General features: G+C 39.1%; 2 protein-coding genes and 1 pseudogene across 5 annotated transcripts; 2 read left to right on the top strand and 1 right to left on the bottom strand.

Moving 5' to 3' along the window:
• Positions 1 to 23,674: 23,674 nt before the first annotated feature.
• LOC114644955 (gamma-crystallin M2-like) lies at positions 23,675 to 25,334 on the top strand (annotated as a pseudogene).
• An 11,817-nt stretch (positions 25,335 to 37,151) lies between these two features.
• LOC114644944 (gamma-crystallin M2-like) lies at positions 37,152 to 39,341 on the top strand. Of its 2 annotated transcripts, XM_028792920.2 has the most exons (3): positions 37,152 to 37,280; positions 37,429 to 37,671; positions 39,039 to 39,341. In XM_028792920.2, the coding sequence occupies exons 1-3, from the start codon at positions 37,272 to 37,274 to the stop codon at positions 39,309 to 39,311; spliced, it is 525 nt and encodes a 174-aa protein (XP_028648753.1). In that variant the 5' UTR covers positions 37,152 to 37,271; the 3' UTR covers positions 39,312 to 39,341. The 2 variants fall into 2 exon arrangements, with proteins under 2 accessions (XP_028648753.1, XP_051779684.1); XM_051923724.1 differs by lacking the exon at positions 37,152 to 37,280 and having other exon boundaries at positions 37,408 to 37,671.
• Positions 39,342 to 55,891: 16,550 nt separating this feature from the next.
• aldh18a1 (aldehyde dehydrogenase 18 family, member A1) lies at positions 55,892 to 87,036 on the bottom strand. 3 transcript variants are annotated; one of them, XM_028795790.2, is made up of 19 exons: positions 86,827 to 87,036; positions 85,557 to 85,689; positions 85,132 to 85,265; positions 82,682 to 82,905; positions 82,440 to 82,589; positions 81,108 to 81,212; positions 80,697 to 80,849; positions 76,502 to 76,592; positions 74,697 to 74,821; positions 71,153 to 71,297; positions 66,745 to 66,818; positions 65,310 to 65,409; positions 64,596 to 64,816; positions 63,183 to 63,320; positions 62,743 to 62,938; positions 62,396 to 62,517; positions 58,482 to 58,668; positions 57,956 to 58,051; positions 55,892 to 57,433 (listed from the first exon to the last, which is right to left on the bottom strand). In XM_028795790.2, exons 3-19 carry the CDS (start codon positions 85,232 to 85,234, stop codon positions 57,252 to 57,254), a joined length of 2,412 nt encoding a protein of 803 aa, XP_028651623.1. In that variant the 5' UTR covers positions 85,235 to 85,265; positions 85,557 to 85,689; positions 86,827 to 87,036; the 3' UTR covers positions 55,892 to 57,251. The 3 variants fall into 3 exon arrangements, with proteins under 3 accessions (XP_028651623.1, XP_028651622.1, XP_028651624.1); XM_028795789.2 differs by having other exon boundaries at positions 80,691 to 80,849; positions 86,827 to 87,035; XM_028795791.2 differs by having other exon boundaries at positions 80,691 to 80,849; positions 82,682 to 82,833; positions 86,827 to 87,035.
• Between the last annotated feature and the right edge of the window lie 57,143 nt (positions 87,037 to 144,179).

The following is a 144,179-nucleotide window of genomic DNA, read 5'->3' as shown; positions in this document are numbered from 1 at the left end:
TGGGACTAAAATGCAACTTAATAAAATGAGCTCCTTCCCAGTCCATCTTGGCAGTGATCTCATCAGACCTGCCTCTACTGTAAAAAATCTTGGTGTCATTTTTGATTCCTCCCTCACTTATTCCGCCCACATAAATGACATTAAGAAACTTTCTTACTTTCACCTCCGTAACATATCCCGTGTTCGCTCCTTCCTCTCCTTCTCTAATACTGAGAAACTTGTCCATGCTTTTATCACATCCCGCATCGATTATTGTAATTCCCTACTGGCAGGTGCCCCTTCTAATCTTATATCACAGCTCCAGCTTATTCAAAGCTCAGCTGCAAGAGTCCTTACTCGGACCAGCAGCAGCGAGCACATCACACCCATCCTGCTCCATCTCCACTGGCTCCCTGTGTCCTACAGTATCAAATATAAAATCCTACTAATAACCTACAAAGCTTTAAATAACCTCGCACCAAACTACATCAGTGACCTTCTCCATCACTATGTGCCTGCCCGCCCACTAAGGTCCTCTGATTCTGGTAATCTTGTTGTGCCCCTCACTAATCTACACTCCATGGGTGACAGGGCCTTCAGCTGTATAGCGCCCAGACTCTGGAATGACCTACCAAAATTAATCAGGTCAGCTGACTCCATGAATTCTTTTAAAAAACAACTCAAAACTCATCTGTTCAGGAAGGCTTTTAGCTCTACTTGACTTCATTACCTTTCTCTCAGTTTACTTCTCTGTCAAGATGCTAATATAACCTGTATGTGTGCGCGAGACCATCAATTATGCTGTCTGTTTTTTTTTTCAGAATTTACTGTCTTAATCGTCTTTGTTTATTTATCTGGTTTGTACAATGCTATATACTGTATATTCTGCCATTCTTTATTTATTCTGTAAGTGCCTTGAGCATGGGAAAGGTGCTATATAAATAAAATGTATTATTATTTATTACTTTAGCTTATTAGTACAGTTTTTTTTTCTCAATGTATTCCTCCTTTTCCACTCCAGGTGAACTTTGTTCCCTCACCTGACTCCAATTCACCTGACTGAGACGGAGAGACGTCTTATAAAGCCAGACCCTTGAGTATTTCTAATATGTCAGAAACCAGAAGAGCTTCAGGGTTGAACTCACAGGGATAGGAGGTCCCTCCCAAGAGCTCCTGCTAGTGGCTCTGGAAGTCCTCAACAGGACTATATGTTCAAAAATGTTTTTTCATTGAGCCCTGCAGAAGTGCAAACTGGAGAAATACTGGATGCATATGGCCCTCATATCCCAGCCTTTATTTTGGCTAACTATCTAGGAAAGGTACCACCAACAACCCTGACTAGGTCACCAGTCCATCCACACCCATCTTTACAATGTACAGTGGTGTGAAAAACTATTTGCCCCCTTCCTGATTTCTTATTCTTTTGCATGTTTGTCACACAAAATGTTTCTGATCATCAAACACATTTAACCATTAGTCAAATATAACACAAGTAAACACAAAATGCAGTTTGTAAATGGTGGTTTTTATTATTTAAGGAGAAAAAAAAATCCAAACCTACATGGCCCTGTGTGAAAAAGTAATTGCCCCCTGAACCTAATAACTGGTTGGGCCACCCTTAGCAGCAATAACTGCAATCAAGCGTTTGCGATAACTTGCAATGAGTCTTTTACAGCGCTCTGGAGGAATTTTGGCCCACTCATCTTTGCAAAATTGTTGTAATTCAGCTTTATTTGAGGGTTTTCTAGCATGAACCGCCTTTTTAAGGTCATGCCATAGCATCTCAATTGGATTCAGGTCAGGACTTTGACTAGGCCACTCCAAAGTCTTCATTTTGTTTTTCTTCAGCCATTCAGAGGTGGATTTGCTGGTGTGTTTTGGGTCATTGTCCTGTTGCAGCACCCAAGATCGCTTCAGCTTGAGTTGACGAACAGATGGCTGGACATTCTCCTTCAGGATTTTTTGGTAGACAGTAGAATTCATGGTTCCATCTATCACAGCAAGCCTTCCAGGTCCTGAAGCAGCAAAACAACCCCAGACTATCACACTACCACCACCATATTTTACTGTTGGTATGATGTTCTTTTTCTGAAATGCTGTGTTCCTTTTACGCCAGATGTAACGGGACATTTGCCTTCCAAAAAGTTCAGCTTTTGACTCATCAGTCCACAAGGTATTTTCCCAAAAGTCTTGGCAATCATTGAGATGTTTCTTAGCAAAATTGAGATGAGCCCTAATGTTCTTTTTGCTTAACAGTGGTTTGCGTCTTGGAAATCTGCCATGCAGGCCGTTTTTGCCCAGTCTCTTTCTTATGGTGGAGTCGTGAACACTGACCTTAATTGAGGCAAGTGAGGCCTGCAGTTCTTTAGACGTTGTCCTGGGGTCTTTTGTGACCTCTCGGATGAGTCGTCTCTGCGCTCTTGGGGTAATTTTGGTCGGCCGGCCACTCCTGGGAAGGTTCACCACTGTTCCATGTTTTTGCCATTTGTGGATAATGGCTCTCACTGTGGTTCGCTGGAGTCCCAAAGCTTTAGAAATGGCTTTATAACCTTTACCAGAATGATAGATCTCAATTACTTCTGTTCTCATTTGTTCCTGAATTTCTTTGGATCTTGGCATGATGTCTAGCTTTTGAGGTGCTTTTGGTCTACTTCTCTGTGTCAGGCAGCTCCTATTTAAGTGATTTCTTGATTGAAACAGGTGTGGCAGTAATCAGGCCTGGGGGTGGCTACGGAAATTGAACTCAGGTGTGATACACCACAGTTAGGTTATTTTTTAACAAGGGGGCAATTACTTTTTCACACAGGGCCATGTAGGTTTGGATTTTTTTTCTCCCTAAATAATAAACACCATCATTTAAAAACTGCATTTTGTGTTTACTTGTGTTATATTTGACTAATGGTTAAATGTGTTTGATGATCAGAAACATTTTGTGTGACAAACATGCAAAAGAATAAGAAATCAGGAAGGGGGCAAATAGTTTTTCACACCACTGTGTATATATATATTGTCACAGACCCAACCGGGACGCCTGGAAGAACCGAGAGGTAGTCTATATGTCCCCTGGGCCACAAGGGGCCAACCGCCCTGAATGATGAGGGGACCACAGGGACGGAGCAAGGAGGCTCAAACCCATTGGGGCCCATGGCCACCGCCAGGGGGTGCCCCGACCATCGTGGAGCCTGAGAGATCAACACTTTCGCCACACCTGGGAAGGTGGAGGAAGGACTTTCCAGGGACGCCCGGAGTGCTTCCAGGTGCAAGGGCAGCACTTCCGCCACACCAGGAAGTGCTGCCGGAAGGACGTCATCAGGCACCTGGGGCACATCCGGGTGGAAATAAAAGGGGCCACCTCACTCCAATCACAGAGCTAGAGTTAGGAGCGGGAGCAGGACGAAGCTCCTGTGAGGAGAGGAAAGGCGGCCCACGGACATTGAGAGAAAGGTCTGTGTGAAGGGTGATTGGTGCTGGGAGCACTGTGTGTTGGGTGGACTTTATTTGCAAGAATAAATGTGTGCTTTATAAAGATGTGGTGTTTGTCTGATGGTGTTTGGACCTGGGCTCACAATATATATATATATGTACATTTTATAAAGAAAATTGGCCGGTAGTTTGTTACATACAATTTATTAAACATGTCCTAGTTCATCTACAGACTTTGGTTGTCTCTCTTGCTCCTGTATCTCCAAGTAATCCCAGACAGCCTATGTGGAAGCTGTGCCATCTCTTGTAGAACTTCTTAGTCTTCTTTCTGTGAGAATCCTTTATGGATAGATAGATAGATAGATAGATAGATAGATAGATAGATAGATAGATAGATAGATAGATAGATAGATAGATAGATAGATAGATAGATAGATAGATAGATAGATAGATAGATAGATAGATAGATAGATAGATAGATAGATAGATAGATAGATAGATAGATAGATAGATAGAACAAACTTTATTTATCCCAAGAGGGAAACTTGGTCATTTCCTCATTGACACCCTGGTCATTGTGTTATTTTGTATATAAATTGTGATGGAGAGCACCTGTGGGCTGCCATCCCTTCTAGGATGGGTGCTGGTCCATTACCTGGCCAGTAAGCAAGCATGAAGAAAAGACAGAACAATTCCTGTCTTTGCCAGGAAGCTGGAAGAAGCTATCCATGCAAAAAGTGTATTGATGCCATGGCTGGGATGGAGCAAGGACCTTTATGAGGGCCAATAGAATGGAAGGACTGGGGGAAACAACCTGATGAGGCTACAGTCTCTCCTGATATGCTAGATGGTGTCATCCTTGGGCTTTGTTACCCATAGGGACACTTGCAGGTCATTCTGGGATCTGTAGTGCAGTGGAGAAGCTCTGTTTGGCTTCCATGGGTGCCGCCAGGCGGTGTTGCAGGGATCTGTGATGTGTAATTTGTGTGGCTTAGATCTGACACGGATATGCTTCCTACGGGCAATGCCTTTACACTGGAAGTACCCCCGGGTCTCTCCCGTGAGAATCCTTTATAGATAGAACTGATGATCTAGAGGTTAAACTGTCAAATCTACTTCACAGTAACTTGCTTCGTTGGCTGTCCTCCACCTAGCTTCATTCATTCTACACCCGTTTCTATTATAGTCAATCAGCTTGGTTTAATGAACTCATGATGTCATTGGCTATTAGCACTTCCCTGTTATCTTTCTTTAATCATTCATTAGGTAAAGTAAATGTGATTATTTTATCTCAAGCGTGCCCTGTTACTTAATATGTTACTCTTTGGTGCCTAAGACATTTGAACAGTGCTGTATGTGTCAGCTGGCTCATCATTACAGCAAAACGGAACAGATTAAAAAGGAAATGTCTTGTAAGCTAGGAGAGCCCTAAAATGGTAGCACACAAAACAGCTTTTCGTAATACATTTTAATTTAAATGGATTTCAGAAAATAAATCCCAGAAGGTATTGCTTAGCTCTGTGGCCAATCAGGCCTATACAGTATAAAAGAGTTTGAGTCTTTGGACTGTGGGAGGAAACTGGAGCACCCAAAGGAAACCCACGCAGACACGGGGAGTACATTCAAACTCCAAGCAGGGAGGACCTGGGAAGCGAACCCAGGTCTCTTTACTGCAAGGCAGCAGTGCTACCACTGTGCTGCCCTATTTACTGTATATTTTGTATAATATATTTTTTCATGGAATGTTGCTTTTACGTTATTTTAATTATATTCTTCCATTCACCCATTTGCAAACTCACTTAACTCAGTTTCATGGTCATGGTGGGTCATGGAATTGCCAAAATGAAGTCATTGACAGCCACCTGTCACCTTAACAAACAGAGAGATGGTGTCAAGTCAACACCAGTCAGGAGCACAGAAAAGAAAAAAAACTAAATCATGAAAAAGCAATGCATGCTGCACTTGAAGGTGTGTTTAGAAATCTAAATATGTATAACTTCCAGTAAGCTAGCTAATGCTACATCAACTACACTAAAGTTGACATTTTTTTTTTTATCTCTTTATTTCGTCTTATACGATTTCTCGTATTAGATATTTGTTAGTTTTCGCATACCCCTTGGGGTCAGAGCACAGGGTCAGCCATTGTACAGCGCCCCTGGAGCAATTACAGGTTAAGGGTCTTGCTCAAGGGCCCAGCAGAGTAGGATCTCTTTTGGCAGTGACGGGGATTCGAACCGGCAACCTTCAGGATACCAGCGCAGATCCTTAGCCTCAGAGCCACCACTCCACCCCCAAAAGCTACTTGCTCTGAGAGGCAAATCTTAGCGCGCTACGCCACGGAAGCTGTTACTAGAGTAACAGTGGAATAACATTAAGTGTAATAGTCCTGATATCAGGTGTTTAACAGATACTATCCAATGTTACAGCACCTAGCAGAAACATGACTGAGGAAATGTATTGCCGCCATATTCAGTAGGCCTCTACATGTTGTTAAATGAAGTGCTCGGAGTGTTGTTGCACATTTGTAAATTTCTCCAGCACACACACGCTCTCATGCTTACTAGTTAGTTATTGGCTGAATTGTGGAAAGCAACTTAGACATCCAAAACGAGCAAATAATAGCTCAGATGAAGTTCAATTGTCGGTTCATTTCATTGGTAGCTAACACTACTGATTTAGTTAATGCCTTATTGCGATCTGCTGTCATTGGGAGGACAAACTCATAAGTGGAGGTGATACATTATACATTAACATGCTCATTTTTTAGATATTAGAATAATCAGCTTCATTTTGACCATTACTAAATAAGTTTATTAAGCAAGTCTGTAGCAGTATTAGTAGGTTTTATTTTATTAATATTATTAATAGCATCCATCCATCCATTTTCCAACCCGCTGAATCCGAACACAGGGTCACGGGGGTCTGCTGGAGCCAATCCCAGCCAACACAGGGCACAAGGCAGGAACCAATCCCGGGCAGGGTGCCAACCCACCGCAGTTATTAATAGCAGTATTTTATATATTATTATTATCAGTAGTTTTAGTGGCAGTTATATTATTATTATTATTATTATTATTATTATTATTATTATTATTATTATTATTATCTAAGTAAGCTTATTAAGCAAGTCTGTAGCAGTATTAGTAGTTCTTATTTTATTATTATTATTATTAATAGCAGTATTTTATATATTATTATTATCAGTAGTTTTAGTGGCAGTTATATTTTATATTATCTTTATTATCTTTATTATTATTATTATTATTATTATTATCTAAGTAAGTTTATTAAGTATGTCTGTAGCAGTATTAGTAGTTTTTATTTTATTATTATTATTAATAGCAGTATTTTATATATTATTATTATCAGTAATTGTAGCAGCAGTTATATTTTATATGATCTTTATTATTATTATTATTATTATTATTACTATTATTGTTATTATCTAAGTAAGTTTATTAAGCAAGTCTGTAGCAGTATTAGTAGTTTTTATTTTACTACTATTATTATTAATAGCAGTATTTTATATATTATTATTATCAGTAGTTTTAGTGGCAGTTATATTTTATATGATCTTTATTATTATTATTATTATTATTATTATTATTGTTATTATCTAAGTGAGTTTATTAAGCAAGTCTGTAGCAGTATTAGTAGTTTTTATTTTATTATTATTATTAATATTAGTATTTTATATATTATTATTATTATTATCAGTTGTTGTAGTGGCAGTTATACTTTATATGATCTTTATTATTATTATTATTATTATTACTATTATTGTTATTATATAAGTAAGTTTATTAAGCAAGTCTGTAGCAGTATTAGTAGTTTTTATTTTATTATTATTATTAATATTAGTATTTTATATATTATTATTATTATTATCAGTTGTTGTAGTGGCAGTTATATTTTATATGATCTTTATTATTATCCATCCATCCATCCATTATCCAACCCGCTGAATCCGAACACAGGGTCACGGGGGTCTGCTGGAGCCAATCCCAGCCAACACAGGGCACAAGGCAGGGAACCAATCCTGGGCAGGGTGCCAACCCACCGCAGTCTTTATTATTATTATTATTATTATTATTATTATTATTATTATTGTTATTATTATCAGTAGTAGTAGTGGTGGTAGGAGAAGTATTAGAATTGTTTTTTGTCATTGTTGTATCACATTTCACAGGTGGTTCTGTTGGCTATATAAGGTAACAGAGAGTAACAGTACATTGATACCCTAGACCATTATTATTATTATTATTATTATTATTATTATTATTATTATTATTATTAATTAAGCCATCATTTATAAAGGAAACAAATTACTATTTGTATCATATCATTGCTATTAAATGCCATTTAAGTCCAAGTTGGCTTCTGGATTTAAGAAACACTAACAGTTACCATTTTTTTTACACCTTAAGCTCATCACAATAACTTGAGAAGAAGATTCTTCTTAGGGCCCCAGGCTCACTGATCAAAGCAATAAGAGGTGGTTGGGTTCCCCTTGAATTTCCGATCACACGAGGAACACAACACACAAAAGTGGCCCGGGATCACAAGTGGCACATGGCCTACATTGTACAGTAACTCACTGGATCCTGAAAGCAAAGTTCCCATATTGGAGAAGTGCCTATAAAGAACATTGCAGACTGTGCAGAGACGGTGACTAGGCTTGGGAATTAAACTAAGTCACTGGAGCTGTAATGCAGTAATGACGGTGCCAGCATGCCCATGGTCTTAACACCATAAATACGGGACTTCAGTGATTTATTTGATTTGAGAAGCCCAGCTCCATGTGGATACAAAAGACTCCATCAGCTGTTGGTAAGGAGGCTAAACCGGCTAACCTGGACCTAATTAGATATGGCAAGGATATGGCTGCTTATCTGTTCTTCCTATTTGCCCATATTGATTAATAATTCAGTCATTACAACAATAAACAGAATATTTCAGGCATTAAATTTTAAATAGTTAAAAATTTGATGAAGCGAAAGAATTATTTATGATTTTTTTTCTAATATGCTTTAGTGCATGGTAACTTTCAAAGATGTGAAATGGTTTATGCGGATGCTAAAATAAGTAAGTAAAAAAAAAAAAACCGTGTATATCCATAAGGGAAACACACAATTTTCTTTTATAATGTGAAATATCAAGAAGACTGTAAACAGCCAGGAGTCTTTTATGTGATGTTTGAAAAACAACTCTGCAGACTGCTTCCTTTGAGCAGCAGGGCATAAAGGCACAATTTAGTTTGTTGTAACGTACTGTAGAACTTCAGAAAGCTGTAACATTATGCTGATGCAGAAACTCAGCTGATTACGATAATAAAGCAAAAGCCGCCAACCAAACATGGGAGGCCAGATTCCAAACAGGAGTAGCTTCACTCAGAAACGACGTCCACTATCAACATGGGGAAAAAAATCATCACTATGGATCTGAAGAAATCAGCACTTAGGATTGTATTTGGTAGAGACGAGGGGGTGCCAGCAAAGGTGTAAAGGCCTGGGCCTTTATTTTAAACTCTATCTTTTTAGGCCTCAGCAACCAAAAAAGATCCGGGGTTGCTACAGTCAACACATATAGCCTGATTGTCGCAGTTTCTTATTTTGCAATTTTTAATTAAATTGTTATTAATTCTTTCATCTGCATAATTTATGTTGTGTAAAATAAAAAGAGGGAGACAGAAAAAGGTTTGGAGTAGCCACCCCCTACACTTGAAAAGATGAGGCTGGATAAAGGCAAATGAAAACAATATTATGCCTTTACATACTTGAGTCCAAAACAGAACTGAAGTACAATGGCAAGGATGGTAGCTATGTAGTAGACTGACAGGAAGAAGTGGGGCTGGAAGTGGAAATGATGTCATAGGGAGGCAGGTTCTGAAGGACATCTGTAGGTGGCAGGTTCTGTGGGACCGGAAGTGGAAGTGACGTTTTTATGAGGTGTGTTCTTCTGATGGTCTGCAGATGGAAAGAGAAAAAAGAGTTAGAGTACAGCACTAACCCCTGGTCCAGTGGAGAAACACTCTTCTTCAGACCTGTAAAACTGTCTCCCATGTACACGTGTGTGACAGTTGGCACTCCGGTCTTTAACCCACATTCCAAAAGATGTGCTTATCATTTTGGCTGGCGATTCTAAGTTGTTTCAGTTTGAGCATGAGGATAGGAGTGGTCAGAAGCATTTCCTAATGGGAATAGGCTTTAGCCTCCATAACCATGAGAAAAATAAAGTTTTAAAGTTTCAGAATGTTATGTTTCTAAACTCTTTTGGGACTCCCCCCAGTGGGACAATACACCGAAGAACAGATGATTGCCACATCTGTGGAAGACAGCTTATCCATTACCAGGGCAAACACAAGGTTTCCAGCGCTGCAGCAGCTCGCCGCAAAAGCAAATCCGAGCCGACAGTGGTCACGCTATAAGCACTGTCATCGATGGGTGATGTAAGGAACATTACTAATGCACTGAACAGTATTACTTGGTCACGACCCTGTCTGACTGCTTTGTCTGTGTATAGGAGAGTGGCAGATCCCGCTACAATAAATAACCGTGGTGTTCCTGTTTTAAGCTGAATAAAGATGGTTGTGCTAAAGTACTGAGACTCAGTCTCGTGTTTTGGGGGTGCAAGACTCTTGTGACTCTTACGTCACAATCTATATACATGCAAGTACTAAGGCTAATGCAGGACTGTGTCTTGTATATGGTGTACAGTGTGGAAGATCAGCATAGACATAGACAGACACGCAGACTCAGAAGTCCCAAAAACACACACGTTTATTATTTTCCTCAGTCCTCAGCACAACACAATGCACAATCCCATAATGCTCTGTCCTTTCGCTTCTTTCTTTCTTTACTGCCACCTCCACTCCTCTCTCTCAAGCTCTGTTCTCTGCCTCCTGACTTCAGTTTCTCAAATGGAGTGAGGCGGCCCCTTTTATAATGCAACCGGATGTACTCCAGGTGCTCCCTGAGGCTCTTCCTGCAGCACTTCCTGGAGTCCAAGGCTCCTAGATTGCCCAAGCACCCCTGGCAGTGGCCATGGTCCCCCACAGGATTGAGTTTCCCAGCTCCAGTCCCATGGCCCCGATGCACTCTCGTGTCCCGGGGAAGGTATTGCCTCTCTCCCAGTCCTTCCACTCTCCAGGTGTCCTGATGGGGCAAGGTCCCCGGTTGTCTGCCACAACAGCTTCTTTTTCTTTCCACAATTTCAGTCTTTACTTCTTGCTCATCCACTGAGGAATTCTTTCAAGTTTAAAAATGTTTCCAAATTTTAGGATAAACTTGACATACTTTGTATGATTTACATCTTTTATTCCTCAACTGTCTATATCTCCTGATGTTCAACCTAGTTTGTTTCTTCAAACGTTTGCCACATCTGCTCAAATGTTTTGTTCTAATTTTTGTGTATATGCTCTGTATGGTGAAATGTTGAAACAGTTTATGTTGGTGTCTAGATTCTCTGTCATTTTGTAAGCCCAATTCAGGTTCACAGGGAGTCACAACTTACCACCATATCATGAAGGGCAAAAGGAAACTGAACCTGGCCAAAGCATTGCTCTGTTGAGGTTCACTAAATTCTTACATTTTAGTAATCTTCACCTTCAGTATTCTACTATGATTATTATATAATATCAGGCTTGTCTTTTCATTGGTGGTTTAGAAAATAAGTGGCTTGTTTTGTTAAAGGAAAGAGTACTTTAAAAAAGATTTTTAAGTGATGTGTGATAAAATGATCAGGAGATGAAAATGAGCAGATAGGAGTGGAAGGAGTGTGATGTCTTCTACTACATCACCACAAGTCATGTGATGGTAGCAAGAGCTTGTTGTCAAAGCAACATGACAGTGACCATGCCAAACATTTTTTTTAAGTGGTATCAAAAATCTAACAATATAAAATAAAAAGTAAGGAAAAGAAATCAATAATGTTCTTGCTCTGTAGGATGCTCTTGATCTGTGTGAAGAAAACATTTCTAACATTTGTGTGAAATTTGCCAATTGTTACACATGCTAGTCGGAGGATCACCTTCCAGGCTCATGCCGGGACAAGAGGGGGCACAGTCGCTAACAATATCATCTCTTTTTCACTTCACTGTACTGCAAAGACACCCAGTGAGGCCACCTGACACCACCACTTCCAGTCCAAGCCCTATAAAGCCTGGATATCCCCAGAAGGAGACGTCTGAGTTGGAATTGAGCAGACTGCAGGACAGAGCTCCTCCGAAGACAAACGTGCTCAACCAAGCTACTTAAGTCAAGCTAGGATGGTGATACCATCAATTTATTTGTGTTTTCTGCACCATTGTCTGCCTGTTTTGTTTGACACTACAATTTGAATTAAATAGGATGACATGGCTGGCACCCCAACATTTCTTTCAGAATCACACCTTTCTTTATTCAACCACAATGAAGAACTCATTCGAAGGTAACAGCAAGGCATCCACTGCACAAATTCCCTTAATAAATTTAAACACTCCTGTCTTATCACCTTTTAATCTCCATTTGTTTAATTTGAAAAGGATCTCCCTCCCTCAATCTTTACTCATGGCTTCTATCCTACAGCACTGGAATAAGCAGAGTCACTTTCTGTGAAATTTGTATGGCATAGTTATTTCTTTTTTTGTAATATGGAGACAGAATGGTTCTCAACATTCCAGATAAGAATTTGATACAGTGAGCTAAAAAGCAATTATTAAATGGATATATAGTATCATACCTGTGTGCTTGGGAGGCAGCCTAAGGGCTTAGGTGGAAGTAAGATGCAGACTCTGGGGTTGATTACTTGCACTAACGCCTTTTCTACTTTTCCACAGATCACCAGAAGGTAAGCCTACCTAAAACTCTTCCCACTTCCGGCGCCAGTCCACACCCTCCTGACTACATTTCCACCTGATGACCCACCTCTTCCTGTCCTCCACCTATAAAACCCAAGCGTTTCTCTCCTTTACTGTATTTTTATGACTCAGTCTTTGATGATTACTCTTTTGAATTCCTGTTTTTCTCAGAATCTTACACTATACGGGGTGGATTCCCCAAATCTTTACCTTGTCCTTTGTCTCTCATTGCAATAGTTATATATCCATCCATCCATTTTCCAACCCGCTGAATCCGAACACAGGGTCACGGGGGTCTGCTGGAGCCAATCCCAGCCAACACAGGGCACAAGGCAGGAAAACAATCCTGGGCAGGGTGCCAACCCACCGCAGGACACACACAAACACACCCACACACCAAGCACACACTAGGGCCAATTTAGAATCACCAATCCACCTAACCTGCATGTCTGTGGACTGCGGGAGGAAACCGGAGCGCCCGGAGGAAACCCACGCAGACACGGGGAGAACATGCAAACTCCACGCAGGGAGGACCCGGGAATCGAACCCAGGTCCCCAGATCTCCCAACTGCGAGGCAGCAGCGCTACCCACTGCGCCACCATGCCGCCCCAATAGTTATATATTTTAATGCAAATACTAAACTGTAAAGAAGAACAGACTAAGACTCCTCAAAACAGTTGAGGAACAATATTTGTTTATAATCATATATGTTAAAGCAGGGGTAGGCAACGTCGGTCCTGGAGTGCCACAGTATGTGTAGGTTTTCATTCCAACCCAATTGCTTAATTAGAAACCAATCATTGCCAGTCTCAGACCTTATTTAATTTTATGGCTTGTTAGTCTGTGCAATGTAAGGCTTTTACATCGTAGATTTTTTTCCTTTCCAAAGATATCATCCAAATGATATGAAGCCTAAAACAGATCATTTTCAGTCTGTCACATTTTTCTATTAAGTGTTTTATTAAATCAAACAGTGCATGATGAACACACACAGATGTAATTGGAAAAAAGCTTGCTGGAGAACTGCTGGCTGCTTTGTCTTTTACATCTTATTGCTAATAAGGAGCAATTAAAACACTGAATGCAGCAGTTTAAGATTGAAATAGCAATTAAGGTTGGAGAACCTTAACAAGCGAGACCACTAAAATGAAGCATCAAATGTCACTTAAGCAATATGTGCTTCATCAGCAATAATTGAGTTCTCGTTAAGGAACTGGGTTGGAACAAAAACCTGCACATACTGTGGCACTCCAGGACCGACGTTGCCTACCCCTGTGTTAAAGCATGAGCCCGCTGTTTTTTGGCCATTTTTTTCATCGGGTCAGCTTCTGGTCCATCTTTAAACTTTCAGAACAAATTTGTCATGAGGCAGAATGACAATGAATAATAAATAAATTGAGATGCAGAAGTCAATCTGGCAAAATATTGGGCATCACCAAGCAATTTGCTACAATGACCTTTAAGATACAGATATTGTTAAGATAAACTTACCCAAAACTCATATCACCAAATAATAATATTTAAACATGTAAATGATTATTAAGCAAAAATGTAATTAACAACAGCTATCACCAAATAATTTGCAACAAGCATGCATTAAGAATATGATCAATGTAGAGCATATGGTATTATTTATCTTGATTTTCAGAAATAATTTGATAAGGTGCCACCTGAGAGGCTGGGCATCAAACTAAAAGAATTGGGAGTTCAGGGTGTTGTGTGCAGATGGGTGCAGAACTGGCTTAGACACAGAAAACAGAATGTTGTGTTGTGAGGAATCTTATCAGAATTGGGTGTTGTTAAATAGTGGTGTCCCTCAATGATCTGTGCTAGGGCTGCTGCTATTCTTGATATGTTTATAAATGACTAGCTGTGTAAGCCCGTGCTGTACAAAGCCCGGCGTCGTAGAAGCTATTGAAATTGTCAGAAAAAAATTGAAATGTAAAGATGTCAGGTAATTGAAAGGAACTACTCTGGGCATCTTTTTCCTAGGAGGTTTCGTGTTCCTGACATGCTCGCATTGTTTGTGCGTTAGGGGCTATGCTACTGTCTTTCTTCAGAGGTTTCTTTTTGCCGGCGTGCTTGCCTCGCTTGTGTATTAGCAGTGGGAGGAAAAGTAAAAGGGATACCGTTTTGCCGATGTGCTCGCCTCACTTCTGTAATAGCGGATTAGCGAGTGACTCTCTCTTTAGATGTTTCATTTTGCCGACGTGCTGGCTTCACTTGCATATCCTCGGAGGTGGAGCCCTTACCCCAACTCCACCTCTCACTTCTGGGTTGGACAGACACACACACTTCCACGCATAGATGTTTATATATAAGATTTGGACACGATTATCAGTGAAAAGCTGGATAGGTTTGCAGATTATATTAAGAGAAATGTTTTGGCACATAATCTCAAATCCACTGAATCATTACAGAGGGACTTGGACAGCATACAGGCTTGGGCAGATGAAATGTAATGTAAGTAAATGTAAAGTATTACACATAGAAAGTTAAAATGCTAGGTTTGAATGGGAGGTTTGGAAATTAAAAGTACTGCTTATCAGAAGGATTAAGGAGTTGCAGTTGATTCATCATTCTGAATTTAAAGACAGAATTCAGAAGCCATTAAGGAGCCTAACAGAATGTTGGGTCATATATGTGTGGTGTACAAGTCCAGGGGGGTTCTGCTCAAGCTTTATAACCCACTGGTGAGGCCTCATCTGGAGTACTGTGTGCAGTTTTGGTCTCCAGGCTACAAAAAGACCACAACAGCGCTAGAAAGGGTACAGAGAAGTTCGACTAGACTGAGTCTAGGGCTACAGGGGGTGAATTATGAGGAAAGGTTAAAAGAACTGAGCCTTTTCAGTTTAAGCAAAAAGCAATTAAGAGGAGACATGATCGAAGTCTAAAATAATGAAGGTAATAAGTACAGTGGATCAAGACCAAAGAGATACAGCTGGAAACTTGTTAAGGGTAAATTTTGCATAAACGTTAAGAAGTATTTCCTCACACAGTGAACCATAGACGCATGGAATAAGTTACCAAGTAGTGTGGTGGAAAAGTAGGACTCTAGGGAATTTTAAATTGTGACTTGATGTTATTTTGGAGAAATTGGGTGGATAGGATTGTGCTCAATGGTCTGTTCTTGTCAACATTTCTGTAATGTTCCAATGGTCTATAGAAAAATTTTTAAAAATAATTAAAAACTAGCCAACCCACAGCGTAGCATACGCTACATAATCACGTCGCTTTTTTAATGATTTTTAAGCACAGGGAAAAAAATGAACATTTGAAAAATCCATAATTTAATAAACCACCAAGAAAAGTAACATTGCAACAATGCACGCTATGAACCAACATACAATCATCGTTCAGTACGCACTGCCTGCTCATGTGCCCACCCCCAACTCTTCACCTGAGTCGCTTTCGTCTGTGCACCTCTGAGCCACGTTGTCTTCATTGTTCTTTGCTGTTCCGGCTGCTTTTCTATATATAATCCACCAAGTCACCTGACCAAGGTAGTTGCGAAGGGGGGGTGTGTACAAAGGGCAGGGATGTAATCAGTGCGAGCGTATGACCCGCACTTACTGGGTATTCCTCATTCGTGGGGAACAATTGCAAGCCCCGGTCCCCATTACGAATGGGGTTCAACGGCTTACCCACGCCTGTCGGCGCCGGGTAGACACACGTTGATCTATTCAGTACAGCGCGTGTGCAGTACCGGACATCCAAGGGCATCACAGACCTGTTAATGCTCAATCTCACATGGCTGAAAGCCACTTGTCCCTCTAAGAAGTTGGACCCCGACTGCCTGGTGATCGTGTAACTATTTAGCAGTAGGGAGTCTCATTCGTTTTTGGAATTAACCAGACTAATCGCTCCACCAGCTAAGTACAAGTTGGTGAGTTGTTGCGTTCGGACACATGAGCAGGCACTGTGAATGCCTTGAGAGCGTGGGTGGACGCATGCTCGAGTAAGTGGGCATGAGTTGGTGGGCTGGGCTTTGTGAGTTGACTGACATGGCTATTTTCTGCATATCCCATGGTTGTCTTCCGGCAGTGTGAATGCCTCGAGAGACAGGGTGTCCTTGTTTGGTGAGTTGTTGCAGTTTGTGAGTTAAAAGCTGCGATGGTTTTACACGCTGGTAACAGTCAGGCTAGGCATTCTCGTCCCATGGTCTTAGAGTTGGTGGGCGTGGCTCTGTGTTGTTGGCGGGCGTGGCTCTGTGAGTTGTCGGTGTATCCCATCGTCTTAGCGTTGGTGGGCAGGTCTCTGTGAGTTGGCGGGTGTGGCTATATTGTGCGTATCCCATGGTTGTCTTGCCTGTTCTGTCGGCTTAGTGAATTATATATATATAGACGGACTAGAACAAGGAGAGCAAAAGGAAGATAATCAAATAAATAAGGGGCAAAGATATACAAGACTAAATAAGGGATGTCTATGAACACTAAATACACTGAAAATGAAGGTCTAAGTGTAAAGTCTAAGGTCCCAAATGTAATCCTTAATTACAAAAAAGCCAAAATCCCACAGTAGTTAAACAAGAAGCTGTAATCAATGCAAAATTCCCTGTGACATGATGACAGAAACATTCATCAAAAAGCTATTAGAATATTAACCAAAGAGGAAGCATTTAAGAACCAAGTCAGGTCGAGATGGGTGACAAAGGCAAAGCCACAGCAAAGGACTGAGGATGAGGAAGGTCCTATACTTTTCCTTGGGAAACTGGAGCACCAAGATCTTCAGCACCTGAGGGCCACAAACCAAGTGGAGGATCCACCCAACCAAACTTAATAGGAAATAATTAAACATAAAGGATGAAGGACATAGTGATAAGTCAGGGGAGGAAAAAAGAGTGAGGATGAGGTGTAGAGAAAACTGTGATAACATACATGAGCCTAATTCACTCCTTATAAAGTGAACTCTCGGAACCTGAAAGCGCAATCTTTATATATAAAAGTCAATGTATGTGTGTGTGTGTGTATGTGTGTATGTATGTTCCAGCATCACTTCCGAACGGCTGGAGTGATTTTCATGAAACTGGGTACACATGTTTCTCATTGTTCGACTAAAAATACTGTAGGGTGAAATCAACCCTGACCCACCCCCTTCTGGGTAGGGTTGGGGGTGATCTCGTGGTCTTGTATGCATGTGTCATCCAGTTGACACTCGGAACGACCACCAGAGGATGATCTGGAGGTGACTGCCAGCATTCTTTATGTTTGAGCACCACGGCGCCCCTGTTGCTTTTGAAATTAAATAGAGTTGGCCGGTTCTGAGTGTCAACTGGATGATAACGTACATACAAGACCGCAAGACATGCACATTAATGAGTTTTCATTGTTTGTTAATTTATTTTTATTTTTAAAGTTGTGTTTTTTTTAAATTATATTTTTCTCAACACTTTATTTTCCTCCCGGGCAGTGCTGGGTATTTCAGCTAGTCAGAATGAATTTCAAAGGGAAAAAAATGTACATAGTCCCAAAACTGATGCCCATTTTTCCTAAAATAACACCTAATTAATTTAAAATGAACATAAACAGTTCAATATGTAACAGTTGCTATCAAAACACACTCTCATGAGGCATTATGCCTTGATTAATAACTCAACAATTTGGCCATTTACCATCTCCTATTAATCTTGTTCTTAGCCACCACCATATTATGGTTGGTTGGTTGGTGATTGCAATAGTGAGTGAGATAGTGATGGCGAAGGAAAAGATGAAGGGGAATCAGGTTCTTCAAACTCCATTCCTGGCTCATCCACATCTCCTGCCCATTTCTCTTCCATTGTTGTGAGAAAACAAGAGAGTAGAGTTTGAAGATGAGGGCCCATATGCGCAGTGGCAGCTACCGGTTGATTTGGTTAGCTAGTCTACTCGTCTTCTCATATCTTTCCGTCATGCAACTGTCTATAGCACCCAATAGAAAACACCACACTGATTCTTATCATTATGAATGAGATGGATATAATGCGAGAAAGAGTACTGTTATGGTAAATCCTTTTCAAATGGAAAAGGCATAGCTTGAACTTGTAAGATACTTGTATACACATATATAAGAAAAATCAAAATATACTTCCGCATCAAAGTAGCAACCTTTACAATATGTAGCATCCATAGTAGGAAGCATTCCTCAGAACAATTAATACACTGACAGTTGTGGTGGGATGCCTCCATGCTGGGCGCACCCGGGGAGCAAGTGTAGCCAGAGCATTAGCTCCCCAAGAATGACAGATGGCAGCCCCTGGGTTGCAGTGGTGCCTCAGACTCTCGCAGGGCTTCATGGGACTTGGAGTTTGGCACAGCCCTGTTGGAATCTGTGGGCCACGCCAGGAGGTTCTACAATTACTGCTGAGCCATGGAGCGCTGCCAGAAACACATCATCAGACACCTGGAGCACTTTCGGGTGCCCTATATAAGAGGCCAGAAGACACTACTCCAGGAGCCGGAGTCGGGAGGAGGAGGATGAAGCTTGCCGGAGGGAGAGTTGGAGGAGAAAGAAAGAGAGAAAGAGAAAGAGAGAGATGAAGAAGAAGAAATGAAAGGGAGAAAAGTAAAGCGTGTTGGTACTTGTTGGAACTTTATAAATAAAATCACGCGTGCTGTGGTACTCGTGTCCTTAGCATCTGTCTGTGATCTGGGGTTGGAATGTTCACACAGTACAACAAAAATCACCCTGTGAATTGAGTTTTATGGGGACCAGGGAGGCATAAAATGAATTAGGGTTCTCTGAGAAATAAAGGTAATGAGGATCAAACTACAAACAAAAAAAATTGTAAGTGTCTTGAAAGGTGTTGGCTCATTATTTACCCATTTCATTTATTTTACAGGTACATGACACATGCTGGCTTGCTGGAGAGGTATATTTAAATGAGTTATTATTACTATTGGAATGCACATTGTGGATTTTATTTTGTGGTGTGTCATTTTTGGCCAGTTTTTCATCTTAATAGCTTGATTCTCTTTTATGAGTATTTTAAAACTTGAATTACTTTTCAGGCTACGCTGATCTAGAATCAACGACTTTGTGCTTATTTGATATAGTGTTTAGTTCATATTCTCATTTCTCTTTGAATAAATCATATTTAATTTAATACACATCTGTCTTAAATGTAGAACTTTCTTTACATCTTGATTATCAAACAAACACCTGCTCTCATTGTTTTATTTCACGACGAGTTATTGTGCAATAGTTAATGGATTGAAGGATGATTTTTTCTTCAGTTAATCATTTTTGGTCTGGAATACAAATTCTGAAGCTTTATCTTGTATTTTCTCCACACATCAGCTGTACTCCATGCCATCTGAATGACAGAGATTACTTTTGTTTTACCTACAGTAATAAATGAATGATAAGCTCAGCAAATCTTTTATCTGCCCTTTCAAAAGCAGACCTGTATTTGCTTACACAGGAAGCTTTAGGATTGAACTAAGCCACACGTCTCTCAACCTGTGCTTTGACAAAAGTGAATTGAACTCTATGGAATTTGTTGCTGATGTAAATAATGAGTTAGTTTAAATAACAAAAGCCCCAGTTGGTCACCAATTCTATAAAGGATTGTGGAAGTGAACATTCCACGAGCAGCACTGAACCGACAAAATGGGAAAGGTACAGTTTTGCTTTAAATGTCTATAGCTCAGATTTCAATTTTATTGTAGGCTTTGTTGTTATAAATCTCACGTTTTTTTCCTTTATATGGATGTATATTTTCTAGACAAAAATACATTCGAGGTGATACAAAATTGAAACCCAAAAAATACCTTACTCAAAAACTAATTTTAATACCTTTACATGGTAATACATTATGCAATAACGTTTTACATTAAAAGCCTTCTATAATGCACAATCATCATTTATTTAAACTAAATCTTTAAAATAAAATTAAAAAAACAGATATGTCATTACATTTACAAAAAGAACACTGAAGAGGAATTGTGATAATTATGGACAGTGAGCACTGCTCCAATATAGGAATTCCATTAAGAAGCAAACAGGTCAGTGCATGAATATCAAGCCATGTCAGCTGATTACAAGGTTCCTTTCCAGAATTAACTTGCTGCTTTTGATCATCTTTACAGTCATATGAAAAAGATTGGGAACCCCTCATAATTCTTTAGATTTTTGTTTAGCATTGGCTGAGCTTTCAAAGTAGCAACTTCCTTTTAATATATGACATGCCTTATGAAAACAGTAGTATTTCAGCTGTGACATTAAGTTTATTGGATTAACAGAAAATATGCAATATGCATCATAACAAAATTAGACAGGTGCATAAACTTGTGCACCCCAACAGAGATATTACATCAATACTTAGTTGAGCCTCCTTTTGCAAATATAACAGCCTCTAGACGCCTCCTATCGCCTTTGATGAGTGTCTGGATTCTGGTTGGAGGTATTTTGACCATTCTTCTATACAAAATCTCTCCAATTCAGTTAAATTTGATAGCTGCCGAGCATGGACAGCCTGCTTCAAATCATCCCATAGATTTTTGATGATATTCAAGTCAGGGGACTGTGACGGCCATTCCACAACATTGTACTTCTCCCTCTGCATGAATGCCTTTGTAGATTTCAAGCTGTGTTTTGGGTCATTGTCTTGTTGGAATATCCAACCCCTGCGTAACTTCAACTTTGTGACTGATGCTTGAACATTACCCTGAAGAATTTGTTGGTATTGGGTTGAATTCATCCGACCCTCGACTTTAACAAGGGCCCCAGTCCCTGAACTACCCACACAGCCCCACAGCATGATGGAACCTCCACCAAATTTGACAGTAGGTAGCAGGTGTTTTTCTTAGAATGCGGTGTTCTTCTTCCGCCATGCAAAGCACTTTTTGTTATGACCAAGTAACTCCATTTTTGTCTCATCAGTCCGAAGCACTTTGTTCCAAAATGAATCTGGCTTGTCTAAATGAGCATTTGCATACAACAAGCGACTCTGTTTGTGGCGTGAGTGCAGAAAGGGCTTCTTTCTCATCACCCTGCCATACAGATGTTCTTTGTGCAAATTGCGCTGAATTGTAGAACGATGTACAGATGCATCATCTGCAGCAAGATGTTCTTGCAGGTCTTTGGAGGTGATCTGTGGGTTGTCTGTAATCATTCTCACAATCCTGCGCATATGCTGCTCCTGTATTTTTCTTGGCCTGCCAGACCTGCTGGGTTTAACAGCAACTGTGCCTGTGGCCTTTTATTCCTGATAACATTCCTTACAGTTGAAACTGACAGTTTAAACCTCTGAGATAGCTTTTTGTAGCCTTCCCCTAAACCATGAGACTGAACAATCTTTGTTTTCAGATCTTTTGAGAGTTGCTTTGAGGATCCCATGCTGTCACTCTTCAGAGGAGAGTCAAAGGGATGCACAACTTGCAATTGACCACCTTAAATACCTTTTCTCATGATTGGACACACCTGTCTATGAAGTTCTAAGCTGAACGAGTTAATCCAACCAATTTGGTGTTGCAAGTAATCAGTATTGAGCAGTTACATGCATTCAAATCGGAAATTTACAAGGGGACCCAAATTTTTGCACAGCTAACTAAATACTGCTTCACTAAAAATCTTTGTTCGGAAAACACCCCATACTCAGATGTTCCTAGGAAATGAAAGACATACCACTGTTATCTTTTTTGTTGAAAGTAGAGTCAATTATTATGCAGGCTGAGAGGGGTTCCCAAACTTTTTCATATGACTGTATATATGAACTCCTCTTACAGGAAGCACACACAATGTTACATCATACTTTGTCCAAAAAGTGATTGCTGTCAGTGGTTCCACGTTGGGTGCCAGTTAAAGCCAAGTTGTATCCTTTGGGATGTTCACAACTGAACAAAGGTTCTGTTAGGATAAAGGGAGATTCTCGTAGTTAGGACTCATCAGCTCCCCTTGCTTTTCCCTTTTTTTCCAACATGAATCATAGACAAAGAGTTTTTTTGTCATATCTGAAAAAAAAAATGAAAAAACAGGCACTGCGTTTCCCAGAAAACATTACCAATGTAAGACAAATATTGGAAAAAGCATAGTAACAACATACAATGGATGTGCATTAAAAATACTGTGTAAGCATTGTCATTTTAGTACATATTGATATTCTTAATCATCAGTATCCAATCTTCTCTTCCTAGGTTCAACTTTCTTTTCTTTTTTATGGTCAATACATAATTATTGTGGCTTCTTCTCAATTTGTTAATTCACTTTCGACACAAACAAGTAGTTGTATGCAATCTGAAAATCACTGTACAATGGCTGACACTGCACTCTGACACCCAAAGGTCATGTGAAAGACAATTTCTTCTCAGGAATTAACAAATTATATCAAATCAAATCAAAAATCAAAAACACGTCATGCTTCTAACCATTTCAGCATTTCTAGCTGTCTACTGTAGATTCCTGTTTCAGTTCTGTGCCAATTCAATAGTCAGGCAAAGAGAATGTTGGCACTAATTTTAGTGATATGTCATCAACAACATTTTTAGTTTGAAAAGAGAATACATTTAATCATACCAGAAAATCATATCTAAATATTTAACACAGTTATTGCTAAGCATTTAAACAGTTCACAGTTCTACTATATTGTGACCAAAGAATCATGATATGAGTCACACAAAGAACCATAAACACTTTTATTAAATTACCAAGCGGTACGGTGGAGAGAAGGACTTTAAGGAACTTCAGGATTTGGCTTGATGTAATTCTGGAGAATGCTTGTGACCAGGATAGATGAGCTTGTTAGGCTGATTACCTGTTCTTGATACACAACCCATAAACAATTGTGAATCAACCTCACCTGCTTTGGTGCAAATGAAAGTGACAACAGGTGACCTGGAGAGGACAAAAAGGGAATGGTTTTGCAGGTGGTGGCCACAGACAATTGCTCTATCCTTTTCCTTCCTTCTTGATTCTTCTCTAGTTTTGTGTTTTTCTGGTCTCCTTGTCACTACTGGTACCATGAGGCATTACCTGCAGCTGATTCAGGTTGCACAGGTCATCCAGCTCTTCCAGAATGGCACATCTATATGTGCCATCACACATTAAAGAGTGAAAAAATCTGTAGATGCCGTGGTGAACATTATGCAGCCTGCAAAATTATTCAGCATGATTGGTTTGGCGGTGGCTCAGTGATGGTCTAGGGAGGCATATCCTTGTGTCTCCCAGCACAGTCTCAAGAGCACGGATGAGAGATGGGAGATGTGCTGGCCAGTCAATGGCATAAATGCCGTTGTCATCCAGGAACTGCCTACACACTCTGGCCACATGAGGCCGGGCATTGTCTTGCACCAGGAGGAACCCTGGCTTACTGCGCCAGTGTAAGGTGTGACAGTGGCTCTGAGGATTTCATCCTGGTACCTAACAACAGTCAGGGTACCATTCCCCAGCATGTGGAGGTCTGTGTGACCCTTGAATGATATGCCTCCCCAGACCATCACTAACCCACCACCAAAACGGTCATGCTGAACATTGATACAGGCAGCATAATATTCTCCATGGCTTTTCCAGACCCTTTCACGTCTGTCATCTGTGAAGTTAATGGGGTGCCAATAGTGGAGCTGCCAATGGTGGTATTCTCTGGCAAATGCCAATCGAGCTGCACAGTGAGTGGTGGTGTGCGCATTCCCATAAGAGGACATCAGGCCCTCGTGCCACCCACATGAAGTTTGTTTTGACAGTTTGGTCAGAGACATTCATACCAGTAGCCAGCTGGAGGTCATACTGTACAGCTCTGGCAGTGCTCCTCCTGTTCCTTCTTGCACAAAGGAGCAGATACCGGTCCTGATGCATTCCTGTCAAACTCTCCTGGTATCTCCTCCATGCTCTTGAGACTGTGCTGGGAGAAACAGCAAATGTTCTTGCGATGACACTGAATCTTGTTCAACCTGAATCAGCTGCAAGTACCACCTCATGCTACCAGTAGTGACAAAGACACTAGCAAAATGCAAAACTAAAGAAGAATCAGTCAGGAAGGATAAGGAGAGAGCAATTGTCTGTTGCCACCACCTGCAAATCCATTCCCTTTTTGGTGTTTGCTTTGCTGTTGCCTCTCTAGTGTACCTGTTTGTCACTTTCATTTGCACCAAAGCAGGTGAAGTGGATTCACAGTCGCTTATGCTTCCCAACTGGATAGATTGATATCCCCGAAGCCTAATTGACTTGGTGTTAGACTGTGATGATTAGGTGTTCCCTTAATTTTTTGAGCAGAGTAGTTATGGTACGTTTTCTTATCTGCAGATCAGTTTCAAGGACAGGAACTTCCAGGGGCGCTCTTATGGGTGCAACAGCGACTGTGCAGATATGCACTCCTACTTCAGCCGCTGTAACTCCATTCGAGTGGACAACGGCTACTGGGTGGTCTATGAAAAACCCAACTACATGGGCTACCAGTGAACCGTGGTGAATATCCTGACTATCAGCGCTGGATGGGCTTTAATAACTGCATTGGATCCTGTCGTTTGATTCCACCAGTAAGTTTGTCTTGTTTTTCTCTATTGACTGGTTCAATAAAATGTGAACTGGAAACATTGGACTTGTAATCTATAACTTATGTACCTAATGAAAACCTTCAGCATTCTAATTTTTGATAAGCTTGTTAGGATAATTTTTCAGTAATTACAATCATTACATTATTAAAGTACTTTCAATAAATATTAAGGAATATTAAGAAAACTTGCATTTTAAAAGGCTAATCATTTTGTTATAGTACCGTGGTAGCTACCGAGTGAGAGTCTACGAGAGACCTGACTTTGGAGGCCAGATGATGGAATTCACAGATGACTGCCCCAATGTCTACGACCGCTTCCGTTATCGTGACATCTTCTCCTGCAATGTGATGGAGGGCTACTGGATCTTCTATGAATATGCAAACTACAGAGGAAGGCAGTACTTCCTGAGGCCTGGCGAATACAGGCGATTCAGTGATTGGGGAGGCATCAATTCTACCATTGGCTCTTTCCGTCCCATTATGGATTTTTATTAAGCAATAAATAAAAGTAAAGCAATTATTTAAAATTAGGTTTGTTGTGAGAGCATATGAATATGAATGCAGGTGTCCAAGTGAGAGTGATTTGTGCCATTTGTAATGTATATCTATCTATCTATGAAGCGAAAGAAGTAGAAATTAATCTTATCATGCACATATACTTACTGCCACAATGCAAACCAAAAAACCAAAAAATAACAATTTCCCTGCTACTCAAGAACAGGTCTAAAACTTTTGCAGAAATGAATTACTATTCAAAACATTACAAAATGCATCACATCACAACCCAGCTTCAATTTCTGAACCTGCTTTTCTAAAATAGGGTTGGGAGGAATTGGAGTGTTTGTGCCACACTGGGCATAAGGAGGCAACTGCCATGGGGAAAACACCAGCCCACACTTATGCAGACACTAAAGTTCACTGATATTTTTCTCTGTTTGGAGCTGCCATACATGTTTCCAAAATGTGTAGTGAATCCAGAGTTCTTGGCATAATCGGTATGAACAGTGCATGACACTAACATGAAACAAATTAAATTAGATCATCAATATACTGTCACACACATGCGCATGGGGAACAGCTGAAGGGCCTAATCACTTGTAGGTCTACGCCAGCCAAGGGGGCGGCGGAGTGTACTGACTATCTCTCTCAGTCCCTTGCAGACCTTTCCCGGGAAATCCCGCCTCTTGCCGGCCCCAAGGATGACGTCACTTCCGACCACGAGGACGCCACTCCCAGTTCCTGCTACGCTGACGTCATTTCCTTTTCAGGCCTATAAAACTGCCATCTTGCCTCACTACAGGCAGTTCTGCTTTGGACAGAGCAATTGCAGCCAAGCATAATATACGGGTGGCTGCCCCAAACCTTTGTGATGTCTCCGACTCATTTTGTTACAATACCATTTAGAAACATTCAAATTTGGACACAAATAATAAAGTGAGTAAAACCAAAGAAAATTGAATTACTGAATAATAAATACATCAATTTCATTATTGCTTATCCAATTAAAGGGTAATCTGCTGTTCAGCAATTTCTATAAACAAGCCCTTTTTTGACTCTGAGATTACTGCTGATGGAGTATTTTCTGTCAGGCAGCCCATTTTTGCTACATCCGTGACATTTTCTCATCTAAAAACTAGTGATGGGCAGATGAAGTCCCATAAAGCTTTTGAAATTTCTTCCGGATTGTGCCGGAAAGAGATCTGAAGCTACAAGGGTCCTAAAATAGTGACATCTGGTGGGTTACAGAAATCATAGCAGCCATGAGCTCAACACAATGCCAAGGGCCAGTGGATCTTTTCAATTATTCTTTTAGGTAGCTCACCATCCTGAGAGGGACCACTTGCTGCTGCCATACAAGCTGGAATTACTTTGAGCAACGGGCAAGCTTGTCATATTTTTTGGCTCCCCTGCAGCTGGCACTAAACTGTTAAATTGTATAAAAGGAATGCCAACTAATACTGCTGGTGACTTATGCCCAGGTTGATGCAGCCTGACAAGTGCTGTTACTATTGTGATGTAAAAACAAAAATGTATCAGTGCTCAGAGTTGGTGAGCACCAGCAAGACACTACCATACAGTACATGTATAATAAGCTTCAACTTTATCACACCAGGGTGTTCTTTGCCGTGAGGCAATGTGAAAGAGTGATATTATTTAATTAATATTTGGGGAATAATTGCCCTAAGGGGCAAAGAGATTTAAAGCAAAGTATAAATGCCATCTGGGATGGATGGTGTCACACGTGTGTCTGAGTATCTCCTTGCTGGCTCATTCAAGGTAAACGGTAACCCACCAGGGCGAGAGGGGGTGCTGTCGCTAACTCTGTTTCATTTTCTCCCCACAGCTCCCAGACACCTCCCAATGACGGAAATTCGCTCCGCCTCTTCGGGTCATCCCATTATAAAAAGACCAGGTGCCTCCACTAATTTGTCTTTTGATGAGACCAGTTCCGACGAGTGAAATCTCTAGGAAAGCCTTCCTTTGTTTTGTCAGCTAGAATTAACACTGAAGCTGTTTTCCATTTCGTACCCTGCTGCCTTATGTTAAGTGTTACCAGATGACACCTGTTTAAGTTTATCAAGAGATTTGAGAAAATTAAAAGGGATTACCCAGCTGGTGTCCCAAATATTTGTGATTTGGTCTGGCTTTGTTTGAACCTATGTTTGGCTAGCTCACAATGGGCATCTTGTCCAGGAGAGGGGAAGGTTCCTTAGCCGGATGGGAAGCCCCAGGTGTATGGATGGACATCCCAGCCAAGAGAGAAAAAAGTTCCTTGTCCAGTAGGGAAGTCCATGCTGTAAGGAAATACTTGCAATACTCTCCATGGGTAGGACAGGGAAGGACTGTCTCTAAGGGCTATTTATTCCCCCAGGAAGCTAGACAGCAGCAGCCCTGGATATTGATGCCTGCTCAGACAATTGTTGTCCAGTAGCACAGCCCTGATGGGGTCTGCAGGTGCCACAAGAGGACGCTGCAGGGAGTTACTCCCCCTATTATTTGGAACTTCCATAAGACCAAGAAGTGCCTCCAGTGAAGCTATGGCATGGGAAGTACTCCCGCATTCTCAATAACACGGGCCACACTGCCTTGTACAGGTGAATCAGAGATGGGAGAAAAGAAGGCAACACTTGACTGGAGGAGTGCAGTGCGGTAGAGAGAGGAGGCGAGAGGAGAGGATAGGGGGAGAAAGAGAGAAAAGACAATTTGTTTTTGTGTATATGAGCTAATTGTAATGAACACCCTCTATATGAACTTGGAACCGTGTTGGTGTGTTCATGTCTGGGGTTTGGAGCTTACTGGTGCCCCATAGCCTTCACACACAAGACAGTTTAGAGAATGAGCCTGCAGTGGGCTAGAGTATTAATGACATGTTATAAGTTTCAGCACAGATGAATAGTATTGCAGTAATATTTACTTCATTGTCAGATAAAAGGTAGATTCAATATCTTCTGTGTATAAGAAATAAGTGGTAGTTTCACATCCCCTTCATAGCATGTGGGATAGCACAACACTTTGAAGCAGTCAGAGCGTGGCCAGCACTTCAGTGACGTTTGAAGCTGTGACACCATCTGTCACGTGGTTGAAAAGCTTCGAAGCTTTGAGCTTCATTAAACAGATACAAGCTCTGAAGTCTCTGTGTCAGACATCTCATCCGTACTTAAAAATTGAACCAGGGTTGTTGATCTTGAAACACCCATACTTGTGCTTTTGGTGCCATGCGATGTTCAAAGCTTTTGGTCTTGCCACTCTCCTCTTGAACTACACACAATCCACTGGCACCAACATTTAAGCACAAATATAAAGATAAATAATAATAAAATAGACACTTAGTGAAGTCATACATAGAGAAGATTACATTTATAATAGTTTTTCCCCACTATTTGGTTTTGAACTTTTATAACATTTACTGATCTGTTGTGACGGATGGCCAGGGCCCTTGTGACCAATACAGGACACACCAGTTCCTCAAACCTTACACAGACAGACACCAGGCACAAGTCCAGCAACACACACAGGTTTTATTTTGATGTGGGAAATGTTTCCCCAGTTTTCTAGCAATGTCCAGCACAGTACAGCAAGCAGTAACACGTTATAAAACCAGCACTTTCTTTTCTTCTTCCTCCTTCGGCAAGCTTCATGCTTCATCCTAATCCATATGCTCATCATCATCCAAATCCTCCTCCTCCTGACTCTGGCTCCCTGAATGAAGGCAGGTGACTTTTTTATGCTGCACCAGGGACTACTCCAGGTGGCTCATTAGCGAGGTCCAGAAGCTCTCCCAGGTGTGGCAGAAACCTGACAAATTCGGGCTCTGCAGCTCCCTCTGGAGGCTCCTATGGAACCCGACAGGGCTGTGCCAAACTGCAACTCCCATGGACTCTGCGGGAATCTGAGGCACCGCTGCAACCTAAGGGGGCTGCCATCTAGTGATCTGGGAGATACAATGCCCTGAGCACACTCTCCACTTATCCCCCCCGCCCGGGTCCTTTCATTACAGATGCATCCCAGCCGGGCAAGGGTCCCAGCTGTCTGTTACAATACATATAAAATCTCATTTTATTGTTTTAAAGAATGGGTTGTCATTCAATAAGTCTTATCTTTAGTCCTCCAAAGATTATAATATAATGGAACAGCAGATATAGAAGTAAAGCCCACCTGAAATAACAATACAGAATTTGAAACAGTCACCAAGCCAATGCCAGAAATACTGAAGCAGGAGCTGAGGGCTCTGGTTTAAAATAAAACAATGCTTATCAATACTTTACAGTAATATTTTAGAATTGTTGTATCCAAATACTGCAACACTAAATATATCTAAATTCTGTTTATTTTTCTTGTGAGCAGCATAGTGTTGTCATAGTGAGTTCTGCTGCCTCATACATCCAGTATCCTGGCTTTGCTTCGAGTCCTGAGTTGTTGTCTATGTAGTGTTTGTTACCTTATGCTTGTGTGAGTTCTTATGGTTTTTTTGTCTTTGTACCTCAGTTTTTCCTTCTACATCTCCAAAGATTTACACAATTATGTTAACTGGTGGCATAAACTGACCCCATGAGGGAACACTGTGTGAGTTTGCTCTGCAGTGGACTGGTGGCCCATCTAAAGCCTGTTCTTTCTTCCATGTTGGAGACACAATATCTCACTTGAACAGTGGATGGTGCATGAGTGAGGAGGGCCGCACCCCCCTCGGCCTACAGCGTCTCTTTTGGATTCGCGCAAAAAAATTGATACTGCACATGAACTATGATATTTAGCGTGTTGAGAGAAGTCGCACAATCAGCTGGAATGTTTAACCGAATTACACTGCACAACAAAGTTTTTGCTTCTTGAACACTGTTGGGTGTTTCTTATAGATTTTTGGGTGCTGATCACGAATATCACATCAAAATTTACCCATCACGTACCGTTTCAGTTTTGTCATGATTTTTTCTTATATTTGTATTGTGATAGTTTGAGGTCTCCGTGACCCCTTGAACCCTCAGACTAGACGTCAGACACCAGATAAAAGTCCAAATATGAATATTTTATTATAATAATAAAGTGCACAAAGCACCCTCCTCTCCACAATACTCAATAATAAACACAATAATCAATAATCCTCCACACTCCCAGACGCGTTGCCACCCTTCCACCCAGCTCAGCTCGCCATCTGGGATCTGAGGGCCGGAGTAGAAAGCCGGCAATCCTTCACAGTATCCAAACATTTTCATTCCCGTAAGTGACTTATCAACAAAGGTCTGTGCAGCCTGGGCATGTCCAATGCATGGAATCAGGCCAGGTTGGAAGCTGTTCTGTGGAAGTTGACATCCTGGGCAGGTCTGACCGAGCTTGACGCTGTCTCAGCATGCTATAAAGGTGCCTTGTATACACCCATCCTGCTCATTTGGGTTAATATAGATAGTCAGTGTGTATGTATAGTATCAGTATAGTAAAGTATGGTATCTATAGCAATATAACAGTAAGTAAGCTTGATGCTATAGACGTTTTGGTGTCAATGTCGTAACAGCCGTGATACATTCTGCTATATCTGTGGCGAATATACACTTGCGCCTCAGAGACGTTGGATGACTGCTCTTGTGAAGAAAGCTTATTATCTGTATTTCAGCTGCAAAATTGGTGATCAAGACAAGGAATGGGAGCTTCACATTTGCTGTGCGACATGTGCTGTCAGTCTGAGAGCCTGGCTCAGAGGCACTCGAAAGACGATGCCGTTTGCTGTTCCGATGATATGGCAAGAACAGAAATACCATGTGACGGATTGTTACTTCTCTTTGACTAATGTGTCTGGTTTCTCTGCCAAAAACAAGAAGTCAAATGAATATCCTAATCTGGCTTCAGCAATGAGACCCGTGCCACATGACGACAGTCTTCCAATTCCAAAACCACCAGAGGATTGGACCTTAGACGAACCAGATGAGGAAACTGCAATGCAGGGTACTGAAAGTGCCATTGACCCGGATTTTGAACTGTGCTCATCTGCCGATCCACATCTGATAGAAAAAAAAACCCTAAATCCGTTAAGTAGTTCTCTCGTGAAAAGCGGACAGACATACAGACAGACAGACATTCGATTTTATATAGAGAGAGATGTTCGCGTTACAAAAATTCTCTTCACAAAGGGTTTTTCAGGAATGGATTAGCTCCTTCTTAAAACAGAATGAACGCCTCTCCTATTAGCGCCCTTACCACTGAATTATGATACGATCATTAAACCTTCAAAGTCAGCCTCATTTTAGGCTGTTTTCTGTTACTTTGATTTTGATTAAACTGGTTATAACTTCATCATCCTTCATTCAATATTAAAAATAAATGTTATACATTTCTCTTTCAGAATTTTTACAGCTGGAGAATTACTTATGTTGTACACATATTTTAGAGTGGAATAAGCACTTCCAGAGTCAGGAGGAAGTGGTGGACTGAAGACGAAGGGACTGTGTTGGTGATTAGTGCACTGTGCTTTACCTTGTGCTGGGAAGTGCTGAACTGTGTAAATAAAACCGTGTGCTGTTGTAATAAGTTATATGTTTAATATGTCACTGTGCTCTGTACAAAAAATATTTTATAAATCTGCTTATTCTCACATGTACAGCTAACACAAGGCCAGATTTAGCACACAGGGGCTCATCATTTAGACCTTCTAAGCAAGCATTAGAAGACAAGAAAGGGACAACTACGAAAATGGGCAATGTACTATTTCTGTTTGTTAGAGTCAGCATGAAACTGAATCCTCTCTTTGCCTTGTTTGAAATGGCATGATTTAGTGGGGGCCTGCACATGGAGAGCCTTGGAACATTGCCCGGCACACCTTTGAAGCCAATGGACAGATGGGAGATACCGTCATCCGATCCTGAAAATCCTTCCAGTGCAGTGACGAAAATGGCAGACTGTATACATCGAGCTCCCACCTCGATAATTGTCTTGCTATGGCTTCCTTCGTCTGTAATGCCACATACTTGTAAATCATCATTAAAGAAAGCTAAGTTATTTTCTTACCACTGTATCACTATAGGAGGGACATCGGCTCTTTAATATTATATCTATATAGTTTTGGGTTACTTAAGAAGCCGCAATTACAAAACGAACGTATTTCCAGGGAGCTAGCGCCCCCTAGAGGAAAACAGCTGTGCGGACTAAACCTGCGTACTGCCTGTCAGTGTCAGGATTAGGGTGGCTGTATGCGCCCGGGCATCACAAGGAATAAGATGTCTACTTGCTCTTAGGGTCACTGCTTCACTTATACTTTAGTGATTGTAATACGACTCACACAAATGTAGGCTTTTTGTGCTATATATAAAACAATCCTACTCTTACTTGTACTTTTGATACTTAAGTACACTTATTATCAGATACATAACAACTTCTACCTCGATAGTTTTTTCATGGGAATTTTTTCCTTTCACTTGAGGCCCTTTCTAGAAAGGTAACTCTAGTTTTGCTGACGTGAGGCTGTTGGGTATTTTATACAAAACAACTCTCGATACACCACATGGTAATTGAATGGATGAGGTAAGTGACTCCCATAACCAAATGTTCAAATGATACAAGGAAACTTCTGGCTGTAAAACATTCTGTTCCACCACCATTGCCATTGAAAGGTAGAAGCAGGAATTTGAGTTCCAACCTGGCTGCTGTATTTTGCACACACAGTGTCTTATGGGTGCAGGTGTTTCTTTGGGATCTCTGGTTTTCATCCCACATCCACAGGTGAGGTTAATGGGTGACACTTACACAGATTGGTGGTGGATTTGGATCCTCCATTACACCCAGGTCTGCTTGAAAAGGTTTGGATTACTCCCAGCCTTGCAATGGAAGAATCGGTTCATGAAGGAATAGATGAGGGTCTTCTCATTTAAAGAGCTTTGTGCCAGCTTAGCTGAGCATGTACAAACAGCATTGTTTAACAGGCATATCAAAGCTGGGACATAAAGCCGAATAGCTCTTAAATTATTTACTGCACACACTCATTAAACATGCTATGAAGATTTAATCTTGATTAATATTTATTATTTTGAATTTAAGAAGACTTTACATTGCTAAGAATGTATAATAAGCCTTCCACAAAGACAAGTTTTCTTTTTTCACAGAACTTCTCCAAGTACTACTAAATTAATTGTAAACAATGGGACTTCTCTAAACAAAAAATGTAGTTGTTCAATCAATATTCTTTATTTTTACAGTGAGAATGACTGAAATGTCTTGGCTTTATTATTCAATTTTCATCATTGTACATTTTAAACAGTAGGAGGCCCTTCTCTTTGTGAACATTCAGCCTCACACATTCAATCTATAATGCAAAGGGCATTCTGACTGGCAAGGAGTTGCCAAGGCAAAGATTGTATTCAGGTATTGCACTCGGTTTAAAAATCCAAACTGGAATTAAAGCAACATCTACAGTATATGTACCAGGGTCGGCATAGAGGGGGCGACAAAGTGGCCAAGGCAGGTGGGTAAAACTAGACAGCTCACCTGTCCTAAAGGCAAAGAAGAATGCAGAGTTACCAATAATGCCCTCTCAAACTCAGGGGTGGTATTACCAGGACTGTCAAAGGTTGTTCCCTACTCGTATGCGTCTGAAAATATATATGGTCATAATGGGGAGCATTATACTGAATGTTACCCTCTGAACCTTGCCCTTCCACGAGTGACCCTAATATCAATGCTTCCAGAAATGTCATAAATGTCTACTTTTCAAAATGAATACATATCAATTAAAATTTATCCAATTACCTAACTGTTAAATATGAGATCTAATAGATAGATAGATAGATAGATAGATAGATAGATAGATAGATAGATAGATAGATAGATAGATATATTTCTCCCAAGAGGGAAACTTGGTCATTTATAATAATAATAATTAATAATTTATTACATTTATATATTCCTCATTGACACCCTGGCCATTGTGATATTTTGTTTATAAATTGTGATGGACAGCATCTGTGGGCTGCCATCCCTTCTAGGATGGGTGCTGGTCCATTACCTGGCCAGTAAGCAAACAAGACAGAACAATTCCTGTTTTTGCTAGGAAGCTGGCAGAAGATGCTATCCATACACATAGTGTATTGGTAACATGGCTGGGATGGAGCAAAGACCTTAATGAGGGCCAATAGAATGGAAGGACTGGGGGAGACAACCTGATGAGGCTACAGTCTCCCCTGATATGCTAGATGGTAACATCCCTGGGCTTTGGTACACATAAGGACACTTGCAGGTCATGCTGGGAACTGTAGTGCAGTGGAGGAGCTCTGTTCGGGTTCCATGCGTGCCACCAGGTCGGGGGTGAAGGAATCTGTGATGTGTACTTTGCGTGGCTTAGATCTGACTCGGACGTGCTTCCTATGGGTAATGCCCTGACACTGGAAGTATTCCCGGGTCTTCCATAAAAAGAGTCACTCTACCTTACCCTCGTGAGTTGGAGTCAGGAGTATAGGATGGATAAAGCTCATCTGGTAGGAGAGGAGAAAGAAGAAGAAAAAGAAAAGAGAATTGTTTATAGTGCTTGTGTTAGGATTATTATTACAAAGAAGCCATTTACTAAGGTAATTAATTGTAATAAACCTTTTATATGAACCCAGGACATGTGCTGCTGTGGTTGTGTCTGGGGTTTGGGGTTCTGCAATGCCCCTTACAGGTTGCAACATAAATTTGTAGATTTTGTTCTACTTCTTTTGGCCGTTTGTACTATATTCATATTATCAGATGTTTGGTGAATTACCCATCAAGAAAGTCAGATTCTAGTTTTGACTGCAGAAGGTTGGAAACTATAAAGCTGGTGTTACTGTGAAGGTCCATAAAGCTATCTGCTTGGATATTATCACCTGTTTTCAAGAGGAGTTTTGTAGACAAAGAATTAAAATAAAAAAAACATGATAACCTAAACCAGCCTATCAATAGTTTATTCATTAATGTGTTTATTCATTCACCCCTTTTCCAAATCTGCCTCTCCATCTACAGAGCACTGATTTAGAGTCACCAGTCACTTTAATCTACTCAGTTTTGACAGTTGGAGAGCACCAGAGCAACTGTTGAAAACCTACCACATACACTTCAGAAGAGGTTATCCACCTGAAGCTAAGCATGTCCCGGTCTGGCCAGTACTTGGATGGGAGACCATCTAGGAAAAGCTTGGGTTTCTGCTGGAAGAGATGTTGATAAGGTCTATGGGGGTGCTAACCCAGTGGTATGAATGTGGATCCCAATGCACCAGTGCAGTGATGGGGGCACTGTGCTGTAAAATTGGTGCTGTCCTTCAGATGAGATGTAAAACCGATGCCCTAACTCTCTGTGGTCATTAAAGATCCCAGGGCATTCTTCATGAAGAGTAGGGTGTATCCGTTGTCCTGGCTAAATTATCCAGCATGGCCTGGTCATTCTGGCCTCCTAATCATCCCCTGTTTCTCAATGGCCAACTATGTCTCACCACTTACCCAGTTAATAGCTAATGTGTGGTAAGTATACTGGAGCAAAATGGCTGTCATCACATCATCTAGGTGAATACCACACATTAGTGGTGATTGAAGTGGCACCCCACTAACTATGTAAAGCACTTTGAGTAGTGAGAAAAGCATTATATAAATGTAAAGAATTATTATTATTTATTGTATGAGGAAGTCGGGAGTGGCAGAGAAGTATGCAAGTGTTGCACAGGATTTGTACAAGGGAAGTGTGACAGTGGTGAGGTCTGCAGTAAGAGTGACAATGCATTTATGGCAGAGGTGGATTACATCAGGGGTCGGCTCTGAGCCCTTTCTTATTTGCAATGGTGATGGACAGGTTGACAGACAAGATTAGACAGGAGTCCCCGTGAACTATGATGCTTGCTGATGATATTGTGATCTGTAGCGATAGTAGGGAGCAGGTTGAGGAGACCCTGGAGAGGTGGAGATATGCTCTAGAGAGGAGAGGAATGACGGTCAGTAGGAACAAGACAGAATACATGTGTGTAAATCAGAGGAAGGTCAGTGGAATGGTGAGGATGCAGGGAGTAGAATTGGTGAAGGTGGATGAGTTTAAATACTTGGGATCAACAGAAGACAGGAAGATATGGAAAAAGATGATCCTAACAGGAACAGCTGAAAGAAGAAGAAGAAGAAGAATTATTACATGGATATGGTAGAACACACAAAGGTCAGGCTGGGGGTCAAATTCAGACCTTTGGAAGGTCTGTGAGGCAACATTCCTAACAGTGTTGCCACCCGTTTATCTATCTTCAAAAAAGCAGTGTTTCAAAAAACTAATTTGAACCCCAGACACGTACACACTATTTGTTTTATTACAAAAACAGGATGGCATTGTACGAACATACTGGTTAGCTCTGCTTCTTCATGGATCCATCATCCAGGGTTTAAATCTTGCAGTTGTTTGTTGCCCATGTGCTATCTGCAGGTTCTCAGTGTGTCTTTGTAGGTTTTCTTTTGGGTATTTCATCTTTCCTCCAAAAGGCATACAGATTACTTGGTCCTATGTAAATGTGTGTGTGATTAGGCCATGCGGAGGACTGGGGCCTTCTCCTGGGCTTGTTGTCAGTTCTGCTAGCAGAGGCTTGTTCCCCCTGTCCTTGAATTGGATTAAATATGTTTCTGAATGTTACATTATAATGTACAAGTAACTCTTTTGTATAAGCAATAAATTCCACTCTTTCTCTTTTTTTGAACTTTTTCTTTCATCTCTAAAATGGCACCTAATTTTTTCCCCACACTCTCTAGCAAGTGTCAGTTCATTCCTGACACAAAATGACTGGAGTCTGATATTTGACATGAATGCTTTTGTGATTTAGTCCATGCATGCACAGCGCTCAAGCGTTCACATGATGGGGCTCCATTCCATTTCTGTTCAGCCAGCAAGTCTTTGTGGGCAAACACTGAAAACGGCTGACATTGCTTGTCTTAGAAGCGAAACAAAGAAAAAACGGAGAAAGGTTTTACTTTTGTATTAGTAAAGAAAAGCCCTTTAGCTGATGCAGACATCCAGCTCATTTAAATCACAATGGGTGGGTCTTTGTTTAAGAGTATAAAAGGGGGGCTCCTGTACCCTCCTGCATCAGCGCAGGAGTCAACAGAACATCCAAAATGGGCAAGGTAACAGTCATGGTGATTTTATACTGGGCAGCTTTTATATTTAATTTGAAAAACAATAATATCAATATAACAAACTGTTCCTCTAACAGGCCAGCTACTTTGAAAATTAAAGCACTTTAAAATAAAAATGTTCTTTTTGACTTTCCAGATCATCTTCTACGAGGACAGGAACTTCCAGGGGCGCTCCTATGAGTGCAGCAGCGACTGTGCAGACATGCACTCCTATTTCAGCCGCTGCAACTCCATCCGGGTGGACAGCGGCTACTGGGTGGTCTATGAAAAACCCAACTACATGGGCTACCAGTACATCCTCAACCGTGGCGAGTATCCCGACTACCAGCGCTGGATGGGCTACAACGACTGCATCAGGTCCTGCCGCATGATTCCACCAGTAAGTTTTTTTGTGATCACTTTGTGTAACAGTCAGACAACATGAGTGAGTGACTGCACTGAAGCCAAACAGTTGGAGGTTCAATCTCCTCTGTGAACTCTTTGGCCTGAAGAACCCGCCAGGATTCTAATTGTATACAAATATGGAGGAAATTCTAAAATGGAATGTAAAATCCCTTGGATGATGTTCATTATGGACAGGTACCATATAAAGCACTCACAATGCTCCACTATTAGAAATGGGGTGACAATTTTAACACTCCCATATATGCAATATATAATTCACATTTGTGGGTTTAATTCAGCTCACTGTGGGTGTGTGTGCCCTGCGGTGGGCTGGCGCCCTGCCCGGGGTTTGTTTCCTGCCTTGCACCCTGTGTTGGCTGGGATTGACTCCAGCAGACCCCCGTGACCCTGTAGTCAGGATATAGCGGGTTGGATAATGGATGGATGGATGAAATTCAGCTCACTATTTTACCCTGAAGTGACTTAACTCAACAGTTAAGTATGCTGAAAGAAATCTCACTATGACGTGTTATTCGACAATGGTGCAATTCCGTGGTGGACCGTGGATATTCCTTTGACCTTGGCTTCAAATAGACTAACTGCAGCACTGTGTATGTTTGAACTACCCATAAGCCATTGCAAACATGCTGCATTTCATCAGCTTCAGTCCATTGATGTTACTGTGTAATTTTCAAATTGCTGAACAAGATTATACACTACATTCATTTACCCAGCTGGATGGCAGGTACTGGCGAGTAGATAGGGAGTCAGGAGTGGTCATTGAACTGGTAGCCCAGTGTCACAGTGCCTGCCACAATCAGACACACTGCCCATACCTTTATTGGCCCTGCTCAGGATTACGTACTGAATGGGTAACAAGATTAAAATATCCAAGTCCTTTAACCACCAGACATCAGTGTGCCCATCCTGAGATGTCTAGCTGTCTATGACCTTCAGTTGGCCGAGGTCTGACACATCTCCATCATTGTGATGTTTTTCATTCATATAAATTATACTGAGAGAGCAGGTTCAGAAATGCTTACAAACTATAAGTCCTCGTGTGAGTAAGTCAAACTGTAACACTGAGAAAGATAAAAAGTACCAAAACAGCCTAAAATTAAAAAGGCCTTGAGGAAGAAAAGAATAACATCAGACTAATGGCAACTCTCACAAGTCACTAAACCTGCCTGCACTCCAGTTGTAAATTACATGTGACCATCTAAACTTGCAAAGTGCCTTGAGTTGGTGATCAAAGTCGAAAAGGTGCTACTTAAAACATTTGCAGCACAGATCCTACCTGAGATGAGTTACTTCATTGTGACAAAATCAAATGTAACAACATGTTTATTCTTCTGTTTACAGTACCGAGGCTCCTACAGGCTGAAGATCTACGAGAGACCTGACTTTGGAGGCCAAATGATGGAGTTCACAGATGACTGCCCCAATGTCTATGACCGTTTCCGCTACAACGACATCTTCTCCTGCAATGTGATGGAGGGCTACTGGATCTTCTATGAACAACCCAACTACAGGGGCCGCCAGTACTTCCTGAGACCTGGCGAATACAGACGATTCAGCGACTGGGGTGGCTTTAACTCCTCCATCGGCTCTTTCCGTCGCATCATGGATTTTTAAGTAAATAAAAACTCATTATGTAAACAAAAATCATTTTTTGATCCTTGATCTTAATTCAGGACTTTCTTTATCCATTTTATAAACTGTTCTTGAGTGGTTGGGCTGGGTGGCAGCAACAAGTATACAGCAGAAACAAAGTCTGGGTGGGCTTGCAGGGCACATCACACTTGTGCAAGTCATATGTTGATGGAGCAGTCCACCCGCTGAAACAGAAACTCATAGAAACACAGGAACAGTGTGCAGGCACCACTCCAAAGGCATTGAACCATGGTACAAGCATACACAGCTTCCCCAGAATCTGACTAACCCAGAGCAACTGCTAGATCAGAATGCTGCTGATATTTAGTATGAATTAAAAACGGTCTCGGTGCTCAGTGACCAACACTTGTCCTTGCTTATCCACTCACCACATAAATCCCAGTCCAACTGTCCAAACAAAAGAAAACAATTACATTACAATACAAAAAAAAAAACAAACAACAAGTACATTTCCAAATCAAAGCTTAATATTTATAAATGACATTGCAATTATGGTCCCATTTCAGAAGAAAATGACAGTCTGCCTTAAAATCTTCATAGTCCTGGGGCCTCATGTATACAGTAAAGCTTGCAAACACACAAAAAGGGGCTCCAAATGTGCATACACAACTTCCCATGCCAGTGTTGGGATTTATAAAAGGTAACTTGATGCAAAAGCTTGCATATATTTATGACTGCTCTGACCCATGCGTGCCAAACATTTGAGAGACTACACCCTTGAGCAAGCAGGGATATGCAGCCAGACCAGCTTAATGACGACTCACACTTATAATAATTCATATCACCAAGTCAATATTATTATGTGTGTTGACATGACAAACATATTACACCTCAAGAAGGATGAATACAGATTGAGTCAAAGTTATGTTAACACTAATGGATTATTTTTATCTGGACCACACCTTTCCAGGTCGTGGTGGACCATTAACATGGCCTCCACACTCCCCTGATTTGACACCCTGTGATTTCTGGTTATGGGGTATGGTGAAGGAGCGCGTGTATAGCAGGAATGTTCGTGATATCAATGACCCGCAGGACAGAATACGGGCTGTGGTATCACCTATTCCCCACAAAATGTGTGCCCGGGCTTTATATGGTACTGTTCCTCATTGGTTTTTGTGTGTTGAACATGATGGCGAACAGGTTGAGACATTACTGTAAATCATCTTGCACATGTGAAGTATGTTTTGTGAATAAATTGTTTTCGCCATTCAAATGTTAACATAATTTTGACTCACCCTGTATGATGCACAGGTTGTGTTTTAGTTCCATTGTAAAAGGGCCAATGCTACGTGTTTGCACTGAAGAAGTTTCTTTTGTTTTTCATTGGTTTATATTGACTACCTGTTGTCACTTCTCAGCGAACTGGCTAAAAGGTCAGGAATATCTCCATCAAGCATCAGTCCATCATGCCTGCTGTGCTAGAAGCCATTACCTGACCGGTGAGATGCTATATCCAGTTTTCATATGGTGTGGGTGTACATACATTGCAAGGGCAATATGGGTTGGCTGGTATCATACATGAGCTGGAGACTGCAGTTTAAATATCACTTGGAGGCGTGGAATTCTACAAATAAGAGTCCTGTCAAAGGCTGATTCGGCTGTACCGGTGAGTAACCCTTTTACAGTAAATAATATTAGAACACAGAGCGAAGGGGTCCCTGACAAATGTGAGTGGAACCGAGTAGTCACTGTTCCTACAGGTGCAACTGTTGTAACTGATAGATTGCCTACACTTGAGTCTCAAGTGTGAAAGACAGCAATTAAGACCCTCGGAGATAGGATGGACAGTGAAATTGGGGTACAAAGCAAAAAGGAACCCTGCACTCATACAGGCATCCAAGTAGCTCAGACCCTTACAAAGACTTAGAACAACTGTGATGAGAACTCAGTCCAACAAGCTTGTCCATCTTATGTATCTAGATTGTCCAAAATAACATCAAGTCGAGATTTGAAGTTTTGCTCTCTAGGTATTTTTTTCTTTGTCGAAAGTTCTTTGCATGAAGAAAAAATTCATTAATGGTTGTATGACATTTGACCTTTACAAGCTTCTAACCTTGTCTCCATGTCCTTGGGTTTACAAATTATAGAGGTGCTTACAAAGCCATATCCCAATCACTACTCATTTTTCATGTTTCCATTATGCTACTGCCTGTATACAGATCACTGCTTAAATGTTCCAGAACAATACTCAAACAAATCAGGGTGTGGTCAAGGGCAACTCTTTCAGCCCTGCAGGACTGTCTTGATCATTATGTTTAAAGCAACTGCCACCTACAGTGGTGTGAAAAACTATTTGCCCCCTTCCTGATTTCTTATTCTTTTGTATGTTTGTCACACAAAATGTTTCTGATCATCAAACACATTTAACCATTAGTCAAATATAACACAAGTAAACACAAAATGCAGTTTTTAAATGATGGTTTTTATTATTTAGGGAGAAAAAAAATCCAAACCTACATGGGCCTGTGTGAAAAAGTAATTGCCCCCTTGTTAAAAAATAACCTAACTGTGGTGTATCACACCTGAGTTCAATTTCCGTAGCCACCCCCAGGCCTGATTACTGCCACACCTGTTTCAATCAAGAAATCACTTAAATAGGAGCTGCCTGACACAGAGAAGTAGACCAAAAGCACCTCAAAAGCTAGACATCATGCCAAGATCCAAAGAAATTCAGGAACAAATGAGAACAGAAGTAATTGAGATCTATCAGTCTGGTAAAGGTTATAAAGCCATTTCTAAAGCTTTGGGACTCCAGCGAACCACAGTGAGAGCCATTATCCACAAATGGCAAAAACATGGAACAGTGGTGAACCTTCCCAGGAGTGGCCGGCCGACCAAAATTACCCCAAGAGCGCAGAGACGACTCATCTGAGAGGTCACAAAAGACCCCAGGACAACGTCTAAAGAACTGCAGGCCTCACTTGCCTCAATTAAGGTCAGTGTTCATGACTCCACCATAAGAAAGAGACTGGGCAAAAACGGCCTGCATGGCAGATTTCCAAGACGCAAACCACTGTTAAGCAAAAAGAACATTAGGGCTCGTCTCAATTTTGCTAAGAAACATCTCAATGATTGCCAAGACTTTTGGGAAAATACCTTGTGGACTGATGAGACAAAAGTTGAACTTTTTGGAAGGCAAATGTCCCGTTACATCTGGCGTAAAAGGAACACAGCATTTCAGAAAAAGAACATCATACCAACAGTAAAATATGGTGGTGGTAGTGTGATGGTCTGGGGTTGTTTTGCTGCTTCAGGACCTGGAAGGCTTGCTGTGATAGATGGAACCATGAATTCTACTGTCTACCAAAAAATCCTGAAGGAGAATGTCCGGCCATCTGTTCGTCAACTCAAGCTGAAGCGATCTTGGGTGCTGCAACAGGACAATGACCCAAAACACACCAGCAAATCCACCTCTGAATGGCTGAAGAAAAACAAAATGAAGACTTTGGAGTGGCCTAGTCAAAGTCCTGACCTGAATCCAATTGAGATGCTATGGCATGACCTTAAAAAGGCGGTTCATGCTAGAAAACCCTCAAATAAAGCTGAATTACAACAATTTTGCAAAGATGAGTGGGCCAAAATTCCTCCAGAGCGCTGTAAAAGACTCATTGCAAGTTATCGCAAACGCTTGATTGCAGTTATTGCTGCTAAGGGTGGCCCAACCAGTTATTAGGTTCAGGGGGCAATTACTTTTTCACACAGGGCCATGTAGGTTTGGATTTTTTTTTCTCCCTAAATAATAAAAACCACCATTTACAAACTGCATTTTGTGTTTACTTGTGTTATATTTGACTAATGGTTAAATGTGTTTGATGATCAGAAACATTTTGTGTGACAAACATGCAAAAGAATAAGAAATCAGGAAGGGGGCAAATAGTTTTTCACACCACTGTATGTCTACAAGATCAACTTACTGGTGTATGGATCATCAGTCACCAGGTACGTGCATAAATTATGTTTCTGGACTTCTCTAGCACCTTCAAAACCATCCAACCTCTGCTCCTTAGGGACAAGCTGACAGACATGGGAGTAGATTCATACCTGGTGGCATGGATCATGGACTATCTTACAGACAGACCTCAGTATGTGCGTCTCGGGAACTGCAGGTCTGACATTGTGGTCAGCAACACAAGAGCGCCGCAGGGGACTGTGCTTTCTCCGGTCCTGTTCAGCCTATATACATCGGACTTCCAATACAACTCGGAGTCCTGCCACATGCAATAGTTCACTGACGACACTGCTATCGTGGGCTGAATCAGGAGTGGGCTGGAGGAGGAGTATAGGAACCTAATCAAGGACTTTGTTAAATGGTGCGACTCAAACCACCTACACCTGAACACCAGCAAAACCAAGGAGCTGATGGTGGATTTTAGGAGGACCAGGCCCTTCATGGACCCCGTGATCATCAGAGGTGACTGTGTGCAGATGGTGCAAACCTATAAATACCTGGGAGTGCAGCTGGATGATAAATTGGACTGGACTGCCAATACTGATGCTCTGTGTAAGAAAGGACAGAGCCGACTATACTTCCTTAGAAGGCTGGTGTCCTTCAACATCTGCAATAAGATGCTGCGGATGTTCTATCAGACGGTTGTGGCGAGTGCCCTCTTCTACACGGTGGTGTGCTGGGGAGGCAGCATAAAGAAGAGGGACGCCTCATGCCTGGACAAACTGGTGAGGAAGGCAGACTCTATTGTAGGCACGGAGCTGGACAGTTTGACATCCGTGGCAGAGCAACGGGCGCTGAGCAGGCTCCTGTTAATAATGGAGAATCCACTGCATCCACTAAACAGTATCATCTCCAGACAGTGGAGCTGCTCCACTGACAGACTGAGGAGATCGTTCAATTCCACCCTGGGGGGGTAAACATTAACATTATTCAAAGTTATTGTCTGTTATACCTGCATTGTTATCACTCTTTAATTTAATATTTTCTTTATCAGTATGCTGATGCTGGAGTATGTGACTTTCCTTTTGGGATTAATAAAGTATCTATCTATCTAAATGATGTGGCTGTCTCAAAGACTATGAAAACACCAGAGGTATGCTCACGGTTTAAAGCCCATAATGCTGAAGAAAATCCAGAGCCAATTTCAGAATACATTATTTCATGCCACTGTCTGCTGCAATACAATGTATGGGTGGTACGACAATAAATCCACTTGACTTGACACCAGACACACATTGAGCATGTGTCAGGGAATCCAAGCCATCAAAGACTATAAAACCACCCATCTCTCTAAATAACGTATATACAGTACCTGTGAGGAAGTCTGTCTGTCAGGATGAACAGGTACAGTGTCTGTCCACTGCTGATGCGAGAAGAACTTAATTGAATGTAAATCAACACAAAGCTGCTGGACAAGACAACATACCTAGCTAAGTGCTCAGGGAATGTGCAAACCAGTTGATGGATATCTTTACAGACATCTTCCACATTTCCCTTAGGTAGGCAGCTGTTTCCAAGTGCCAACACCATCATATCCATGCTTAAAAAGTTCTGACTCTCGCCTCCATGACTATTGCCCAATAGCACTTACACCGGTCAGCATGAAGTGCTTCGAGAGGCTAGTCTTGGGCCACTTCAAAGCAGAACTTCCACATCATATGACCCTCTCCATATTACCCAAACCGTTCAACTAAAGATGCTATATCATCTGCTCTTTATCTGGCCCTGAGCCATATGGATAAAAGAGACACTTATGCTAGAATGCTTTTCAGTGACTTCAGTCCAGCTTTCAACTCCATTATCCTTCTGAAGCTCCTAAGGAAGTTGAGCCTGCTAGGCTACAACACATTCCTATGCAACTGGATCCCTTACTTCCTGATGGAGAGGCTCCAGACAGTCCGTGTTAGAAGCATCATCTCTAGTGCCATCACACCGAGCATTGGTGCCCCCTCAGGGCCGTGTGTTCAGCCCACTTCTGTTCACTCTGCTGACTGATATTTGTATGACTTTGTGCAGCTCCAACACCTTCAATAAGTTTGCTGACAACACAACAGTGATAAGCCTAATCAGCAATGGGGATAAATCGACTTGCAGAATGGAAATGCAATGATTGGTGGACTGGTGAATGGCTTAATGAGGACAAGATGAAATAGATAATGGTTGACTTCAGGAAAGGTCCATGCTGTCCACACCCCACAGCACATCAAGGGATATAAGGCAGAACTGGTGAAGAACATCAAATTCCTTGGAATGCATCTGGCAGCTAACCTTACTTGGTCATTTAAAACCACTTCTATAGACAAGAAGGCACAGCAGTGTCTCAGCTTTCTTTAACAGGTAAAGAAGACAAGCCTACCCCACCATTCTCATTAAATTCTACAAAGGGCACCATTGTGGGTGTTCTGACCAGCTGCATCATTAACTGGTTTGGGAACTGCAGTAGCACTGTCTGGAACGTCCTACAGTGTACAGTGCACACATTAGAAAAGATCATTGGGACGTCTCTGCCCTCCATCTTTATAAATCATTGCATCCATAAAGCCTTTAACATTGTGAAGACTGCTCCAACCCCCACATGTTCTCTTTGTCCCACTTCCATCTGGTAGAATGTACTGTAGCATCCAAACCAGTTCTGCCAGGTTTTGCAAAGGCTTCTAATCCTTGGCTGTCCAGACTCTGAATTCTGTGCTGCACCCCTGTCTTCAGATCTGCTCCTGGTACCTTATTTAGACTACTTTATATACAGTACATTTGTTATGATTGTTACTACTGTTGTTTTTTTATTATTAGTTGTTGTCCATCCATCCATCCATCCATCCATCCTCTTACGCTTATCCAAGATCTGGTCGCTGGGGCAGCAGCTTGAGCAGAGATGTCCAGACTTCCCTCTCCCCGGCCACTTCTACTAGCTCTTCCGGGGAATCCTGAGGTGTTTCCAGGCCAGCCGAGAGACATAGTCCCTCCAGCGTGTCCTGGGTCTTCCCCGGGGCCTCCTCCCGGTTAGACGTGCCCGGAACACCTCACCAGGGAGGCGTCCAGGAGACATCTTGATCAGATGCCCACGCCACCTCATCTGATTCCTCTCGATGCGGAGGAGCAGTGGCTCTACTCTGAGCCCCTCCCGGATGACTGAGCTTCTCACCCTATCTTTAAGGGAAAGCCCAGACACCCTGCGGAGGAAACTCATTTCAGCCGCTTGTATTCGTGATCTCGTTCTTTCAGTCACTACCCATAGCTCATGACCATAGGTGAGGGTAGGAACATAGATCGACTCGTAAATTGAGAGCTTTGCCTTATGGCTCAGCTCCTTTTTCACCAAGACAGACCGATGCAGAGCCTGCATCACTGTGGATGCCGCACCAATCCGCCTGTAGATCTCCCACTCTATTCTTCCCTCACTCGTGAACAACACCCCAAGATACTTGAACTCCTCCACTTGGGGCAGGATCTTCCTCCCAATCCTGAGAGGGCACTCCACCCTTTTCCAGCTGAGAACCATGGTCTCGGATTTGGAGGTGCTGATTCCCATCTCAGCCGCTTCACACTCGGCTGTGAACCGATCCAGAGAGAGCTGAAGATCACGGCCTGATGAAGCAAACAGGACAACATCATCTGCAAAAAGCAGTGTCCCAATCCTGAGCCCACCAAACCGGACCCCCTCAACGTCCTGGCTGCGCCTAGAAATTCTGTCCATAAAAGTTATGAACAGAATCGGTGACAAAGGGCAGCCCTGGCTGAGTCCAACTCTCACCGGAAACAGGTTCGACTTACTGCCGGCAATGCGGACCAAGCTCTGACACGAGTTGTACAGGGACCGAACAGCCCTTATCAGGGGGTCCGGTACTCCATACTCCCAGAGCACCCCCCACATGATTCCCCGAGGGACACGGTCGAATGCCTTTTTCAAGTCCACAAAACACATGTAGACTGGTTGGGCAAACACCCATGCCTCCTCCAGGACTGCCAAGGGTGTAGAGGTGGTCCACTGTTCCACGACTAGGACGAAAACCACACTGTTCCTCCTGAATCTGAGGTTCGACTGTCTGATGGACCCTCCTCTCCAGGACCCTTGAATAGACTTTTCCAGGGAGTCTGAGGAGTGTGATCCCTCTGTAGTTGGAACACACCCTCCGGTCCCCCTTCTTAAAGAAGGGGACCACAACCCCGGTATGCCAATCCAGAGGAACTGTCCCTGATGTCCATGCGATGTTACAGAGACGCATCAACCAAGACAGCCCTACAACATCCAGAGCCTTGAGGAACTCCGGGTGTATCTCATCCACCCCCGGGGCCCTGCCACCAAGGAGTTTTTTGACCACCTCGGTGACATCAGTCCCAGAGCCCACCTCCGAGTCCCCAGGCTCTGCATCCTCATTGGAAGGCATGTTAGTGGGATTGAGGAGGTCTTCGAAGTACTCCCCCAACCGATCCACAACGTCCCGAGTCGAGGTCAGCAGTGCACCATCCCCACCATATACAGTGTTGACACTGCACTGCTTCCCCCTCCTGAGACGCCGGACGGTGGACCAGAATCTCCTCGAAGCCGTCCGAAACTCGTTCTCCATGGCCTTCCCAAACTCCTCCCATGCCCGAGTTTTTGCCTCAGCAACCACCGAAGCCGCATTCCGCTTGGCCTGCCGGTACCTATCAGCTGCCTCCAGAGTCCCACAGGACAAAAGGGTCCTGTAGGACTCCTTCTTCAGCTTGACAGCATCCCTCACCGCCGGTGTCCACCAATGGGTTCGGGGATTGCCGCCACAACAGGCACCGACCACCTTATGGCCACGGCTGCCTCAGCCGCCTCAACAATAGAGGCACGGAACATGGCCCATTCGGACTCAATGTCCCCCACCTCCCTCGGGACGTGGTTGAAGTTCTGCCTGAGGTGGGAGTTGAAGCTACTTCTGACAGGGGGCTCTGCCAGACGTTCCCAGCAGATCCTCACAACACGTTTGGGCCTACCAGGCCCGACCAGCATCCTCCTCCACCATCGAAGCCAACTCACCACCAGGTGGTGATCAGTTGACAGCTCCGCGCCTCTCTTCACCCGAGTGTTCAAGACATGTGGCCACAAGTCCGACGACACGACCACAAAGTCGATCATCGAACTGAGGCCTAGGGTGTCCTGGTGCCAAGTGCACATATGAACACCCCTATGCTTGAACATGGTGTTTCGTTATGGACAATCCGTGACGAGCACAGAAGTCCAATAACAAAACACCACCCGGGTTCAGATCGGCGGGGGCCATTCCTCCCAATCACGCCCTTCCAGGTCTCACTGTCATTGCCCACGTGAGCATTGAAGTCTCACAGCAGTACGAGGGAGTCCCCAGAAGGTATGCCCTCTAGCACCCCCTCCAGGGACTCCAAAAAGGGTGAGTACTCCACACTGCTGTTCGGCGCATACACACAAACAACAGTTAGGACCCGTCCCCCCACCCGAAGGCGGAGGGAGGCTACCCTCTCGTCCACCGGGGTAAACCCCAATGTACAGGCTCCAAGTCGGGGGGCAATAAGCATGCCCACACCAGCTTGGCACCTCTTACCGCGGGCAACTCCAGAGTGGTAGAGAGTCCAGCCCCTCTCAAGGAGATTGGTTCCAGAGTCCAAGCTGTGCGTCAAGGTGAGCCCGACTATATCTAGCCGGAACCTCTCGACCTCGCGCACTAGCTCAGGCTCCTTCCCCTCAGAGAGGTGACATTCCACGTCCCAAGAGCCAGCTCCTGTAGCCGAGGATCGGACCGCCAAGGTCCCCACCTTCAGCCACCACCCAACTCACACTGCACCCGACCTCCTTGGCCCCTCCCATAGGTGGTGAGCCCATGGGAAGGGGGACCCACGTTGCCTCTTCGGGCTGTGCCTGGCCGAGCCCCATGGGTGTAGGCCCGCCCACCAGGCGCTCGCCATCGAGCCCCACCTACAGGCCTGGCTCCAGAGGGGGGCCGTGGTGACCCGTGTCTGGGCGAGGGAAAACGCCGTCCAAATTTTTTATTCATCAAAGAAGGTCTGTTGAACTGCACTTTGTCTCATCCCTCACCTAGGACCAGTTTGCCTTGGGTGGCCCTACCAGGGGCATAAAGCCCCGGACAACAGAGCTCCTAGGATCATTGGGATCTTTTGAGGAGGGGACTATGAAATCACTTTGCATTTAAATGTACTAAACTATTGCTACTACCTATTTTACTTGCTGCTAATTACAGGGCATACTGCAATATTTATTTAAGTCATAGTGATCTTACTGTATTTACTGTATTAATGTGGTTTTGTCCCGTTTATCATTAATCTCAAAGACCATCAAGTTAAGGGGCTATTTACTTTTATGTAGTTTTTTATGTTTTTTTTAATGGGTTATCATGGGCAAAGTTTAATTTTTTCATTACAGGGACCCGAGTGCCAAATTTTGTTTTTGCACATGAATGATGCTGGAAAAACAATAAAAAGATCCATGATACACATGTAGTCTAAATATGATCAGAAGGGTTTTATGTTTTTTTTGCTGATCACACATCTCCAAAAAAAAAAAAAATACATACATACATTACAAAAATTACAACAAAAAAATAATCAGACTCGAGCTGCAGTGTGAATAAATACTCAGAACGTGTTATGATGAAGCAAACTGTAAACATCAGAACACATAAAGAAAGGAAATGTAAGTCCGCTGTTCAGTTGGCCCACCTGGACAGCACTGAACACTCTGTTGTGTCTCACAGAGCCACACTTCACATCAGAATGTCAGAAAGAATTTACATCTCTTCAGTTCTTTGTTCCTGTAGCTAAACAATTAAAAACATCAACCAGATATTTATTGAAAAATGTGAACAAACCTAATGTAAATGTTAACATTATTCAAAGTTATTGTCTGTCTGTATACCTGCATTGTTATCACTCTATAATTTAATACTGTTTTTTATTAGTATGCTGCTGCTGGAGTATGTGAATTTCCCCTTGAGATTAATAAAGTATCTATCTATCTGTCTAATGTGGTGTCCACTTTGTAAATAAAAGCGTGCACCTAAAACATTCAATTCACAAAGGAAACGATCACACCCAGTTACAGATAGGGGTGGCATGTTGGCACAGTGGTACCACTGTTGCCTCGCAGTAAGGAGACCAGGACTCATGTCATGGGACCTTCCAGCATGGAATTTGCATGTTCTCCCTGTGTCCACATGGGTTTCCTCCCACATTCCAAAGACATGGAGGTTAGGTGCATTGGTGTTGCTAAATTGTCCCTGTTGTGCACATGGTGTGTGTGTGTGTGATGTACTGGCAGTCGGGGATTGTTTCCTCTTTGCACCCTGGGCTCACTGGGATAAGCTCTAAACCCCATCCATCCAGTTTGTTAATAGTTACCATTCCACAAGGCACTGTGTCTCATTGTTTGATCAACTCTCATGAGTTTAGTCTAATTGTCACTGGTTTTCTGGTATGTTATTCCAGGCCTTGAAAAGCCTATAAACTAAAAGGACTAAAGAGTCCTTGACAAGCATAGAGGGCACTTAATGCAGACACTCCTTTTAAAAATATCTGTTTTACGTTTCCAGCTAGGACCAAGAATTCTGGAAGTTATTCTCCGTTTTACCAAATCTGAACTTATCAGTGTTAGTATGGACTTCAGTAAAGGGGTTGTGGGTGTCTAATTTAGCCTAATCACTGAAGGTTATGGCTGTAAAAATTAATAGCTGGACTGCCCAAATCATAAAATAATTTTTAATTCAATTCTCCCAGGTAGAAAACCTTTGTTAGTAAAAATCTCGGCCTCTTTGGCTAAAATAATAGTGTTTTTACTCCAAAGTATACTGTAAAAAAATATCGATGTCATTGGTAATAAATGATAAATAAACACAATTGTAAACAAAGTTTTGTTGTAAGTGTAAGAATTTCAGTGGGGAATTGTTGATACTGATGCTGTTATTTTAAAATGGGGAACTGTGGGTATTGATGCTATTATTTTAAACTAATTTAAAAGTGGGGATATCCCACTACACGTTTACAACAAGAAAAGTCCTTAATTATTGCCACTCATCTAATTATAGAATTAGCTGATAAATAAAATACAAATTTTGTATGCAATGAAATTACTAATAAACAGTCAGTTGAAATAATTTTCTTACTTGCTGTGTAAACACTTTTGATGTGAAAGGACAGCAAGATTATTAGCATTTTTAGTAAAGTGCCATTCAATACATGGCTTTAATGGAGAAACAAAGGCTTTGTAGTTCTCTTCCACTCATTACGAATATGGCTACAGGTACTCTTCTAACCCAACATTCATTTTTTTAATGGACTTACTTACCCAAATCAGGACAGTTGGTAGCTGATGTGAGTCAGGATCCAATCTTGAATGCCAACCTCATGTATATCAATCTGCAATAGTAATATACAGTTCATCCGGAAAGTATTCACAGCGCATCACTTTTTCCACATTTTGTTATATTACAGCTTTATCCCAAAATGGATTAAATTCATTTTTTTCCTCAAATTCTACACACAACACCCCATAATGACAACGTGAAAAAAGTTTTCTTGAGGTTTTTGCAAATTTATTAAAAAAAAAAACCGGAGAAATCCCATGTACATAAGTATTCACAGCCTTTGCTCAATACTTTGTTGATGCACCTTTGCCAGCAATTACAGCCTCAAGTCTTTTTGAATATGATGCCATAAGCTTGGCACACCTATCCTTGGCCAGTTTCGCCCATTCCCCTTTGCAGCACCTCTCAAGCTCCATCAGGTTGGATGGGAAGCGTCAGTGCACAGCCATTTTAAGATCTCTCCAGAGATGTTCAATCGGATTCAAGTCTGGGCTCTGGCTGGGCCACTCAAGGACATTCACAGAGTTGTCCTGAAGCCACTCCTTTGATATCTTGGCTGTGTGCTTCGGGTCGTTGTCCTGCTGAAAGATGAACCGTCGTCCCAGTCTGAGGTCCAGAGCGCACTGGAGCAGGTTTTCATCCAGGATGTCTCTGTACATTGCTGCAGTCATCTTTCCCTTTATCCTGACTAGTCTCCCAGTCCCTGTCGCTGAAAAACATCCCCACAGCATGATGCTGCCACCACCATGCTTCACTGTAGGGATGGTATTGGCCTGGTGATGAGTGGTGCCTGGTTTCCTCCAAACGTGACGCCTGGCATTCACACCAAAGAGTTCAATCTTTGTCTCATCAGACCAGAGAATTTTCTTTCTTATGGTCTGAGAGTCCTTCAGGTGCCTTTTGGCAAACTCCAGGCGGACTGCCATGTGCCTTTTACTAAGGAGTGGCTTCCATCTGGCCACTCTACCATACGGGCCTGATTGGTGGATTGCTGCAGAGATGGTTGTCCTTCTGGAAGGTTCTCCTCTCTCCACAGAGGACCTCTGGAGCTCTGACAGACTGACCATCGGGTTCTTGGTCACCTCCCTGACTAAGGCCCTTCTCCCCCGATCGCTCAGTTTAGATGGCCGGCCAGCTCTAGGAAGAGTCCTGGTGGTTTCGAACTTCTTCCGCTTACAGATGATGGAGGCCACTGTGCTCATTGGGACCTTCAAAGCAGCAGAAGTTTTTTTGTAACCTTCCCCAGATTTGTGCCTCGAGACAATCCTGTCTCGGAGGTCTATAGACAATTTCTTTGACTTCATGCTTGGTTTGTGCTCTGACATGAACTGGGACCTTATATAGACAGGTGTGTGCCTTTCCAAATCATGTCCAATCAACTGAATTTACCACAGGTGGACTCCAATTAAGCTGCAGAAACATCTCAAGGATGATCAGGGGAAACAGGATGCACCTGAGCTCAATTTTGAGCTTCACGGCAAAGGCTGTGAATACTTATGTACATGTGCTTTCTCAATTTTTTTATTTTTAATAAATTTGCAAAAATCTCAAGTTAACTTTTTTAGCGTTTTTATTATGGGGTGTTGTGTGTAGAATTCTGAGGAAAAAAATGAATTTAACATTTTGGAATAAGGCTGTAACATAACAAAATGTGGAAAAAGTGATGTGCTGTGAATACTTTCTGGATGCACTGTATATAGCATCTTATTTTGTCTGTTCAAAAAAAATAAAAAATTGATATACTTTGAAAACTTTCATATTTGAAACATGAGAGAAATAAGTAAGAGCAATGAGAGCACATAATCACAGAGGTGTGCAGGTAGTGCGACACATATAACTGCTGAACACGACATCAGCAAACACTACATTTTAAGTTGCTGATGTTTTAAAACTAAAGAATTGTTTATTGGAATAACAACTAAAAGGCAACTAATAGCACAGCTCTGAGAAACTGCCCAGTGAGGACAACTGACTCCACAGCTTCTGGTCAAGCAGTTATAAAAAGAGATGCTCCTGGTTTCAGTTCAGGAAGAGAAGACCGCCAAACCGAGCTCCAACCTGACCCCGTGACCTCTACTGAGCCAGACGCTCCTTTTGGTACTTTGGCAATACAGCCTGTTCCTGTTTGACTTTAATCTTGCGCTACAAAGTGTGTGTTTATTTTGCTGAACTGTTTAGTTATTAAAAGAGGCAACCTGGTTGGTGCCCCAACATATTAGTGGACTTATGTGTTCCCTCAGTTGATGATAATTATTACAGAAGAGATGAGAGTTCCAAAATCTGCTAATTACACCTTCTGGTAAAACTTAGGGAACACGTGATTGTGACTTTTCATGCAGCTGCTCATGTGCCGAAAATATGTTTGAGCTTCAAAACCTGCTAACTGCAACAGTGTAGCACTATAGTTTTAGGGATTAAGTTTCAAAATCTGCTTACGGACCCAGATTTTCCTATTTATCTCCAAAATTTATCTTTTGTACTTAGCTGATTTTGGAACTGAGCTCTTCAATTGTAACTGAAAATATCAGAACTTATATAGGATAAAAAAAATTCAAGAGGAAGTGAAATGTCCTTTGAATTTTTAGTTTTAGCAGTGCTTTTAAGCTGTAATTTTTTAGTTACTGGAGAGAAAATGTCCATGAATTTCAGTCCCCGTATTTATTATAGGTTACTTCCCTGACAAAGAGTAACAGTCACATTTTGGCATATTGTGGAGAGAAAGGACATAAATACAGTGGAAGGTCAAAAACTAAAAACTCAAAAATGTGGAGCTCTTTTAACTTTATACCTGGAAGGAATCCATCTCTTGTAACACCTATAAAAGTGAGCTCACTCGGCATGGGCAAAAAACACTTTGGAGTAAAGGTGTTTCCTCTCTCCTGCACACTTGAGGGCAATGCAGCAGCACTCTGTCAATGCTAACGTCACTTTCTTATTATTTCACACATCCTTACTCTTTTGCAAACTATTTCCTTGGATGAGTTGGATTGCTGGTAGTTGATGCCGCACTCCTTAAAATACATGACATTAAGGTCATCTTGCATGTATAGTGTCCATTTTAGGACATCCTTGTCCCTCTGACAAAACTCCACTAATCTTCATTCAAAACTCCTTTCTGCCGCTTTCAAAATGACATCCATTCTCTGATGAACTGCATCCACATTCTACTGTCCAACGAAGTGCCACCCTCCCTCTGATCTAAAAACCAAGGAAAATAGAGGCCGGGTGCTTCGGAGAAGGGGGCGTGGTATTCATCAATCATTTTAATATGCAACAAGGATATATTTGAGAGGGCCAATCGGGACACGCTCTTCCCCTTCAAACTTCCTTTGAAACTTCTCCAGACTGAAGGTCGATTGTGCATTTTGCCACTTAGCTTACAAAACATTTGTATTCAGCATTTTTACAATGTTTTTTTGCACTTATTAAATTATTTTAAAGTATAACATGATTATGTTTCTCCCTTAATGTTTACAGCATCTTTCATGTCCCTTTCCGGTTATTTAAAATTGGGCCTTTACATTGCACATTTTAGGGCACTAATGCATTTTTCTACTATTGCGATTATCGCTCATTTATGCTCGTCTGTTAGCCTCACACATCATAAACAACAACAAAAAAAAAAAATGCAATACACCAATATTAAATGATAGGAAAAATGAAAACGAACACCACTAAGCGTCAAGGGAGTAAATATTAATAAATTGTTAAACGATTACGAGCACAAAAAACTGAAAATGTATATACGAAGATGTTGTAATAAGCAAGAAACAGAACGTGCAGCATAGAGAAGTTTCAAAGAAAGATTAAAGGGGAAGCATGGTTTGCTGTCTAAAATATATTTCCATTGAATATAAAAATGATTGACAAATACCACGGCTTGAAGAGCCCAGCCTGTATTTGTGGGTGAAAAGTCTGAGGTAGGAGGGAGCTTTGTGAGACGGCAGAATGCAGACCCAGTTTTTGTCTGAGGTAAGAGGCAAAATATAGTTTTGAATGAGGAAAGGTGGAGTTTTGTTGGAGAGAGTAAAAAGGACACCATATGCGCCATGCAGGGGATTAAAAATAAACAATACTTTCTTGACAAAACAGCCTTGAAAGGATTAAGCTTATTCTTAAAAAGTTAATAATAAGGCTTGTTATACAATTTTTTGGCAAACAATTTAAAAGGAGACTTGTACCACTATTATGAAGGAAAGCTTTGTGTAATAAAATTAATTTTTGAATAGTTACTAGAACTTTTGCACAAACATTGCTTTTTTTTTTTTAAATTTGATTACTCAAAACAATTGTCAGACCAGTTGTTTACACTGTCAAAAGGAAATATGTTTCTGAATTTATCTAGGAAAACAAACACAATTCTCTGCAGTACACAATCATCAGAAAGAAATACAGGAATAATAATTTTTTTACTGAAATCTAATCTAAAACATACACATTTTAATAAAGAAAACTAATTTGTAAATTGTACTACTTAGAAATACATTCCACTATTTATAAAATATATTCTTTATTAAGATGTGTACATTTCTGAATACAATCTCACCTATACATAGGTGCAGACAGTCACATACACACTTACACACCATTAATATAAATTACACTGTATGCATAAATTTCAGCATTTTGTGAAAGGCACTAATTAAGCTCAGTTTTATTGGTAAATCTAGCACATAAAAACACAAAATAGCTAAATTTATCAAGCTTAAGAATTAGCAGCACTGCAGAGATCTTAGGCAGTGAGTGGGGTCTTGGTGGAAACTCAGGACAACAGAATTCTAACAAATAAACCTCAACAATTCAGCAACAGTCTCAAAAAACTCTTATTCACTGTAAAAGTTTACATAAGAATATGTTCATGCATATACATATCGAACGGGGGTGATAATATTCCAAATTCTTTTTCTCTCAGACTTTGCAAAAACCATAATCACATAATAGCAGCAAAAACTTCTGATCTATGATAGCAGCTGCTAAAGAACATTTTTAAAAAGGGAAGTTTGAAAATTGCAGAATTTTACCATGTTAACTATAAAATGTTTCACTCTACCGTTAAATTAGTTTTTATACCATAGGCACCACCAAAATTTCATACAATGAATTTATTTTTTTTTAGCCTAATAACATTTCTCTTCCACAAACACATGTTTCATGAAGATAAAATAAGGTCATTTAATACATAAAGTGCCATGTTGGGAATGCTGCCTGACATTAAACATCGCTGACTAACGATAATGAATACAAATAAGAAAATAGCCATAAACTGATAAATATTCTACCAAGGTTCAATTTCAAGAAGTTCAAATAAGTTTTTCTTGTACACAATGGTTCCAATGATATAAAAAATAGCATAAAAGTCTTTTTTTTTTTTTTTTTTGAAAAGCCATCTTAAAGGAAGAAGTAGGAGAAGACAAAGGACCAAATCTCATTTTTGCAGTGTTATGTTTTTCCATCTTCATGGCTGGGAGTGCTTTAGCAGTTTAAGATCTTGTTTTTAAGACAAGTTATACATTTTATTTTAGTGAATGTCATCTTTCCATTATTGAATAATGTAAAAATGATTTTTTTCACAACACAATAGAGAATATCATCCTTCTTAAATTAATTATTCTTCTTTCCACAGGACAGATTTTAATTGGAGGTTCTTCGAGTTACAGGCATGTTCTCATGAAGGTATTTCAAACTTCCTTGTTCTGAAAAATCTGCCACTGTGTGTCCATCTCCACGAAGAATCCATTTAGTAGTCAACAGACCTTCTAATCCAACAGGTCCACGAGCATGGATTCTTGATGTACTAATACCAACTTCAGCCCCTGAAGAAATAAGGATATTTATCAGTGTATTCATCAATTAATTAACTGAAACATTCTGAAGACAGTATGGCGTTTGTCACAAAAACATTCCTTTACTTTTTGACTTCTTCAATATACAATTGTAAATAATAAATATTTAAGTTCAATAATTTAAAAAAAAGCAGAAAATGACTGGATTTTAATGGGTACACAGCTATACCTAGAAAATGCTTGTAATCCCCAAAGGGGGTAAGGTGGGGTATTAAAGAGGGGGTACAATTAGAAATCTTCTAACACCTGAATTCTATGCTAAAGTTCTGCAAGCTTTAGAAAATACAAATTAAAAAATGTAAACACACTGAAGCTATGTGGATTGCAAGGTGCATACACAGTCTTTAGACTACGAAAGGATTTAAAAATTTGCAGTACTGTATTAACTATTTTAACTATTAATAATTTAATTTTGTCTTGTTCAGCAAGTAATCATCTGTCTTTGTTTTTGCATAAGGTAACAAAACGAATAAAAATATACATAAAACAAACCTAAACCAAATCGGTAACCATCAGAGAAACGAGAGCTTGCATTCCAAAAAACACAGGCACTATCCAACTGCTGCAAGAACTGTTCTGCTGTGTTTTCTGAAAATGAAAAAGTAAAAATGCACATTAAAAAGTATTATTATCCACAACTTTCTCACAATTGAAACAATGTGCAAGTTTTAAAAAAATATACATCTACAGAGGGAAGGCTGTAAGGAAATGTATAACAGCACTTTAATATCCAAGTTACTACAATACATAATTACACTGCTTAAAAATGGCTTTCCTGCCTGCCTGCACAAACAGAAGAATTTGTACCAGTTTGTTACAATACTGTGACTGGAGAGCATTCAGGAAATTACCCTGCAAGTGTATATATGACCACATCTGATAGCATCATTAAAAGTAATCTCAAATTTGAAGAAGTGTCTGACAGGATCCGGACTTTAAATACTCCTTGGCAGTGACCTATTTCAAGAAGTGAAGGGATATTATTAATAAACATAGTTTATCATGTGGAAGTACTTACCATTCTCTGTTATAATAACATCTGTGTGAGAGCTGCCATATTTATGAATGTGATCAATTGCATCCTGCATGCTGTCTACAACTTCAATGCAGCACTCTAAGTCACCATATTCAGTTCTCAGGGATTTCACTTCTGAAGGGCTGAATGTTAAATAGGATGCAAACTTTGGTCCGGCATGTATTTTCACCTAGATAAACAAGAAAATAGACTATAATAGAAAGAATAAAGGAAAAGAGGAAAAAAATCCCAAAACATATCAGACACTGTAAGTGTATATTATTTATTGTTAAATATAAATCTCTCTATTATAAAAGAAAATCCTGCGATGAGACGTGATCTTGAAGAGAGACAGAGACCCCCTCACTTCCCACGACACGGTCAAGGCACGACATCCATTGGAAGCATGTTCCTGAGAGACGGTGATTTGTCAAACAAGATCACGGTCATGTAACCTCTCAGTTGTTGCCCCGCCCTACTTACAACCATTTTCAAACAAGAGCTCTAAAGCAATTGATAAGCTGAAGATGACACGACCACGAGTAAGTGAAGAAGAAAGAGCAGGCAATTGAAAAAAAGACCCAAAAGCGCTGGAGACACAGTACAACTTCATAAAGATGTTCAAAAATGGTGGCGCCATACACATGCAGATCAGGTTACAGATTATGAAAGCAGTGAAATTCGAAAGGCTCAAAAAAAAAAAAAAAAACCTTTGTGCCATACACACACAGAGCAAGTTCAAAAATATGACAGTACTAAAATTCGAAAGTGTCAAAAAACAGACAGTTTTTGCGCTAACAAACGGACATTACTACTCGGTGAAATAACGGAACAGCAAACACTGATCGAATATATGGAGATAGGTGATATGTCGGAAGTATGTAGATATTGTAAGGCTTTAAAGTTTAAGTCGGAAACTTGTAGATCGGCGAATTTGTGTTGCCATCAGGGAAACATACTGCTACTTCCCAATGAAGAGACGTTTCCGTGAGAATTAAAAGATTTGTTGTTTGGTGAATACGAAATCCACAAACACTACAGGCAAAATATACACGTCTACAATAGTCATTTCGCGTTAGCATCATTCAATGCACAAACGTTGATTTACACAGTATTGGACCATACGCTATGAGAATCTGTGGTCCCGCAACAATTAAAGCTTCGACAAGTTTAATTTCGAAAAAAAAACAATTTGGTCAGGTATATATTTATGATCACGGAGAATAGCTGCAATACAGAATCGAAAGAGTTAAAACGATCCTACTAGAAATTATACAGCCAATAATGGATACAGATCCATACTTCAAAAAGTATCACACTTTACACGACATTTATCTAGAGAACACGGACAAAGTACAGTGGAACCTCGGTTCATGAACGTCTCGGTACACGTACAAATCGGTTTATGACCAAAAAGTTCGCCAAACTTTTGCCTCGGTTCATGACCGAGTATACGAACAAGCCAGGTTCCCTTTCGGTTTGTACATGTTCAGTCTCTCCCTGTGCATTTCCTGTGCAGCGAGCAAGAGAGAGAGTGAGAGTGCGCGACACACACGCACACAGACAGAGGCAGCAAGAAAGAGATAGAGCCTTGCACAAACACAGGCAGCGCCAGAGAGAGACAGACCCGCACACACACAGGAGCGCAAGAGAGAGGTGCGCGCACACACACAGGAGTGCGCTACAGAAACACACAAACACAGGCGCTCCAGGCTCGCAAAAGAGAGAGAGCGCGAGCAAGAGAGCGAGAGAGGGAGGGACGCATAAGGTAGAGAAGGCTTGTTTTTGTTTTCAGTTCTGTTTACAGTGATCGGTTTGTAGCCTGCATTGTTGCAATGTTACTTTTCTTGGTGGTTTATTAAATTACAGATTTTTCAAATGTTCATTTTTTCCCCTGCGCTTAAAACTCAAAAAAAAAAAAAAGTATGTTTTATTCAATGTTTTTACATTTAGTTTACTATTACACTGTGCATTCTATGGTATAATTAACTATATTTGTGCTTAAAAATTAAAAATATATATATATTTACATACAGTTCGTACGGTCTGGAACGGATTAATTGTATTTACATACAATCCTATGGGGGAAATTGCTTCGGTTCACGACCAAATCGGTTTATGACCAGAGTTTTAGAACGAATTATGATTGTGAACCGAGGTTCCACTGTAATTGTCTTGGATATCTATCTGAATCTGAAACATCACATGTTGGTTTATTATAAATGCGACTGACGAATTGTCAGCAATAATAATTTCGAAAGACGGAGATATCAAAGAGAGTAGATATTCGTGTATATCCAAAGGCAAAGCACGATTCGTCATTTCTGTCAAATACATCGCCGCATTCAGATCCTTTACTCTTTCCTTTGCTTTTCCCAGATGGCAAAACAGGATGGTCGTACAACATGAAACAAACGCATTCAGAAAAACGTATAACACCCACACAATATTTTGAGTCCAAATTAGCGGTACATTTCCATGTATTTAACCCACTTCTATCATCTCAATGTCTATCGCTACATTACATTATTAATGCGTATCTAAAAGTTGAAGCTAATCATCTCTTCTTTATTAAATTGAATCAAGCTAAACTTAGAACGATTATATGCAAGGGCTCATTGATCACGTTCAAAATTCAACTATCAATAGTTCAGACAAATTTAAAATATGTCCAGCAGTAATATTACCTTCATCATATCAAGGTAGTCCAAGAGCATTACAACAGTTGTATCATGATGCAATGGCAATATCCCGAAATATTTGGTCGTCCAGAGTTATTTATTATTTATTACAATGACGTGCAATCCACAATGGCCAGAAATCCACAGCATCTTGAGAACAATGCCACCGGCTGCATCGGCTCTGGATATTCCCACTTTCGTAAGTAGATGGTTTTATCAGAGAGTCTTATTTGTACTGAATGAACTCGAAACGGTGTTTGGGCAAATCAGAGCATACACTTACAGCATCGGATTTCAAAAACTGAGTTTGCCTCACATGCATTTATTGGTTACTTTGCAAAATAAATTATTAACTGCTGATGATGTGGATTGGTTTGTCTTTGCTGAGATCCCAAACAGAGAAACCTGTCCTGAATTATGGTACAAAGTCATTAAACCCATGTCTCACGGACCACAAAATAAATAAATAAATGAAAACAAAATAAACAAATTGTATTTCCATTGGACCAAACCAGGGGGTTGACGAGCGAAGCGAGCAGGAGGCACAGCCCCCTAGTTACAGTATATAAACACTTACACACATACACAAAGGTCTGACATGGAGAAAAAAAAAAAACCCTGTAAGCTCGGGAACCAAGAGTGGGAGGGGAGAAAGAGAGATGGTTATACAAAATGTTTTAACTTGTCACAGTGAGAAGAGGCACAACTTGATCACTTCACTCAGTACAAGTGGACACATGTTCAGATATAGACATTTTCTTACCCTCGTTTGGAAAATGTCGAAGTGCAACAGTGAACAGCGTGTTAACATCAACTTTCTTGTTCAACTGAAGAAATCTGCGACAGAAACTATTCAATTATTGACTGAGGCTTGTGGTGAAGAGTACATGTCTCATGCACGCATTTTTGAATTGCACAAGTCAAAGGAACCCCTTTTTTGTTGGTAGAATATGTGAAAGCAAAACCGATGGAGATCCTCAAAAGACTTTCAGAAAATGATCTGGAGAGTTGGTTTGAAAGATGGCAGCATTGTATGGAGCTGTGTGTTAACTCCAAAGGGAACTATTTTGAAAGTTAATGTTGTTCATTTTCTTAATTTGTTAAATAAACAGCTAAAGGAAGTCTTTTGTGTGTTGGACCTCATATATACACACACATACACTTACACAACATATACATTTAATGTCACTTCAACTAATATAATACATATTTACACATATGAAAAATGTAACTTACTCGTTCCACACGAAGCATGTCAATGATCTGGTCAAAAAGTGGAGTTCTTAAAAGATCTCTGTGAACTAGAAGAGTTTCCAATGCATTACATGCAGCTGGGTAATCACACTTTGAATCTCTTACTGTAAAAATAAATAAATACGGTATGAATGATAAAAAACAAATTTGACAAAGCATCAAAATGTGAAAAAAAAAAATACATGAAATATAAAAAGTATATCCCATCTTACCTACCCCATTGTTACGATTCATATTATATTATTACATTTTTAGCTTAAAAGCTTGATAAAGGTCTACTTAGCCAAGTACAAACCCAAAACATTTCAGCATATTATCAGCATTCTTACCAATTTTTATAACTTTATCAATACTGGCTTCAGAGTCAACATAAACATGACAGATTCCTTCACTGTGTCCAAGAACAGGAATTCCTTTAGCTGCATGCTGGATATTCTTAACAAGCTGAGATGAGCCTCTTGGTATAATTAAGTCAATCAGCTGATTAAGCCTGCAAAGATCTTCAACTTCTTCACGGGTGCTCACCTAAAACATTAACCCATTAAGCTGTATTAATATTGATAAAATGATAAATAGAATATATTAAAAAAGCACAAAAACAGGCACATGGTGAATCAAACATTTTGAAATAAAATTCAAATGTTCAGTTTTAATGCTGTTAAGCAGGACTTGGTCCCAACATGTATATTTTACAGGACTTTAGTAAAACTTTTATTTACCCTTGTACAAAAAATACAGAGCAACACACAAATGTTTTAAAATTCCATACCAACTGAACAGCATCCTTGACTCCATGGATGGATAGAGCTTCTTGTGTTAATTGATGTAAGATGTTATTGGTATTTGAAGCCTCTTTTCCTCCTTTCAGCAACAATGCATTTCCACTAGCAATAGCCAGTGCTGAAACCTAAACAGCACACAAGCGTATTACTTCACAAAATGTTTACATCATGCCAATTACGTTATTAGGTTTGTAGGTTTTAAATTGTATTACATTTTGGAACATTTTTCTTCATAATATATTAAAAATTTAGCTTAGTAAGCATTTTGACAAGAGTTGTTCTGTCATGGTTTTTTATTATACAACAAACCGCATGAAATATATTACTGTAATATTTGTTTTAGATCATGTGAAAATGGCATTTTTTTTTTTAAACATGCAGACTGTTACTAACAGCCTATGATGGATATCTAAATTGAAGTGTTAACTGTAGTTTTTATATTAATGCTGCATTCTCCAAAGCAGTCAAGCATGTCAAATTACCAAAACTAGAGTGTAAATATGACTGTTTATGGTTAAAGAAATGAAAACAATCAAACGTTTTAGGGTACTGGCAAAAGGGGTATATATATTACACAAATTAGCCATGCAACCATGGTTGCAGGCACAGGGAACAGTGTTATATATTCTATGTTGTTGAACAAATTTCACCAATCAACACTAATGAGCTAAATGTCCCCTGTTTGTCCAATGTCTTTTCATTTTTATCACAATGAAACAGTGATCACTTTTATCTGACTTATCAGTGGCAGCTTAACAGTGTAGCTGCTCCTGAGATTCACTTAATACAGCTACAGCAAGCACGTGGGAGGAAAGCTTGTAGAAGCCTACTAAAGAAACGGCTAGTGAGAGCAAAAAATATGTAAATTTTAATTTTCAGCCCCATACAAAACATTTTTTTTTACTAGATACAACCTTCAAAAAAGAAGTGGATTTCTGCTGTGCTTGAAAACAAGCCAATCTTTGTGGACTTTGCTTTCTCATTTAGAGCTCAGCTGGCTTCCAGGAAAGTCAACTGACTACAGGATTCTGATTGAATGGATCAATGAGAAAAATTAATTACACTAAGTTTTCTTGGGTCCAAGATTGTGTTCTTCTGGAGTAAAACAAGCACTTCAGAGTGAATCCACTATTGAAATCTTAATCCCTTTAAAAAGTTTATATTAAAAAAACTCAACTTGAAGAAATTTAAGCAGACAAAGAGTGACATTTCCAGGCTTCTCTAAGACATCTTGGCTAGTTTGTTGTGAAAATTTAATGTGTTTACTGCAATGTATATTTTGAAAAATGTACAAAAAAAAAACGCGAATTCAAAATAATAAAATTAAATTTTCTGTCAAAAAAAAAAAGGAAACTTCTAAAAACAAGATTTTAAAAAGAAATCTACATAGACAAACTTACTTGTGGAAGACAGTCAGGGCGAGACTCAAATATCACAAGAAGGACACCAATAGGGACAGTTATTTGCTCCAATTCCAAATTGTTTGCAATACGTGTACGTCGTATCACTCGGCCAACACTATCCTGAGAAGATGCAGCAATCTGCCTTAAACCAATAGCTAAGCTGTTCAATTTTGCTGAAGAAAGACTCAGCCTTTTCAGTAGTGGTGGAGATAATCGGCCTACAATTGTAAAAAAGCAAAATCCAGCATATCTAAGCATTAGAAAAAAAAAACAAGGTTTTAAAAACATTATGCACATGTATTTTTATTCATATTTATTGGGCTTTCAGAAAGTCTGAAAAATAAAATCTTAAAATGAACTTTAACTACATATGGAGTGCAAAGGGTCCGTTTGTTAAGCAAGTGTAGTAGGGCAGGTAACAAAAGTGGATTGCCAAAAAGTGAGATGTAATAACTAATACATTTACAAACATAGATTAACAAGTGATAAAGCAATTAAACTTAATGTAGCAACAAATCAACCAACAATATGAACGATCACAGAGCAATGTTTTTTATTTATTTATCTTTAATATTAAATTATAAAATCAAAGAATACTGGACTTTAACACATAAATTAAACGTAGTATAAAAGTGGGGGAAGGGAAAGAGATATCCAATCTGGTGGTGGGAGGCTATTATAACTAAACAAATATCCAAAAATCAACATTACCTCCACTAACAGCAATCTCCATGTCTGTTTTGTTAGCAGAAAGAATCTCTTCTTTTTGGTCTGTCAATAAATCGGCCAGATGACAGATTATTTCAGCTCTCTGAAAAACAGAAACAATACTCTTGAAAAATCAATTGTGCAACAGCAGGATTAAGATACAAGGAGGCAGCATGTGCCCAAACTGCAAATTTTAAAAACAACCTTTAAAAGGCATTTAAAAACACTAGATTCCCTGAAGCCTATGAAAAAAGTTATAATGCCGAGTCACCTTAAATTCCCTGGCACTTCCTCATCTGCATCTTTGTATTGCAAATGTGTCAATTAGCACAAGAAGTAAGCAGCCTGCTATCCTATCCCCCACAGGCGCAGCGGAGGTGAGAAGCAAAAATCTCAGAGCTCAAGTCTGTTTAACCGGGTGTTAGGTGCCTGGAATTGTATTGGGTAAATACTATATTGTTATTTGGAATACACACATTTCATGTGTGTTAGGTGTCTACAACAATCTGGGTAAATGTAGGATGATAGGAAGTGAGAGGCAAGAAATGTTGAACACATAACTAAAACGTATAGTACTAATAACAAAATGTTGACATGAAGTGTATAATATGTGAAGCCTAAAGTCCAAATGTCAAATAAACACTTTCAGAAAAGGTACAAGTATAACAAAACAAGTACACTTTTATTCAAGAAAATAACCAAAGAAAAACAAAATTGGGTTAGGTTAGGATGCTGACACATCCACTTGGCTGGTGTAGCAGTAAGAACTGCTGTCTCATAATCAAGAGGTTATGGGTTCGATTCCGGGTCCTTACTACTCAAAACGCTAAATGCAGGAAGCTGCTCTTATTGTTACTATTAAATAATAAAAACATACAATTGATTTCAGTCTGTAACAGCCAGTGTAAATTTATGGTACTTGTAAAGGTTAGTTTTTTTTTTTTTTTTATTATTCAGTTTTATTCTCACAGTCACATTCACGCTACCCCCCGATCTGACACTGTTAGTTTTCAAATAAAGATGTGGTATAACAGCAGTGAACTCAGATGAGGATGAGGGTTCTACATCGGAGAAAGAGAACAGAAGACCTCCCCGAAAGAAACGTCCAGTCACACATAAGAACAATGTAGCTGCACTAGGTGTAAAGGTAAAAGATGGCACCGTTTGGATGCAGCCAAGAGTTTGGGCGTCATCCTGCCATCTTACCATAGTCTACACTACTAAGATGGGCAGAACGAAAAAAAAAAGATAAGTGCTGCTTACTCGGTTTTAAAAATACTATGCATTTGTTTCTTAGAATCTGAACATTATTAACGTGAACAAAATCCAGGTTTTCTGTAATGTTTTTCCATTAATCAATAAATGTATATTTCCTTTTAACTCAGCAGACAGGCTGGGAATACAATAACATTCGTCTTGTCAATAGCGCTTATACTACCTGTTCAGGCAATAAAGAAGCTAGAGTTCGACCTCCACTTCGAGCCATTTCTGCCTGCTGCTCCACAGTGGGACCTAATTATTAGAGGGAGTAAATAGTAAATTTGAAACTCAAACAAATACAATACTGTAAAAGACGTTTGCATAATGGAAGGAAAGAAGGAAAGAAAGAAAATAAAGAAAGTGCAGTACTATGAAATTATCTGATAAAACTTAACTGGTCAAATCTGAAAGCAACAATATTAATTTCTGAAATCCCACTTTTGATAATTTTGAGTTAATATGATTTTATACAGTAGCTGCTATACATAACCAGAAAGATGGACAATATGACATCCCGCTCATGTTTAAGGTTACATTTCTCAGGTTGTACCAACAATCCTGCACTTTATCTGGGATGCTTTTTTGGGATGTATACAAAGTACACTAAATGGAGGCTATCATAATTTATTAAATATGGTGGGTCAAAACTGACATGAATGAAATTATTTTTAGGAAGCTGTACAAAATACGAGACATTTGACTTTTCCTATTAGACTTCAACAATTAATGGCGAGCAAAAAAAATGTTAAAGTTTCATTCCGAACACACAAAATTTAGGGTGCTCTTACTGATTCCAAACAGAAAAATAACTAAGAGTTAAACTAGCATAAATAATCTGGTACAGTGGCCTAAATATTTTAATTTTAACTGGAGAGACATTTGTCTTTGTATAAACAAAATATATCTAAGAGGGTAGTAAATCAATACCCTCAAGCACAAAAAACCTAATTGTATATATTTTTAACAACATGGAAAACTCGAAATCAACATACTGTAAGCAAATAATTACAATTTGAAATCTAAAACATTGGAAGGACAGCATCTGAGAGTTAGAGGTTAAGATAAGTATAAAGTTTTGGTTTGAGTGCTTGTTACAGTATTGCCATCTCTTGAATGGCGTAGAACTGTCTGGAAATTTCTAACTAGGAGCTGGAAAAAAAAGTTAGCAAAGAGAGAGTAACCTGGTCTATTCATCTTACTATGTTACGACTGCATGCCTTACATGGAAAAATTGATCAAATGTGAAATCAGCAAATCCAGTCATGTACTCAATGAATGTAAATTTAAACCAGGCATTCTGTATTTTCAAACTCAAGGTTATTTTTTTCACAATCATGGCTAACATTTATTGGTCCTTGAAATGGGTGTTAAGTGGTACGAGAATCATAGTTTACGATACTGTGCTCTAGTGGTTTAGCACAACACTGGCTCAAACATGTAAATACCTGAATGTGAGAATAAAATGGAGTGTCTACAGTTTCCATTGACCTCATTACTAACATGCTTAGAAAAAACTGAAGACATTTGGAAAGATGAAACATCTCACCACAGCTTCAGGCTATACATTTTTCTCCCATCTCTCCAGTTCTGCCCTTATTCTTCTCATGTCATATTAAGTAGGTTCAGCATTGAGTCTAAACTTTTCCTCAACCACATCCAGGCATGTTAATGGTATGAAATGTGATATTTGTCCAAATCCTTTATAAATTTCACCAGAAAACTACTTTTAGAACGAGTGCAACTGCAGCATTCAGGAAGCTAGCTTCCGGTAACCACATCACATGGGAATGAAAGGCTCTCACAATGGAAATGAGGAAAGAAACAATTCAGCCAGACTTTTTTTTTTTTTTTAAATATTAGAGAGAAATATTTTTTTTCCTGACAATTACATGGATGCACAATTTTCTCATATTTTGCATCACAACTGGGGAACATTCTTTGCTACAAAGAAAACATATTTGGTAGGTTTTAAGGCTTTTGTTTCATGCTTGCTCTGATTTATAAACAATGCTATACTTAAAAATACAAATTTTATAGGTCAAATTAATGTATGCCATGACTGCGTGTGAACAAAATAACCAATTACACTGACAAGTGCTTTTATTATGTGAGCACAAAACCTATGCAGACCTTGGGATATTCTCCAAATTCAAACATGAATAAGGACTAGTTTCGAGATATGAACCCAGAACTATAACCATTAGGCTAGCAAGACATCAGAAACTGCCTGGTATTGCTTTATAAATGATCTACTAATATCCTCTGCAGTACCAAATGCTACAGGAATTATGGTTTCAGATTCAAGTATAGATTTTATTGTTATTGACTATAGTTATCAACTAAGTAGGCCTAAATACTTAAATGGACTGACAAGTTTTGCATTACACTCATGAAAATTATTTTATTCAAGTGTACAAGTCTGATGCCATTAGTCTCTCAGCTCCCACCTAGAGTTAGATATGGTGCTCCAAGCTAGTGATCTCTCTCTATGTTGCCATTAGGAGATGCTTTTAAAATATTTGCACGCAATAACACTTTGTTTTTCAGTTTATTAATAAACTGAAAAGCCAAGTATTACATAACAAATTTGAATGCATTTAAGTGGAAATAGCTAATGTTTAATATTTAGAAAAAAAAGTTTTTCAATAAATTGCAATCCTACAAATGGCAAGAAAACATCATCAGTTCCTAATGTGAAGGGTTTGTACATTAGTTTAGTCATATCCACTGCGAGGGAAGAGCCATGTTCTTACCCGGCCAGTACACCCTTGAGGTGGAAGGACAGGAGGAGTCAGTTTACACAGAGCTTTGTCTCCTCCAGGATGCTACATGGCAGAAAGCCCAGGTTCGGATCCCCTGTATGAGTGCTCATAAGGCATGCCTGGTATTGTAGTCCCAGGGGACAGCCTTGTTGGGTTTTGTGGGACCTGCCAAGGTGAGCTGTGGGACGTGGGAGTTCCTACTCCACAGAGGTCCAACCTCACCCAAAAGTGCTTCCGCACTGCAGTGTTATGTCACTGAAAGCACTCTCAGGTATTAGATAAAAGGACCTGCCTGGATGAGCCAGAGTCTGTTGGAATGGAAGGTGGAGGAGTCAGTGGTCAGTAAAAGAGAGAGAGAGCGAGAAAAGAAAAAAAAAAAAAAAAAGAATACAAAGAGTATACTATCCTGTGCTTTATTGTACTTGTGGTTATGGGGGCAAGAAACACATACAGTATTGTGGAAGAGTTTCCCATAATAAAAGACTCCTTGTGCTTGTACCTTGCATTTGTAACTGCTTGTGTTGGGTGTTTAGGGAGCTGGAACTCCCCCTGGTTTCCACACCACCCATAACCCTATTATCTTTGACAATTGTCTAAACTTTAGTAGTCACATTTTAGGCCTAAGATGCCGGGTTGCACATTTTTTGCAAACGGCAGTTTTTTTGGTATATTCAATTTTTCCTTTCCCTCTCTTTTCTCCTTTTAACAATCTGCCATTTTGATTAAACTTCTCTATCATAAATTTGGAATGTCACTAACATACTATGGACGTCTTATTGCTACTGAACTCTTCGGTGTCATGATAGTTAATTGCTGAACACCCAGATAGGAGGTAAACAGCCATCTGGCTATGGAGGGAAATCCTGCTTAGCTTATAATACTAGCAATAATGGGAACCATTTCTTTCTCCGTGGCCAGTGAAAATAACGAACACCTCTGCATTCCTACTTTTGTGACAGACTGGAACCCTATTTAGGGCCAGTCTGCACCCAATTTTGGCAGGATAAACATAACTCTTCCGCAACCGTGAACTGAATGAAATGGCTTTAACAACATTAAAAATTCATTAGGTGTTACCTGTCTAAGAATGGTTGAAATGTAAGTAATCAATGTAGACCTCAGCGTTAACATTTGCAGTGTAGCGTGTCCATCCAGTTGTTATGGCTCTGTCACATACCATTAGGGATAGGATTCATAAGAGTAGTGCTTAAGATTATGATGTGCCATCTGTGCAATAGCAGAGACACAGAAAATGGACAGACACACAGATACTTGTACTTTTTTGCAATGTGGATATTTTACTATTTATTATTAACATTCAGTTCATTTGAGAACCAAAATTTATAAAAGTACTTATATATTGTATATAAAAAAAAAATAAAAATGCAGAGTGATGAATTAGAAAATCCAGCTGCCCCATATACAATTATATTTACAGTAGTATTTATTATGCATATCTATGAGCATAACTATATTCATAATTACTGTATATTGCACTGATACTTTAAGTGGAATTTAACTGAAGAATGCGTTTCTCTGTAAATAATACATAAAATTTACAACACTCTGAGCTCTCTGATGACAAGTCATTTAAAACACAAATTTGCGCATCCTTTTTGATCATCAATGTTTTTGTGTCATTCTTTACTTAACTCTTTTTAAAGTATAAGTAGAAGGTAAAAATGCTAGATTCCCCTAAAAGTTAGAACATTTTAGTGCAAGGTCTAATATAAATACTTAAAAATGTAAAAATACTAAAAGCTGACATTAATAACACATTTTCTTATGTTATGAAAAGTGAAAAAAATACTCTGTTAAACTCACCTGCAGGTTTCACTTCTGAAAAGAAAGTGCCCACCTTCTTTCCTTCAACAATGTCAGTTATGACATGCCCTGTAACTTTTGGATGTGTTCCATTTGCAATTACAACAGATGTCCCTCCTTGCAAAGCCCAGAGAGCAGCCTTAACCTGAGTAAATGGTCAGATTTTAAACAATATGCAGTTAAATTTATTCTCAATATGACATATCCCTATTGTGAGAAATACTTGGTAATTATCAAAAAGACTCATTAAATTAAATAGAAATACTTGGTCATTAGCAAAAACAGAGTCATTAAATTAAATGCATACCATTCATATAAAGAATGTATGCACTTTTCCATCATGTAGTGTCCGTTGCCTGGAAATCTAGGAATGAACAACGCTCTTATTACTCACTTAGTGTAACTATTTGTCATTTGTAACTCAATTTTCTTCAAAAGGGAATACTTTCAGTGTACAGTGGAGTCCTATGTTCTGTTGCATACTATCACAGTTATATTCTTTAGATCCACTAGGAACTAGGTCAGATGTGTTCCAGAATTTTAAATATTTTCAGGAACCGTATGAACCTATAGTTTTCTTTGGGTGAGGTCATGGTTTTTCTGCATGGTATGATGATACCCATAAGTACATGGGTATGGATAAGGAGAGTGCTATTTTTAATGTAAACCAGGCTCAAGTGGATAAAGGTTCAAAATGTATATTTGCTAGCATATTCATTCTTCCTTTCGTATTGCTGAAGATGAATCTAAAGAGGTTTTTGATTTTTTACCACACCACTCTTGAAATAAATTTATTTTGTAAATTTTAGATATAGAATTGTGTGCCTGTGCCACAGATCAAAATACTTGCATACAGTGGTGTGCAGTCCTCTTGAAAGTTATCATAATTTTCTGCATAACAAAAGATCTGTACACATATTTATTGTTTCAGTATTTTTAATGTGAATACATATACTGTAACTATACATTTTCAAAGCCATTTTCTGTAGATTTAAATGTACATTTAAAAATCTGTAAATTTAGTGTTTGCATAATTATTCAAGCCCTACACATTAAGGGTATACTCACACTGGCAATTTGTTCTGTGCCTGACATGTTTGTCCGCATGTAACCCTGCAAAGTCTAATTCATTTGACTAGTGTGATCACTCCGTGACGGGCCAACCTTACCATGCCCTGGCCTACTTAAAAGAGATGGGCCCAAGCATGGTTCAGTAGCATTCGGGAACAATGTGATCGATAAACGTGTCAGAGCACAGAAAAGAGACATGATGTCAATAATGAGACAAGTCAGATGAATGAATTGAGAATTGCACTAATATCTTTTTGAGTTAAAAAACAGGTTTTTATTCTCACCTTACACATGAATGTGAATTGTAGTTGGCAAGAAAAGTTGCAAATTCCCCTCTTAACATCATTTGTCACCATAAAAATCTTCTCAGCACGATTAACAACAAAATGCTCCGCTGCACACTCAATAAAGCGGTAACAGGATGCAGCGTTATCCTGACCTACATGACTCCAAAACAACCACAAAATAAGTAAAATCATGTTGACACAGATGCTGTCACACTATGTTGGGATCTTGTTTTGGCTTTACACAAAGTTGCATGGTCATGACGAAAGCGTGCCTGGGCCCAGAATGTTAAGCGTAGTGTGAGTGCAGCATCTCCAGGTCAACAGGGTAGTAGGGAGGGGGGGACAATCACGCTTGGGCACAGTACGGAACAAATGTGCCAAGTGTGAGTACACACTTTGTTGAGAACCTTTATGCTGCAATAACTGCCTTAATTCTTTTGGGTTAAGTATGTATCACTTTTGCACAATGTTCAAGAGTAATTCTTCCCCCATTCCTCTTGGCAGAATTGATAAAGATCCTCTAGGTTGGTGGGATGGAGCCACTGGACAGCAGGTTTCAAACAAGGCCACAGATTTTTAATAGGATTAAGATCTGGGCTTTGACTTGACCATACCAAAACTTTCGCCTTTCTGTTTTTGATCAATTCCACTGTTGCTTTGGCCTTATGCTTAGGGTTATTGTTATGTTGCAAGACTAATCTTCTCCCAAACTGGAACAAGCTCTACTGCAAAATTGTGAGGTATTTATGTGCATCTATTGTCCCTTCAACTCTGACAAGATTTCCAATCCCAGAACATGAAAAACATCCCCATATTTCATCATAAGTATGCGGTTTCTTTAGGCATGGGCAGTGTTAGTTTTATGCCACACGTTAACTCTTTGAAATCTGGCCAAAAGGTTTTATTTTGGTCTCATCCGACTATAAAACCTTCTTCTACATCTTAACTTTGCCTTTCTCATGCTTTGTAGCAAATGCCATACGTGTTTTTATGTGGACCTTCTTAAGGAATGTGTTCTTTCTTGCTACCCTCCCGTAGAGGCCTGTTTTATGGAGAGCTCTTTTAATTGTCAATCTGTACACCATCACTCCAGTTTCAGTCAAAGAGCATTGCAGACATCGGAGAGTGATGGATGGATTTTTAGCAGCCTCTCTCACCAGTCGACGTCTTGCTCTGACATTTAGTATGGAGGGACGACCTGTTCTAGTAAGTCTGTGTGCTATGATGAACTTTCCACTTTCTGATGATGGAACCAATAGTGCTTAACAGGACATTCAAGCTGTTAATATTTTTTGTAACCATTTTCATAGACTTTCTCACATCAGCAGATTGTTCCTTTGTCTTAATTTTTGCAGTGATTGTCCAACAAAGACTATGGCCCTTACAAAGGGTGCTTTTTATATCCAGGACTCATAAGTAGTACCTAATTATTTTTAATTATGGTCAAATGACCGTCAACTTTGTGTTGTGATTAATTTGTCATTTGCGTAAATATTGAAAAAAATTAATTATGTAACAATTTTTTTAAGGCAGAAAATTATGATGACTTTCAAGGGAAATGAATAAACTTTTCATTGCCACTATAAAGCTGTATGTATATAAATGATTTCCTTACTTACTTAATTACCTTTGTTATAGTATGTGTGTGCCCTCTAACGATGTCCTGAGTTTATTTTTAAAATCATCTGCATATAATGAGTTGTGACAGAAGAATAGCAAAACTTTGACATTTCTTTAATCATATTCAGAGATCATCTGTTGATAGTTAATGTACGATTGTGGGGAGAGACTTTGAAATCAGTAAAGATGTGAACAGTGACTAGGTCCAGTATGGGAATGTGTGTTCTGAAACATATATAGGAACAGAAATTGGCTTTTGGGATGTGGTAGTTCTTAAGATAATAGAATATACTGAAAAACAGGTGCCATTTTTTTTTTGATTTCCCAGCATTTTGAAAAAAGTGCACTTTAAAAAAAGTGGCTGCGTGCCTCTTTACTACCAGTTATCTGCTTAACATATGCATGATAGTAAATAAAGCAGCTTACCGACTTTTCAGAATTTTGGAATCAACTTGGTACAGAAGCAGCAGTTTTAACGACAACTCTAGGTAGTACATTTAGAATTACCAACAACATTTATTTTTAGCAATTTTCCAATACCATATGGAATTGTAATAATCACTTACCTTGGCTTCCATCCCTCCGATGCCAACACGTGACTTTGTTCCAAATGTGATAGACTGTTGATCGCCAGGATAAAATATATCTATTAATTTTGCATCATCAGAGCCAGGTGGACTATCATAGAGACCTTGAAAACAATAAAATTATTGTACTGAATTACATTTTACAATATATTTCATAAAGACTGAGTACATCAATCACAAAATATAAAAATTAACTTTTTTTCTTAGGTTTGAGTTAACGTGTTTAAATTACCATCCTTGGAGTGCTCTATGGGTCAATTTACAACTGTGGTGCACCATACCTGAGCAAACTGAAGTCACTGTTATGCTAGTGGAACCAGCTTGAGACAATTCATGTTATTCTGCTGGAAGAATCTATTTAAAAAGGGTACATTGTGCCCATAAAGGGATGCACATGATTAGGTTTGCTGTGTAATTTAAATGATGCTTAAATGGTATCAACAGGTCTAAATATGTGACATGACATCCATTAAACACAAAGCAGAATAAATAAATTGGTTCACAACATTTTTGCGGACAACCTAAATTTCAGGGACTAAATTGAGACCAATACAACATTGTTTCAATCATAACAAGTCTATTTCGTGTGATCACGCAAAGACCATAGCCTTGTCATAATGTTCCTAGATATCAGATATGGAGCATGGCATGATTTTCTGCTGCTGTAGCTCAACTACTTCAGGGTTAAATATGCTGTTTTTTCAGAATGAGAACACAAACTAAACACTGGGAACTTTAAAGATAATTATGGCCTTAATATAACCGCATATTTTACAAATTCTGTCTGCAATATAACCTTTAATCAACACATTACTTTTACAACTGAGTGATTTTGCTAAAAGAAACCTAGACAACTTTACCAATCAGCAACAAAGCCATAGGTAGTACCTCCAAACTTTGCCATCTCACCCCCAGCCCTAAAACAGATAATCTGAGGCAGCAATGGGAATAGAACATGTTATTCAGAGTTTCTGATAATAAAAAGAAGTCCGCTATCAACAAAATGCACTCCTGATCAATATGCACAAAGAATGGCCTAACTGAACTTAGTTCCTTTGAACGGTTTGAAATGCTTATTAACGGTGTGCTTTTTTAAGACACAAATAGTGAAAACTTATCAAGGAACTGCCTCACTGAGTCACATTTTGTAAATGCCCCATGCTTATTTCTTATTGGAATAAAATTCTGTCTTATTTATTAGTTTTAAAATCAAAATAACCACATAACAGCTCAATTTAGGATAACACCCAGTGAGACTACATTGCTTAATGAAGTATATATTGTGGTGACCTGCACTACAATATAGCTCATTGTTTTACTTCACTTAATTGGATGATTTAAGCCACCGACCCACCCCTGCACAAGAGGGAAAGGATTTCCTATTTTGCTTACAATAACTGAAAAAAAAATTAATTTAAAGAGAACTGTCAACAAACTATTTTATAATTTGGCAGACAATTTATTAAAGCAGTTCTTATTAAGAACTCAGAATCTCTCCTCTCTAGAAGTAACTACTGCATACCATTTCCACCTTCCAAGAAGGGTTGAGTAGAGAATATCAGATTGTATGTAAATAAAATATAGCACCATAGGTGTGACTAACATAGTTATTTTTTTAAAAATGACATAATTAAATACAATGGTACAACATATGTTTTTTCAAGGATTACAATAAATATTACTTAAAATACATACTGCATTTACTATATAATACTAGTACTATATAGTACTTTGATTACAAACATGACTAAAACAGACAGTATTTGCAATATAATATGACCAACCTTCTACATCAGATAATGCAATAAGAAGATCTGCTTTCATTTCAACAGCCAAGCGTGCTGCTAAGCTGTCATTATCCTTGATGCTGATGACCTAAAACAAAATGGGGAAAAAAAAGTTACTGCAACTTCACTTCTTTATTCAAAAAGCATTTTTATCAATAACTGTTGCTTCACTAGCTTAAGCAAAAGCTATGCAATAAAGCCATGCTGCATTCATAAAGTACAGTACTAATGCTCTAATGGTTTAATAGTTCAACCTATTTTTACTTATTTGACAATCTTTACACAGTCCTCAGTAGGTTACTTCTAAAACTAGATATAGGCAGCCACATCCATTGCATGAAATATAAGCCCATTTATGAAGATACTTGAGGAGACATATTTTTCAGCAATATCTTGAATGAAAGTGTTTTTTTAACAGTTGACCATTTTCTTGCATTGCATGAAAGAAATAGTGGTCTATTCTTTCTTACAAACAGTTTCTTTAACTATATGGAAAACTCTCAAGTCAAGGTACAGTATCTCTTGAACTTTAGATCTGGACTTTTAACTGACCATTTGCCAAAATCCAGAATGTCATATCACTGGTCATTTTGTGGTACACTCGAATTATTTCCCTGTAATAAAATCAACCTTCACTTCAACTATTCAAGTTCCCCATATTTTCTTTAGAGAACTCCCGTTTACAATGACGTTAATGGGTCTGTTTGCAACATTACTGGTCCAAAAACTTTGCCCTATCAGTATTTTTGATGGGAGACATGATCTTTTCATGAAGCATAATATTTTGTAATGTGATTGAATGGCTCATATTTTGACTTTTCAGTCCAGAGAACAATATTCTAAAAGTAAGCCTTGAAACCAAAGGCATGTAACAAAATTCCTCATATAGAGGATGCATTTTCTCCTGACAACTCTTTCATGAAATCCTCATTTCAATGTCTTCACAAAACTTAATCTCGGAGCTCTATGAAATGTCTAACAGCTTTATATAGTTAACTCCTTAAAAGTATTTTGGATAAACAACTATTCTTATGTTGTACGTGAACAATGCAGAGTTCTTCTCCATGATAGTTGTCTTTCCAGGGAATGAACAAACTTCATATTGTTTATAAAGGATAATTTAATCTCCTATTTTTATTATTATTTAAACAAGATGAACTCCCATTTTCCAAGGCACTCCAAGTCTAATTCAGCTATTCTCCAACGGTACTGTATATAGATGGTGAATCATACTTTGGTGCACATTGCTCTATTCATCATTTTGAACTAATTGGAGGTAAGGGTTCAATTTTTTTCATAAAATGTATTTTGTAAAAAAAAAAAAAAAAAATCCATCCTCTACATCCCTACCCAAACTGGAGATATAAAAATCATGTAACAAAATAAGAACAGATATCTCTAGGATGAGACATCAAAAAAGTTAGCAGAGGATCATTGACATAAAATAAAAACACTAAGTAAGATTAGACACCCTTTTGTTACAGCTTTTTAATATTATCAAAAAAATAAACATTTAAGATCCATCTGATAATCCTTTTATTTTGACAGTTACTTCAGTCTAGAGGGCTGCATGGGGTCATCTTCCATCTGTATGGTAAATAATTAATTTCATATGCTGTATTTAAAAAGTTCACTTTTAACATATTTGCAAACCTAACTACTTCTGAATCCACTGTATATAAGTTATATGCAGAAAGTAATAGCTTGCACATTTTCTTTTACTAAAACTACAAGCAGAATTTGTAAATGTTATTAAATGGTTACTTATCTCGTATGAGGACTAACAGAAAGTCAAATGTACTTCAATAAGTTAAACCATATTTTTGATTATCACCACAATCAAGTAATGCCTCTCTGAGACTGACAGCATGCAAATTTGCTTTCACATTCACCAATCAGAAGGCCAAAAGCACATTTATTAACTGTTCTAAGTTATAAAACAAGCACAAAAATTGCATGCTTTACTAATGCCACCTTAGAAAAGCTCTATATAGAGTGAAACTGCCATTCATCAATAATTTTTACTCTCACAATATAGAAATTTAGGCTTTTTTATAAGTAGGAAAAGTAATCTATGAGTAGAACCTGCCTAATTTCAGACGATGCACATAAAATTATTACGATAATATATTTTTTAACGAGCCCTGCAGTGTGAAGACTTTAAGAGAATTCAATTAACACTGAATATATATTAATATCAAATTAATTTAATTTTTTAAAGAGTGCACAGTTTAACAGGGTTGTCGATGGTGCATATTTGCTTAATGTCGCACAGTGCTTCTGTGCTTATTTTTTATGTTGATTGGCTGCCAAAATGTCCTTCACTTTGCACTACTTGCAACGCAAAACTTTGAATCAATTTGAAAACTCAGAAACAATCTTGTAATTAGCCACACACTGGAATTCACCTAAGGTAACAGCTGATGTATCTATACAGTAGTGAGATTTTAGCAACTTACAGTGCTTAAAGCCTACCTACCTTTAAGCAACTACATGATCCTTACCTCTTCCCCAAAGCAATAAAATAAAACTAATAAAAATGTTCTAGGGGAAACACTTGTGACTTAATTCTGCCGAGATCCTGTAAAGAGTACTTAAATATTTGCATATGTCAGTTGATTGTTACATTACTGTGTAACAATGACAACACTAGAATAAAGGGATCAAACTACATATTTTCAAATATTTACAAGGAGTTGTTGAGTATAGGGAAACTAATCTTTTGTATAGAAAACAAATTTCAGTAGAAGGTTTAATAAAACAAAACTACTGGCCATTAAGTAACCTCTTCTCACTTCCATAGATTTATATGATCAAGAATGCTCAAATATACTGCCTATGAAAGGTTTTCACCCCTTGAAAGATTTCACATGTAATTGTTACATAACATTGAATCACAATGTCAAGTAAGCCAAATTAAATCCACTAATCAACAGAAAAACACTTTAATTTTAAAAGTTAAAACAGATCTTTGCAAAGTGATATAATTACAAATGTAAAAAATAATTGCTTGCATAAGTATTAATCCCTGTTAATTTGGCACATCTAAATCAGGAGGCCAAAAGGAGACTCTGGAGGAATGAAAAACTGCACTGCCTTTGATTGGAGAGGCTGCATAAATTGTTGCATGGAGGCTTCTCCTGTTGGCAACATTATGGGAGAGTGCAAAAAAGAAAAATACTGTGAAAATTAGAAAACAGCACTTTAAGAAGAACTGGCTAGAAGGCAGAGATGAGACCCTTAAGTCGGCTAGAATATGTTTATTCTGATGGCCATGGAACTATAAGCCAAACACTATCAAAAACATACCATCCCCACTGCATGGTAGGTGTCATGCTATGGGCATGCTTCTCTGCACTGGCCCTGGAAGGCTTGTGTGGGGACAGAGTAAAGGGAATGGAGCAATATACTAGGAAATTAAGGAGGAAATCCTGATGCAGTCTGCAAGAAACTTGCACCTTGGCAGAAAATTTGCTTTCCAGCAATGCAACAACCACGAACAAAAAGCCAAACCTACACAGGAATGGCTTAAAAACAAAAATGTTAATGTCCCCGATAGTCCAGATCTCATTCCAATACAGAATCTGTGGCTAGGTTTGAAAAAGGCTGTTCACTCACAATCCCCAAGAAACCTGACAGAGTATGAGTAGTTTTGGAAAGAAGAATGTGGAAAACTCTAAAGTCCAGATTTGCAAAGCAGAATGAGACCTCTATGCACACAGACTTAAAGTCTGTCATGGCTGCCAAAGAGGAGTCTACTAACTTGAATACTTGTGCAATTAATCATTTTGTGTTTTATATCTGTAATTAATTTAGAGAACTTTGTAGAGATCTGTTTTAAATTTGACATTAATAAATAGTCTTCGGTTGATCAACGTCAAAAAAAAACAAACTAAATCTACTATGATTCAGTGTCCTGTAATAATAAAATGTGGAACATTCCAAGGAGGTAAATACTATTATGCTGTGAGAGTAAACCTTACTAACCAGAATTGGTTGGATGGATGGCTGGATTATGACTGGTTCTAAAGTTTATGCAGTTAGGATGTTCAAGAAACATGTTATTAGCTCACTGAGAATAAAAAGGAAAGCTTTAGCATGCACTAAATACACTAACCTGTCAGCAGCGGCATGCACCTTCACAAAAGCAGGATACCCTCCCAGACACCCTTTAAAAGTTACCCACATTTACCCCCTGCAGATCACTATTTGGCTCTGGAGGGGGAACAACAGCATCATTTGTGTTAATGATTGGGACAATGTTCATTCTTAGTAGCTCATGGAGAGTGCTGTTCAGATTTCTTCTCTTTTGATCATCATGAAAATCCAAATTTGTAACCAAAATCTAAACAAAAAGAAAAAAAATATTGTTATTAACAGAATTGCAGAATGCAGTCAAATATTGCTTTAAGCTGCACGACAAACGGGCTATTCCAAACTCCCAAGTTGTGAGCAAATCTAACATTAAGTTTACATAATCAATACTACAAAAATAAAGAACAGGCATGGAGTAATTTGCAATACACAGCAAAGTAAAAGGATACTTACAAAAATAAAAATTGAAATATGTCTATATGAAATATAAAATCCAGGAATAGCTTACCTGTGCTGTGCATGTGCTGTATTGTGTGAACATTGCTTCATAAAGTGCCATAAGACCACTCTGCCCTGCAGCTGCACATGCACGTGCTTCAAGCACTGGGACCGACTACAAAAAATAAATAATTTAATCTGAGAAAGAATTGTCAATTCAACGTTTAGCTAAATGCCCAATACATTTCTTTAAATCACTTTATAGGCTAGTTATTAACTGACCTAAGAACTTTCCACACCTAGCACTTACACCATTTCCAGAGGTTATACTGGTTAGTCTTGATTAAGCATAAGATAGCTCAATAATATATACAAATATTTAAAACAACCTACCCTTCAAAGATCCTAAGTAACATTAGAAAAAGGATCTTTTACTTGGCATGTATGAAAAGCAGTGGAACTTGGGCAGGCATAGAATAAACTCTAGTTGTATATGTGCCAAGCATTCCATAATTCAGCTAAAGGTCTTTTATGAATCACATTTATCCTGCCTATAATTGTCCAAAATATACCCAGGTCAACACCCAACCTGTGAGTGTTACCATCTAGCTTCAGTTTCACTAAGCCAACCGTTTGGGGAATGCACAAAATTCACATAATTTTGGAGTAAAATCTTTACATACTTCTCATACAGCCTTGGTATTTCAATCACTCCTAAACCATTAATGGCAATATTTGGTGTACTCCCGGAACACATTAAAGTGCATAGGGATAAATTGATTGTAATAGCCTCTACAACACTACTAGCACACCAGACTTACCCTGCTCAGCTAGAAAAATCCAACCTATCCTCTATAACTCAGTGGGTAAGCGTTATTCTACATTTCATTTTAGAAAAAATATCAAAATTCTCTCTTACAGGACATGTCTAAAACCACGGAAAGAATGTATGCATACTTTAGAATAAGTACAGTATATATTAGTAGAGTTTTATTTGAAAAGTATTGTGTGTGAAAAAATTAATAAAAATGGAAACAAAACAAGGAGTAAGAATTTAATTAAAAAAATCTTCCAAATAGTTCACTGTAAAATTGATCTTGTCATCTAAAACACTAAGTGCAGCAGTGAATTCCCACATAAAAAAAACAAAACAAAAACAACACCACCACACAGAAATAATGGAAAGACATGTAATGTTCAAGTGACAGTCAAAACACCGTAGCGGTATTTATGCCTTGTGACAATGGCAGAACAAGAACAGACAAACAAAATAGAAATGTATAAAGTGACCCGGAATAATAACACCAAATATGTAATGATTATCCTATAAGTAAAGGTGTCTGTAATTTATAAGTATTGATTTCTTACCATAATTATATGTAATAAAACTGTTAACACTTACCATTTCCTTAAGCTGGTTTTGACCAGAGTGTAGTGCCTGCCTTACACTCTGTGAGAGCAAGATTTCATGCCTCAAACGTTGCTTTCCAAAAGCAACTGCACCACTTGTTACAATCATCATCTCTCTGCCCTGATTCTGTAATACTGCAACCTGATATAAAAAATATGAATTTCATCAGAATTAAACTGACACTGTATCAAAAAATGTACATTTAATAGACATAAAAAAAGGGTTGAATTTACCTGCTCAACAATTGATGCCAGACGTCCAAGCGCAAGCCCACATTCATCTCCTCGAGTTACAACAGCACTACCAAGCTTCACCACGATCCTCTTGGCATGCTTTAACTCACTTCGATGAGCAAACGACTTACCATGTGTCCGGCTGAGAGGGACTGTAATAAAAGGAATGTTACTCCAATGTCGAATAGTAGTGTTTCTGAATGATGAATTGATCACAGGTAAATCTAAAGAGGAAATGCAAAAAGCAAATGAACAGACCCATGCAAAACTGCCAAGCAGAGCAAAACACAGAAAGATGCAAGGTTGTAAGTAATGAAAAAGCACCACAGTTAGTATGCTTCTTCTGCCAACTACCTTTTCAGGCAGATGTATTTGTTAATCCAAAAATGATTATTTATGGTTTACAAGCTAAAATGAAGGGGAAAAAACAGCAGCAGCCAAAGCACAGGACACCACATTAAGCATCATTCAAACCAATGGAGCTCACAGAAAATCAGCATAAACTTCAAGTCACAAAGTATGGAGAGTCTGTGATGTGCAAAAAAAAAAAAAAAAAACACACACACACAAAATAAACATGCTAATTTGATACTTCACATGACCCTCAAAATATATATCTAAAGCTAAAACAGTCACCAACATTACTTCTGATAATCATTTAAAAAGTTTAGCATATTGTTGTCCCTAATAATGTATTTCACATGACCAAAATAGAATGAATTGACTGTCTTCATTCGCCTAATGGTTTGAAGTAAATTACTTCAAGGTGTACTATTCAATCCGTAAAGAATACGGTATTTATTAAATAAAATATCCTAATAACCTGTTGTGCATCAGAGTGTATTACATCTGCATAAGCATCCAAGCCTTAAGACAACTTTTTTTTTTTTTTTTTAAATCATGATATATTTATCTGAAGGGCACATGTAATGTTATTTGTTCTATTACATCCGATTAATTCCTGAATAAAAATATGGTTAAGTTTGCTTTCTACAGTTTTAGATTGATAAGTTTTTTGCCAATTGTGCAGCGTAAGTAAAAATGAAAACAAGATACAATAATCTAACATGTGAAACAATATGCAAGGTTAAAAAAAAGTTCATAAGTGCTAATGTATGCAAATATATTGCATCTTGTAGAGTAGCTTGTTAAATTTAATTTGACTTCTCACATGCTTTGTAAGGCATATTCTAATGATTCACTCTATGAAAAAATACTGTATAACTTTATAGCATCAGCCCCATAAATCCTAAATTACTGTGCTACAGTACAGATTTGTTTCTTTTAGTATTCCTCTCTTGTTGTGACATTTTACCTCTCAACCTAGAAAGTTCAAAGATGCCAAATGCATTACTTTTGTTACATTTCAACCCATACATTGTGTATTGAGTTGTCATTGAAAAATAAAATGTACTCTACATGTAGTGTGTCAGAATAGAAGATTGGAAATTAAGAGATAAATAAATGCTATTAGCTAATTTGTAATGAACAGCTCTATAAACATCAACTCTGCTGTAGACTAAATTCAGCTGTGAGTACAACAGAAAGCATTAGTATATGAAGTGTGCTTGTGAAAAGAATAGAAAAAGAGAAGGGGAAAAAAAAAGAAATGCCACATCAGCAACCCCAAAACATTGACAATAAAAATTTGCACAGCCTAACCTAAATAGATTAGAAAACAGGTCAATGAGAGCAAAAGGTTGTTAGATTTTATTATCTGAAAACCCTGGTGAAGGGCCATTTAAGTCCACAGGAAAAAATGTGCTACTTCATCTCTCAATTCTAGGTGTAGCTGGAAGTACCTCAGTGCACAGAATATTTTCTGCTTTTTATAAATACAAGTCAGGTAAATTAAGGCCTGAAAGGAAATATTCATGCAGGAACAATATTCAACATCATTCCAAGACTTTTAGTGCATAAATATAATGGCACTATCTAAAAATATGTTAATATTACGAGATGTACTAAAAATGTTACATGTTGTCTAAATAACTTATGTTTGTTAAGTGATCTGAAGTTACAAACTATAAAAATTACAGGAACAGACAGTTAAAAAGCAAAACCTTGCCTTTTGTCAACAGAAATGGTTTTCTCAGAGGTCAAAGCTCAGTTGAAAAACCACAGTTTAACAAACAGCAGTATGTACTGAGATAACATAACACTGTTGCTGAAATATTTCTAACTTTTAAAGCAAAATACTTTAAATGAGCAATATAATCTGTTTTGTTCTAATATTCCCTGAAGACGGAACTTAAATGCATGAAAACCAATAAATCTGTATTCATACAAAAAGCTCTCATTGTATAATAAACAGACACCAGACAGACTAATAAAATCTGCTTCATGCACAGTTCAGCACATATGATTTTAGAAATTGTTAAATATGTTGTTTGAAAAGGCTTCAGAGTTGACTACTAATTGCACCACTTTCTGCAGATTACTTTACTTACATTTTGCCTGTGAAACACCTCGAATAAACTGTGAACATATTCTATGACGGAAATAAACGGCATTTCCTTTCAGCACGGAGTTGAAACTCAATCTGTGCAACATGATTTGAATTCAAGTGGAAAAACCCTGGATTCTAGGAAGCAACAAGAAGAATACATTTACTTGTTAATTAATAGTTCCAAAGATATGCACATGATAAAAAAAGTAACTAAAAGCTAGGAACATCTTTTTTTACTAGGTACAAAAAAAATGCATTGCAAGTGCTGCTCTAAACTAACACACTTTAATTACATACAGAAATGTGTTTACTCTTACAAAATATGATTTAAGTAGCTCTTCAGTGATCAAAAGAGAAATAAAGACTAGTCAGTCATTTTCTGCTTAAGATATAAAAAAATTGCAAAAATTTAACAAATATCTGTACCTGTGGTTGTAAACTTTTTGTCCCCCCTTTCTCTTTCAAGTAGATGCTCAGTAAACTTTACAGGTCTTTCTTCACTGGGTATTCCAAAGTGAAATCTTTGTGAAGCCTTTCATTAAAATTCCTGAGAGGAAAACTAGAACATGGATTATCCAATGAGATGACAGAAAGGGCGGTCTCTCAGACAGAAGAGTTTTATTACTGGGTATGCACAGTCAGCAGCTGATGAAACCTCTATGAGCCATTACAGTACAGCACAACAAAAGCTAAGCTTGTGGTGGTAAACTCAAAGTCTTACAGCATTCTATATATCTGATACCATCTTAAAAATTGGGTGCATTTAATGCTGAGATTTATTACTTGAGTGTCACAGTTGCTAACCAAAGTTGCAAGAACCACATCTGTACTGCATATTGTGCTTTGCAGAACAAAACAACACAAGCAAACATTGAAATATTGCGGTTCTTTTTATTTAGGGAGGTTATATGAAAATGTAGAGACAATTCAATTAAATTGTTCAGTCACTGGACCGTGACAGCATATTTATAATGCAGTAACTTCAATACTTTAAAAGTATCTATGTCTCATTTAAAAAGCTCATACTCGGTACGCTTAACAAAAAAATTGATAGTTTAATGGGGTGGGTTTATCTCATTTGAATTTAAGTATCAATAAGGTTTAAGATTCAAATTTTAAACGTGGCTAACGTCGACTTTTACTGAAGTAAAAATGAATAGTAATTATCCACGTGGTTTAGATCGACACGTTGACATATTGTTTAAACATAAAACAATGCCTGCTGATGAATACTAAAACGTGCAGATAGAATAAGAATGTAGGAATATGAACCACTTCAAATGATGTTTTCTATAATGGTGTTTAAAGCTTGAACAACAAACAGAGACCAAAGTAATCGACTACGCACCTTCACAACTTTACAATGTATTTCTCAAATTAGACCACAGTGATAAATTATTAAAAATGTGGCTAAACACTGCAGTGATTTGCAGAAACGAAGGAAGTCATGAGCAAGAAGACACATTAAGTATCGATTTTTAATGAACCAGTCAATAGAGATTATATGAAAAAAAGGAGATTTCAAAAGACGCCGCAAATCCACCATCCACGTTTACAATTAACTGACGCACTAACAGGACAACACGCGTTGAACTTGACACAAGGAGGAACTTCAACTTGCCGCGTCTTTTCTTATACCTCTCTTTGTGCTCATACTACCCGTATAAAAAGTCGCCCCGAAAAGCGGCCACCTTACCTCTTTATCCAATTCGATAGCAGTCTTGGATAGCTTTATACAGATTATTAATATTATTATCCAGGAGCCAATTGAGTCTATTTACATTTTCCGGTCTCCCTATTCTCTTCTACGAGCAATTCTAAATCTTTTACGCAATTCACGTAATTTGAAGCTTAACATTCTCAGGCTGCGGCGAAGGCTCTGCGACGTTTACGGAACCCCACAGACGCACGCGTGGCGTTGCAGTGACGTAATCGCGTAATGAATTGCGCATGTGCATTCACATACTGGCGCTTAAAATACATCATTCGATTTCGCAAGCGTCGGGCGTGTGGCCTCATCGCTTGTATGGCTTATCGTGCACCAGGCAAGGTAATTTAAAACAATTTGAAACTGAAGACAATGAAAAACGGTTTTAATGATAATTCATTTATTTATTTTTAAAAAGCTCTCCTCAATTCTGATCAAATTGCCCTTTTCATTAAAATCTGGTAAAGTGTTATGAGCTACAGTACATTTTGTGCATGAAAATATGTTGTAGAAATGAATAATGCTATACAAATGTTGGCATTTAATAAAATGCTGTCCAGAATAGAAAACAAAATCCCCTCTAGAGTTTTCAGTGCTGTCTATTGACCTACCCTTTAAGATAGGATAGGATAGGATAGATAGTTTATTATCTTTGAGGGAAATTTGCTCCCAGCAGGAAAGTACAAAACAAGAGGCACTGTTACACAGATACAAGAAAATAAGCAAAAACACAACAACTGAAAACTAGTGTTATCATAAATACACATACTCAAGATTTGTGTAAAGTGTAATTATCTTTACTAATGCACAGTAATAACAATTAAGAATTCAGCAGCATCCCTACATGTAACAATTCAAAATGCTTCTAGTCCTAGGAATAAAAAAATTCTCAAAATCTGTTGCTCTTTAAATTTGGGAACCTAAATCTACAGCGTGACAGCAACAGTTGAAATTTAGGAAAAAGGATGGCTACTGTTTGACAAAGTGAAATCCACCTTCTTTCAGACTTATTTGAAATACATCTCAGTGACAGAGGTTTGCTGCAAACCAGTAACATTACTGCTAATTTTTACAATGTTTAGGTAGTTATATTTTCTTAATGTTTAGCTTGCCAAACCAACACATAAAAGCAAATTTAGCAATAAATTCAATAAAATGTCATCATGGTAAAAGGCATAAATAAATTTAGCTATTTATCATAAATAGCAGCATAAATAGTATGTATATTGCATTAGATTCAGCCTGATTAATTAAATAAACCCAGCTCAGATATTCCAACCATCTGTCCGTTATTGAACCTGATCCAATACTGTACAGGGTTATGAAGACAAGGTGGTATTAGTTTCATGGTAGGACCTTACCACAGATGGTGTGCCACACTTACTCATTCAGAGTCAGTTTAGTGTTTCCAGTAAACCTTACATGAATGTCTTTGTAATGTGGGAGGAAAAATTAAATACCTGTCTATGAAAATGTAGCTCTTTGCTTTTAAAAGAACACAACATTTAAATGTTATTTGTGATCACTTACATTTTAAAATTTTTTTATCAGGTGTATATGCAATACGGAATGACAGGCATTCCAACCAAGAACGAGGAAGGTTCTTTGACCGCACAGGAGGCCCCTGGTGAAAGGACAGGCATCTCAACCAAGAGAAAGAGATTCCTTACCTGGACGGGAAGCCCCAGGTGGGTGAACAGGCATCCTGACCAGATGTACGTACAATACCTTACCTGGCTGGGATAAAAGAGAAGGACTGTGTCTAGGGGCTGTTTATTCCCCAAAGAAGCTAGATGGTAATAGCCCTGGATATTGATACCCATTCGAACACTGGTGGCGAATGCTCAGAATTGTAGTCTGGTAATGCAGCCATGCTGGGGTCCGTGAGTGCCGCAAGTGGGCACTGCAGGAAGTTAGTCTCATTATTTGGGACTTCCATATGACCCAGAAGTCTGGCACCGGAAGTACTCCCAGGTCCTCAGTAAAAGGGAACACTCTGTCTTGTCCAGGTGAGTCGGAGCTGGAAGGAAAGAAGGCAACACTCAGCTGGAGGATTGGCAGTGTGGAGAGAAAGTTGAGAGAGAGAGGGGCACCCATATACATTCATTGTACAAGATTTTGTAATAAACACCCCTTTGATCTGAACCCAGGACTTGTTTGTTTGTTTGTGTTTGGGCGTTGGGGCTCAGTGGTGCCCTTTAGCCTTCACATAGGTTTAAACCTTTTTTGTTGGTCAACCTAGGAAATAAAATTCATTTGAACATTTTAAAAAGGTCTTCCCAAATAAAAAAAATGTATATCATATGAGGGTGATTGGGAGAGACCTCCCGAGATAAGGAGATTTATACTCTCAATGAGAGAAGACAAGTGTTGTTGGGTGCCCCAGATGGGCAGTATTCTAGTGGACTAGCTTAGGAGAGAGAGAGAGAATGAGAAATACTTGCAACATGTTTGGTAAAAACATAACACTACTCTGGATTCTAAAGGGCAGATACTAGGAGTATCTAGGTAAGTAAACCTAAAGGTACTGGCACGAGGTCACAAGACCTTATGATTACTAGTTGGTAGAAAAGGCACTTTATAAAGGAAAAGGACTTCTTTATAAATTGATAAATTAAGTTGCCTTTTATGAAGTTAGGTGCCATGTAGTTCTAGCAGCAGAGCATGATGGCTAGAGGGCATGCTGCCCCATGAGAGTGCAAATGAGACCATTCTGTATGCATTAAGAGAGGTGATTCCAGGTCTGTGTGGAAGTAACCCTGAGAGAGAGCTTAAAAGCCTCCTCACAAGAGGGCTCATTTGAGTCCAGATTAAGGTGGTAACGTTTGACTAATGGATCAATGGATACGGTAGTTTTATTTATTTGAGAGACAGGTAAAGAATTGAAACACCTCACCTTGTACCAATTTTCTTTCTACATGTAAGATCTTGTAACTATTTACTATAATATTAATTTTCCAGGCAGTTGCCATTTTACCTGTCCTGATGAGTGTCGTGGTTACAGCATATTTAGCTGGGCAGACCGGACAAACCTATCCTGAGTAACTTCTTCTCTTCCTGGTAATTCCCTGATGCTCCCTGGTCAGTTGAGAGATATACTCCTTCCAGTATATCCTGGGACCCCAGGTCTACTCCCATGTATCCTTGTAAGAGTGTGTGTACATTTGATGCTTTCTACCTTTTACCTGGTACAGTTAGAGCAGGCAGTAGCCACCTGAAACCCTGAAGAGGATAAGTATGCTAGAAAATGAATACATGGATAAATTTTTATTTTCCTTCATTGTGGGAAATGTGGTACCCTAGTGGGAAGGATACAAAATTAAATTAGAATATTTTGGCTCAGTGCAGACCACTATGAGATTGATAACGAATCCTTTGTTCTGTCAGTGCTCCATCTATAAAACTGTGTAAACTCCTATACTGTTTCCACAGAACACACTGTGAATATTGCATGTTTTTCATGTGTTTTTCTATATACAAGCCTGATTTTCATCAAATTCATAAAGATGAGCATAACAGGTTAGTTGCAATTTATGAACTAAGTTATTATAGGTTGGTTCCTGCCTTGGGTCTGATGCAGCAGAAATATAGTCTATCCCATAACTGTAGAGAAGATTAAGTAATAATTTGGTAGATGGATTATGTTGCATGATTTTTATGTTCTTTGTTGACAGACAGTTCTGTTGAGTTCTCTTTTGAGACTAGACTGTAGATAAGACCATTCTGTTGCATTAGGAAAGGTGATTTCAGGTCTTGGGTGGAAGTAACCCTGAGAGAGAGTTTAAAAGACTCCTCAGAAGAGGTCCCATTTGAATCCAGATTAGTATGGTAACTTTGGAGTAATAGCTCAAAGGATACTATAGTTTTGTGTATTTGAGAGATAGCTGAGACATCTCACCTAGTACACAGGATTGCTGAGAAAGGCACAGAGTTTTAATAACATTTTATTTATTTTTGTTGTTCCCTTTTCTTTTTCATTCTGTTTTGTGCTTTATTTTGAATAAAGGCACTGGCTTAACACTAGCAACTTTTTTGGCCTTATTCAAGGTTTGAGAGAGACACTGAAAGGACGTATCCTTCTTGTTGCAACATAGGGGCAATAAAGTGCAAAAAATAGCAATCTGTCTAAAGAAAAGCAGGGAGATGGGCACGCTATATTTGAGTCAGTAATCTAATAGACCAACTGCTAGCCTTCACATTTCACTACTCATTGAGCCAGATATCAGACATCCGTCCTACTTGAGTCAATCCCTAGGCCCCATTTTTTCAGGCAGATAGATGAAATGAGCATGTAGCCTTCTCTGAGTCAATTATCAGATACTGAAAGTGATCCTTTATTAATAATGTTCATTTTTTACAGGACAAACCTATGTTTTATAATAATTACCAATATTGGTCATAATGCATAATTTGTTCTACTAGTGACATTAGAGAATTGTTTTCATTTAACTGGGTCTAATCATCAACAGTCATGGCCGAAATTATCGGCACCCCTGGAATTTTCCCAGAAAATGCACCATTTCTCCCAGAAAATTGTTGCAATTACAAATGTTTTGGTATACACATGTTTATTTCCTTTATGTGCATTGGAACAACACAAAAAAACAGACAAAAAAAGCCAAATCTGACATAATTTCACACACAACTCAAAAACCGGGCTGGACAAAATTATTGGCACCCTCAACTTAATATTTTGCTGCACGCTCTTTGGAAAAAATAACTGAAATCAAGCGCTTCCTATAACCATCAACAAGCTTGTTACACCTCTCAACTGGAATTTCCGACCAAACTGCTCAAGGTCTCTCAGATTTGAAGGGCGCCTTCTCCGAACAGCAATTTTGAGATCTCTCCATAAGTGTTCAGTCGGATTTAGATCCGGACTAATTGCTGGCCACCTCAGAACTCTCCAGCGCTTTGTCTTCAACCATTTCTGGGTGCTTTTAGAGGTATGTTTGGGATCATTGTCCTGCTGGAACACCCATGACCTCTGACGCAGACCCAGCTTTCTGACACTGGGCCCTACATTGCACCCCAATATCTTTTGGTAGTCTTCAGATTTCATGATGCTTTGCACAAGGTCAAGGCATCCAGTGCCAGAGGCAGCAAAACATCCCCAAAACATCTTAGAACCTCCACCATGTTTGACTGTAGGTACTGTGTTCTTTTCTTCGTAGGCCTCATTCCATTTTCTGTAAACAGTAGAATGATGAGCTTTACGAAAAAGCTCTACCTTGGTCACATCTGTCCACAAGACGTTCACCCAGAAGAATTTTGACTTCCTCAAGTACATTTTGGCAAACTCCAGTCTGGCTTTTTTATGTTTCTGTGTCAGCAGTGGGGTCCTCCTGGCTCTCCTGCCATAGCGTTTAATTTCGTTCAGATGTCGACGGATAGTTCGAGCTGACACTGTTGCACCCTGAGTCTGCAGAACAGCTTGAATATGTTTTGAAGTTGATTGGGGCTGTTTATCCACCAATCGGACTATCCTTCGTTGCAGTCTTTTATCAATTTTTCTTTTCCGTCCACATCCAGGGAGATTAGCTACAATGCCATGTGTTGTGAACTTCTTGATTATGTTGCATACAGTGGACAAAGGAACATGAAGATCTCTGGAGATGGACTTGTAGCCTTGAGATTGTTGATATTTTTCCACAATTTTTGTTCTCAAGTCCTCAGACAATTCTCTGCTCTTCTTTCTGTTCTCCATGCTTAGTGTGGCACACTCAGGCACACAACAGAAAGGTTGAGTCAACTTTTCTCCATTTTAACTGGCTTCAGGTGTGATTGCTATATTGCCAGCACCTGTTTCTTGCCAGAGGTGAGTTCAAAGGAGCATCATGTGCTTGAAATAAAACGATTTACCCACAATTTTGAAAAGGTGCCAATAATTTTGTCTGACCCATTTTTGGAGTTCTGTGTGACATGTCAGATTTGGCTTTTTTTCTCTCTTTTTTTGTGTTGTTCCAATGCACATAAAGGAAATAAACGTGTATACCAAAACATTTGTAATTGCAACAATTTCCTGGGAGAAATGGTGCATTTTCTGGGAAAATTCCAGGGGTGCCAATAATTTCGGCCATGACTGTATTTATCTATTTATTGGTCACATTTAATTCTGTTTTAAAGGTTATAGAGTGCTGGAACTTATCCTTGTAACATCAGGCAGTGGTGAGAGGATGCCCTGGACAGGATGGCATTGCATTACTGAGCTCTCTCAAGTACATGCTAAAATAACTCTAATAATGAGTCGCCACTCATGTCTTTGTGAAGTTGCAGCAAAACCACAATGACCCAAAGAAGAAAGGCAAACTCGATACAAAACAGTGACTGGCGTGAAATACAGTACAAACCTAGTTTCCTAGACCTGTGAGGGAGTACAGGACTAACTGCTGCAATTTCATTAGCCATTAATTCAATTAATTTTTATCTTAAAGCTGGAGGGAACATTTGGAAAATCCTACCAAATTATTTAACCATTCTGTGACTTAATTATTACTGCAGACATCCTTGTATAACTAAGGTGCACATAGTACTTAACACACATTTTTATACTGTATAGTATAAGCATAACCACACTTGACTTAAACTCTATTTTCTGTTATGTCCGACTTGCTTTTATTTGTCTTTTAATCAATTGTATGCAGTGTCTGCTTGTGGACAGCGATGAGTTCACTCATGCAATCTTTCTAGATCTAAACCCTCTACTGCATTTCCAAATCTACCATTTTCTTTCAACATGTAAAACCTTGTAACTATTTGTGATAATATTAATTTACCAGGCAGTTCATCACTTCACTTTCATTCTACATTTACTAATGAGGGTTGTGTTTATAAGATGTTTAGCTGTATTGATCAGACCACCCTATCCTGAGTAACTCCTTCTCCTCCTGGGAGTTCCCTAATGTTTCCAGGCCAGTTGAGAGATATAATCACTTCAGCACATCCTGGGTCTGCCCCAGGTCTACACCCATGTATTCTTGTATGAGTGTGTGTGCATGTGATAAGTCGCTGATTTTCACCTTTTATGTGCACTTAAAACAGTTGCCACTTGTGGCCCAGGAGAGGATAAGCATGTTAGAATATGAATGCATGGATAGATTTTTATTTATTTGGCCCCTAGTGGGGAAGATAAAAATTAAATTAGGAATTTTTTTGTTTGTTCTTTATTTCACTTTATACAATTTCTTGTATTAGGAATTTGTTAGTTTTCGCATACCCCTTGGGGTCAGAGCGCAGGGTCAGCCATTGTACAGCGTCCCTGGAGCAATTACAGGTTAAGGGCCTTGCTCAAGGGCCCAGCAGAGTAGGATCTCTTTTGGCAACCTTTGGGATACCAGCGCAGATCCTTAGCCTCAGAGCCACAGACCATTATGAGAAGAAGAAGAATTTGATCTATCTGTGCTCCATCTATAACATTATGTAAACTGCTATACTTTCTCCACAGACAACACTTTGGAGTTTGCATGGGTAGATGAATTATGTTGCATCATTTTTATGTTCTTTATTGATAGTCATTTCTATTATATCTCTAATAAATATTAATTGGGCACTGCTTATTTGGTTCATAAAATATATACAGTAGTGTCTGATCTAATTCACCTGCAATAGTAGAATTAACAATTTCTGCCTCAATTACAAAATAATGGTGTCATATATTTATTTATTTATTCCCATCGAAGTTTCAGAGCTACATTTATTGTAGAGCTGGGGTACTCAGCCTTGATTTTGGAGGGATGAAGTACCTGCATACTTTAGTTTCAACCAATATTTTCTTTTAATGTCAATGTTTTCACTATATGTAAGTTATTGAACATCTTGTTTATTCAGGAGCTCACTCTGGCTCTTTGTCAGATTTCTTCAGAATTAATAATAATGTGACCTTTACTTCTGTTTGAAATTCAGAAAGACACTTATTGCTGCCATGTATTTTAAATCAGAGAAATCTCTTACATTTTTTTTGCTTCATTTTATTTCATTTATTTATCAAGTTTGGAACTATTTTTGTTTTTTATTAACATGGAGGCAATTACCAATGAGTACCAAAAAAAGACAGACACAATCTAATTAACAAATGACTAGTATCATTTTTACCTATGTGTTCACCCATAAGCAGCTGTTTATAATAAAATATTTTGAAAAAATAAACAGAAAAAGAAAAAAGGAAACATTGGATAGTTGTAATCCTTCCTAAGCATATTTTGTTGATTTTCCCATTATATTTTCCAACAGAGCAGAATGATATCAGTATGATGAGTACAGAGTGCCAAATATCCAGTAAAAGATTATTTCAATGCTCTGAAAAAATGGTTGAAAGAAACAAAAAGCTACAGCCTAAGCGGCCCTGCAGTACTGGCTTGATTTTCTGCTGAGCAAAACATAAGCGTTATCTCTTAAAACACCAATAACAGTTGGATGCAGTGGATTCTCCATAATTGATAGGAGCCTGCTTAGCGCCCGTCGCTCTGCCACAGATGTTAAACTGTCCAGCTCCATGCCAACAATAAAGCCTGCCTTCCTCACCAGTTTGTCCAGGCGTGAGGCGTCTTTCGTCTTAATGCTGCCTCCCCAGCACACCACCGCGTAGAAGAGGGCGTTCGCCACAACCGTCTGATAGAACATCTGCAACATCTTATTGCAGATGTTGAAGGACGCCAGCCTTCTAAGGAAGTTTAACCGGCTCTGTCCTTTCTTACACAGAGCATCAGTATTGGCAGTCCAGTCTAATTTATCATCCAGCTGCACTCCCAGGTATTTATAGGTCTGCACCATCTGCACACAGTCACCTCTGATGATCACGGGATCCATGAGGGGTCTGGGCCTCCTAAAATCCACCACCAGCTCCTTGGTTTTGCTGGTGTTCAGTTGTAGGTGGTTTGAGTCGCACCATTTAACAAAGTCATTGTTCTATCATTCTATTCAACCTTTGTCCCATATTCTCTAACTGAGTTCTGTATTTCACTACATTTATTTTTATCATGGTAAAAAAGAGTGGTGATTTGTTGTATGTTGGTTTAACATACAAATAAGAATTTCACCAAACTCTGTACACTTGACAATACTTCTGCTGCTGCATCATGGTTGGCAGTGTTGCAGAAGAGGGTAACTGTATGCGGGTCTTATACACATATTTTGTTTTTAACAATTTAGTATTTGACGAGTTCTACACTTTATTCTCCTCATTTCTGGGTTGTTTTTTTAGTGGGTACTCCAGTTTCATCCAATATCCCTAAGAAAATGCATATTAGGTTAGATGGTAACCCTAAACTGACTTAATGTGAATTCAGGTGCATTGTACTGTGTGTGTGTGAGTGAGCCCGGCAATGAACTGGTGCTCAGTCTAGTGTTAGACCACTTTGTAAGCTTGATGCTATATAGCGCCTGACACGACACATATTGACACGGAGGCACGTGTACAATAAAATAAACTATTTTCTTCCCCTGTGGGCACACATCTTCCCCGTGACCCACAGCTAATACACAGTCCCAGCACTAGTCACACCAGTACAACAAGCACTTTCCTCTCCTTGGCACCACCACTCCTCCCAAGCAACCTTGTCCTCCTCCACCCGACTCTGGCCACTGAGTGGTGGTTGCTGGCTCCTTATATAGTTCACCCGGAAGTGCTCCAGGTGCTTGATCACCGAGTTCCGGCTGCACTTCCGTGTGTGATGAATCTGCTGCCCACATGGGCTCAGGAGTCCCAAACACAGCACCCCCTGGCAATGCCTGTGGGACCCAACAGGGCTGCACCCAACTCCAATTCCCAGGGAGCCCTGTGGGAAACCGAGGCACTGCTTCACCCCAGGGGGTGGCCATCTAGCGTCCAGGGGGAGGTATTGCACTGTCCAGGGCTGCTCCCCCTGAATATAGTGTGTAGGGGCATCCCGGCTGGGCATGGATGCCAGCAGCCTGCCACAGCTTATTTAGATTAAGCAGGTTTGAGAATGTTATATTTTATAGCTCTTCTGAAAGCATTTGGCATTGCAATATATTCCTTTGTGGTCGTGACCTGCATTTTATGTCTTACATTTGCTAAAATGTAAAATTAAGTATATAACAAGTAAACAGCCTTTCTATGGTGAACACCAATGCAAGAATTCTTACTAACTAGTTTATTTTAATCATTATTATTAATAGTTTCTTTACATGAAGAGCTTGGGGACATGACATGTTTAGGGTCACAGAGTGAGTCAAATATGTACGTTTTATATTATTTTTAGATGCAAAATTTACATTTTATATGCTTTTACTTTTTTGCAAGCCATTTAAATTTAACTGTAGACTTTGACCTTTAAATGTTTTCTCCATTGACCCAGCAGCATCTACACATAAATTGATCTCATTTCAAATCTAAAGGGTATGTTTTTATATTATTTGGCCACCAGATGGCTGTATGTCACCATTTATAAATGAATATGAAAAGGAGGTAGGTCTGTATGGGTCACAATGCCTGTATTTACTGTAGCTTCACCTACTTCTTGCCCTATACTAATGTTTTCATTTATTTACTGCTAGTGTGCATGCACACAACATTAGTCTATGAATATGTAATGTTGGTTTGTATACATTATTTCTTTCTTACATATGAATTTTGCTTCGTTTTGGTGCTTATGCCATTTGTTTACGTACATATACTGCTGTTTTTTTGCAATTAGTCTACTGTTGGTTTATATATTAACTATTGTTTAACATGTATGCTGCTGGTTTGTGTACAAATAATATTGGCATGCTAATTATCTATTATTTATGTTATCATATTGCCTGAGTTTGAAATGTGCTGGGGCACAGGGGGAAACTAATGGAAAGGAGATTGAAACTCCAGATACCTCAGAGCTTGTTCTGCTGCTTTTTCTTATTGGGACCAGAAATGTAACAGGAAAACACACACACAAGTTGGAAGATCCACCTAGAAATTCTGGAAAACTGAGGCAGCAGTAGAAAATCAGGAAACAGGTTATTGGGAATGATCAGGTTTGCATTGTAAGCCAAGTGTTGGACATTTATTTTTACCTCAGGACACAGTGTGCTAATTCTGATATACAGTAACTGCAGTAGTAATAGAAAATAAAGATACTGTATAAAATCTCCCTTTGCTTCCCAGAAAAATCTTGGACCATTATATAGAGAACACCAATTTTTCAGCCCACTTGCTTTTAAACTTGTCAGGAGTGTCAAATTAAACAGTAAGTCTGAAGACATATTACAGAACTATTAAAATGTGTTGATCTTTATCTTGTTATTTTTGTCTAATTTACCATGAGAAAATGATTGGGAAAAATACACATTTCCTAAATTAAAAATAAGATATTTGATATCAGTAGGGTACTTAATGTTCTCATTTTGTCGATTGCCATACCATACAAAGGACTTTTTCTCCCTGAATTTTAAGAACTTCATTATCCATAGTGTTATGAAGACATATTTGCCATTTCTGTATTTGTAAGGTAATCAAACATTTAATCCTAATGTATAAAAAATTTGAACTCAATTAAAAAAAAAAATCACTTTTAGGGTGAGCTGCTTGAATACTTTGATTCCCAATCAGATCTGATTTAGGTTAGTCCTTCCCAATATAAAGCTAACATTACCATCAGAATCAAGTTGTTAGCACACAGATCTAGAGATATGTTATGACATAAGCAAAACAAATTCCTGAAAATCTCCTGAAGTGATGAAATTTAATGATGTCTGCCAGTTTGTAAGTCATCCCTAATAATATCTTGAGTCATATAGAAGTCTTACACAGTGACCTCTCTTCTCAGAAGAAGCTTTGACTGCCACATTCTGTCCAAGAGCAAATGTGAAATATTACAAATATCAGCCCTAGAAAAGCCCTAGAACAACAAACATCCAGAGATCTGCAGACCTTTCTCACCGTGGCTAATGTTGCTATCAAAAAAGGCAATAGGGAAAAATAAGTTTTGTAACATCGTAGGGCAGCAGAAACCACCACTCAATAACTAATTTATTTGTGCCCACTTTGGGTTTGCTGGGTGACCCTCAATGTTTCTGAAAACTGCCAAATGCTGCTGCTGCACTTTGTCTACAGAAAAGTAAATACTACCTTCAGCTGTTAAAACCTTGCTGCAATGACCAACTATGGGGTAGGGAGCACCATGGTTTGGCTCTGTATCAGAGGATTCTTTAGGAGAACAGGAAGTGATCTGGAAAATCCAGGAGTGTAATGAAAAAAAGACAATGATCTGAAACACACAAGTATGTCTAGATCAGAATGGCTGTAATGAAAGACATGTATTTCTGAAATGACCTAGTCCACACATTATGGCCATTGAGGTATTTTGGGAAGATCAGAATGGAATAATTCCTACCCAGAAACCCATAAATATCACAGAGGTAAAGTATTTCTGTGCTATGATTCCTCTATAGTGCTGTATTAGATTTGGATTGATCAACAACTGCAGAAGCTTCTGGTTTTAGTTGCTTCAAAGCAATCTTTTCTGGGGCAGAAAGCAACTAATAAGATTTCAATTTAAAATTGCCTTTTTTGAGATGTAGATTTCACAAAACTCTCAGTTGCTTAATGAGTCCAGAAAGATATTGCTTTCATGAGATCACCCAACACTTCTACTACTTATAAAGCTATAAGCTGTAAAATTGATGAGAAAAAGCAGTTTGAGTTCCGCTGTTGTAATTATATAACCACATGATATGTCATTAATGGGGAACACTTCCAAAATCTTCACCTATTGTTACAAAGTGATTTGTAATTATACACTGTGATGGACGGCCTTGGCCATTACCTGACTGGGACACCAGCAGGATGGAAGGACCGAGAGAGAGAGCATCTCCATGGCACTACCTCCCCTGGGACGCTAGAGGGCAGCCCTCCTGGGTGGCTGTGGCACCACAGATTCCCGCAGAGTATGCCAGGACTTGGAGTTTGGTACAGCCCTGCTGGGTTCCATGAGGGCTGCCAAGGGGAGCTGCAGAGCCATATAGTGGACTTTTACCACACCTGGGAGTGATTCCAGGCAATACTGATGAGCCACCTGGAGCATTTCTAGGATTAGAATAAAAGGAGCCGCCTCACTCCATTTGAGGAGTTAGAGTCGGGAGGAAGAAGGACAAAACTTGCAAGGGAGGAGTGGAGGCGAAAGGACTGTGAATTGGAAAGGAAGGACTGTGAATTGTGTATGGACTGTGCTGCACTTCGGGGGAGCAAAGAAGACATAATCTTGAATGAATCGTGAGCTATGTGGTGAAACTTATGTCCTGTCTGTCTGTGTCGGGTTAGGGCGGCTGTATGCACCCCAGGCTTCACAACACCTAAACCTTACTATAGGACTAATAGTATTATTCCTTATAATTACAAGAATTTGACATCATCAGTGCTGTTTTGAATGTAAGGACGTGTTGCACTTGTGAATATAATTTAATAGGTTAATTTTAAAGTTGTTCAAAATCAATGTCGGTATGGAGATTTAAGAAGAGTCAGTGACTCCTTTACTTTCAGAGGAAGTTTCTCCGGACAGGATTCTCCCTGCTGGGATTGCCAAACACCCTTACTGATTGAATTTATTTTTCCTGAGAGAACAGAGACAAACTGTTCTTTACCTTCATTCTTCTGTCTGTATATTCTTTGGAGGGGGTACCTGGAACTAGTACTCCCATTTCAACCTCTTTGGGCAGTAATAAGAAGGCAAACCCTTAGGCCTCTGGAGTTCTCAATAAACTTTATTATGTTGTCCCTTCTGCTCTTGTAACATTTGGCAAAATGAGATGAACCAAACAATGTACTTAAAATGTAGAGGTTGCTTTGGATAAAAGTGCTGGTTAACAAATAATATAAATATAATTTTATCAAAAACTAGCCATCCCACGCGGCTCCACCAGCATAGTAGTCAAACAGGACAAACTTTAAAAATCAATAGACTAAACAAGTATTGCTAGCTAAGTGGAAACAAGGTACGCTCCAATACATGGCCAGAGGTACAGTAATTCGAACGGAGGGCCCTGCTCGGCTTCCTACTCTTGATGTCATGCTTCCTCCTCCCCTCGGCCCACAGCCTCTATCTCGGATTAGAGCGAATAAATTACTCCTGCAAGTGAACTATGATACTTAGCGCAATGAGAGAAGTTGCAAAATCACCCGGAATGGTCAAGCAAATTATAGAAAAAAAACAATCTAAATCAGTTAAGTAGTTCTCTCGTGAAAAGCGGACAGACATACAGACAGACAGATAGATGTTGGATTTTATATATGTAGAGATGATATAGTCAATTTTGTTATATAGATCCTTTCAAAGCAAAGTACAAAGCAATCAAAAAATTCAAGACCAAACAACCCAAGATAACAAGGTAGAGTATGTGATTCAAATTTAAAATTAATCAGATAGAAAAATTGGGAAAGAAAGAAAAATCAAATAACAAAGTAAATGTACTGTAAGTAGAGGTTAGGTCAAAAGCAGTACAGTACAAGAATATCTGCATTAGTGTGATAAATAAAAAAGAGTCAATTAGACTGGTTAAGTGGTAACCCTAAATGAGTGTGTGTGGGTGCATGTGTGCTTATGTGCCCTGTGATGAACTTTTACTGTTTCCATCTTTGGTTATTGCCTTGAGTTTGATACTGCTGAGGTAGGCTCTGGCTCCCAAGACCTTGACCTAGAATAATCGTTAAAAATAAAAAATGAATATTAGACCTGAAATGTAAGAGCAGAGTTATTTCAGCTCCATTTCTCAAACATGATTAATCTTTGCAAATAACTGCAACTTTACAATGCTTGTGAATAACGTGCGAGCTACTTTTTAGTATGTTTCCCCAAGCCCTTCTTTTTTATCATCCATAACTGCCATTTAAAATTTCAAACTGGGTATTAATGACTTTAGCACAAAGCATCTCCTCTGCTCCTTGAGACAACAGGAACCAAATAAAAGAAAGAATAAATTACTGCCTTATACTTTTGATTCTAATATAGCATGTAACCTCGTATCCTGCGTATAGTCAGCAAATGTAATAGCATATGTATTTCTGGTTGTTGGTGGTGTTTAAACTGTTTATCAGGTAAATCTGTATCTTTTATAAGTTTCAGTTTCCAGATTTAATAGAAATCTATTTAGTGACCGCAAGATCTACTTCTATTAATCGTATCGCTAGAGGCACCTAGTTTGACACACACACACATCTTCACAGACTACAGGTAGCTGTGAGTGACTGACTGTTGCTACAGTAAAGTACACAGACACTGAGAAAATTCTAAACCAGACAGACACTTACCCATCTAACCGGTTAATGCACAAAGCAATCTTACAAAAGTATTTAAAAGCTGGTCCCAAGTGAATAATGTTTCATTGGGTAATTGTTTAGACAAGAATTAAAGAAGGGAAACGTCATTCACATGTTTGTGCCCTCTTTACAAGAGCGAGAGAGCAAAAGAAAATCAGCTTAGCCTAGGCTTATGTTTTGTGCTGATTGTTTATTGTTCAGTACATGTTTACAGTCTGTACTGTATATCCATATTCTACTTGTACAATCCTTGTGTTGTGGCTACACTGTATTTTTTGTTCATGGCAGAGAGTGTGTCTGGGTTATTTTTTGCAAAGTAATCTATCACAAAACAGTGTAAATGAAGATATTTAATGTGTGTTTCCCAATTTAAAATGTTTTGCTCAAAGACTGAAATTCATCTCCTTCCCCATAATTCTGGCATCCCTGCCTAATAGTGAGCAAGAGACTTCACATTAACATAAGCAAGTCTTGACAGTATAAAGTCTAGTATAAATAATAGGAGGTCAGATGACAATGGATGAAAGGGAAACAAAAATATAGTCAACAGAAATACAGACGACACCCAAAATTCACGAGGGTTACAATCCTAGAGAATTTTGGATGTGGTCAAAAACATGCCTATAAATGCCTGTTTTATATTTTAAACTCTAAATATGCCCCCAAAACACTTTAATTTAATTTCATACTCAGCTTAATACATTACTCTAAAAAAAGAATGTAAAGGTAAACCCGTATACTGCACAGTACTGTACTGCTATGTCTCCCGCAGTGCTAGAATGTAAAATACTGATGTTACCCCTATACGTACTGTAATTCATGCAAACGCATTTTCTTTGGTATGCACTTTCATTTTCTATGGTATAAGTAGGGTAAATACGTAATAAATTAATTTAATAAAAATACAGTAAAATGTACAGGTATTCACCAACAATGAATGATATTGATTGAAGATGATGATGATGAATTAGCTGTGCAGTATGATGAAGGTATGTAATGAAGATAATGACTGCATGGCAAAGCAGAGGATTGGGTGGCTACTGCTGCATAACTTTTTAGTTCCGGGAGCAAATCCAGTAGTTCAACATTCTCCTGGACTGTCTTAAACTTTTTCTGGCGCTTAGGTTCATTGCCAGAAGCCTTAGAAGGTGCAGGGCATTTGGGCTGCATCTTAGTACTTTAAGAAGAACAAAAAGTAAAAAACCAGAGAACGCTCAGGGAAACACTTGAGATAGCTACATGCAGTAAACTGTTATGATACGGGAATGCTGGGCTGCATCTGCCGGAGAAGCGTCACAGAGCTGCAGAAAATCAGCAGCAAGGAAAAATGAGTAACTCTCTCGGATTGGCTACTTTCACCCCCACAAGCCACGTTTATCTCTCTACGGTTGCTTTGTGTTCTCTCTACAGTACAGTATTGCCACGAAAAAAGCCATAATAAAATTGAGGAGGATATTTGCGGTTTTGCTAACAATTATTAGTTAGGTTCTAAGGAAAAATCCGTGAACAACTGAGGCCGCGAACACTGAACTGTGACTTTGCGGGGGTCTACTGTATTGGTGAAAATAAACCTTTAAGGGTAAACAGTTGGTGATAACAGACAAAATCACAGTTTTAATGGCCTAGACCAACTGGCCAACAACTCCCTCTTGGGCATTCTGGGGGGTTACAGCTACATGCTGTACAGTGTTAAAAGGATTGTTGTTATTTTCAAAGCTTAAATTATCTTTGATGTTATGTTGCATGGACTACAGCAGTGGCTTCACTATGTGGTAGTGAAACCAAGTACCACAACAGCATTTCTAAAAGAGAAACAGAATAGAGGAGGGTTAGTAATAGCTCATAGCAATTAACAGGATTTTAAATTTTGAACAAATCGTGAGATATAAACTACTAATCAGCAAGTGTCATCAAGTTATGCTGGACAAAAGTAGCGGGTCTTCAGCCTGGATGTGAAAGATGAGACCAATGGGGTATCTTTTTAAAAAAGGTGGTAAACCATTCTGGAGATCTGGGGCCCTGGAGCTAAAAATTCATCCACCTGTAGTGGATGATTTATCTCTGAAGCCATTAGAAGACCGTCAACTTCAAATTCTAATAAAATCTTTGATATACAGTGGTTTCAGATTGTATCCAGACCCCTTCACTTTCTGACGACTTTTACTGTGTTGTAGGTTTAATTTTATATGGATGAATTCGCCATTTTTGCCTATCAACCTACTCCATAATGACAAAGTAAAAATATTTCTTTAGAAAGGTGTGCAAATTTATTAAAAATAAATCTCATTTATGCAGGTATTCAGACCCTTTGCTATGGCACTCCAAATTGTGGTCAGGTGTAGGGAATCCATTCCTGGGAGCCCAGGATTCCCTGACATTTTTCATTCCCGCATTCCTGGGAATGAAACTGCTGTAATTCCCGGGAAAAATGGGAACGGCTAAGCTCGCATATATAGCGTGTAAAAGTGTAAAAATTGATCAAGAAATAATAGAGTTATAGTTGAAAATAATTAAGTGGCACAGTTTTTTGGCCCACGGTGTAGTGTGTTGCCAATTAATTCAGTTAAGAACAGACCAGCAGCAGTCAGTCTCTCGGATGACTGAGCACAGTGGACTTGGAGAAGTCTGCACTCTGCAGCTCATGAATGCTGGGATGGGGCAGAGTTCATTGACGTCTGTGCTGTTGACAACTTTGAACAGCAACTTCAAATTGCAATGCGTCAGTCTGTTGCATCTGCATTATCTGTGCTAAGAAACTTGCCATCACAGAATGATGACAAGAAACTGGATGCATCAGTAAAAGCTGAAACGGCGGTGTTTCAGAGCAATGGCAAGCGCGGGCATTGTTTAGAACAGTGTTTCCCAAACTTGGTTCTGGTGAACCCCTGTGGCTGCAGGTTTTTGTTCGAACTGGATTCCTAATCAGTGACAACACCTGATAGCACTGATCTCACTTAATTAGCTGGCTTTTTTTTTTCTTTTATTCGACATTCAGAAAAGCATAGCAGCATGATTTTTACATTTATAAGACATTTAGAAATATTTCTGCTTTTGCTATAGATTTAAATGCTTAACTCTCTTTTGTTGATTTCATTATACTTTGCCCTTTCTCTGTGCAGTTTTTCCCCCTTTGCTGTATCTTAATAATGACAATTTAAAACGAGCAGAGCAGACACGCAGGCAAACATCACTGAATAATCAAAGGCTGCATGTACTTTAGCAACCGACCCACTAATGAGTAAATAATGGATTAATTAAACAATTAGAAGACCTAGAAAAGTAGAATGAAAATCAAGATGAAAGTACTGTTAAAAAGAAAAAAAAATACATTATTCCTATATAACTGCTTGGTACATTTTAATTTTTTTTTTTTTAGCAAACTTAGTTTTCTAATTTCTATATTGTTCCCTAAACACAGAACTTGAGAAATATCAGTTCACTTAATTAGCCCAGGAGTTCAATTAAAAACAGAAGCTGGTTGGAACAAAAACCTGCAGCCACCAGGGGTTCACCAGGACCGAGTTTGGGAAGCACTGGTTTAGAACAAGTGTATCAGTATCTGATGACTGTGCCGTCTACTTCAGTGGAGGCAGGGCGTGCTTTCTCAGTGGCTGGCGTACTCTGCACGAAGGTGCGCTCTCCCCTGGACGACCGCCCGCTCGACGCGTTGCACTTTCTACGCTCTTATTACCGCAACTAACTACATACATGTACTTATATGACAGCATGAACTGCTTGTAGTTAAGGTTATTCTTTAATTGGTGTCAACATATTGCAGTAGTTTTATTAAAAATAAGTGTCGCTCGTTCTAAAACCATTCACATGTGAGATGCCCATTCACTGTGTCATTCCTGGGAGCCTGGGATTCCCGGGAATGAGATGCATGATTCCCGAATTCTCAGGAATGGATAAACCTGTCTGGGAATGGATTCCCTAGTCAGGTGCATCTTGTTTGTTTTAATTCTCTTTGAGCTACAGTATGTCTTGAACCTGAATGGACACTACAAACTGAATTGATTGTACATCGTTTATCAAGGCACACACCTGTGTATATTCAGCAAGGTCTCATACTTTACACTGCATGTCAGGATAAAAACCAGGCAATGAAGTCCAAGGAACAGTCTGTGGACTTCCAGAATCAAATTATCGTGAGGCATAGATGAGTGGAAGGGTACAAACTTATCTCTAAAGCTTTGAGTTTCCCCAGGAACACAGTGACTTCAATAATTGCGAAATGGAAGAAGTTTGGAACCACCAGGACTGTTCCTAAAGTTGGCCATCCAGCTAAACTGAGTAACTGGACAAGAAGGGCCTTGGTCAGGGAGGTGATTACGGATCCGATGGCCACTCTTACAAAGCTTCAGATGTCTCCTGCTGAGATGGATGAACCTTTCAGAAGGATGATAATCTCAGGAGCATTAGATCAATTGGGTGGAAGCAACTCTTGAGTAAAAGGCATCTGACAGCCCACTTGGAGTTTGCCAGACAGCATTTAAAATACTCCAGACATGATGTCTAGTAAAGAGCATGCACCGATCATCACCTTCTGAATCCCATCCCTATGGTAAAGGATGGTAGTTGCAGCATTATGCTATGGGGGTGCTTCTGAGCATCAGGGACAGGAAGACTGGTCAGAATTGAGGGAATAATTAATGCAGCCAAATACAAAACAGTCCTTGAAGAAAACCAGTTCCAGAGTGCACGCAACCTCAGACTGGGGAGACAGATCACCTTTCGGAATAACAGTGACAATAAACATACTGCCAAGACAATGCTGGAATGGCTTCAGAATAAGTCACTGACTGTCTCTGAGTGGCCCAGCCAAAGCCCAGACTTAAACCTCATAGAACATCTGTGAACAGGCCTGAACAATGCAGTTTACAGATGATTCCCAACCAGTCTAACAAAGCTTGAGAGGATCTGCCAAGAAGAATGGGATAAACTGCCCAAATCCAGGTGTGCAAAGCTAGCAGTGACTTACCTAACAAGACACAAAGCAGTAATTGCTACTGAGGGGCTTCTACAAATTCCTGAATTAAGGGCCTGAATACTTATATGAATGATTGATTTCAGTCTTTGATTTTTAATGAATTTGAAAACCTTTCTAAAAACATGTTTACACTTTGTCATCATGGGTAATGTGATGTATCAGCAAAAATAACAAATTTATTCATTTAAAATGTAATATACAACACAATAAAGTGTGCAGAAAGTGAAAAGGTCCGAATTCTTTATGTGTCCTCTACATTTGTGTGCATTGATACCTTCTGTTAGGTAAGTAGGACCCAAGTCATTCTACTTGGAAGTCAGTGTAAAAATTTTAAAGAGTTATGCTGTTATGAATGTGTTTTATTTTTGGGAAAATGGTTCCAAGGTTTTAAGAGAAAATAAGCAGGCAGGAATCAGAGAGGAAAGGTCCAATACTTCAATTGTGTTTACTTGTAGGAATTGTACTATTGACTTACAGTAATATATATATATATAAATTATACTATTGACTTACAGTAATACAGATATATGAATTATACTATACTTACAGTAATATCAAAAGACCCAGAGCCATCATCCTAGACCAGTAGACTGAGGGAGCCCGCGTGTCAGTCTCGTCAGAGGATCAACTCGTGAGCCTGGTCCAATACCGGGCGGTGTGCACGTTCCCCACGGTTGAGCTTCCGAAGAAACTGAGGGCGGAACCTTCCCTTATATACTAATTGAGTGTCCTTACCCAAAATGGCTTACGTGTAAGCAGTGTATACAGAAGTGATCAGTTTCAGCACACACCCTTCCACGGGACGCAGTATTGTTTTTCTTCTACTTGGCCCTCACTGAGATGGTGCCTAGTATCAGAAGACACACAATAACAAGTGTTGCTTGCAATGAAGCCCCTCGAAGTGAAAAACAAGTACATAGCCTTGACTGTATTCCCATAACATTCTGAAACTCTTTATGAGAAACAAGTTTTTGCACATTCTTTCGCTATCATCCCAAACATTCCAATCTTTGTAGCTGGTTTTGCACTGAAGCGACCAACCCTCCCTCTTACTCCTTTATTTCATCCCTTCTCCTGTTACAGAGAAAACCTTTTTATTACAATCGGTCCCTCGCTCAGCGCAAAATCAGCAACCTTGTCTGTTGTGCTCTATTATTAATTCGTTTTAAAACACAAAACACATAGCAATTGAATATAGTCATTAAAGCAATAATAATAATATCTTGCCATATTTGCATATTATTAGTCCTTAAAGCCATTTGCATGTTATTTTTCTGTATCTGTGCTTGTAATATGTTAAAAGTGCATACAGTCCAGTTCATGAAAGTTGAGATATTTAGCCATCGAATGTCATTGCTAGCCATGATTATCCAATCTGAAGCGCGTTGTTCCCAGTTTACTGTTTGCTGATGAGAGACCATGGACTGAGGTAACCACCTAGCCATTTGGTCTGCCACTTTGTGAGTATGTCGTCCCACATTCTCAAGCTTGTTTGCAGTTATTTCATTATCTACGGTGTTTAAAGTTCCTAGGGTGGTGCCAACCCCTCCTAAGAAAGTGTCATACCATGCCCGTTTAGCATGCTTACACTGTGGCAACAGTGGAAACGTCACTTGCCATGTAACCTTAGTCCTTTTTGCTGTCATAGAAACAAGTTTACATGTGTCAATTATCGGTTCTACATGTGACTGTCTCGTTATGGGGGTTCTGGCCCACACGGCTATAGCAAGCATTGGTATAGTCCTGTTAATAATTTCAGTTGCATTGATCCAGCCAATGGGCCCAGTCTTATTAGAGGTGTATTCGCCTGATGTTGCATTGACCTCGCACTGTACATTGGAGCCATTCCAGGGCCCCATACACCAAGTTACTTTCGACGTCCAGGTAATGTTTAAGTTTCTAGAGCACTCAATCAGATACTTCTGTGGTTTTACCCCCGGCACCTTCAAGTTCGAGGAGTAGATGGTGCACCCGTCACCAGTCGTAATGGTGAGGACATTGCAAGACTGATTCTCCGGACACGTCGTGTTCTCCTGCTGTCTAGATTTAGTGGAATTGTTCCACCACCATCGGACCTGAGTCGTCTCCTAAAGTAGTGGCTCCTACTTCATTCAGAACACCCCCAATTCTGTAAAACAAGAACACAGCATGTTGCACCCACTCCTCTCCTCCTCCTGAAACAGAATTTATGATTACGATACTACCTATTTACATTGTGTTAATTCTAAAAAAAAAAAATTTTAACTTACACTTTAGCTTTACCCTTAACAATTTCGTGCTGCATGTTCTAATTCTTCAACGGGATATAAAGTCCTTCCTTTATTTTTCCCTTTTCCTTTGCCCTTGGCTTTCTTTCCTCCTTTCTTGTGTTTACTCTTGCGCCGGTTTTTCTCCCTATCTTAGCATTACCCTGTGCATCAGTAAAAAGTCTGCGACGCATCACGGGTTTAGCCTGTAGAGGCAGAGGGTTAATTACCGACCCTGCATCGGGTCCGTCATCATCCTCATAATCATTATCCCAAATGTTACCGTCCCATTTTTCAGGATCCCACTCATGGACATTAACTGCGGCTACAAACGCTTTGATCTTCGCAACATGCGGTCTGCGCTTCTTTTTCGCATTCATCTTGGCTATGCAAAAGGCTGCCTTTTCCGACATCCCCTCGGCTCTCTGTACCCGCGGCAATAATACAGCTACCTGGGATTCGGCCATTGAGGCCCACCCTAACGCATCCGCCAAGTCCATTTGCATTTTCTTAATCTCCCTTTCTTTTTCGTCTATCAGACTGTCCAGATTTTTAACCGCAGTTAGCAAAACCCACCCCCGCGTCTACAAGCCCGTTATGGGTTCCTTTACAGACACCTGACATTTCTTAAGCGCGGCTAGCACATTCACTGGTGTTGGGGGATCCAAGCTCTGCCAATATTGTGCTAACCCCCAAACATCTCAATTCTCTGGCCCAGTCTTCCCATACCGTTTCCTCCCAGCCTGGGAGAGGTAAAGGAGCTGCGCCAGGGTTTTTATCCTTTTTCTTAAACATCTCTGATTTCCTTTGCCTCACTTAATAATTGAATATTTTACCAAATTCCCCAAAATCCTGCAACCGACTACGCCAAAATGTTTTATTTTTGGGAAAATGGTTCCAAGGTTTTAAGAGAAAATAAGCAGGCAGGAATCAGAGAGGAAAGGTCCAATACTTCAATTGTGTTTACTTGTTCAAATATAATATCAGTTACATACAATATAATAGCAATATACATGCAGATATAGGAATTGTACTATTGACTTACAGTAATATATATATATAAATTATACTATTGACTTACAGTAATACAGATATATGAATTATACTATACTTACAGTAATATCAAAAGACCCAGAGCCATCATCCTAGACCAGTAGACTGAGGGAGCCCGCGTGTCAGTCTCGTCAGAGGATCAACTCGTGAGCTTGGTCCAATACCGGGCGGTGTGCACGTTCCCCACGGTTGAGCTTCCGAAGAAACTGAGGGCGGAACCTTCCCTTATATACTAATTGAGTGTCCTTACCCAAAATGGCTTACGTGTAAGCAGTGTATACAGAAGTGATCAGTTTCAGCACACACCCTTCCACGGGACGCAGTATTGTTTTTCTTCTACTTGGCCCTCACTGAGATGGTGCCTAGTATCAGAAGACACACAATAACAAGCGTTGCTTGCAATGAAGCCCCTCGAAGTGAAAAACAAGTACATAGCCTTGACTGTATTCCCATAACATTCTGAAACTCTTTATGAGAAACAAGTTTTTGCACATTCTTTCGCTATCATCCCAAACATTCCAATCTTTGTAGCTGGTTTTTCACTGAAGCGACCAACCCTCCCTCTTACTCCCTTATTTCATCCCTTCTCCTGTTACAGAGAAAACCTTTTTATTACAGAATGCAACTTTGTTTACATTTTTCCAGGGTTTTCTGTAGCTATAAAAATCAACTAGGTTTCATTTCTGGGGTTTATATACTCAAGGCAATTAATTCTGGGGTTATATTCTTGAATACAGCCCTCATTTAGAAGTTGACTTTTATTTAAAATCTTCTCAGAAGCCATTTTGTTTGGCCATGGGTGCCACCATTTTATGAATTTAGCCATCATGATGCAGGCCCTGGTTGCTAGGGGAGTGGCCTCTGTGGTGACAACACTGGGGGTCAATTGGTGAAGGGTTAAAAGGTAACAATCTCGACTGTCATTTTGTATCTGAGATTGGACAAAGCTTAGCAACTCACTTTTTTGGGGGATATTTGGTTATTGGTTGTAGAAATAAGCTTTCAGTTTGGCTCTGACATCTCTTGTTTTCCTTTCTGGTCTTGATCTTTGTTTTGGCCTTGACTCCAATGTTTTCCCTTTTTTGCTCTCGGAACATATGCAGTCTGCTGAGACACAGAACATATCCAAGGACTGTTGTAAGAAAATAAAGTAACCAAGAGATGGTTGACAAATATACACTAGGACAGTAAACTACAGATGGCAATCAAAAATCAAAGGGGAAGACTGAAGTTAAAACGAAGAATAAAAACCTAGCACTTGCATCAAAAAATAACTGTGCTAATAAAAAGTTGGAGAGACTTCTGTACTCTCCGAGGCATAATGCAAATCATGATGATCATGTTTAAATACTCTAATTTCCGTCATCTGTGGAACAGTCACGTTCACGTGACACCATCAATCTGTGGCATGTAAGCAACAGAAACAGGACACAGGTCAAAATAAACTTTGTCAAAATGTATCAAATTAAGACTTAAGCACAGAAATGGAATCCTTGCATGAAAAAACTAAAAAAAAAATTACAAAATTACACATATAACAATGTTTTATTCTGACACAGTCATACCTCTTAGTTCAAATAACAACCCTTACTGCAGCACTTTGATTTAATTTGATGCTTCGGAATGGACAAAATGACTAGCCAGTGAATAATACATTGCAATAGTCAGCTCAACTAGAAATTAATTTGTGAAGTATCTTCTCTGTGCTCTACATAGTAAGAAAACATCTTTATTTTCTGATATGTATTTAGCTGACCAAAACGGGTTTGCCACTATGTAGGATATTGGATGATCAGTACAAGTTAAAAGAAGCAGAAAGGGAAGGAGTAGAAATGAAGAAGAAAAAAGACAGTTTGATGCTTTTTGGTTGTTGTTCATGTTTTCTATGACCCTAACGACATGGAAATTCATTAAAAACCATGGAGGTCAGAGAGCAACCCAATTATTATAAAAAAAATAAATGTGGCCAAAGGACAGAGGGCTAAATTGATATTTTTGTGTGATTTTGAGTGCTCATTACAAACTTTTGCAACCACTCTTGGTGGTATACAGCCATGCTAGGAGAAGCTTTTCACAATTCAGTGCAATAAGAAACCCCGTAATCCAGTCAATAAAGTATGAGTAAGAGTAGCATCATTAGTACTCAAAGATCCCTGCAGCATATCCTTGCTTTTTCAAGCAAAATCAAGTAACCTTGGCATATGTGTGTGTCAGTCCTCACGACATGGTCATTCCTAAGAGTCTCCAAAAGTATTTTAACAGATAGATTGCACTCTGGGGTCAGACTGTTGCACCTGCTGGTACCAGTTTAATTTGCTTTTGTTTGATGGATTTATGGGGCAGTACTCAGGGTTAGGCTGCTTCATGCTATCTAGCAATATTCACCAGCTGTTTTGGGAACATCTACCGCAGTGCTTCTCAATGTGTGGTCCATTAATGCTTTGTGGTCTGCAAGGATGTGTCAAACGATCCTCAAGGTGATGATTGTTAGATCTGAGTAAGCGGACAGTTAAATCAATCAGATATGTTAGTCCATCGTGTACAGTACCTAAAAATTTAAACATGCTTACTGTTTGCTTATATAAAACCACAACTTACGAACCTATGCTGCAACATAAATATCATGTCATTGAAACAGCTATTTTAAACTCCTGGATGCTTCTTCTCTTATTTCTCGGTATAATATAATATTGCGTTCATAACAATTACTTATGAATGCTTTGAAATCACAACATTTCTTTTTTGTCCGGCACCTCCTGACCCACCAGTACAAAAAAAAAACACATTTGATATACTTCTTGACTTGTCATGATGTCTTTTGGGGTTCCTCTCCTATTTTTGTAGACACAAAAAAAAAAACGAATTTTTAAGCCATTTTTACCATATTTTTTCTCTGCCTTATGACAGAGAGTAAACCAACAGTGTCCTTAGCAAAAATGATCCAAAGGAATTCAAGTTCTGCATGCCACATCAACTGACCCCAGGGGTTCACCCACTAATGGGATATGAGGTGTCAACATTTCTCCTTTTCTCAAAAGTTTCAAAAAGTGGGTATCAGTTGTGAAATAATGAGCCTCGACACAAAACAAAGGTTTGGGGCAGCCACCCGTGTGCTTTCAGCACAATAGTGTACAGAAGTGAGTCCAAAACAGAACTGATCAACAGAGGAAGGAAATGGGATTTTACTGGGAGGTCTAAGAAAGTGATGTTGTCCTCGGGGCTGGGACAGGAAATGAAGTCGTCCTCGGGGCCAGGGTGGAAGTGACGTCTTCATACTGCTGGAAGGTCTGCAGGGACAAAATAAGAGGGTTGAGTGCACCCCGTCACCCTCTGACTGGGCATGGAATTCTCTTTTTTTGGTCCCTGTGGCTGGCTCCCATGCGCACATGTATGACACAGTAATATAGGCATGTGGAGTGTTGTTTGATGCTATTTCGAGGTTGCTGATCACAAATATTAAAATATTTTTTTATATTTGATTCTTAACTGGTGGCCTTATCCCTCTAAGACCCTCTCTGAGAAGCATGTGGGGTATAGTATTAGACTATTTCAAGATCAGTGAGTATGAATTTACTAGGGATCTAGTCCACTGTGGCCCTTTATCAGAGGGTGAAAAATGACAAACTTCTTTTACAATCGTGAATTGTTAGACTCTATACATTTAAATCGAATCACACATTTTAATATTTTAAATATCTGACACAACTATTCTTGTTTATTATGTAATTGTACTTCACAAAGTAAATCATTACATTTCTTATGAACACCCTGAATTAGAGTAGCTTTCTCCAATTCATATTTTTTGATGTTGCACTCTGCTTATGTCACCGTAAAATTCTGTAATTAGCAGAGAGATGGAAACCACACAGAACTGACAGCTTAGCCCCACCTTTATTCAGGCTTATCTGTCAACCTGCCTGCTGCTGTATTATCTTTAAGGCACATGGGGTTATTATTGATCACTGGGTGAAATCAGAGATGTTAAGGAGCAAATTCAGCAAAACTGGATACATGCATCAAAATAAATTTGGCAATTCTAATGTTAAATGTATGCCAGGAAGTGACTTTTGGTTTTAAATAGCACATTAAGTCTTTGACTTTCACAAAATGATCCTCAATCTAAAAATATGTAAGAACTATAAGTATTTGTGTTCCACTCTGTGACAGAGTGACTCAAGCTTGCTTTTAGCCCAACGTCAAAGTGCTTTGGAGGCAGTGAGAAAGACTCTTCAGAGATGAGTGTGAGTGGTGTGACTCATTGGGATGACCTGAAGCCCTCTGACTTTTTATCTCCTAGAAAACCTATATTTTGCCACATTGGTGGAGATACTATAAATGTTATAGGGCAATACACCCTAGTCTAAGATTTATGTACTTGCTTAAGTATTTAATCAAAAACATGTGCCTGGTTACAGCTTTATACAATCACAAATCAGGAAATGGACAACCCATCGGATTTCTCGCCCTCTCCCTCCCAGAGAGTGCTAAGGTTCCTGAAATGTGCCCTAGCAGCTTGTAAATAAGTTTTGATATTCAGGGTCATGGGCAGCTCAGAGAAGAGCAAGTCAGAGTTTACACTGGACATCATGTCCTTCATTGTGGGAGGAGAAGAAAGTTCAGCCATCTGGTCTCAGACTTGCTTAAGCCAATCATGAATGTGGTGGGAAACCTCAGTGACGGGGCCAAGTTGAGTAAAATATTCCAAACCGAGATAATGGCAAATGGAAGCTTTATTGAACCAAAAGAAATATTGAAAACAAAATGGGAAGAAAATCTTATTGAACACAACTACAGTAAATAGCTAATTAGTACTGTAGCTTTCTCCAATTTCCACCCCTCAAAATTCCTCACAAAGAGCAATATCTCAACACTTCACCCTGTCAGTATTCTGGCCTCACTATCATGTCGGTTTTACCTTTGATTTTACTCCTTGTTACTCTAGTCTTGAAATGTACCCAGTTTAACCTCAAGAGATGACAATGATGTCCCACATACATGTATATCTCAGATTGCAAGGTCTTAGTGTACTCCAGTAGCCCCTGAAAATTCTAAAGTCTTTATTTTATTTTTCTAAGGTCAGAAATTCTGGTTTTGAAGGGTTTCAGATTTTAATTGTAGCCAAACTCCTAATCAGGTGCTTATTCAGATTGTTACACATGCGTGCCTGAGAGACAATTTCAGGGCTTATCAACTTATTATTCCACCTAAAGCCAAGGGCTGGTGCTGTCTTGTAGCAAGTCACCTCTCCTTAACTCTGTAGATCTACAAACCAACATATCACTTCCAGTTCTGGAGCTCCTGGATCCACCATTTCTGTCTCAAAGACTTCATGGCACCACTGCCACCTTATTTCAGTGTAATGATAAACTCAATGTCTGGGAAGATGTTTCTCTCACTACACATTAATTCATGTTTATTAGTTTGTTATAAAATATACAGTGCTTGCCTGAGGATGCCCTAAACCTTTATCTTTGTTCTTTGTTTCATTTAGAACATGTTTCTGTATTCATATCTCAAATGAAACTCAGATGCCTTTACATAAGTGAGATGATTTAGATATAGTAAATTAATATTTTATTATGCTCACATTTACTTATGTCTTTATCCAAGGCAACTTACAACATTTTAGATACAATTGGTTACATTTCTAATGTTTTTGCAAATGGAGCACAAGCAGGTGAAGTGACTTGCTCCTGGCCAACAGTGTCAGTAGCAGGATTTAAACCCCCATCATCAAAGCTCTTAACCACTACACCTCACTGCTACAGGGCATGTAGCTGATGAACAAATCTAGTTGTTGTAAGTTTTATTAGAAACAGTAGGTCGACAGCTCTGCAGAGACGTATACTATAGTTGGGCTATACTGCATAAACCTCTTCTTAAACACAGAAGAGACTCTTTAGAGCTTAATGTGGTGAAAACAGTGGTCTCCTGATCAATGGAAAAGTTCATCTGGTCACATGAGTCATCCTTCACGTTGCTCTCCGCAAGCAGGTAACTACATATACGTATATCGCAAATACTTGTTTCTCATGGTGAAGGGGTCTGGTGACTCTGTTATGGTGTCAGGTACATTTTGATATATATCCATTAATTTCCTTCAAGTTTGTGGTAAATGCTGATAAACACAAAGTGTTGCATTCATCCTTTCATGAAGTACAGTTGTGCTTGAAAGTTTGTGAACCCTTTAGAATTTTCTATATTTCTGCATAAATATGACCTAAAACATCATCACATTTTCACTCAAGTCCTAAAAGTAGTTAAAGAGAAACCAATTAAACAAATGAGACAAAAATATTATACTTGGTCATTTATTTATTGAGGAAAATGATTTAATATTACATATTTGTGAGTGGCAAAAGTATGTGAACCTCTAGGATTAGCAGTTAGTTTGAAGGTGAAATTCGAGTCCGGTGTTTTCAATCAATGGGATGACAATCAGGTGTGAGTGGACACCGTGTGTTATTTAAAGAACAGGGATCTATCAAAGTCTGCTCTTCACAACACATGTTTGTAGAAGTGTGTCATGGCACAAACAAAGGAGATTTCTGAGGACCTCAGAAAAAGAGTTGTTGATGCTCATCAGGCTGGAAAAGGTTACAAAACCATCTCTAAAGAGTTTGGACTCCACCAATCCACAGTCAGACAGATTGTGTACAAATGGCGGAAATTCAAGACCATTGTTACCCTCCCCAGGAGTGGTCGACCAGCAAAGATCACTCCAAGAGCAAGGCGTGTAATAGTCGGCAAGGTCACAAAGGACCCCAGGGTAACTTCTAAGCAACTGAAGGCCTCTCTTAAATTGGCTAATGTTCATGTTCATGAGTCCACCATCAGGAGAACACTGAACAACAATGGTGTGCATGGCAGGGTTGCAAGGAGAAAGCCACTGCTCTCCAAAAAAAACAGTTTGCTAAAGATCACGTGGACAAACCAGAAGGCTATTGGAAGAATGTTTTGTGGACGGATGAGACCAAAATAGAACTTTTTGGTTTAAATGAAAAGCGTTATGTTTGGAGAAAGGAAAACACTGCATTCCAGCATAAGAACGTTATCCCATCTATGAAACATGGTGGTGGTAGTATCATGGTTTGGGCCTGTTTTGCTGCATCTGGGCCAGGACGGCTTGCCTTCATTGATGGAACAATGAATTCTGAATTATATCAGAGAATTCTAAAGGAAAATCTGTCCATGAACTGAATCTCAAGAGAAAGTGGGTGATGCAGCAAGACAATGACCCTAAGCACACATGTCGTTCTACCAAAGAATGGTTAAAGAAGAATAAAGTTAGTGTTTTGGAATGGCCAAGTCAAAGTCCTGACCTTAATCCAGTCAAAATGTTGTGGAAGGACCTGAAGCGAGCAGTTAATGTGAGGAAACGCATCAACACCCCAGAGTTGAAGCTGTTCTGTATGGAGGAATGGGCTCAAATTCCTCCAAGCCAGTGTGCAGGACTGATCAACAGTTACCAGAAACGTTTAGTTGCAGTTATTGCTGCAAAAGGGGGGTCACACCAGACACTGAAAGCAAAGGTTCACATACTTTTGCCACTCACAAATATGTAATATTCGATCATTTTCCTCAATAAATAAATGACCAAGTATAATATTTTTGTCTCATTTGTTTATCTGGTTTCTCTTTATCTACCTTTAGGACTTGAGTGAAAATCTGATGATGTTTTAGGTCATATTTATGCAGAAATGTAGAAAATTCTAAAGGGTTCACAAACTTTCAAGCACAACTGTATTCTGATGGCAGTGGAGTCGTGCTAGATGATAATGCTCCTTTCCACAGAACACAAGTGACCAATGAATGGTTTAAATGACATGACAATGATGTACACCATACACCACAGCTGTCTCAGTCACTAGGCCTCAACCCAATTTAACACAGAAACAATTAGCAATATGTTCTACCATTTTTGTAACATAAAAGACATTTTTAATGTTACATAATCCAGTTTAGGGTTGTCTGGTACAATCTGTCCCTGCAACAGTAGCAACAAGGCAGAAACCAGCCCAAGGTGGGGTGTTGGTCCATCACAAAGACCACTCTCACTCAAACTGCCAATTAACCGGACACATGACAGGTCAGAGGAAAACCTCATACAGACGTATGAATGATGCATAGACTCCGCATGGACAAAGACTAGGTGCAGGATACAAATGCAGTGAGGCAGAAGCTGTAACAACCCTCAAAACTGTGCCACCCTTTTTTTAAAACCGCACATGCGTTTCATATTGAAGAATGGAATTAAATCTTGCCAAGAGAGTTTCAGAAACTTGCATAACTTAGGGCAAGTTTGAATTGGCCCATTGCTGAGCAAATACAAATCACTTAGGGTTTTCCTTTTCAGCAGTTTCTGCTTTGAAATATCCCTACAATCTGTAAAACGTTGCACCTACTGGCATGACTTTAAGCACTCTGTTTACATATTTACTTATAATTACTTATAATTTACTTATAATTTACTTATAATTAAATTTGCTGAACAGGAGTTGATAAAACACTTGTGTTTGTTAATTCTGTGGAGGGTCTTTTTTTGCTAGCTGAATTTTTGAAAGTTGAACATTTTAGAGTAGCAATAAATGAGTAGGCTGCATGATAAATCTACTTCTACAAACTGAAGGACAAGAAACTAATAATGAGCATAATGCTAAATTGTATTGTGGGCATCAGCACCTTGAGTACAAATACAACACAACAAGAGGAATTAAGTAAAAAGCTCATCTCAAAGCAGGACTTTTACCTCAAGAACTAAACTATTAGTAATAAATAAAATCTACAGACAGAGGCATCTTCCAGGACTGCAGTGCACTAACAAATAAAAGATTATTTGATCAACATATAAGTTAAACACAAATAAACAAATAATCCAATTCTGCTTATGAGTACACAGCCCTTCCTTTGGACCTCTGTGCTACCTGTCCTTAGCTATACATTATAAAGCATTCCATTATAGAATATACACCACTGGCTATTAAACTTGCAGCATCAGGAAAGACATGAGATATCAAAGTAATATTTACATGTAATATGGGAGTGGATTATGATGGACTTTAAATAGTTATGTGCTGTGTATTTCCTATATCTTATGCATGTTTTGATTATACACATAATTTACTAGTGACAAAAATATGAAGTAGAAAACATAGGAAAGTTGAGGGTTAATTGTACTTCATCCAGCAATTACTCTATTATAAGATTTGTTGAGCTACTTGGCTTGCCACATGACCGGCTTGAAGCGGTAAAGATGGGTGTTTGAGGTAAGTGTGGGCTGAAGGTCTAAAAGCATACGGTATGTCCTGTGAGATTGTTGTCATGAGTAAAACACTGACTAATCATTGACTAATATAACATTTGAGAAGAAAGGTTGGACCTGAGCGGGATTGGTCAAAGAGACAGAGGATGCCATGGGAAGGTTGTCAGCCCCTGTTCTTCAACACACCATTGGTCCAAAAATACCACAGGAAAGTGTAAAAAAGACATAAATGCCTGAGCAAGTCAGGGTTCAACACCAGCCATTTCAGCCAAATGGCAGCCATTTCTGCCAGAAAGACTAATCAGCTCACTTCGTAATGCATGAAGACCTTCAGCCTAAGCACATAAGCTGTTTAGCTTTCAACAAGAACTGCTGCTGTCCTTCCAGGTAGTATTTGGGGTAAATGCCGCATCAATAAATAATAGCTTAGATTCAGTTTTAGGCACATTTAGGAATTAAGGACAGTATTTCTATTGATTGATTGTTCAAGGTGACTTATAACATCTGAGGTAGAATTCTTTTGTTTTTCAAATTGGAGTAAATGTAGGGGGTTAAGTGACTTGCTCATGGTCACACAGGGTCAGTGGCAGGATTTGAACCTGCAGTCTCAGGGTTTAAAGTTCAAAGCCTTAACCACTACACCACATTGCCTGACATTCATGTGTTAAGACTTATAGTGAGTGAATAAAAAATACATATTCCCCGGCTTGATTGCTGTACACTCTGTTTACTGTCCCTGAACAAGTTAACAATAAAGAACACATGCAGCCAATCCTGGTTTGGTCTGGCTGTGATGTCAATGAAAGACTGTAATCTGAGTCATAGATAAATGGATTAAAGTTAAAATGGGGATATTATAGGGGAAGTGGAATCCCTCTGTAATGCTCCCATGACAAAACAATATGGGAGATTACTTATCATATGTGTTGTTTTTTCCAAAGCTTTTTGTACTGATTCAACTGGATGCCCTTCCTGACACTCATCCTCTCTATTTATCCAGGCTTCGGACTGGCGTTAACTTGGGCATGTTTTCCTCCCTGATGGCAGGAGAAGAAGTTGGTTGTAGCAGAAATGAGAATGTTGAGATGAATGTGTGGAGTTACAATAAAGCACCCAATAAGAAATTACACAATCAGAGGTATAACAAAAGCCAGAGAGATATCTAAGAAAGTTCAGGACAGTAGGATGAAGTGGTATGGATGTGTGATGAGGAGAGACAATGAATTTGTGGGTAAAAGAGTGATGGGAATGGAAGTACAAGGGAAGAGAAAGGGAGGGAAGCCAAAACAGAGGTGGATGGATAAAGTAGAAGATCTGAAGGAAAACAGCTTCATTGGTGAGGACTGAGCTGTATGGAGGAGGCTGATCAAGCACATCAACTCCACATAGAAGTCAGAAAAGAAGAGGAAGAGGAAGAAGAACTTATGATGCATGATGTAGATGATTATACATACAGCTTGGTCATTAATGCAGATTATACATTAATTAGTATTTGATGCATCCATCACAGGCAGAAATAACTGTTTGTTATTTATACATGCCCAGAGTTCATGGTGGTATTCACTGGTGCACTCTGACACCCTAGTCGTCATCTGATCATGTCCCAGATGTGCTCAACAGGGGACAAATCCAGTGAATGTGTAGGTCATACCATAAGTGGCACATGGTGGTCATCCTGGAACTGTAGAATGTTTTGTGCCCTGTATAGCTGAACACTGTTCTTTTGGAATATTGTACCAGAAAACCTCAGCAAATTGGGCAACACCTCAGCCTCCTCACCTCTGTGATGTATTGTTGGCTAGTCAATGTAACAGCAATGCATCTAAGTCAGGAATGGCAGTGGAACTAAATGATACCACACACAATACAGTAAGACCTGTTGCTGGACCAATATAGTTCTGCAAAATTCATGCCTCCAGGAGGCCCCAAACATATCCATCCATCAAGGTACAATAAACTGAACTGGGACTCATTCAAAAACACAACGTAATGCCACTCATCCTGCCATTGCCTGTGATTTAAGAACATGGGTATCTGAATCAAAGGATGACGACCAAGAAGGCCATGCTATTGCAAATGGCATCAAACAGTGTATGTGGGCTAGAGTTTGTAATGTGGCTGTTCGGTCCATCACCACCACGCTGACGACTTATCTGTCCCCCTATTCATTTCTTCAACTGTGCACTCCAGGCATTTGACTACGGTGGGTCCAAACCTCCTCTACCCACTGACACCATACTCTTGTCACTGTTCTTGCATTTTGTCAAACATGAGTACTGATGTCCTGTAGTTCTGCTTTGTTCACAGCCTGAGAGCTGGAAGTATGGCTGTTGTCCTCTTCACTGTGCCTCAACAAGTGCATGTTATACCCACTCTGGGAACGTCCAGGTGGTGTAACTCATACAGATAATTTGAAAATGTGCTGCACTTGAAATCTACCACTCTGCCATGACCTGTACATCTTGCAAATTTCAGATCATGTTTTCCCAGTGCTGGAATTTTAAAGGCCAGTAGGATATGTTTTAAATGTGGAGAAGCTATTCAGCTTATTTGCCTTTATCTCTGTTTCCCTATTCATCTAACATTATATCCAAAGGTTCAAATCAAAATGTGATGGTCCTCAATGTGCTGCTTTCAGTTGAACAATTTGACAACATTCGTTTATTTATCACCTACCTAGTTACAGTATTCAGTTAAGGGTCATCAGTGTGCAGTGTCTGGCAACACTGAGCACAAGGCAGGTGGCAATCCATGTCTCAGAGCTAGCCCATCATTAGAGTACTCCTTGGTGCAATATACATATATATAAAATAAACTTCACACACTTTAAAAGATGTACAGTCATGCTGATGAAATGAAGAAGGCTTCATCTATCCAGATTAGGATATTTCTATTGTTGCTGACAATAGGAGTGTGGATGTCATTAAATCTCTTGTAAGACTCTTAGTTTGAGATCTTGGCATGCTGAAAGCACTAAATTCATTTTTATAGGTTTTTTTTATTCTTGTTTTTGCATTGTGTGATTATATCTTCGTCAGCTCTGCCCTTTCAAGTCTTAAATGCTACTGTGGCGGACAGCTAGGGCCTTTTCCTGGCCAGAACACCTTTGTAAAGGAAGTACCGGGAAGAGAGCATGCATAGGGCATTATCTCCCCAGAACAATAGATGGCAGCCACCCTGGGTTGCTGCAGCACCACAGACTCCCACAGGGCTTCGTGGGAGCTGAAGTTCGGTACAGTCCCGTTGGGTTCTGTGGCTGCTGCCATGGGGTCCTGCAGAGGCTGCAGAACTCTACACCGCTGGGCTTCCACCTCACCAGGAAGTGCTTCTGGATCACACTAATGGGGCACCAACAGTACTTCCAGGTGCAACATAAAGGAATCCAACTTCCACTGCTACAGGAGCCAGAGTCGTGTGGAGGTGGACAAAGCTTGCTAGAGGAGGAGTGGAGGAGGAAGAAGAGAAGAGAAGAAAAAGACAAAGTGCTGGGTGCTTTATTTATTATAGTATTTTGTACTGTGTGATGGCTAGTGGTAAGCTATTGGAAGTGTTTCCCACAACATAATTAAAGCCATGTGTGTTGCTGAACTTGTATCTGTGTTTGCTTGTGTCGGGTTTGGGGAGCTGGTGCATCCCCTGTAGGCCAAACTACGCATTGATGAGAACTCACCTACATGCACACTTGTGATGTCATGGTGGCATTCTAACTTAAGAGTGAGCACTACATGCTCTGTTATTGCCAGAACTTCGTTTTCATATAGGAAATACTTTTTATGAATGAGAAAAAATGAGCTTCTCTGGCACGGTTAGACTCTTACCTGTTTTGACTATGAGCTTGTTATATCCTATTGTTATGGTTGCTTATCTTTGTGTATTAATTCCTCTTCAGTCCTTCAAGCCCCACTTGATTCTTTGTTTCATTCTGACTAATAAAAATGTACTTTTGATGGGTTTTACGGGAAGATCAGAATGATTACATCTGCATTTTCTCCCTTATTTATGTACATTTTCCAACACACTCTAAAGTCATGCCATTAATGACTCAGTGTGAATGTGTGCAGCTCCTCCAGGGCTTTTGTTTGCAATCACTGCTGTATAGATATGTATTAATTCTCTTCTGCCAGACTTGTAAAAGTGGAAAAAAGTGAAAATATATGAATAGAGCCTAAATGTTTTGTAGGTATTGCAACAACATTTCTACATTAGGTTATAAGCCAAGAGTGCTAATTACCTTTCTTAACATGTTTTAAATTATAAGAAATATTAATATATCTTTTAACATTTGGTTTATTGCAAGGTAGCATTGCTTACGGAGTGGAAAGTCAAAACCCTTAATCTGTGAAAACAATCAACAACACCAAAGCTGTAAACTTAATATAACCTTGCAAAGTCTGTGTTGGCTGCTGAGAACCAGCCTGGCATTACTTAATACTTCAATTCTTTTGATACTCAGAGGCCATCTGTTTCACTGAGTAATCTGGCCTAATACTGACATCAATGGGAAAATGAAGCAGCTGAATTAAAATTATAACTAAGACAGTGGCTGATTATTATTAATATCTTCTGAAGTAGGAGAACAAGATCATTGCAAAAACAGATGTGGTTTTTACAAAATGATGGATTTTTTAACAGAACAATCTTTTAATCCTGAAACCAAATCATGTAAGATCTTTAAAATGGTCTTTTAGAGAGAATCATGTTAATTTTATTCAATTGTTTCCTTAAAGAAGACTTCCCTAAAATATTAAAGCTGAAAAATATTTTGTCACCTGCAAAAAAAGTACAAGCAGCCTTTAGATATGCTTAAAGTCCTTGATTCAATTTCTTATTTAACCTCCAAAGGGACCTGGTATACTTTGCACCTTTGACAAGCTACTGCAGATATGGAAATAACTTCTGATATCATTATTTCACAGTGTAAAACATATAAAAATAGACAATGCTCATGACCCATATGTTATCAGTTGTAAAAACGTAGAGGTACATAGAGACTGGTTAGTGAACCCTTTCAATTGTCAATAGAAAGTGAAATAGTCTCTGATCTTTGGAAAAGATAATTGTAGAAATTTGATTCTGTTCATCTGGACAAAGTTTTTTAAGTGGGAGAAATATTTCGAGACTTATCCAAGTCTCTTCCTCAGTCTCAATTGACTGCAGGTTTCCCCAACCTTATAAACAGTACCTTTGCTTAATCACAGAGACTAGCACCATTGACAAAGGGCCAGTTGATCAGTGATATGCAAATTGTCCACTGATTAGTAGACATGTGAACCATTCATAGAGGGTTGAGGAATGGCTGCAATCACAGCATTGTAAGATGGCGACAGATGTACCCTTAGGCCCCCTCCTCTGTTCAGAGATGGTCGTTCCTTTTTCACGTAAATGGCCTCCTTGATTCCTCTCTCAAACCAGCGCTCCTCCCTGTCCAGGATGTGAACCTCTTCATCTTTAAAGGAGTGACCACTATCCTGTAGATGTAAATAGACTGCGGAGTCCTGGCTTGACGATCGGTTTCCCCGATGTACAATTCACGGCACTCCTCCTGGCACTTAACTGCGTAAACTATGTTACTCTGTTTGTGCTGTGGGACCCGATCCTTGGGATGGACCAATCTTTGGCGTAGCGTGTTTTGGGGTTTGAAAGCCACTGAGACCTGGTGTTTCGAGAAAATGTGCCTCAGCTGTTCCGATACTCCTGACACATACGGGATCACTAAGGGTTTTCGCTTAGGCAGTGGATGTCCTTCCTCTCTCATGAATCGCTTGGAGCGTTCTTTAGGTGTCCTCCCTGCTTTGACAAAGGACCAGCTGGGATATCCACATTTACTCAGGGCCTTTTTGACGTGGTGTTCTTCTGCTTCCCTGGCCTCTGAGTCTGTGGCAATGGTGTTAGCTCTGTGTTGTAGAGTCCTAATGACACCTAGTTTGTGCTCTAGTGGATGGTGAGAGTCAAACCTTAGATACTGGTCCGTATGTGTGGATTTACGGTACACATCCACTTTCAAATGTCCCCCGTTGACGATGGAAATTTCACAGTCTAAGAAGGCTAGCTTGTTATTTTTCATATCCTCTCTGGTGAACTTGATGTGTTTGTCCACCCCGTTGATGTGGTCTGTGAACTGTGGTACCTCCTGAGATCTGATTTTCACCCAGGTGTCATCCACATATCTGAACCAATGGCTCGGTGGTGTTCCAGGATAGGATGATAGAGCCCTCTTTTCCACTTCTTCCATATATAGATTGGCTACTATAGGTGAAACAGGGGAACCCATGGCACACCCGTGCTTCTGCCTGTAGTACTGGCTTTTGTATATGAAATATGTTGATTGAAGACACAGTTCCAAAAGCAGGCACACTTGGTCTGCGTTGAGAGAGGTTCTTTTACTGAGAGTGGGGTCATTCTGTAATCTCTTACGTACTACCTCCACTGCTTCAGTCACTGGGACACAAGTGAATAGAGATGTAACATCAAATGAGACCAAGGTTTCTTCTGCCTCCATAATGACCTCTCTCACTTTCTCCACGAAATCCAATGTGTTCTGAATGTGGAGTTTTGAGCTGCCTACCACCAGGTTAAGAACAGCGGCCAGGAACTTGGAGATGTTATACGTGACTGAATTGATCATGCAGACAATGGGTCTTAAAGGAGCACCCTGTTTGTGTATTTTTGGTAGACCATACAGACTTGGTGTAGATTCCCCTGGGTATAATCTGTGGTATGTGGTCCGGTCAATAGCATTGTCCTGAACTAACTGCTTAAGACAATCTATCACCTTTTTCTTGTAACCACTACCTGGATCTCGCTTTAAGGGCTCATAAGTATTTTTGTCACTGAGCAGAGATAAAATTTTCTCATGGTAGTCTGTCTGGTTTAGCACAACTGTGCATCTCCCCTTGTCCGCTGGAAGGATGATGATGTTGTTGTCCTTGCTGAGTGCCGTGAGGGCCTTCCTCTCCTCAATGCTGATATTGGATGCAGGGGGTTTTGCATTGCTGAGACATGCCGAAACTTTTATCCGCAGTTGTTCTGCTTCCAAATCAGCAATGTTGTTGTTTCTGATAGCAGATTCTGTGGCTGTAATCAGTTCCACTAACAGGATTTGTTTCGGTGTGACCGCAAAATTTAACCCTTTAGAAAGGACGTTTTTCTCTGCTTGGGTGAGTTGTTTGTCAGACAAGTTCTTCACCCATTTGTCCACATTGTCCATATCACTGATCAACTGGCCCTTTGTCAATGGTGCTAGTCTCTGTGATTAAGCAAAGGTACTGTTTATAAGGTTGGGGAAACCTGCAGTCAATTGAGACTGAGGAAGAGACTTGGATAAGTCTCGAAATATTTCTCCCACTTAAAAAACTTTGTCCAGATGAACAGAATCAAATTTCTAGGATTTCCTTACCTGGATTATTGAGCATGCATCGAGACAAAAGATAATTGATTTTCCCTGGGTTTAAGAAAAATAGGCCAATTGAATAGAATGATTTATGGCCGAGCAATGATCCTTCTTGATCTGAGTGCAGCCTTTGACACTATTTGTCACACTACTCTTCTTAATAGATTATCTTCGATTTGCATTACCCACACTCCACTAAATTGGTTTAGATCTTATCTCTCAGGCCCCACTTTAAGTTTGTTCAGCTTAAAATTTTTACATCCCAACCCACCGCTGTTACTTCAGGCGTGCCTTTTCATTATTTACCTCCTTCCCCTCGACAATGTCTTTTGTAAATATAACATTAACTTTCACTGTTATGCTGATGACACCCAGCTCTACCTCACTAGCAAACCTACTTTTTCCTTTCCACCCTCCTCGCTTATTGATTGCATAGCAGAAATTAAATAAAGCTTTTCTTCAAATATTCTTAAATAGTAACAAAACTGAGGTTCTCCTCATTGGTACAAAGTCAACATTATCCGAAACTGATCATTTTTCATTTGCTATATATAATTCCTCTGTCTTCCTTTCCCCACAGATTAAGAGTCTGGGTGTCATCCTTGACAATACTCTATCTTTTCATTCTTACATCAGTAATATCTCCCAGTTTGCATATTTCCACCTGCGTAACATTAATCGTATTCGCCCCTCCCTCATTCCCCACACCACTGCTATCCTTGTTCATTGCCTTGTCACTTCTCGTCAGGATTATTGTAATTACCGTTTATTTGGTCTTTCTCGCAAATCTCTTTATAAGCCACAACTGGTCCAGAATTCAGCTGCCCACATCATTACTAGAACCCCCTGCTATTCACCATATCACTCCCGTTTTGCAGAAGCTTAATTGGCCTCCAGTTTAATTCCGAATTCAATTCAAAATTCTCCTACTAACTTTTAAGGCTATCCACAACCTTGCCTCTCCATATCTGTCCTCCATGTTGCCATTCCCTCCTGCACCCTTAGATCCTCTTCCTCCATCCACTTGACTGTCCTTTTCATCCGTCTTACCACCGTGGCTCTGGAACTCACTGCCATCTGAGCTTAGAAATATTGATTCATTCTCACTTTTCAAATCTAAAATGAAACCTCATTTGTTTAAGACTGCTTTTTCTCTTTGACTACAATTGCTCTGCCTGATTTAAAATTTTGTGTTTTAGTTTTGTTTATAATGTGTGTTTTATCTATTGTTCAGTGTCCTTGAGTGTTTAAAAAACACGCAAACAAATAAGTAAAATGTATTATTATTATTATGTCAAAAGGACTGTGTAACTAAATGAGTTCTTTTCTGTATATGATATTTGTTATTTTTTTTTAACCATGGTTAAATATTATTACCTCACTACTCTTGAATAAGCTACATGTCAGTGCCATGGATTTGTGCCATTCCTAGTGGCTGACCTTATGCTTATTGTGATAGTCATTGGAAAACACAATTTTCCAAGAAACTCTCATGTCTCATCCAGACCACAGCTGTGGTTGGCTGGAGTCTGTCCCATCCAGCACAGGGCACTGGCAGGGACAAACCCTGGACAGGGTGCCAGTCTATTGCAGGGTGAACACTCAGACACACCCGCTCACCAAACAAACTGGAGCCAATTTAGCCTCACTAATTCACTTAACCTGCATGCCTTTGGACAGTGGTAGGAAACCCACACAGATACAGGAAGAACATGCAAACACAGGGAGAACATGTAAACTGGCATGCGAATCCCAGTCTCCTTATTGTGAGCCCTGCCACTATATAGGAAACTATATTAATTTGTAGGAATAATGAGAATTTTGAGTATAAATATATTTTCACCCTGTAGCACATCTTGTGAGAATGGTATCTTCAGTCAGATTTGATGTAACTCTTTGATCTATAATCTTGTACTGTTGCAAAGTTTTGGAGGGTTTAGATGAAAAACAATATACAATATACTGAATCATGGTTTACTTTAACTTATTACAAACAGTATTAACATTTTCAGGTTGCACATTTAAGTGACCTATGCAATGAGTGTTTTAAGTACTGTACAGAAAAGAACTAGTGAAAAGAAATAATATTGTGAACTACTGTACTATATGTACAATGTCCACCTCCTCTATGTTCTGTTTGAGCTATGCAAGTGTTTAAACTGACCAAGGCAAATCGTCGCTCCTGATTGTTGTTGTGCCCTTAGGGCTTACAGGTATCAGCACCTCTCTCTTTTTTCTGCTTTGTGAACTGGAACATAGTGGCACATTGCAGTCTGATCTCCAAGGGGACACCCCAGGTCTCTGCAATATTGCATGTATTTCACCACCAAAGGCCTCTCTGCCCCCTACCTTAAGGGAAGGTGCCATATAAAGCACTTTTCTTGCTTTACCTTGCCAATGCTCTGATATTAGAAATGGAATGACGATTTTAACACTTCCATATATACAATATATAAATCACATTTGTGGGTTTAATTCAGCTCACTATTTTACCCTGAAGTGACTTAACTCAACAGTTAAGTATGCCCAAAGAAATCTCACTATGGCGTATCATTCATCAACCAGTCATGGTGCACTGCATGATAACGTGCAGTGAATACACTTGACTTGAGCATTCCTAGTTTTCATCCTCTTTCTCTATACATTTAGCATTCATTTGCTCAGAGGTTGATGTGCTTGCTGCTTCCTGAGCAGCTCTTCTTTTCTCCACCCTAGCGGCCCGTTTCTTCTCTTCTTTCGTTGACATCTTTTCGCGTTAAAACTGATTAAATCAGTGTTTGTGTTGCAATTACTTAGTACATTTTCTTTAATTTTTCACTTAAGCTGGCACTTAAGTCTTCAATCTGCCTCAAGAATGATTTAAGATATGAAGAGGTAGGGGAAGTGACGGCGAAGGTGGTAGGGATGAGAACGGCGCCCGTACCTGCTGGCTGCTACCGGGAGTTGATTCTACAATAAAATAAAATAAAAATAAAAAGAGGAATAACCTTGTAGGTCAATCATCACCCCGAAAGCGGATAGTAGATGTTACATAGTTTACTGTATGTGTACCAAAATTTCAGGTCAATAGTTCAAACAGTTTGTGAGCTACAGGTGATTTATAATCCTGGACAGACAAACGGACAGCCACAGTAACGAATTATATAAGAAGATTGTGGCCCCAAAAGGCAAAACATCGAAACCAAAACAGTAAAAAAAAAAACAGTGTATTAATTAACCTTGAAAAATTAAGTGCGTAAAATTATCAAAATTTTATGTGCAAAATGATAACAAAAAAAGTCAGTACATAAAAATAAAATTTATAACATAAAATTAAAAACGGTGTATGAAATTATCATAAAAATTGACTGCCTTAAATTATCAAAAATGAATGCATGATGTTATCATCAAAAAGTGAGTGTGTGAAATCAACATCAAAAATGTGTGTGCGAAATTAACATCAATAACTGGGTGTATTAAATTAACCAAAATAATTGAAAGTAGATATGACTACTCTTTGATAATGGAAACTGCCCACACTCTAGTCTCACACAGTGTGTTGTCCCTACAATTTACTAGTAACCTCATTGTTGAAAATGTGGGAACAAAGGTGCAGTTAAGGATAATGACAAAATGAAACATGTGACACCCTATGTGCTCCTTTTCAGACCCGCCATATTCTGCTAACTGATGGAGCTGGGAATGTCATGCAGCAGAGAAATGGAAACATCTGGCTTGTAGCCGTGATACTCGCTGCTGCTGGTACTGGTAGTGCTAAGTAGAAATCCCAGCTGAAGGATCACCTGTACTGAATTTGTACAGAAATAAGCCAACAGATTTATTGAATTTTTGTCAATAATCCATTTATGATGCATTGCTTATTTTTTAAATTTACAATAAAGTGCATCATCTCACAGCCCCAGCAGATTGGATGTGAATCCCATGGCCGGACATCGTCTACATGGAATTTGTATGTTCTGTTGGTGTTTGCAAGTCTTTTCACCAAAAAGCTGCAGGGATGAACACAGTAACATTTTTTCAGTGTCCCTTGTGTTGTCAAGAACAATTTCACTGGTAAATTCCAGCATGCAGTGTAAAAGGGGCTTCTATCCACTCAGATGATGAGCGCAGTTTCTATTTTAAAAATGCCATTTTCGTTGTGAAATTCATTTCTGCTTTCAGTTTGGGCTAATTTTGTGTTTTTGATGTCAATTTATATATCTATCTTTGATGTTAATTTAATGCATTCATTTTTTTGCATAATTTAAAGGCAATCATTCTGTACTGTAATTTTAATTTTACGCTTTCATTTGAATTTTTTTTTTTTGTGTACTCGTTTTATTTTACACATTAATTTTCTGGGGTGGTTCAGTGGTAGTGCCGCTGGGTTGCAGTAAGGAGGCCTCAGTTTGTGTCCCAGGTCTTCCCTGTGTGGTGTGTTCTCCCCATGTCTGCATGGGTTTCCTCCAGTTTCCTTCTAAAGACATGGAGGTTAGGTGGATTGGCAACACTAAATTGGTATTGGTGAGTGTGTTTGTGCTGCGATGGACCAGTGCCCTGTCCAGGGTTTGTTCCTGCTTTGTGCCTTTTGCTGGCTGAGATAGACTCTAGCACCCCTGCGACCCTATTCAGGACTGAGTGGGTTAGGTTTATTTTCTTAATGTTATGCACTTATTTTTTAATGTTAATGTACCAAATAATACAAATACAATCTAATTCATTATTTTTTTTTTTATTTTATGCACTTTATCACACTGATTTTTTTTTTTTGCACTCTTGTTTTTTTCCATCTCCAGTAATTCTTCCAGGTGCCAAATATCTGAGATACCTCAATTAATTTTGAACTTTCATAAGACAGATGGACAGACAGACAGACATGGCAATCTCAGAAGGTGAACGCACCTAAAAACTGACTTTAAATGTTAAATGCTTTATTTAACACATTTTCTATTTTTGACTCTTTCAAGGGTTCTGTCCTTTCAACTTCTCTGTGTTTTTTAGAAACATGCATGCTCAAAATAAACTTAAACTCTTGATTAAAGCAATAAGAAGAATCATTGAGGTCTCATCAAATATCTGTGGAACAGCTTTATCCAGATATTTCTTCCTAATAAAGCTTGATTGATTGTTTAATAATCGTATTCATTCTTTATACTTGCTGCAAGTCAGAATTTCAGTAACAGAATTCTAAACATGCTACAGTTAAAGATTGACTTCAGAATCCATACAGTAAGGCTTTATATTGTCTCACCTAGATCTTATGAAGGTGTGGATTAGCCATTCGGCTTCTCTCAAAGCTCTAGCATATTTGTGACATTTATACAAATGACAAAGACAAATCAAACATAACTCCATTATATCTAATTACAGCATAGACGTGAACAGGGGTGCTATCAACCATTAGTGTAAAATCATCCATCCTAAGCAGCTGACATGTATTTTCAAATAGCTAACTTTTTAATAAATGTAGATATTATCAATAATTTGATATCACTCGAACATTTAGAAAGAGCAGAAAGTGGAATGAATGTTGATGTTTATACAGTATGTTAATGTGAGTGTCATCTACACAATAATTTAAGCTCAGGCAGTGTGTATGAACAAACATGGCACAAAGAAAGCACATCAATGTTAAACATTAGGGAACCCCAGAACTGTCATATGACACATCATGAGTAACTGGAACCACAGGAGACTTATGGAACCCTTTGCAAAAAAGTGCTGTAATTCAGTTACAAAAACCCACAAGCAGTGTAGAACATTACTCCCATTGTAGCAAAGTGCCTGCAAGCATTCAAATAGTGATAAACTGTGTCAAAGGTAGCACTAAGGCACCACACTCACAGCCCCTGTACATTATCAGCCACTTTTACCAATACAGCTAACCTGACTTGAGTGGTTTAAAGAGATCATTTAAAGGAATGTGTGCCAGAGGTTGCTCTGCATTCAAGGACTTTAGATAAAAAGTATCTAAATAGATAAAAATATACATCGGAAAATAGGTCTGTTTTTTACAATAGATTTAAAATTAAGGCCTACCTTCTTTGAAAAAGGCATAACTAGTAGTTTTTAAATAAGAGGATACCAGTCCAGAAGAAAGATAACTTTAAGCTATCCTCACAGAGTTATGACTGACCACCAAAAAGGGCTGTTTTAATAGATAGATAGATAGATAGATAGATAGATAGATAGATAGATAGATAGATAGATAGATAGATAGATAGATAGATAGATAGATAGATAGATAGATAGATAGATAGATAGATAGATAGATATGAAAGGCACTATATACTAGATAGATAGATAGATAGATAGATAGATAGATAGATAGATAGATAGATAGATAGATAGATAGATAGATAGATAGATAGATAGATAGATAGATAGATAGATAGATAGATAGATAGATAGATAGATAGGAAAGGCACAGAGTTATTAACAGAGTTTTGAGATGTTGTTTATTTATATAACAATTTCCATCCATTATCCAACCCGCTATATCCTAACAACAGGGTCACGGGGGTCTGCAGGAGCCAATCCCAGCCAACACAGGGCACAAGGCAAGGAAACAAACCCCGGGCAGGGCACCAGCCCACTGCAGTATATAACAATTTATGCTGCAAATGTCCCTGCCATACCCTTATCTCTGTTGCTCCCTTTTCTAATTCTCATTAGCATGTGTCTCATCTTCTATAACAGTCAACTTTGTATTTCAATTCTATTTTAAGTATAGGGTGCTGCCCAAAAAAGTAGTCCCTCTCATTGTAAGGAGCCCTGCTCTGGTTTTAGTGCAGCAAAAGTAGCAGGAACTGTTCATGTTTTGTTTTGCTTTGTTAGCTCTGTTAAGTCTTGTATATACTGTGCAATTTTCACTTGCAAGCTCCCAAGTGACATAAAAATGCGAAAAATGTGTTAGAGGTCATAAAGATGCTACTTACAAAGTGTATTCTGACCCAATATGAATGGCTTACAGGCCCCCTTTGGTTTATGAATATATTTTTAAAAATTGAGCACTGTCATCTTACGTTTATCAGGCATCAGAAGCTTTGCTAGTCGTTCCTGCCTTTCAATTCTCATTAACCTAGCAAGCAACTCCATCTTTAGTGTGTTGCAAGTATGGCTACAAAACATTCACGAATGTGTAAGAAGTAGGACAAATTGGTTGAACTGTGGCTAGAGAACTATCCACTATATGATACATCTTTCAAGAAATACCACAATCGGGCTTTCAAAGAAGAAATACTGAGGGACATTGAACGGTAACTTCAAGTTCCTTTAAGTACTACATTTTTGTACCTTTGTGATCTTTTTCTTGTTTTTGAGTCACTCAGAATTGCTGCAAGAAATGATCAGTATTGAATGTCCATACAGTATTTCCATGTAAAGTTCACTTTAGTTATATCACAGGAAGATTTTCCAATATAATATAATTGATTGTACTGTGCAATAATATACTGTATAACCAAGTACATTAACTTACATGTATTATGTACACAAATAAATGTAGAATAAAATGAACAGGAAATTGAATGAAGTGAATAACTTTAATAATATTTAATTTGAAATTAAACACGTTGGGTCAAATGAAGTAAACAAGCTGCATAGATACACAGATTGGTACTGGGTGGCTTAATGCCTCTATACTCATATCTATCTCTTTCATTGTGTGTGTTAATTTCTTTCTCTTCATCATTCAGTTTGTGCTCTTGCGCTCTGGTATGACAAACAAGCTGTCAGTTATCTTCCCTGCATGTGCCTCCATGTGTGCGTACATGTATATTTAAATAAATCATGTAAGTCAATAGGTCCTGGTCCTATGACTAAATGAAGCAGACTGAAAATTTCTACAACAGTTATCATTGGACAAAGGTCAAACCATTTTTGCAGGGTATGGAAATAATTAATGAACCAAACTAGACCAAAAACAATAGTACTGGAGCCTGTGAAAGACAAGCATGATGTCATTTGTTTGATAAAGATAAGGCAATTTGTTTGGAAGTTGTATCAGTTTGTACAGGTTTCCACAGGTACACAAACAGGCCCCTGGCTAAAATCAACTTTTCAAAATGTTTTAAACATTACGGAATCAGGATCTGAACTTGATAGTGAATTTTTGAACCCATCATCAAACTTCCATTTACATGGAAGTAAAAATACTACCTCTTCTTCATTCTACAGTGTTAAACGGCCTGGGTACTGTAAAGTCTTGCTCAGTGATCTCACAACATATTCATGCAAGACTGTTCAAAAGGCCTCTTGTCATGTGTCAGCACATAAAATGTCTTAGCATTGTGATAAAAAAATCAGCCAGCAGACAGAAAAAGGTTTGGGGATGGCCAACCTGTATACTGAAAAATCAGCAAATGAAAAAAGAATTACGTCTTCACAGGAGCAGAGTTCACAACTGAACTGACTAACAGATTGAGACTGCTCTATAAATATGGTGGGTAGGAGGAAGAGGTGGAGTCAGGACAGCCAGAACAGGAACTGATGTGGCATGAAGGAGAATTCTGGGTAGCGGAAATTATGTCATCAGGGTTGGCCAGAAGTGATGTCAACAGGGGGTGGATCAATGGTGATGTCATTAAGGGTCAGGGTCTTTGGCTTGGCTGCAGAGGAATAAGAGGAGAGAGGATCAGGTGAAAGTGCCAACCCCTGGTCTGGCTAACATATAACACTATTTGAGCCTGTAAACTGTCCCCGATGTGCACGGTTGTGACAGCGTATACCTGCTTCCATGCAGATAAGAGTTCAAAAAAGTCAGTATCTGTAAGAGGGTGTATTTTGAACTTATTGAGTTGCTTCATGCTTTGTGTTAATGAATGCTTTCCTATCATTGTGGTGCTATTGTGCATGCATTAATTAATGAAGTATCAGATGATAACTTATATAAGACCAAGGGGTTCTTATCATTCATTCATTCTGAACCCAATTTTAAAAAGTACAAAAAAGCCTCTTTGTGTAGAAGTAAAACCAGTTTTTGACCAGTGATAAATGTTTACTTAACCAATCTGCCTTGCTTGTCTTACGTTTTGATTCTAAGTGACAATGCTTTAATGAAATAATATCAGGATCATATTAGTAATAATTTTGTGACATTTTGCTCTAGGTATGTTTCCTAGGGGCCCATAATATGTTGACAAATTGCCACAAACGAGATAAGAAGTAATATTCATTACATATATTAACCACTGTTAATGTATAATTTCTTTGTCTTCTCACCTGCTTTTTTAGGATAGAGGAACCGCATATGGGTTGTGTGTGAAGATCGTCATTTGGCCAATAGATTGCATGTGTAGAGGCTTACTTTTACCAGCTTCTGTTTATCTAAATGTTTCATGATGATTCCTGCCTCTAATCTTTTCCAGTAGTGTATGGACTCAGACTGGGAGTTCAGAACCTATTTGAACTTGTGGGGGATGTCTTATGCCATCATTGGCTTCACAGTGTAAAAAAATCATGACTTCATCGGTACTCAAATGTGGCACTTGGTGCCACGGCCCACCTGCCAAGTTGTTTTGCCTGCCTAAGGAAAAGTCATCCCAGATGGAGGATCGCAGGAATCGTGGGAGAGAGGGGTCCTTTCATCGGATTGGCTGGCCCAGCACTGTTTCAGCTGTGGAATGGCCAAATGGGGGAGGCAGCTTGAAGGATGAGGTCTCCATGACTCTATACAAATACAAATCTTATTATGGGATATATCATCTACTGTTAAATTCTGCTCTGTACTTCTAAAATTTATATATATTTTTTTTATTTCTTACTATATTGAGAAATTGTTCTGTGTACTGTACTGTATTGTATTGACCCCCTTCTTTTGACACCCACTGCACGCCCAATCTACCTGGAAAGGGGTCTCTCTCTGAACTGCCTTTCCCAAGGTTTCTTCCATTTTTCCCTGCTAGGTTTTTTTGGGAGTTTTTCCTTGTCTTCTTAGAGAGTCAAGGCTGGGGGGATGTCAAGAGGCAGGGCCTGTTAAAGCCCATTGCGGCACTTCCTGTGTGATTTTGGGCTATACAAAAATAAACTGTATTGTATTGTATTGTATCTACAGATGCTGCTCAAAAATCTGCCATGAGCCAGTGAGAAGGAGTTTGAGAGACTATGTGACCTTCTGGTGTTGTGGAAAAAACTTTTCTGTGTTTTCCAAGAAGTCATTCACAGAGACCAGATGACAATGCAGAACGGTTATTAATTTGCAAATACATACATGTCTGAGTCCGTGAAGTGAGCAATTAATTCAACAATTGGTTCTCTTTTATACAGTACTTTTCCATTACCAATAACTCAACTAATAAATCATGTTATCTGACTTCTAATATACAGAATTCAATCTTCTTAACCAATCAACTACAGCCACCAGTAATTTCGTATACATGTTGTTTCTTCCATTATTCTAAAATCACTTCGTTAACAGGCGTGTCCTATTGGTTTTCCCATTGATCTTATCACCGCTTCATCACAGGTGTGTTTAGGCTTTCTCACTAGTTTGTGCTTGCTTTTTAAGGGGGTGTGCATTACTCATTAACTTCATTTTAACCTTAGTAATTATGTTGGAAGCTCCTTTAAGATCAGGCAGATCCTCACGTTCCTAAGCTTAAAATAACATTAATTTAACCTTTTAGTTACCTTCAGTCTTTTTTCTTTATGTTTCAATAATTCATTGTTACAGCATCATTTAATAATGTACTTGTAATAGATTGTAAAATATTATGCATTAACTAAAGATTCCATACTGGTTGCTCTGAAAGAAAAATGGCGTATCAGGGAACCACACTTGAACGACTATTACAGATGTGAGTGGAGGCTCCCTCTTGAATGTGACATTTAAATGGCCAAGTTTTGTGACATACGCCCACACTCATATGTGTGTTGATCTATAGTTTTTGCAAAACATGATACTTCTACTGATATGACTCATCAAAAGACTGAACAGATAGGACTTTGGTAAACCAAGGAGGGAACATTTGCATATTAAGAGACCCTATCTGAAACTGACGTGCTCACAATCTACTTGAAAATGGCTTTATAGTTAAACAATCTGGCCTGATGGTTACGGTACTGGGCCTTTAACAACGTGTTTGCTGGTTTAGTCCCCACATTAGGTATACTGTATTATTTTGTGCAAGTTACTTAAACCATGTGTTTTAAATATTCCATGCATATACACAACGACAACTGTACTGTAGGCCAGCATTTGTTCTTTAGGATACTGCTGACTATAAAAAGAAAAAAAACATAAAGACTGTATGTTTTTGGTTAAATCGTAATTGTCACTGTGTTGGATGATCTGTGTTGTCTAGAGAGTGTCCAGATGGTAACTCATGTCAAATACCACTTACCTCTTCTACATGAGCTTTATAGACAAGTAAAAATCAAAAGGTGAGCTCAAGCCGTAGAAATATTCTTTTATCCTTCGTCTTTCACCAGTGTGGCCTGCAGGGGGTGCACCAGCTCCCCAAACCCGACACAGGCAGACACAAGGCACAAGTACAGCAACACACGTGGCTTTCATTCAGCTGGGGGAAATGCTTTCCAACTGTTTCCCACCAATGGACAGTACAATAAAACACCACAGCACAAAAATAAAGCACTCAGCACTTTGTTTTCAGTTTTCCTCTGACTCTTTTTCTCTCTTTCCTTCCGCCTCCACTCCTCCTTCAGCAAGCTTTGTCCTCCACTTCCCGACACTTGCTCCCGGAGCAGCGGCAGGCAGCTAATTTTAAGTAATCTCCTCGAAGAACTTCTGGTGTCCTGAAGGCTTGGCCAACGCTGAAGTCCCACAAAGTAAGGCTCACCAGTCCCCGCAGCACCTCCTGGTGGCACACACAGCACTCGACAGGGCTGAGTCACAGAACTCCAATTCCCATGATGCCCTGTGGGAAACTGTGGTGCTGCTGCAATCCCCAGGGGCTACCAACTAGCGCATTAGGGGAGATAATGTCCTCTGAATACTCTCTCCCCTGGTCCTTCCATCTCCTGGGTGTCTCGGCCAGGTGTCTTGGCATTACACCAGCAAATACAGAAGCTCAGAATGGGTGGAAACTGACTAATATTTCTACATTTAGTGTTGTTTTTGAGTGGTCATCAGACAGCATTTACAGTCTTAAACACAGAGAGGCCAGGGAAGTGTGATGCTCCAAGAAACAGCCTGTACACTCTGCTCCATTTGTAATAAAATAAATGGACTTAAGGTTATATTTCTTCCTCCCACTTTGTGTTAAAACGTAGTAAAATCTGACCTTGCATCTCTTTTACTAGAACCTGAGTAGCACCAAGGACTTGTGCTGTTAAAATATAGGGGTGGGCAAAAGTAAGTTTACAGTGGCAAGTATACAAAACATAGTTTATTTTTGTATTATTATTAATTTATTAAATATTGCATTATTTATTTGTATTATTTGTCTTCTCATTCGTCTTCTTCTTGTTATTATTATTAAAGTGTGCTTAAGTGTAGCAACTAGACTGCAAGAAAATGTAAATAATGAAGGCCGCCAATTTGAGCACTTACGAGATTGTGCCAGAGTGCACTATACCATTGTGACATTCTTTTCAGTTAATAAAGCTGTTGAGTTAATAAAGCTATTGTAATATTCATAACCTGTATGTCTTTTTCCATACAAACATCTATAAACCAACTTTTGCCCACCCCTGTATACAAAACAAAAACTCCATAATCGTGGTGCCCAGTATGGCTTCCCCTATTTCCTTTTATATAGTTTAGATCAAGGCAGCATAGTGGTTAGGGTTCCTGCCTCAGCGATCTTTGGGTATGGGTTTGAATCCCATTCCCATTCATTATCTATATAGAGTTTGCACTCTCACTGTGTCTTTGCATTCATGGCATTTCCTCTGGGCACTTCACGTTTGCTTCCACTTTCCTGAATACATGGAGTTTATGGTTAACTGGCGACTACAAATTGGGTGTGTGTTTAAGGGAGTGTGAGTATAGATGTGTGTAAGTTGGCGTTATGATGGATTACTGTCCATTTTGCAACTGGCTCCTGCATTGTACCGGATGCTGTTTGGACAGACCTCATTCCCCATGACCGTGAAATGGATCAAGGAGGTTTGAGAATGTTATGTTTTATCCTTGATTGGAGATATTATCATACGTCATTTATTCTCATTTAATTTTAGTCAGCTGTATAAGGGATGCAGCAGTGGTTTCGTCCCCAGACAACCCGAGTTTCAAGTTGCACTGTGAGATTTTTAAATCTTCACTTAATATTATTTTACAAGGCAAGTAAGAATTGTCTTTTGCTAAAAAAGCTAACTATCTGGTGGGGTTGGGGTGCAAAGGAGAGGTGCCTTGTTACATCTATGAGGACGCTGCAAGCCAAAATGCATACTGGTGAATACAAATGAGCTTGGCTTTAACATATTGTAATCTAAAGGCTAGATAAAGTTTAGTAGTTGGGAAGTACATACATGTCCTTGTGTTTTCTCTTTCTTTCTATTTCACTGGACCCCACATGCTTTGGTTCTCAAATAGGCAAGAATCAGTGGACTGTAGTAATATTGATTTTAAAATTCTGTTAAGTAGCAATACAGTTTTAAACTGCCCAGCATCAGCCTATGGAGTAAATATTTTTAGTTTTAATGCACAGGTTTCATCTGTTAGACCATAAGACTTTGAAAACTTTAAAATAACACTCTCCAGCTCTTTAATCCAATTTACGGCCGTGGAGGCAAGAGTCTATTCTTGCAGCATTGGGCACCAAGCAGGAAGCAACCCGAGATATGCAAACCAATCCTTACCAGGGCACATTTAAGCACACACTTGCAGCCAATCTAAAATTGATAATGAACCTGACACACACATCTTTCATGGATGTGAAAGGAAAACCTGCAGAAACATCAGAAGAATGTTTAAACTCTATGTGGAATATAATTAGGGAAGGGACTTAAACTAGGACTGGAACTGAATGTGTGTGGCAGCTCTGTGCTGCCCTTAAAATAATCAAACATAAAACAAAATAGCATTGGTTGTTCTGCTTGTAATGCTGTGTCCCCTCGGCTTTAAAGATATAAACAAACCCACATCAAGCAGTGTCATTTGTCTCAGCCTCCATAAAATAGCTGAAGATGTATGTACGTAGGAGTAAGGGGCGGCTTAAAAGAGCTTTGCTTACCAGCTAGCAACTTAATTGCTGACTCATTAAGTCTGGTTGTTGTTCTAATAAACACATTTCTGTCTCTTTTTCAAACCTGCATGAGTAGCAATAAAAAAAAAACTTGCTACTCAAAAGGAGAGATGACTCACAGCCAAAATGCTACTCTTTTTTCCACTTAGCAGAATCACCCCCAAGCCTTGAATAGCAATGTTCATGTGAAGGACAGCATTTGTAACCCACCACAACTATAGATCTGAAATAAGGATTGGTCAGCCAAACTGTGATACTGTGAAATAACTGTGAGAGAGAGCAGTGAGTCGTAGTAGCAGAGGCAATTATATGCCTCCACTGTTGTATGAGACTAAAATACATTGTAGTTTTACTGGTTTATCCTTATTTTTTGTATTATTCTACAGAATTCTTAAGTTGTGTTTAGAAAAATAATAGAGGGGAAAATATTTGGATGAAAGGGTTGTTTGGGTTTGACACAAAGTCAAGCATGTTTTATACATTTAAAAGCTACCTTGCCTGTTCTTGTCTTTTAAAATGGAGGTGATAAAGCTGGGGTCCAAATGTGAAAACAAATATATCTTTTTTTCAATCCAGAAGTGCTACTGAGTATTGATCTGTGCCTTGAGATTCCACACATACTGCAGAGCCGCATTTCCATGTCATTTTAAGAAGGAAAACAAAAAAATAAATCGCAAACAATTTTTGTGTGATTCAGCTATTTTGAAAGAGGCAAATCTAGGGTTTTGGACTACAGAGAATATGAGGTTTATGTGACACTGTTGTGCTCCCTGAAAAAATGATTTTTATTGTCATATTGCAATGCCGTTTTTTATGTTGATGGGCATTGTTATTGTGGGATGTTCGCATCAGTGGTTACTATGAATTCCATCCCATAATGCTCTGGGAGTGTGCAACAAGGTTATTATAGTTTTGCCTTCTTATATTAGTTTTTATTTCTACATTTTTTCTGACCTTACTTGGAAATTCAGTTTAGTTTTAGTTTTCCTTCATCGTGTATTTATAGTTTTAATTTAGATTTTATTTCACAAAGACATTTCTGTTTTATTTTTATATCTGCTAGTTTAGTAATTATGTTACGGTTAAAGAGTTACTATGGAGTTTAGTTTTGTGTCACAATCAGACAGAACTGTACACTTAACGGGTTTGGATTTAATTTGAGTTTAATGTTAGTGGAAGCTTACTACACTACATGGTTTACTATCTGGTTTTGTTTTTGTTTGATAAAAACAAGCAGAATCAAAATAGATACTGAATATGAATAATTTTTTACAAATTTATCATTTTTAAAATATTTTCTGTGTCATTTGTGCTGAACAAATGTGCAAAATGACAGAGACAGCATCTGGAATTAGGAACAATATATACGTTATCTAAACCTGTTTATCCAGAGCAGAATGGCAGGAAATCTGGAGCCTACTCCAGCAGGTTTGGATGCAAGGCAGGAAAAATCCCTGGTATGCAATATGTATGATATGGCTGATGTTAAGAATATGATATTTCAACTATCTATTTTGAGAGAGAGAGAGAAATTGAGAAAAGGGGGACAAATATTTTAAAACATAATTCTGCTACTGGATTATTTTCACAATAGCAAGTATTTTGAGCTGTGAATATTAACTAAAAAAAGATAAATGAATAAATATAGAATAAATACAAAAACACATTGGTATGTTTAGTTTTTCACCAGTTGGCAGATTCTCTTCGCCTACCTACCTGTAGTCAGTAGAGACATTGCCAAATCAGGAATTTTACACTGTTTGTATTGCTTTGGTGTTAAACAACCTTTTTAAAGCAAAAGTGATTGGTCGGGAACAATATGCTGATCTCGTATGTTGACTGTAAGTCTCTTGATCAGTGCCATTTTATTTTCAGAAAGGATTTCTCCTGTGAGAAGTGGCAGGTGAATTATGGTCAAGAAAACTCAGGCACCTGAGAAATAAACTGAAACATTACACACTAGTGATTTTTCTGTCCATATAGTAAAGGTTTTGTTGATCAGCACATTACGATTTCAGACGTTTGAATTACTGTACATGTTGATATACAACAAGCACAAAGAAAGGCGGCACAGTAAATCACTTTCTATTTAACACACTTTCGCGCACATAGTTGGCTTGCTCTGTCACCGAAAATGCTGTATGAACACCCACCCACCGTCACCAGCCGCCATTCACTGGATGAATATATGTGGGTGGCTCGTGGATGACTTTCTGTTTTAGAGTTGCAAGTTACAAGGGCTAAAGACTAATGGCAAGAATATTCATTCAAAAACGAAAACTAAAAATATTTTTATTATTTTATTTCAGTTAGTCTTTCCAGCTACTTTAATAGTTTCATTTAGTTTTAGTTTTTCAGTTTGGCTCTGTTAATTATTTTATTTCAGTTTTATGAAAATGTTTTTTTAGTAATAGTTTCAGTTTTGATTTTGGTTTTCGTTAACTATAATAGCCTTGGAGTGCAGTGTGTGTTGCCATGGTGTGACCCTATAAGAATCATCATTAGGCACTTGGTGCTTATCTGTGTTTGGATTCAATTAGCATTTTGGTATATTCTTATATTACTGATCTCTTTAATGGCATCCTGACAAGTTTATGATTTATGTTTTGTATAACATCTCGGTTTCTTTGCTCAGTTCTAACCCTGGCATGTATCTTTGACTTGGCTTCATCTCCTGATCCTATATTTAAAAGTCTCTGCTCACAGAACATAACCATTCCAATTAAATCAATAGGTGCAGTAAAAAGCTTTCAGTTTTAAATGGGCAGCAAATAAAAAGAAACTGCTGCCCCTACTTCTGGCCTGCCCTCTCCAGACCCAGTTTGCCTTTTACTCCAGGTGCAGCCTACAGACTGCTAATCTTGCCCTCAAACAAAATAATGCACATAATAATGCAGACCATTAACCTACCAACCGTCCCACAGCAAAAATGACCTGTCCAGAGATGCTGCTCCCTCCCAGTGCAACAAATAACAAATAAATGAAATAAGGGCCAAGAATTTTTCCTAAGAAAGCAGGGATTAAACC

Source organism: Erpetoichthys calabaricus, chromosome 2 (assembly GCF_900747795.2).
Source record: "Erpetoichthys calabaricus chromosome 2, fErpCal1.3, whole genome shotgun sequence".
NCBI classification, from domain to species: domain Eukaryota; kingdom Metazoa; phylum Chordata; class Cladistia; order Polypteriformes; family Polypteridae; genus Erpetoichthys; species Erpetoichthys calabaricus.
This window is presented reverse-complemented; position numbering and strand designations above follow the sequence as displayed.

Bases quoted from the DNA above. Each gene is read 5' to 3' on its own strand.
- aldh18a1 (XM_028795789.2), bottom strand. From the start codon at position 85,234: ATGTTGCACAGATTGAGTTTCAACTCCGTGCTGAAAGGAAATGCCGTT. The intron at 74,822-76,501 runs GTTGGTCATATT...ATTGTTTTCAAG, and splicing joins TGCATTATCTGATGTAGAAG to GTCTCTATGATAGTCCACCT. The intron at 58,052-58,481 runs GTAAGTACTTCC...TTTCATTTTCAG, and splicing joins TGTTATTATAACAGAGAATG to AAAACACAGCAGAACAGTTC.
- LOC114644944 (XM_051923724.1), top strand. From the start codon at position 37,408: ATGTTCTTTTTGACTTTCCAGATCATCTTCTACGAGGACAGGAACTTC. The intron at 37,672-39,038 runs GTAAGTTTTTTT...TTCTGTTTACAG, and splicing joins CCTGCCGCATGATTCCACCA to TACCGAGGCTCCTACAGGCT.